Source organism: Coregonus lavaretus, assembly GCF_964263955.1.
Source record: "Coregonus lavaretus genome assembly, chromosome: 2".
Classification (NCBI taxonomy): Eukaryota; Metazoa; Chordata; class Actinopteri; order Salmoniformes; family Salmonidae; genus Coregonus; species Coregonus lavaretus.
In genome coordinates this window covers 53,913,480-54,055,979 of record NC_139989.1, presented here as the reverse complement: position 1 = coordinate 54,055,979, position 142,500 = coordinate 53,913,480, and the positions used below count along the sequence as shown (strand labels likewise).

The following is a 142,500-nucleotide window of genomic DNA, read 5'->3' as shown; positions in this document are numbered from 1 at the left end:
TCTCCTTAGATGACGATGACAACCCCCCCCCCCCCACACACACACACACACACACACACACACACACACACACAAACTGGTCGTGACTCAGCAGCCTAGCCTGGTGGTAGGTTGTGAGTGAGTAATGTTTCTTTCAGGAGAGGAGACTGGATGGTAAGGGGCTGTAAGGACCCCTGTCTGGACACAGAGTGCCCTTCCCTGGCCTCTAATGCTCCCACCTCAGCCTCTCCCTCCCAGGTCTGGAGGACTGGTGGAGAGCCCTCTAGCTAGCTCCTCAGTTACCTCCTCTTCTTCACTCTCTCTCTTCCTCTGTGTCATCCTCTCTCTGTCGTTCTCCCTCCTCCTCCACTTGTCACAATATTTCCCTTTGCTTTGTTCTCCATCACATAATATCGACAGCTGCTCTCTCTCTCTCTCTCTCTCTCTCTCTCTCTCTCTCTCTCTCTCTCTCTCTCTCTCTCTCTCTCTCTCTCTCTCTCTCTCTCTCTCTCTCTCGTTGTATGCACACTCTCAATCTGTGTAGTTTCTCTCCCTCCTACTCTCCCTCTGTCCCCTCCCCCTCCCTCTCTCCCCAGTGCTTGGCCTTCACAGGGCTCTGTCAAGGCTCTCTCTTGCCCACCCTCTCGCTCCAGTCGCAGAGCATAAACCCAGCGTTTCGTTTAACTGAGTAAATCACTAGCATTTCCCACGCTGCTGCCGCCAACACTCCATCTCTCTCTCCCTGTATTTCTTACTTCCTCCCTAACCTTCCACCTCTCTCTTTTTCTCCCTCTCCCCCCTTATGCCTCCTTCCTTCCATCCCCTCCCCATCCCTCTTTCTCCCTCCGTCTCTTTCTCACTTCCTCCATCTCTTCCTCATATCCCTCCTTCAATCCAATCCTCTCTCCCTCCCTAACTTTTTCTCCTTCCATCCCTCTCCTCTCTCCCTTTGCCTCCCTCCATTTCTCTCAATCCCTTCATCCCTGACTTTCCCTCTCTCTCCCTCTCTGACAGTGCCATCCACCATCACTTTTAGTCTATTGTGAGCGAGCTGCATAAAGCAGTCCAAAGGCCCTGTCTGGTCCCCTGTAGAGCAGAGCATTATGACTTCTCCTACTGTGGAGACACAGCCAGCTGGGGGTCATATAAACACAAGGCTATCTGCAGTGGACCAATTTTAACGTGTGTGTGTGTGTGTGTGTGTGTGTCTGTCTGCGTGTGTGTGTGTGTGTGCGTGCGTGCGTGTGTGTAAAACAGATAGACATTGATCATTCTAAGCACTATACTGTTTCCTCCTCTCACTTTCCTTAATGTGTTACTTGTCCACTTTTCTTTCTCATAGTGCCCCATTGCTATCCCAACAGAACAATACAACGACATATAGGAATGGAAACAATCACACACGCTATATTCAATCACTTAACACTACGATTGCCTGCCAGTTGCATTGTGTAAAATCAGCCTGAGGTGAAACTTCCCATTCAGAAGGTTAATATACTCTGATCTATGAAAGAATATTGACAAAACTGCACTTCTAAACAACACACACATCAGGGCCAGGCACACACACACCCACACCCCTTCCAGAAAGAAAATATGAATTTCACATGAAATTTCATGTGAAAATGTGATTTTCCACATGTGAAATCATGTGGTTTTTCTGTAAGGGACACAAACACATCTGCACCTCTGGGGCCCTACAAGGCAGCTATCAGTCATTGGGCTTATTTTGTGTTTGCTTTAGGGGTCAGAGTTCAGGCAATCCTGCACCAGCCTGCCTCCTAGACACTTTATTACGCGCAGGCTTTATAGAGCACAGCCAGGGCACAGCCGTATTCATGTCTCAGAGTAGGATTGCTGATCTAGGATCAGGTCCCCATGTCCATTCATTATAATCTAAAAAGGCTAAACTGATCCTAGATCAGCACTCCTATACTCTAAGAAGCTTTATGTATATGAGCCCTGAACTAGCATAATAAGTGTATATCTAAAAGTCTGTTTGAAAGCATTGCTGTTATAGATGCATGCTGCCAATGCTTTCTGTCAAATAGCCAAAATAGCCATGTAGTGTTACATTTTAACATTGAAATTCATTGAAAAAGCTAATCATCATCTATATCGTTGACATCACCATCAACATGATCTGTTAAATCCAGCTAAAGTGCAACGGAATCGATGATTCCTTTCAGTTTTAAAGTTCAAACCAGCTGAGAGCTGAGAAAATCTACACATCAATAACGAGCCATATAGGCCTGCATGTATGGCTGCTTTGTATGTGGAGAGGCACATCATTTAGCCAGAGGAGGAGCAGGAGCGGAGGCGGCCAGTCAGTCCGCTAATATCAGACACGGCGGCCGGAGATGGACGTCTGAACTTTTGGTTGTACCGGGAAACGTGGAACAGGGAGGCATATCCGAAAATGCGGAGGTGTCGCTCTTGTAACGTTAGAACAGCTGATACCCCTCATGCGCTGCTTGCTTGGTGGCTGCTGCAGCAGGGACATACTGTGTGCGTCCAGAGAAACAGCTGTAAATACAGCACAATAACGCTTTCCCATTTCAGCACCGTGGACAGCGCTTTAGACCAACGGAAGGGTTCAAATAGAACGCCTTAGAAACTGAGTATAAATCTAACCACAGGAAATCTTCAGAGCCACACGGACTTACAGTATATAGGCAATGTTCAGTAGCCTGTCCATTCAAATTAAAAGAAAGCTCTATTGAACATACATCTGATACCAGACTAAAGTAAACTAACTAGCCTATTATGAAAAACTATCTTCCCATGTTATCAATTCAGGCCAGAGTTTTACACGATGACACATTAATTAATAAAAAAATATATATTTTTAAAAGGGCACTTTGATCAATTGTGGCCAATGCCACCATCCCATCTTCTCCCAGTTGTGGCGTTGTTTCTAAATGTGTGCTCTTCTGAGAAAAAGAGCTCTGATTGGGCCCTTAGAAGCTTAAACCAATCACCTAGCCGGGTTGGAGGTGGGGAGCCACTACAATCTAATAGCCTATTATTTTGGATGGATACATAAACATGACCATGCATGAGTTCATTGCTGTATCAGGCAGACGTCATCAGATTATAGCCTTACTTGTAGACTGATGGCCATTTAGAGTAGGCCTACATTGGAAATAATTAAGTGATCAATTTCAGCAGGCTACGCATTGGTTATGATATATTTATATAAGCCATATGTCGAGAATTTTGATAAAGGCGTTGGGAAGGAATTGACAGCCTAATATTTCTATTTGGTTTTTATTTGTTATTTTATGCACTTTGAGATTATTCTGTATAATGAAAAGCGCTTTACAAATGTAATAAATGATTATTATTATTAATAGCCTAGGTGCTTTCACCCTAGTCAATGTTCTTTGTTTTTTCCGAGATGTCATTAAGTATTTTTGCTAGAAAATCAATTTCAATCGGAATATTTCATTCTTGTTTCTGAACCACACAGTCAAACGAAATAGACTAGCTATAGCTATAGCTAATATTACAGTGCTCTTCTCAGCTTTCCAATTCCCATTTCCGCCGACATGCCAATGGTTGAGATGCATGCAATTTGAGAATTCTTTGGGTATAGACATTACCAATCACAAGAGTCTGAAGTAATGTGGAAACTTACCTTGGCTGACATCAAAAAGGTGTGTCCAGGCTCACTGAACAATAGCAGCGTCTGGCGACTCGCTTCACAAAAAGACCTGAGAGGAAAAATCAATATCCACGAGTCAAAAAACGTCTTAATGTTTCCAGACGCATTATTCCGGTTAAATCAAGCCGTATGATAAATATTTAGCTGGTAAGCTACACAACTGATGTTTTGCGGTGGAATTGCCCAAATAACTTAGGAATAGAAATTCGGTTTCGCTGGCTCAAGAGGAGCTCTGTAGCCTTGGCAACTCTGAGTGTGCGCTGGGCTCGAGCGGTCTGCAAGATTCACATTTCAACAGAGCGAGCAAAGGGTGTTTTCTTTCCGTGCTCCAGTTGGTAAAAAAGTAGGAATACCATTTGGAAATTCGCAACCCAAAAAATCTCTAACGTTATTACAGAGTTTTAATTCCATTTAGGAGATCAGTTGGGAACATTTCATTTTACCTCTGTCACGTTAGGCGCATTGTAGATCCACGAGAAGGAATTCTATAAATAATCTTATGAGTCCGAGTAATATTTTTCAGTTTAAATTAAATGCGTTCCCTCTTTATGCCTTTTCTCAGAAAAAAAGCCTTTAGGGCCTATATTGTGAGTGCTTCCCTAAAAACATCCAAAACGTTTTCAATGGCGTATATTCCAATGGTAGGAAAACAATTATCGAATGTTCACATTTTATATGGAAGTGCATGGATTTGGGCTTCACATCGTGTCTCCTCCAGTTGTCGTCGTACACTTGAAGTATAATGCATGATGGATCAACCCTTTCTGATCCACTGAGAAAACACACAAAACAACGACAGTTCCGTTCAATTCTGATCAAAAAAGCTTTTAACCTCTTTTCCACTAAATGAGAACTTCTTTGACGTTCACTCGAGCATCTCAGAGATGCTTCACAGCTCAAGCAGGTATCATATTCTCACCGTATCGCCTCCTATGGCTATTCATTTGGGTGGCAAGTAAAAAAAAACATATTGCTGGCGAAAAGGGCTCAGGAGCGGTTATTGGGAAAGTTCCGAGAGGCTGGAGAGCGTCGAGAGACAACCGACGTGCTCACCTGCGTCTAACGATACTGGGACTGTGAGCGCTTCGTGATTCGGCTCGCGTGAAGTGGCGGAACGCTAAATTTTTCCGTTGTTCCCTAGGGGTTCGAGGATAAGTGATTCTCCCATGCCATGGCTTTCTCTTTTGTGGGAAAGTGAGTAGCCTAATGGTTTCGCTACATGGAGTGTGTTTTAGTTGGGGGAGACTGTGATAAATGGAAAGGAAATATTATTTTGCGTTAATATTGTGTCACCTCGTCAACGCTCTCCCTCACACTGCCGAGGGTTGAAATAAGAGAGGGAGACGCAGAATCAGCGCGGTCACACACACACACACACACGCGCGGAATTTGGACCTGCGGGATTCAGACTGACTGTTCGATAATCAAGTGAAATTCCTGATCAGACAGGCAGACAGCCTGTACTGCACCATCTACATTTTAGTCATTTAGCAGACGCTCTTATCCAGAGCGACTTACAGGAGCAATTAGGGTTAAGTGCCTTGCTCAAGGGCACATCGACAGATTTTTCACCTAGTCGCCTTGGGGATTAGAACCAGCGAATTTTCGGTTACTGGCACAACGCTCTTAACCACTAAGCTACCTGCTGCCCCTAAACACGGAGTCCAGAGCAAAGGTATTTTAGATCATGGCAGACATATACTTCCATGTTCACATTGTCTGTATATGATAGATAGCTACACTGTACAAAAATATAAACGCAACATGTAAAGTGTTCGTTTCATGAGCTGAAATCAAAGATCCCAGAAATTTCCCATATGCACAAAAAGCTCATTTCTCTCAATTTCTTGGCACTAATTTGTTTACATCCCTGAGCATTTCTCCTTTGCCAAGATAATCAATCCACTTGACAGGTGTGGCATTTCAAGAAGCTGATTAAACAACATGATCATTACACAGGTGCACCTTGCGCTGAGGACAATAAAAGGCCACTCTAAAATGTGCAGTTTTGCCACACATCACAATGCCACAGATGTCTCAAGTTTTCAGGGAGCCTGCAATTGTCATGCTGACTGCAGGAATGTTCACCAGAACTGTTGCCAGAGAATTGAATGTTCATTTCTATCATAAGCCACCTCCAACATCGTTTTAGAGAATTTGGCAGTACGTCCAACCCGCCTCACGTGTAACCATGCCAGCCCAGGACCTCCACATCCGACTTCTTCACCTGCGGGGTTGTCTGAGACTAGCCACCTGGACAACTGATGGAACTGTGTGTTTGCACAACCAAATAATTTCTGCACAAACTGTCAGAAACCGTCTCAGGGAAGCTCATCTGCGTGCTCCTCATCCTCACCAGGGTCTTGACCTGAATGCAGTTTGGCGTCGTAACCGACTTCAGTGGGCAAATGCTCACGTTCATTGGTCACTGGCATGCTAGAGAAGTGTGCTCTTCAAGGTTGAATCCTGGTTTCAACTGTATCGTGCAGATGTTGTCGTGTCGGAGAGGTTTGCTGATGTCAACGTTGTGAACAGAGTGCCCTATGGTGGCGATGGGGTTACGGTATGGGCAGGCATAAGCTACGGACAATGAACACAATTGCATTTGATCAATGGCAATTTGAATGCACAGAGATACCATGACGAGATCCTGAGACCCATTGTCGTGCCATTCATCCGCCACCATCACCTCATGTTTCAGCATGATCATGCACGGCCCCATGTCGCAAGGATCTGTACACAATTCCTGGAAGCTGAAAATGTTCCAGTTCTTCGATGGCCTGCATACTCACCAGACATGTCACCCATTGAGCTTGTTTGGGATGCTCTGTATCGACGTGTACGACAGCGTGTTCCAGTTCCTGCCAATATCCAGCAACTTTGCACACCCATTGAAAAGGAGTGGGATAACATTCCACAGGCCACAATCAACAGCCTGATCAACTCTATGCGCTGCATGAGGCAAATGGTGGTCACACCAGATACTGACTGGTTTTCTGATCCACGCCCCTACTTTTAAAAAAAGGTATCTGTGACCAACAGATGCATATCTGTATTCCCAATTATGTGAAATCCATAGATTAGAGCCTAATTTATTTATTTCAATTGACTGATTTCATTATATGAACTGTAACTCAGTAAAATCTTTGAAATTGTTGCATGTTGAGTTTATATTTTTGTTCAGTGTATGTATGCCCCTAACGTTGACAGTGTGACTCATTATATGAGCATCTGCTCTGATATTAATTTAATGGAACAACAAACAACATTAAAGTAACAAAGACAAGCATGCGCTCTGTCACATGCACACACGGCTTGGTAGACCATTGATTCGCTCTGATTGGCCTTCAGGACCATGGACAGCGAACAAACAAGGCCCATGGACAGCAAACACATTTAGATGCTGTCACATATTTTTGGTCCTGTCCATGGTGCTGGAAAAGACTCAGGTTCATCCGAGGGGATTAATATTGTGCAATGCAGAGTTAATGGCTGTAACAGTGGAGTTGCAGAGATCGGAGAATAGGGATCAATTAAATATGGAACACCATTATTTCACATCAGTGCAAGTTCCTCAGACGACATTTGTGAGAAACACACATGATGCGGATTCAGTACCAGCACAGGGAAGTCACTTATCGACGACTAGAGTACATTTTTATTTTGGCATTTTTTCCCCACACAAAGTAGCCGTGAGGTATGAAAATGATATGTTTGCCATTGTAAAGTCATGACTAATTCAAGCCGTTAGGTATAAAAATACCCCTGTCGCCAGCTCTGGTAATGTGCGTTATTCATAAGATGTGAATAATTGAGGTAAGCGAGTCGAGTTGAACAGCGGCGTGGACTTTGCTGACTCTGTGCCAAGTAATGCCTTATCAGATCTTTTGGGATATAGGGCAGAGACGAATAATTAATACATAGTTACAACAATAGGCTACAACAACTAGGCCTACACTCTTAACTATTACTTAAAAAATGACACTGTTTATAAATTACATTTTAACTTCAGATTGGGTACCAGTCTATTTGTGTCATCATGCCACTCCTTGCCACTCCTTCTCATGCAAAGCATCATGTTTGGCCGGAGTTGACATGATAGGCTTGATAGCACAAACAGATCTGGGACCAGGCTAGGAAAATAAAGGGCCAAAAGGAAAACGTGTGAAATCTATATTCTCATGAAGAACCATTTATCTCCATCTTGACCTGTCTCTTAGAGGATAACGGAAATCCCATGGTTCCTCACAACAATCCGCAAGTGGGTAATTTGGGTCAGATTCAGTCCGTTAGTTTCGCAGTACATGGAGGTAAAGGAAGGACAAGGAACTGCTAACACATAATAAACAAAAAACTTTGGGCTAAACAGTCTGAATTCCCCAGGACACTTCCTTGGCTGGAAGCCCAGGTGGGGTGTATAAACTTTGAGTGTATACGCTTTAACTTTGGCTAACCTCCCTGTGGGACTGTGTCTGAGTCCCAAATGGTTCCCTATTCCCTATATAGTGCACTACTTTTGACCAAAAAAGTAGTGTATTATAGTGAATAAGGTGCCATTTGTGAAACAACCTCTGTGTATCCCACAGAGTGTATGCCCATAGGCTTGTTGTAAAGGTAGGCGACATCTACAGGCAGACTGAATCTAGACGGCCACGCTCCGGGACCAGGAAGTGGTGGGAATGGAGCGGTGCCCACAGGTGCTCTCTCTCCCTGGGCATAGATAACAGTGATTCATCCCCTAGGCCTCTGGAGGTCCTGCTAAAACTACCTGCTCTATGCACCCCCTCAACTAAATCCACAATATTTCTTCCTATTACACACACACACACACACACACAACCGCACACGCACAAAGACACAGACACAGACACAGACATGCACACACACACACACAGACACAGACACAGACCCCCCCCCCCCCCCCTAAAGAGCCTAGCCACTGACCCAGAAAGACATAGTTAACAGGGTGAAAACCAACACTCCACACACACGTAAGCCGATACCTTCTGCCTCAGTGTAACAGTCTAACATCAAACAGCCCTGTCCCTCTGGAGAGGGGTGAGATGAGACAACACACACACACACACACACACAGCTGAACCTGTAACCTGAGCTACTGGGGTTATGAAACATTCAGCGGTCTCTACAGCCTGTACATGTGTTTGCTTTGTGTGGATAAGAGAGAGGCCTCACCACCAATCTGCTCAGCGTCACATCAATCATTCACTGTCTCATCTGAGCTGTCCTGTTCCGTCTGTCCTGGCTGAGCTGTCCTGTCCTGTTGGTCCTGTCTGAGCAGTCCTGTCTGTCCTGTCTGAGCTGTCCTGTCCTGTCTGAGCTGTCCTGTCCTGTCTGTCCCACTGTGACCATATCACTCCATAGCCTCTCTCTGGAGGAGAGAGTGACTGAGGGACAGAGAGAGTGACATGATACTGACAGGACAAGGCTAGTGTAGGTGAGTTACACACAGTGGCTCTATCAGCTACATGGAGACCGTTAGTCAGTGTGCTTCTCTGGTTTGTGTTTCACTCAACACCAGCCACAGTGGTTTCTTCAATCTCAATGACTTTGGCACAGCGCCATACACACACATAGGTTTGCCAACTATCCTTAATTCGCCACCAAAGTGTTCCAAGACAATAATAGTCTCATATACCAAACTGCAATGTAATGGGAACTTTTGGTGCCAATATGGTGCCCAATCAGAATCCAACTGAGTTTGCAGAACTCTGCTGACTGCAGCTAAAGTTGTATGAGCTACAGTACGCTAATGGAAGTGATCTGGCAGGGTTCCAAGCCCAGCTTGAGACTGTAAGCCAGTGTAAACTCCCCCCAGCTGGCTGTTCAAGACGTCAGTCAGAACCCTCAGTACCAGCCGTCTGTTTGCGTCTACAGAGATGTTAAACCCTCCTATCCATTTGGCTTTATTCTCTTTAACAAACATGGTTGTGTTTATCTGCCTGGAGCCACAGTGTCGTTCTTAGGTCTATAGCCTATTTATTGGTCTCCGGTCAAAAGTAGTGCACTATGTAGAGAATAGGGTGCCATTTGGCATGCAACCTCAGTCTCCCCTGGCCCCCTCAGGGTCCCATGGGAGGGGATTTGAAGAGACAGTAAATAGAAGCTAGTTTGTACTTCCATTAGGGTCTGATTCTATTACACTACTCTGTGGTGCTATTGATCCAGAGATCCAGGGGAGAGGGAGCAGCAAGAGCTTAAGTTCCCCCAAGCAGAGGCCACCGTGGCTGGGTAGAGATGAGCATCACTGACCCTAGTCCTCCCAGACACAGAGCCATGGATAAACATCTCACAGAGTGACATGGTGTGTATGTGTGTGTAAAAGAGAGATAGGGCAAGAGAGATAGAGAGAGAGCAAGAAGGATAAAGACAGGATGTGTGTGTGTGTGTGTGTGTGTGTGTGTGTGTGTGTGTGTGTATGTGTGTGTGTGTGTGTGTGTGTGTGTGTGTGTGTGTGTGTGTGTGTGTGTGTGTGTGTGTGTGTGTGTGTGCGCGTGTGATTTGTAGTCCTGAGTCCAGAGTTCTGGTCCAATTCAAATGGACGTCCTGTCGTTTGGGACGTAAACTGTGACCCGAAAGTGTCAAACACAGATACAAAAACATCCACTGTTAGACAGTGATAGCCGCTCTTCTTTAGAAGCTGGGCCATTTTGAGTGAGACTCAAACATGTTTTAGAAGAGCTGGGCTGAGGACAGATACAGTATATAGCTGAGTAGAGAAGATGGCGGAACATCAGGTCACTAAGGTCTGCACATATGTATATGCAAGCAGATATGGTACACATAAACAGATCATAAGATCAATAGGACAGAGACAGACAGGTTGACACACACAGACAGGTTGATACAGACAGACAGGTTGATACAGACAGACAGGTTGACACACACAGACAGGTTGACACACACAGACAGGTTGACACAGACAGACAGGTTGACACAGACAGACAGGTTGACACACACAGACAGGTTGATACAGACAGACAGGTTGACACACACAGACAGGTTGACACAGACAGACAGGTTGACACACATAGACAGGTTGACACACACAGACAGGTTGACACACACAGACAGGTTGACACAGACAGACAGGTTGACACACACAGACAGGTTGACATAGACAGACAGGTTGACACAGACAGGTTGACACAGACAGACAGGTTGACACACACAGACAGGTTGACACAGACAGACAGGTTGACACACACAGACAGGTTGACACAGACAGACAGGTTGACACACATAGACAGGTTGACACACACAGACAGGTTGACACACACAGACAGGTTGACACAGACAGACAGGTTGACACACACAGACAGGTTGACACAGACAGACAGGTTGACACAGACAGACAGGTTGACACAGACAGACAGGTTGACACACACAGACAGGTTGACACAGACAGACAGGTTGACACACACAGACAGGTTGACACAGACAGACAGGTTGACACACACAGACAGGTTGATACAGACAGACAGGTTGACACACACAGACAGGTTGACACAGACAGACAGGTTGACACAGACAGACAGGTTGACACACACAGACAGGTTGACACAGACAGACAGGTTGACACACACAGACAGAATGATACAGACAGACAGGTTGACACACACAGACAGGTTGACACAGACAGACAGGTTGACACACACAGACAGGTTGATACAGACAGACAGGTTGACACAGACAGACAGGTTGACACAGACAGACAGGTTGACACAGACAGACAGGTTGACACAGACAGACAGGTTGACACACAGACACACAGAGCAGCATATAAAAAGCCAGACATGTACACAAACATACGCCACAAACACAAATGTCTGTTAATGTTGTTGTTCCTCACAACCTGTGTTTAAGAGCGAGCTATAGAGAGAGCACCCAGTGTCCTCCAGCTGCCAAACACCAGACCAGGGTCATGCCTGACTCACACTGCCTGAGGAGGGGAAGAAGAAAGGAGAAGGAGGAAAGGTGAAGAAGAGAAAATAAAAAGAGGGACGTTGGATAGAGGGTGAAAGAGACAGCTGATGAGTTGAGAAGAAAGGGAGGACAAGATAGAGTGGAAGTGACAGTTGGTGAAAAGAGGGCAAAGAGAGAGAAGGAAAGGAGGAAAGGAGAAATAAGGAGAGGAGATACACCTGGTGTGGCAGTCACAGAAGTCGAGGAGGAGAGGAGAAATGAGAGGAGATACCCCTGGTGTGGCAGTCACAGAAGTCGAGGAGGAGAGGAGAAATAAGGAGAGGAGATACCCCTTGTGTGGCAGTCACAGTAGTCGAGGAGGAGAAATAAGGAAAGGAGACTACCCCTAGTTTGGCAGTCACAGTAGTCAAGGAGGAGAAATAAGGAGAGGAGATACCCCTGGTGTGGCAGTCACAGTAGTCGAGGAGGAGAAATAAGGAAAGGAGACTACCCCTAGTTTGGCAGTCACAGTAGTCAAGGAGGAGAAATAAGGAGAGGAGATACCCCTGGTGTGGCAGTCACAGTAGTCGAGGAGGAGAGGAGAAATAAGGAATAGGGTTATCCGTTGAAAGGGGGAAGAGATAAAAAAGGAGAGGAGAGATCCCTGCACTCTTAGTAAAAAAGCTTCTATCTTGAACCTAAAAGGGTTCTTCGGCAGTCCCCATAGGAGAACCCTTTGAAGAACCCTTTTCGGTTCCAGGTAGAACCCTATTGGGTTCCATGTAAAACCCTTTCCCCAGAGGGTTCTATATGGAACCCAAACGAGTTCTACCTGGAACCAAAAATGATTCTACCTGGAACCAAAAAGGGTTCTCCTATGGGGACAGCCGAATAACCCTTTTGGAACCCTGTTTTCTAAGAGTGTAGTGTGTGTCAGTGACCGCAGAGTTAGAGACACGCTCGCAGCATGTTTCACAGGAACATGGGAGCGTGTGATCACACCATGGAGCAGGATACCATCACTCAGCAGGAGGACAGTAGCGTATCAACTAGCACAAATCGAGGTTGCACAGAAAGCCACAGGAACATTTTCAAAGATAAAGGCACTGGTACTTGAGTTGACCTCTGACTGAAATATACAGAACGAAAATATAAAACGCAACATGCAACAATTTCAACAATTTTACTGAGTTACAGTTCATATAAGGAAAATCAGTCAATTTAAATAAATTCATTAGGCCCTAATCTATGGATTTCACATGACTGGGGCAGGGGTGCAGCCATTGGTGGGCCTGGGAGGACATAGGCCAACCCAGTTGGGAGCAAGGCCCAGCCAATCAGAATGAGTTTCAGTTTCATCAGCTGTCTGGGTGGCTGGTCTCAGATGATCCCGCAGGTGAAGAAGCCAAATGTGGAGGTCCTGGGCTGGCGTGGTTACACGTGGTCTGCGGTTGTGAGGCCGTTTGGACGTACTGCCAAATTCTCTAAAACGACATTGGATGAGGCTTATGGTAGAGAAATTAACATTCAATTATCTGGCAACAGCTCTGGTGGACATTCCTGTAGTCAGAATGCTAATTGTAAGCTCCCTCAAAACTTGAGACATCTGTGGCATTGTGTTGTGTGACAAAACTGCACATTTTAGAGTGGCCTTTTATTGTCCCCAGCACAAGGTGCACCTGTGTAATGATCATGCTATTTAATCAGCTTCTTGATATGCCAACATATGTCAGGCGGATGGATTATCTTGGCAAAGGAGAAATGCTAACTAACAGGGATGTAAGCACATTTGTGCACAAAATATGAGAGAAATAAGCTTTTTGTGAGTATGGAACATTTCTATGATCTTTTATTTCAGCTCATGAAACATGGGACCAACACTTTACATGTTGGGTTTATATTTTTGTTCCGTATATAAAAAAACGTTGAAGTATCTCCATCATGGCCTCGATCAGAATGCCTTATAATAAGCAGCCATAACAACAGGAAGACTGGTAATGCTGATTCCCGTGCTGTCATTGAATCACATTGGGTAAAGAAAACAGCTGCTGAAGAGTAATGACCTGTAGTGACTTTATCTCCAGAGAGTTTACTATACTGAGTCAGGGGGTGCATCTTAATCTGAAGTGGCTTCCTCCCCTCACCTCTCCCTCATCTGCACTGATCTGAAACAGTAGGATAGGTAAAGGGAATATGGCTGTGGACTTTCTTTCATGGTCTATTTTTCAAATCAGTGTGAATGAAGATGAGGAGAAAAGGAGATGACGGCCAGGAAGCCTTGTTAGACTGTTGAGATGCACCCGGAGAGTCAGTGAAGGCTCAATGATGTCATGCTAGCATATGGCTACAGTGTTAGCCTTACATTGGTCCGTTTTAATAGAATGTTGCTAATGAACTGAAGTACTGTAGCTTCTCAATAGGAGACATTCAGGTTGACATTGTGGAAGAGATGGAAGAGACAAAGCAGAGCTGAATATGGACCAGAATACATTTGAAGTTCTGGCCCTGTTCAGTTACCCTAAGTGCTCTGTTACAATGGAGTCATTTGTATCACATTCAAAACGTGTTTTATAAGGACAAAGCAAGTCCTCAAATCAATTTCACGTGTCATTTCACGTGTTGATGCATGCAGTGTCCTGTTGTCAGTTTATAATAACACAGGTTTGTTACAAATCAGGAATCCCTAAAACAGTGATGTTTGTTACTAAGACAACTTGGATTTATTTTGAATTAAATAAAAAAACAGTGAAGCATTGAACATTAATGATGGATGAAGTAGTGAGGATGAACAAGAGAGTGAGTCAACTTTGGATCAGAGCCACAGTCTAACACACCCCTGGCCCTGCCCCGGGGTTGACCCCCTGGATCAGAGCCACAGTCTAACACACCCCTGGCCCTGCCCCGGGGTTGACCCCCTGGATCAGAGCCACAGTCTAACACACCCCTGGCCCTGCCCCGGGGTTGACCCCCTGGATCAGAGCCACAGTCTAACACACCCCTGGCCCTGCCCCGGGGTTGACTCCCTGGATCAGAGCCACAGTCTAACACACCCCTGGCACTGCCCAGGGGTTGACCCCCTAGATCAGAGCCACAGTCTAACACACCCCTGGCACACACCCCTGGCACTGCCCCGGGGTTGACCCCCTGGATCAGAGCCACAGTCTAACACACCCCTGGCCATGCCCTGGGGTTGACCGCCTGGATCAGAGCCACAGTCTAACACACCCCTGGCACTGCCCCGGGGTGGACGCCTGTCCTACTGATCTACTAGAGGTTTGTGGAACAGGATCTGGGCAGCTTGCCCTATCACATCCCTCTCTTCACCCAATCCTATATAGCCGTTTTCAATGTAGGAGGTTAAAAAGTGAAACAGCTTGGAGAGCTGCGATTAATGGTAATTTAAACCTACATCAAGAGTCTCTGACTGGGCAGCTTGCCCTTCCCTTCCCTGTCATAGCTCACTTGATCTAATCCTAGTGTAATGTTATCCAAAAGGAGGTAAAAAAGGTAGAACTGATTGATCTGTGCCTCGTGGTAATTTAAACCCACAGAGCAGTTTGGGCAGTCTGCCCAATGCTATCCTTACTTGAACTAATCCTATATTTTTTTTATCCATTAAGAATTAACAGGCAAAACTGATTAGTGCTTACAGGGGCAATTCCATCCGACCTCTATGTGTGTAACTAGGCTGGTACTGTAAAACACACACTGAAAGCACACTGACTCCATGGAGGCTGTGAAGACTCTCCTCCCCTCCTCTACTGTTTGATCAGCCATTTGACACTGGGCAGGGTGACTTTCACACAGAGTGTGTGAGGAGCATGGTAAGGACCTGGGGAGGGTAGAGGTGACTTTCTCTCTCCACACACTTTCTTTTTTCTTTCTCTCTCATCCCTCTCTCTCTCTCTCTCTTTCTTGCTCGCTACCCTTTCTCAAACAGCCAAGAGTCCAAATTTGACACACACACGCATGCACGCACACACACATACACACAAACACACACGACATGTCAGCAGGGATCTTCTCTCCAAGCTGCCAGGGTTATTCCTCTGTAGGGACACTTCAGAGCAGATTTCCCATGGGTATCTCTGGTCTGACTGTATGTGTGGGCTAATAAACACACACTAAGACTGGGCGGCAAACTGGAAAAACCTATATACCGGTATTCATTCACAAACCGGTTTGGATTCTATAACGGTATTTAAATGTTTGATTTGTTACATTTAATAATTCAGTAATGACTCGAAAAAACGATGGCAATCATCCATTTTTATCACCAATTAGAAAACTGATAACAGCTGAGAACTGCTAGTTAACTTTCTAGCACAACAAGTCAACAGCGTCGGGAGGGCTGGTGAGGCTGGCTACTCATACACGGATGCCAACACGAGTAAAGCCATTACTTGGGGTGAAGCCACCCTGATGGAGTACCTAGAAAACCCCAAATAGGATATTTTTTAAAATAGGATAGTTTACGATGTTGCAGATTTTCAATACCGTCATATCGGCAAAAATGAACAAAATACAGTGATATGATATTTTGGTTAAATTGCCCAGCCCAGCCCTAACACACACACACCAACACATATTGACACGCACACAAACAAACACACACACATGGACAGACATATATAAACACAAAGACACACGCAGGGGCGGATTGGCCATCTGGCTATTCTGGCAGATGCCAGGTGGGCTGGACCATTTTTTAGTTGGTTGGGATGGTCGAAATTGACACACACCATGTCCGGCGGCCCATGGGCCCGATAAGATTTGTTTAAAAAATATTTTTACATAAGTTCTCTGTTATACTCATCTGTAATGAGCCTTTGGCTGATCAGTGTGTAACGGATGTTCCGGCACCAAAACTCTTGTATTTTCTTTCATAGTGAGCAATATGTTTGGAACATCACATCGCAATAAAATCTCAGTATCGAATCACAATACATATAGAACCGTGAGAATCACAATACGTATCGCATCGGCACCTAGGTATTGTGATAATATCGTATCGTGAGGTCCCTGGCAATTCCCAACCCTAACTAAAAGCATGATTTGGTCAAACAGTAAAATGCATTATCCTCATGATTCCTGTAATGAGAGCGTCTGATGGGGCCTGCTGCTGTGATGATCGATCCACTCTCCCCCATTCGCTCAATATATTTCTTTCTGATTGTATAATATCAAAAAATGCAATTGCAGGACAAACACAGCTTTTGAAGCTTTGTCCCCTTGTCCCTGTTGAAGAGAGGGGGGTCTCAGCTTTCGGTAGGTATCATTTATATTTCTCAACTCTCAATATTCACCTCAATAGCAACTATTTTACAATCAAGATACAGTATTTGATATGGCTTTGAGATATGGAGTGGCGTGCGCGCCAAATGCACACTGACCATTGCGAGGGCCTACAACTGCAAAGTTTTTTTAGGACATTACATTTACGATTGGATGAATACATGGCTACTAGCAGTGGTTCACAGGAGGTTGGTGGCACCTTAATTGGGGAGGACAGGCTTGTGATAATGACTGGAGCGGGATAGTGGAATGGTATCAAATACATCAAACAAATGATTTCCATGTGTTTGATGCCATTCGATTCGCTCCATTCCAGCCATTATTATGAGCCGTCCTACCCTCAGCAGCCTCCTGTGCAGTGGGTATTATATTTAGAAGCAACTATTTAAATCAATACATTCTGAAGCCTATTTTGACAATTAGAAAATTAGACTATTTGTCAGCCCAAAATTCATGACAATCATTGGATTAGGTTGCACATCAAAATACAATACATGGGCAAAAGTATGTGGACACATGGTCGTGGGACATCACATTCCAAAATCATGGGCATTCATATGGAGTTGGTCCCACCTTTGCTGCTATAACGGCCTCCACTCTTCTGGGAAGGCTTTCCACTAGATGTTGGAACATTGCTGCGGGGGACTGATGTTGGACGATTAGGCCTTTGCTCGCAGTCGGCGTTCCAATTCATTCCAAAGGTGTTTGATGGGGTTGAGGTCAGGGCTCTGTGCAGGCCAGTCAAGTTCTTCCACACCGAACTCAACAAACCATTTCTGTATGGACCTTACTTTTTGCACGGGGGCATTGTCATGCTGAAACAGGAAAGGGCCTTCCCCAAACTGTTGCCATAAAGTTGGAATCACAGAATCATCTAGACTTTCATTGTATGCTGTAGCGTTATGATTTCCCTTCACTGGAACTAAGGGGCCTAACCTGAACCATGAAAAACAGCCCCAGACCATTAATCCTCCTCCACTAAACTTTACAGTTGGCACTATGCATTCGGGCAGGTAGCGTTCTCCTGGCATCCGCCAAACCCAGATTCGTCCGTTGGACTGCCAGATGGTGAAGGGTGATTCATCACTCCAGAGAACACGTTTCCACTGCTCCAGTGTCCAATGGCGGCGAGCTTTACACCACTCCAGCCGATGCTTGGCATTGCGCATGGTGATCTTAGGCTTGTGTGCAGCTGCTCGGCCATGGAAACCCATTTAATGAAGCTCCCGACGAACAGTTATTGTGCTGACGTTGCTTCCAGAGGCAGTTTGGAACTCGGTAGTGAGTGTTGCAACCGAGAACAGACATTTTTACATGCTACGCGCTTCAGCACTCTGCAGTCCCATTCTGTGAGCTTGTGTGGCCTACCACTTCGTGGCTGAGCCGTTGTTTCTTCTAGACGTTTCCACTTCACAATAACAGCACATGCAGTTGACCGGCACAGCTCTAGCAGGGCAGAAATTTGGCGGAGCGTGCAGTGATGTGGATAAAATGCCAGGGCCAAATTCTTGTCCCAGTCTGTCCCTGCACACACACATACATACAAACACACTCACCAGTGATTGCCAATTAAAGCCAATTTGACAGCAGTTCCATCACCCAGAGACCCGGCAGCCCCCATCTTGTGGTTTAAGCCCCACTAATAGGGCCCGTTCAGATTCACTAGACTTGTTACCAGCGCAAGTCTAGTAAGTCGACAGATATTCAAATGTTTCATTTTTACATTAGCTACACTTACCGTGGCTTTGGCGACACTACATTCTCTCTGCACACTTCTAGTACCATACATCTCACAGTAGACAGTTTGGAAGGATGCTATAAGAGCAGCTTCTCATCTAAACCATGACATACTTCAATAAGACAACAAGATACAGATACACCAATTCACAAGTGTGCAGACATTTTAAGAGGATTTATTCCGTCAAGAAACTCCATTGGTAAGATAGCCCTAACCCAACCAAGTTCTGCATTAAAAAATACAATTTATCTGAAATGTTAGAACAACTGTCCATTCTCCCATTTGAAGGTGCAACCTGTGTCTGTGACTCACTGTAAGCATCTAGGAAGATAATTGACATTTAACCTTTTTGGGGTGTCTTCTAAAGTGGAAAAGGCTATTTCACCTAGTAATTTCTGTTTGTGAGACACTGTTATTACTGCCTGGTAATAACTATACTGTGTCATTTCATTGTGGCATTCACAGGCTGTTCTCTCAGAAACACACTGATCTAACACATAGACTCAGTCTCTCTCCTCCCTCCCTCTCTGCAATCAGCTCAAGAGCAACTGAATCATTGATCAAAACACAGATAGCGTATCAGTAGGATAATGCTAAGCTAACACTAATTCTAGTACCCGTCTCGGATAAGGATGACAGATGACGCTAAACTAAAGCTAATTTCTAGCTAAGGGAAAGCATTGGGATGATGAATAAGCTAAGCTATGCTAATGAACGCTAACGCTAGTGTCTCCACATCACGTGTCAAACCCATTCCACGGAGGACCGAGTGTCTGCGGGTTTTCGCTCCTCCCTTGTACTTGATTGATGAATGAAGGTCACTGATTAGTAAGGAACTCCCCTCACCTGGTCGTCTAGGTCTTAAGTGCAAAGAGAAAACAAAAACCAGCAGACACTAGGTCCACCATGGAATGAGTTTGACACCCTTGCTCTACATGATGTAAGGTGAGAGGATGACGCTAAGCTAACTTTAGACTCTAGCTAAGGAATGGTATGGTGATGACACAGGTTTAAGCTAAGCAATTGCTAGTGTCTCCAGCTGAGGTAAGGTAAGGGGATGGTGCAGTGTGTTAATCCAGTGAGCCTGGAGAGCAGTCAGCTGTGTGGGGCCCACGCACATATCAATGTAGCCGATAGCTTTGGTGCAGAAATCTGGAGTCATGCATGCTGCCTGCTGCTATATTTAGAGATCAGCTTTATGTAAGGCTAGCTGAATCACGGATTCCTCCTCTCTCACACACACATACAGCATATTGTATACTGTATAGTGTACACACACACACACTGAATGATGACATATGTGAACATGCCAAAATAACAACACTACGGGGAATCATAAAACGGTATGCGCAAACACTACCATGATGAGATGAATTATATACAGTGGGGAGAACAAGTATTTGATACACTGCCGATTTTGCAGGTTTTCCTACTTACAAAGCATGTAGAGGTCTGTAATTTTTATCATATGTACACTTCAACTGTGAGAGACGGAATCTAAAACAAAAATCCAGAAAATCACATTGTATGATTTTTAAGTAATTAATTTGCATGTTATTGCATGACATAAGTATTTGATACATCAGAAAAGCAGAACTTAATATTTGGTTCAGAAACCTTTGTTTGCAATTACAGAGATCATACGTTTCCTGTAGGTCTTGACCAGGTTTGCACACACTGCAGCAGGGATTTTGGCCCACTCCTCCATACAGACCTTCTCCAGATCCTTCAGGTTTCGGGGCTGTCGCTGGGCAATACGGACTTTCAGCTCCCTCCAAAGATTTTCTATTGGGTTCAGGTCTGGAGACTGGCTAGGCTGTTGCCCTGGCTGTGTGTTTCGGGTCGTTGTCATGCTGGAAGACCCAGCCACGACCCATCTTCAATGCTCTTACTGAGGGAAGGAGGTTGTTGGCCAAGATCTCGCGATACATGGCCCCACCCATCCTCCCCTCAATACGGTGCAGTCGTCCTGTCCCCTTTGCAGAAAAGCATCCCCAAAGAATGATGTTTCCACCTCCATGCTTCACGGTTGGGATGGTGTTCTTGGGGTTGTACTCATCCTTCTTCTTCCTCCAAACACGGCGAGTAGAGTTTAGACCAAAAAGCTCTATTTTTGTCTCATCAGACCACATGACCTTCTCCCATTCCTCCTCTGGATCATCCAGATGGTCATTGGCAAACTTCAGACGGGCCTGGACATGCGCTGGCTTGAGCAGGGGGACCTTGCGTGCGCTGCAGGATTTTAATCCATGACAGCGTAGTGTGTTACTAATGGTTTTCTTTGAGACTGTGGTCCCAGCTCTCTTCAGGTCATTGACCAGGTCCTGCCGTGTAGTTCTGGGCTGATCCCTCACCTTCCTCATGATCATTGATGCCCCACGAGGTAAGATCTTGCATGGAGCCCCAGACCGAGGGTGATTGACCGTCATCTTGAACTTCTTCCATTTTCTAATAATTGCGCCAACAGTTGTTGCCTTCTCACCAAGCTGCTTGCATATTGTCCTGTAGCCCATCCCAGCCTTGTGCAGGTCTACAATTTTATCCCTGATGTCCTTACACAGCTCTCTGGTCTTGGCCATTGTGGAGAGGTTGGAGTCTGTTTGATTGAGTGTGTGGACAGGTGTCTTTTATACAGGTAACGAGTTCAAACAGGTGCAGTTAATACAGGTAATGAGTGGAGAACAGGAGGGCTTCTTAAAGAAAAACTAACAGGTCTGTGAGAGCCGGAATTCTTACTGGTTGGTAGGTGATCAAATACTTATGTCATGCAATAAAATGCAAATTAATTACCGTATTGGTCCGAATATAAGACGACCCTGATTATAAGACGACCCCCCGTTTTTCAACACAAACATTTAGAAAAACAGATTTGCAGACTAGATTTGCCGAACAAAGAACTTCATTTTATTTTAAAATAACAATATTAAAAACACAGTGAATTAAACACAAAGGCAAACTATGTACAGTATGATTCAAAATTAATATCAAGCAATAATAAAGCAACATTTTTAAATAACAGAGAAAATACAGGCCACACATTTAACTAAACTTAACAAAAATTCGCCAAACTTCTCCTCCGATGTCTCTCTATCCCTCACACACGTCCTCTGCCCCGCTGTGTTCGCTCTCGCTGTCATCGCTCCCCAGCTGCTCCGCTTCCACCGGCTCCTCCCAAAGCACGTCGTCCTCGCTGCCGTCCAATGCATTTGAGATGCAACATTTTTTAAAGCCATCGATGATGCTCTGTGAGGGAATAGCATCCCATGCATGCAGGATCCATTCACACAGTAGACGGACTGACGGCTTCTGTATTTTCCCGGTCGGTGTGAGTGCGTGGTTGCCAGACAGGAGCCACTCTGTGTATTTTTTTCGCAGGTTATCCTTGAAAGGCTTGTTCACAACTACGTCCAACACCTGTAGCTGGCTTGTCATTCCCCCTGGTATGATCACAAGATCCCCGTTCATTGCTCGCACCTGACTTTTCACGGGCTCAGTCAGATGTCCGCGGAACGCATCCAGAACGAGCATGTTCCTCCTCTTCCTCAGTCCCCCGTAGCGTGCGCCCCACACAACCTTTAGCCAGTCCACTACAAGCCCCGACTCCATCCAGCCCTTCTCCTGGGCGCGCACAATAATGCCAGCTGGCATTGGGTCCTTTGGCACAGTCTTACGCTTAAGAATGACATACGGGGGGAGTTTGCTGCCACCAGCGAGACATGTCAACATGACAGTGACGCGGCTCTTCTCGTTGCCCGTTGATTTCACCAACACAGACTTTTCTCCCTTTCTATTGACAGTCACCGATGTTGGCATGTCGAAATAAACGGGTGTCTGATCAGCATTGCCGATCTGATCCAGCGGGTAGGAGTGCTTCTTCCTCAGGTTGATAACAAAGCGCTGAAACGAAAGCAGCTTCTCTCCGAAGTCTGACGGCAGGCGTTGGGCCAAACTCGTTCTCCGTCTAAGTGACAGTCCATTACGCCGCATCATCCTACGACACCAGCCGAGGCTGGCTTTAAATCCAGTGATGTTGAGCTCTCTGGCGATTTCCAGGGCCTTAACCTGGATGACAGCTCTGGTAATGGGCATTCCCTCACTTCTTTTTTCCCTGACATATTCAAAAACCCTCCGGTCAACCTCAATGAAACGACCACTTTGAGGACCACGGAAGGATTTTCGCTGACTGTTAGCATCTTTTAGACGTTGTTTTTCTGCTCGCCATCTTCTTACATTACACTCAGTGACCCCGAATGTCTTGGCAGCTTGGCAGTTGTTAGATGACTCTGCCTTATTGACAACCATTATTTTGAAATTGGCATCATAGCTCCTCCGCTGTTGTTTATTGACCTGGCCCACTTTTGAGCCACTTGTCTCTAAATGGTCAGCCTGTCTTTCCATCTTTAAACACCGGTAACGGGCTGGTTGTTAAGGACGCCTCTTCCCTCCGTCCGGAACGAATTTTTGGCGCCATCTGTGCCCGCGAATGTGTATTGACATTTAAAGGGAGCGCCGAAGAAGAGAAACTGCGCTCTGAATACTAGACCCCGAATATAAGACGACCCGACTTTTTTGGACCTATTTCGAGGGGAAAAAAGGCCGTCTTATATTCGGACCAATACGGTACTTAAAAATCATACAATGTGATTTTCTGGATTTTTACAGACCTCTACATGCTTTGTAAGTAGGAAAACCTGCAAAATCGGCAGTGTATCAAATACTTGTTCTCTCCACTGTATGTATACATTTTATGTTTTTCCATGTTTTTCCAAATGTCTATGGGTAAAGTCAAGGTAAACATATTTTTTTTGACGATTAAGTTGAGACACTCACCGAACCAAAAACACTAGGGGTTTCACTTCTCATTAAAGGTTAAGGTTTGGGATAGGGTTAAAATAGGGTTACGTTTGTGAATGAATTCTGAGTGGTTAAGTTAAGGGTTAAAGTTTAGGAAAGGCTTAAAACAGAAAAACTAAAAATGATTGCCTAGCACTGGGATTGAACAGGCATCGGAGCGTGGCTTTTACGCCCATCCACCATCCCTGTCCACCCCTAGCAAGCCGCCAGCCTACTTGAAAGTAATAGCGCTCACCAATCTCCCTGTATACACACCAGGCAGGACACACACACACAGACACACACGCCTTATTCTCTGTTTTTTACTCACCTAAAATACCCAAAAGTCCCCACAAGGATAGTAAAACAAGGAAAATTCTCCCTCGTGGGGACATTTCCCACGTTCCCATGAGGACAAAGGCTATTTTAAGCTTAGAGGTTAGGTTTAGGGTTAGGGTTACAGTTAGGGTTAGGGTAAAAATATGATTTTTTATGGAAATTATATGTTAGGTCCCCACGAGGATAGAAGAACATAGCAAGTGTGTATGTGTGTGTGTGTGTATTCCTCAGAGACTACTCTAATGAGGGTAATTAGAGGGTGTTAATCAAAGCCCTAACAAAATAGATTAGACAGGTGTGTGTGAGCGTGTGTGCGTGCTTTGCATGTGCATGCTTAAACCCCTTCACACAACTCCCACCCCCAACACTCACTATGATTGTGTGAACTGCAATGCAATCTGAGACATCAGCCTCATCAGTCCATTGAAGGGGTGGTTTGTCTCTGAGAACATATCATTCATTTCCCAGAGAGGGACCACTCACTGGGGTGGTCCTCCCTCCCTCTGTCACGCCCTGGCTCTGGGACTCTGTTATGTTGAGCCAGGGTGTGTGGTTTCTATGTGTTTTGTGTGCTAGGGTTATTATCTAGTTCTTTTGTTTCTATGTTGGCCGGTGTGGTTCTCAATCAGAGGCAACGTGTATCAGCTGTTGATTGTTGTCTCTGATTGGGAACCATACTTAGGCAGCCTGTTTTCCACAGTGTGTTGTGGGATCTTGTTCCGTATGGTTTGTATTGTAACCAAGGACTTCACGTTTCGTATCGTTTGTTGTTTTGTTTCGTGTGATCATTCAAAAATAAAGTATGTTCACTTATCACGCTGCGCATTGGTCCACTTCCTCCGACGATCATGAAACCCTCCCTCCCTCCCTCCCTCACTCCCTCCCTCACTCCCTCTGTGTGTGGATAACATCTATCTTCAGGTAATTTATACAGTGAGGGAAAAAAGTATTTGATCCCCTGCTGATTTTGTACATTTGCCCACTGACAAAGAAATTATCAGTCTATAATTTTAATGGTAGGTTTATTTGTACAGTGAGAGACAGAATAACAACAAAAAGATCCAGAAAAACGCATGTCAAAAATAATATACATTGATTTGCATTTTAATGAGGGAAATAATTATTTGACCCCCTCTCAATCAGAAAGATTTTTGTCTCCCAGGTGTCTTTTATACAGGTAACAAACTGAGATTAGGAGCACTCTCTTAAAGGGAGTGCTCCTAATCTCAGTTTGTTACCTGTATAAAAGACACCTGTCCACAGAAGCACTCAATCAATCAGATTCCAAACTCTCCACCATGGCCAAGACCAAAGAGCTCTCCAAGGATGTCAGGGACAAGATTGTAGACCTACACAAGGCTGGAATGGGCTACAAGACCATCGCCATGCAGCTTCGTGAGAAGGTGACAACAGTTGGTGCGATTATTCGCAAATGGAAGAAACACAAAATAACTGTCAATGTCCCTCGGCCTGGGGCTCCATGTAAGATCTCACCTCGTAGAGTTGCAATGATCATGAGAACGGTGAGGAATCAGCCCAGAACTTCATTTACATTTACGTCATTTAGCAGACGCTCTTATCCAGAGCGACTTACAAATTGGTGCATTCACCTTATAGCCAGTGGGATAACCACTTTACCATTTTTTTTGTTCCTTAAAGAGGTGGGGTTTCAAATGTCTCCGGAAGGTGGTGAGTGACTCCGCTGTCCTGGCGTCGTGAGGGAGCTTGTTCCACCATTGGGGTGCCAGAGCAGCGAACTGTTTTGACTGGGCTGAGCGGGAACTGTGCTTCAGCAGAGGTAGGGGAGCCAGCAGGCCAGAGGTGGATGAACGCAATGCCCTCGTTTGGGTGTAGGGACTGATCAGAGCCTGAAGGTACGGAGGTGCCGTTCCCCTCACACCTCCGTAGGCAAGCACCATGGTCTTGTAGCAGATGCGAGCTTCAACTGGAAGCCAGTGTAGTGTGCGGAGGAGCGGGGTGACGTGAGAGAACTTGGGAAGGTTGAACATCAGACGGGCTGCGGCATTCTGGATGAGTTGTAGGGGTTTAATGGCACAGGCAGGGAGCCCAGCCAACAGCGAGTTGCAGCAATCCAGACGGGAGATGACAAGTGCCTGGATTAGGACCTGTGCCGCTTCCTGTGTAAGGCAGGATCGTACTCTCCGAATGTTGTAGAGCATGAACCTACAGGATCGGGTCACCGCCTTGATGTTAGCGGAGAATGACAGGGTGTTGTCCAGGGTCACGCCAAGGCTCTTCGCACTCTGGGAGGAGGACACAACAGAGTTGTCAACCGTGATGGCGAGATCATGGAACGGGCAGTCCTTCCCCGGGAGGAAGAGCAGCTCCGTCTTGCCAAGGTTCAGCTTGAGGTGGTGATCCGTCATCCATACTGATATGTCTGCCAGACATGCAGAGATGCGATTCGCCACCTGGTTATCAGAAGGGGGAAAGGAGAAGATTAGTTGTGTGTCGTCTGCGTAGCAATGATAGGAGAGGCCATGTGAGGATATGACAGAGCCAAGTGACTTGGTGTATAGCGAGAATAGGAGAGGGCCTAGAACTGAGCCCTGGGGGACACCAGTAGTGAGAGCACGTGGTGCGGAGACAGATTCTCGCCACGCCACTTGGTAGGAGCGACCGGTCAGGTAGGACGCAATCCAAGAGTGAGCCGCGCCGGAGATGACCAGCTCGGAGAGGGGGGAGAGGAGGATCTGATGGTTCACAGTATCATAGGCAGCAGACAGGTCTAGAAGGACAAGAGCAGAGGAGAGAGAGTTAGCTTTAGCAGTGCGGAGAGCCTCCGTGACACAGAGAAGAGCAGTCTCAGTTGAATGACCAGTCTTGAAACCTGACTGGTTTGGATCAAGAAGGTCATTCTGAGAGAGATAGCAAGAGAGTTGGCTAAAGACGGCACGCTCAATAGTTTTGGAGAGAAAAGAAAGAAGGGATACTGGTCTGTAGTTGTTGACATCAGAGGGATCGAGTGTTGGTTTTTTGAGAAGGGGTGCAACTCTCGCTCTCTTGAAGACGGAAGGGACATAGCCAGCGGTCAAGGATGAGTTGATCAGCGAGGTGAGGTAAGGGAGAAAGTCACCGGAGATGGTCTGGAGAAGAGAGGAGGGGATAGGGTCAAGCGGGCAGGTTGTTGGGCGGGCGGCCGTCACAAGTCGCAAGATTTTATCTGGAGAGAGAGGGGAAAAATAAGTCAAAGCATAGGGTAGGGCAGTGTGAGCAGGACCAGCAGTGTCATTTGACTTAACAAACGAGGATCGGATGTCATCAACCTTCTTTTCAAAATGGTTGACGAAGTCATCCACAGAGAGGGAGGAGGGGGGGGGGGGATTCAGCAGGGAGGAGAAGGTGGCAAAGAGCTTCCTAGGGTTAGAGGCAGATGCTTGGAATTTAGATTGGTAGAAAGTGGCCTTAGCAGCAGAAACAGATGAAGAAAATGTAGAGAGGAGGGAGTGAAAAGATGCCAGGTCCGCAGGGAGTCTAGTTTTCCTCCATTTCCGCTCGGCTGCCCGGAGCCCTGTTCTGTGAGCTCGCAATGAGTCATCAAGCCACGGAGCTGGAGGGGAGGACCGAGCCGGCCGGGAGGATAGGGGACATAGAGAGTCAAATGCAGAAAGTGAGGAGAGGAGGGTTGAGGAGGCAGATTGGGAGATCAGGAGATTGGAGGGAGAAGGATTGAGCAGAGGGAAGAGATGATAGGATGGAAGAGGAGAGAGTAGCGGGAGAGAGAGAGCGAAGGTTGCGACGGCGCATTACCATCTGAGTAGGGGCAGAGTGAGTAGTGTTGGAGGAGAGCGAGAGAGAAAAGGATACAAAGTAGTGGTCGGAGACATGGAGGGGAGTTGCAGTGAGATTAGTAGAAGAACAGCATCTAGTAAAGATGAGGTCAAGCGTATTGCCTGCCTTGTGAGTAGGGGGGGATGGTGAGAGGGTGAGGTCAAAAGAGGAGAGGAGTGGAAAGAAGGAGGCAGAGAGAAATGAGTCAAAGGTAGATGTAGGGAGGTTGAAGTCCCCCAGAACTGTGAGGGGTGAGCCATCCTCAGGAAAGGAACTTATCAAGGCGTCAAGCTCATTGATGAACTCTCCAAGGGAACCTGGAGGGCGATAGATGACAAGGATATTAAGCTTAAATGGGCTAGTGACTGTGACAGCATGGAATTCAAATGAGGAGATAGACAGATGGGTCAGGGGAAAAATAGAGAATGTCCATTTGCGAGAGATGAGGATTCCTGTGCCACCACCCCGCTGACCAGATGCTCTCGGGGTATGCGAGAACACATGGTCAGACGAGGAGAGAGCAGTAGGAGTAGCAGTGTTTTCAGTGGTAATCCATGTTTCTGTCAGCGCCAAGAAGTCGAGGGACTGGAGGGTAGCATAGGCTGAGATTAACTCTGCCTTGTTGGCAGCAGAACGGCAGTTCCAGAGGCTGCCTGAGACCTGGAACTCCACGTGGGTGGTGCGTGCAGGGACCACCAGGTTAGAGAGGCAGCAGCCACGCGGTGTGAGGCGTTTGTATAGCCTGTGCGGAGAGGAACATGGGAGGATCTTGTCAATGATCTCAAGGCAGCTGGGACCACCAAGAAAACAATTGGTAACACACTACGCCGTGAAGGACTGAAATCCTGCAGCGGCCGCAAGGTCCCCCTGCTCAAGAAAGCACATATACAGGCCCGTCTGAAGTTTGCCAATGAACATCTTAATGATTCAGAGGAGAACTGGGTGAAAGTGTTGTGGTCAGATGAGACCAAAATTGAGCTCTTTGGCATCAACTCAACTCGCCGTGTTTGGAGGAGGAGGAATGCTGCCTATGACCCCAAGAACACCATCCCCACCGTCAAACATGGAGGTGGAAACATTATGCTTTGGGGGTGTTTTTCTGCTAAGGGGACAGGACAACTTCACCGCATCAAAGGGACGATGGACGGGCCATGTACCGTCAAATCTTGGGTGAGAACCTCCTTCCCTCAGCCAGGGCATTGAAAATGGGTTGTGGATAGGTATTCCAGCATGACAATGACCCAAAACACACGGCCAAGGCAACAAAGGAGTGGCTCAAGAAGAAGCACATTAAGGTCCTGGAGTGGCCTAGCCAGTCTCCAGACCTTAATCCCATAGAAAATCTGTGGAGGGAGCTGAAGGTTTGAGTTGCCAAACGTCAGGCTCGAAACCTTAACGACTTGGAGAAGATCTGCAAAATGGGAGTGGGACAAAATCCCTCCTGAGATGTGTGCAAACCTGGTGGCCAACTACAAGAAACGTCTGACCTCTGTGATTGCCAACAAGGGTTTTGCCACCAAGTACTAAATCATGTTTTGCAGAGGGGTCAAATACTTATTTCCCTCATTAAAATGCAAATCAATTTATAACATTTTTGACATGCGTTTTTCTGGATTGTTTTGTTGTTATTCTGTCTCTCACTGTTCAAATAAACCTACCATTAAAATTATAGACTGATCATGTCTTTGTCAGTGGGCAAACGTACAAAATCAGCAGGGGATCAAATACTTTTTTCCCTCACTGTAGCTCTCTCCCTCTAACTTGAGGTGGATGGTCAAGTGTCTTGCATTCTCTCTCTCTCTCTCTCTCTCTCTCTCTCTCTCTCTCTCTCTCTCTCTCTCTCTCTCTCTCTCTCTCTCTCTCTCTCTCTCTCTCTCTCTCTCTCTCACTATTGCTTCTCCTCTCTAATGTTTGTTTCACCATTGAAGTGCATATTGCGGAATATAATATAATATTAAGGAAGATAATTGAAGTAGAGAAACCAAGTGAATGAGAGAGAAAGAGGAAGAGAGAGAGGGATCAGTGAAGCTGAGGGGAGGGCAGGTCTCCAACCATGCTAAAAATATATACATGGATGCAGAACCATCAGACGCATTCACAAGACACAGACGCATAAAAACATACGCAGGCACACATGCACACAAATGCAGTCACGCACCCACACACACACAACATACACAACACACACACAAACATGGGCAGAAACATATACAAAAACACACGCACTCTCATTTCCAATTAAAGATAAGAAGAGGAAGAGCAGAGACAAATATTTGGAACCAAGAACTGATCACCCCAATCCACAAAAGTGGAGACAAATCTGACCCTAATAACTACCGTGGGATATGCATCAACAGCAACCTTGGGAAAATCCTCTGCATTATCATTAACAGCAGACTAGTTCATTTCCTCAGTGAAAACAATGTACTGAGCAAATGTGAAATTGGCTTTTTACCAAATTACCGTACGACAGACCACGTATTCACCCTGCACACCCTAATTGACAAACAAACAAACCAAAACAAAGGCAAAGTCTTCTCATGCTTTGTTGATTTCAAAAAAGCTTTTGACTCAATTTTGCATGAGGGTCTGCTACACTAATTGATGTAGCTCAGTTGGTAGAGCATGGTGCTTGCAATGTCAGGGTTGTGGGTTCGTTTCCCACGGGGGGCCAGTATGAAAATGTATGCACTCACTAACTATAAGAGCGTCTGCTAAATTACTAAAATGTAAATGTAAAATGAAAGTGGGGTTGGGGGGAAAACATTATAAAATACATGTACACAAACAACAAGTGTGCGGTTAAAATTGGCAAAAAACACACATTTCTTTCCACAGGGCCGTGGGGTGAAACAGGGATGCAGTTTAAGCCCCACCCTATTCAACGTATATATCAACGAATTGGCGAGGGCACTAGAACAGTCTGCAGCACCCGGCCTCACCCTACTAGAATCTGAAGTCAAATGTCTACTGTTTGCTGATGATCTGGTGCTTCTGTCACCAACCAAGGAGGACCTACAACAGCACCTAGATATTCTGCACAAATTCTGTCAGACCTGGGCCCTGACAGTAAATCTCAGTAAGACAAAAATAATGTTGTTCCAAAAAAGGTCCAGTTGCCAGGACCACAAATACAAATTCCATCTAGACACCGTTGCCCTAGAGAACACAACAAACTATACATACCTCGGCCTAAACATCAGCGCCACAGGTAACTTCCACAAAGCTGTGAACGATCTGAGAGACAAGGCAAGAAGGGCCTTCTATGTCATCAAAAGGAACATAAAATTCAACATACCAATTAGGATCTGGCTAAATATACTTGAATCAGTTATAGAACCCATTGCCCTTTATGGATGTGAGGTCTGGGGTCCGCTCACCAACCAAGAATTCACAAAATGGGACAAACACCAAATTGAGACTCTGCATGCAGAATTCTGCAAAAATATCCTCTGTGTACAACGAAAAACACTGAATAATGCATGCAGAACAGAATTAGGCCGATACCCACTAATTATCAAAATCCAGAAAAGATCCGTTAAATTCTATAACCACTTAAAAGGAAGTGATTCCCAAACCTTCCATAACAAAGCCATCACCTACAGAGAGATGAACCTGGAGAAGAGTCCCCTAAGTAAGCTGGTCCTGTGGCCCTGTTCACAAACACAAACAGACCCCACAGAGCCCCAGGACAGCAACACAATTAGAACCAACCAAATAATGAGAAAACAAAAAGAGAATTACTTGACACATTGGAAAGAATTAACAAAAAAACAGAGCAAACTAGAATGCTATTTGGCCCTAAACAGAGAGTACACAGTGGCAGAATACCTGACCACTGTGACTGACCCAAACTTAAGGAAAGCATTAACTATGTACAGACTCAGTGAACATAGCCTGTCTTCTCTTGAGAGCCAGGTCTGCCTACGGTGGCCTTTCTCAATAGCAAGGCTATGTGCACACTGCCCACAAAATGAGGTGGAAACTGAGCTGCACTTCCTAACCTCCTGCCAAATGTATGACCATATTAGAGACACATATTTCCCTCAGATTACAGAGATCCACAAAGATTTTGAAAACAAATCCAATTTTGATAAACTCCCTTATCTACTGAGTGAAAAACCACAGTGTGCCATCACAGCAGCAAGATTTGTGACCTGTTGCCACAAGAAAAGGGCAACCAGTGAAGAACAAACACCATTGTGGAAGAGCATGGCGCTTGCAACGCCAGGGTTGTGGGTTTGATTCCCACGGGAGGCCAGTATGAAAAAAATGTATGCACTCACTAACTGTAAGTCGCTCTGAATAAGAGCGTCTGCTAAATGACATAAATGTAAATGTAAATACAACCCGTATTTATGTTTATTTTTTTTCCCATTTGTACTTTAACTATTTTCACATTGTTACAACACTGTATATATACATAATATGACATTTTAAATGTCTTTATTCTTTTGGAACTTCTGAGTGTAATGTTCACTGTTAATGTTTATTGTTTATTTCTCTTTGGTTTACTATATACTTCACTTGCTTTGGCAATGTTAACATACGTTTCCCATGCCAATAAAGCCCTTAAATAAAATGTACATTTAATTGAATTGAGAGAGATGGAGGGAGGGAGGGAAGGAGAGCGAGAGTGACAGAGAGAGAGAGAGATGGAGAGAGAGAGAGACGGAGGGAGAGACGTGACAGAGTCTGACATGAAACTGGTCGTCATAGTATCCAAATCTTTGCTCTCTCCTCTCCAGGGAAACGACCTGACAGCGCTGGTGCCGACTGAGAGCTGATTACCACACACACTCTCACACACAGACACACACCTGGGACTCGAGAGCAGAGACGTAAACAACAGTTCAGGCATAGCCTGTGTCCACCACAGCAATCTCACACACACATACACTACAATCACATGCACATGCATGCATGCATCAATCAAACAATACTGTCAATCAACTAGAGAGGTAAACACACTCACACACACACCAGCACATAATCCCAAACAATATCTACCCTCAATCAACTACAGACAACTCACTCTCTGTCTCTTTCTTGCTCATACATACACACACACACACACACACACACACACACACACACACACACACACACACACACACACACACATACAGGGCATGGAGGGTCTTCATAAATCAAACTCACTCTTACACACACATACATACACACACTCTCAAACAATACCTCAATCAACTAGAGAGAACACACGCAGACACACAGGATTTCTGTCAGGAAAGTGGCAGTTCACCTTAAATGATCCCATAGCCTGCTGCAGTCTTGCCAAAGAACACATCTGAGAGACCGGGTTGATTTTCCAGTCCTCATCTCTCCTCAGAACTCTTTCAGACCAATCGCATTATATTACATCAGATTATATTTGAATAACACACAACGCTATTCCGTGGTTAACCATATCCTATGGCTGTGTGTGTGTGTGTGTGTGTGTGTGTGTGTGTGTGTGTGTGTGTGTGTGTGTGTGTTTACAGGAGGAGAGGGAAGAAGAAAGAGGGGACAAAGAGAGAGGGGAAGAAAATAAGTGAGAGATGCGCGCGCACACACACACACACCCGCTAGTCACAGTCTCTCACTTCCTCTTACTCAATCTGGATGGGCAAAGAGAGGATCAGGGATCAGCACCACGGATAGCGTACAGGAATGTTATGGTATGCGATAAGACCAAAACAGCCCTTTGCTACACGTTGGCTTGTCTGTCGTACTGACAAATCCACGAATCACATACTGTAGTTACAGTAAATAATCAGTACGTCACAGTATAGATACTATTAGTGTTGGGGGAAAAAAACATTTCTGAATTAGGCCTATAATAATATCCATTCCAAACCAGCCAGTCTGTATAATGTGTGGTCAGATGTGTTGATAATTCATAGAAAAGCAAAAAAGGTTGAGTAAATATTTTGTCCAAAATATTGGGTCATTGAAACTGAAACGGTTCATCCCCAGAATGAGGTAGCAAACAATGTACTATCTGTGATTTACAACCTAATAGCAAAATGTATTTGACTGCCTTGATATTTTAGACGGATATGATTATCTGTTCGTTTAATTTCTGCAAAGTAGTTGAAACGTCAATTTTAACAAATAGCTGATAGCACCGAACTATGAGGAAAACTATTTCTGGTGTGTTTTTATAAATTATTGGTCGCTTGGCGCCTCCTAGTGGTTGTATCGACAATCGTCGATGAATGCATCGTTTCAAATTCGGTGTTGAATGATTTCTTTCCTGAGACACCTCGCCATCTTCTTACTACTTCTCTCTTTAATGTCGATGTGGACCTCCAGTTTGCTACATTGTCCTGCATGAATTCCATTGTATGAGGCTCACGCTCTGCCCAAAAGTAGCAGGTGTGACCTTGGAGGTAGGCCTAACAGTACATTTCCACATTACATGATGGGGAGATGAAACAACGGAGCCCCATGCATTTTAATCTGAGGGAAGCGAAGTGGGCGGGGAACCATTGGGCTATGCCAGCATGGGCTAGGGAACGTGAACATGGCTGGAACAAAGTTGGGGAAAGCTGAACTTTATGTAAATATTCTGCGACATCGCTTGCTATTTACCAATCGAAGCTCACTATAGCTTCCAGACCCTACTGAATTGGCTGATGATACCTAGCCTACTTGCTAACACCAACATGAGGGTGACGCTACCGTGGCTATCCAAATTATGATGTTGTGGAAATGCACTGTAAAACGAAAAAACGGTGTTCCTGATGCCCCGTTGTAGTTCCTATGTTAGCCATATGTGTGGAAAGGTGTGTATAGAACTGTAGGCTGGCTATATCTTGTGTCTAAAACCGAAGTTAGTATTTAGGAAAAAACGATGTGCTGGTGCGGTCAAATTGGTAAAAACCATAAGGCCAATAGGCCATGGGGTATAGTGCGCTTTGAAAAAGGGTAGTCTACGGACTGGCAGAAAAACTAAGAGGATAATGGCCACCACTTAGTAAACGAAAAAGCAACATGGGGATCGTGGGGATTACTTTTCCCATCTAGGCACTCTGAGAACAGAAGGAGGAATGTCTTGATACAAAAGCCTATATTTACTTGGCATTTCAGTAGAAATATTTGAAAACTGCAGGACAAACGAACAGCTTGATATGGGTAGAGTTTTCACTCTGTAAGTGTTGCGATTTTCAAACTTTGACACCGTGATTGGTTCATGAGCCAATTCACTCACCACTGCTCAACCAATCAAATACAAGGGAACTAATTCGATGAATGTATATTCTAATGAATAGTGTAATTTGCAGTGGATTTCTTTCACATATCTCACTGTATTTATACACATGCATTAAATGTGTGACATTTCTCAACTCCTCTTAAGCTAGCCATATGCTCATCGTCATAGGCTAAAGAGGGCGATAATTAATCTACCATGTGGTTTAATTAACTAGAATAGAAAGGTAATGCTGCATTACTAACCCATGGTTATTCTATAAGTGTCATAATCAAATACAGCTGGGTGTTTAACCAGTAAACGTGTAGTGATGACCAGGATGGGTTTGACAATTAGTCACAAATGACTGTATCACTGCACAGGAGTTGCATCGCTGATTTAATGTATTAATAATTAGGCTACATTAATTAATCTGTAGCCAAACATCTTCTAATGCTAGTAATAAAGTCACTGAAGAATGCTAGCCTATCCAAAGCGCTATTATGCAGAAACGATCATCTCTAACATTGATAGCTACACAGACATTTACAAAAAGAAAACCTGCAGATTAAAATCACACATTTACACAAAGGAAGATACAATCTGAAATGGTTCATAAAAATATAATTTTAATGAACAAATATTTGGCAGTTTTCTTAAACCACTTCTGGAATGATTGTTGCACATTAATGAAAGACACATTTATCTTCAATAAAACAATTTACATTCATTTTCTAACTCCTAGGGAACTTTCACCTTTCAACACTTCCAAGCTTGTAATGTGCTGCTACTGTAAAAATGTATATTTTATTTGTAGATTTCACTGTTAGTGGCTCCATCCATTGGCTAGGAATGGGAGCATTAAAACTAACTTTAAACTATGGTGAGTAAAACACAGAGCATAAGGCTTGTGTGGGTGTGTGTGGACCTCTGGAAAGCCAATGAGCAGCCAGACAAGAAAGCAAAATATTCTTCTCCACTCTGATTGGTCTACTTGATCTCGACGCCCTGGATCCTGACGTCGCCCTCAAAGTGCATGTATTTATACTTCTCGTCTCCTTGGCGATTGGGGAAGTGGATCTCAGAGCCATCGGGAAGAGCAACTAGGAACTGCTCCTTGGTGAAAGTGATATTTATCTGAGAGAGAGAAGTAATTACACATTGTTATCTACAGAAGTGCTTAGGTATTTGGGATGCAGTGATTGCACGTTATTGCCACCAGAGGCCCCTAGTAGAACTCCCTTACACAGGACATTCGCATCAGCATGGTTTAAATTAAAAACACACTCACATCCACCTGTGAGCACACAAACAGTGTAATTTCTCACCTTAAACTCCTCTCCCTGGTTGAAGGGGAATCCTCCCTCTCTGTGCTCCTCACACCACTTGCCTCCATGGTAGGAGTTACACACCACGGCCCGGGTGTCTCCGTGGGCGTCGAAGCGAGGGTTCATGTGCAGGGCGAAGTCATCCTCGCTGTTGCCCACGTTGATGACAAAACTACAGGAAGGGAAGAGGAGAGCACACAGACACAGAGAAGGGATAAGGAACATCCTTTAACCTACAGGGCAAGAGGGTCTGGATTGATAATTACACAGAAACGGCTTATAGCTATAATCTACTTTTTTATTGTAATTTGATAATGTATGTTGTGAATATGAACGGATCATTCTCATGATACAGTGACTAGTTTCTCTATGAGGTCTCTAGGCTGCTGACTGAGAAGTGGAGTGACAATTAACTGTGTTTGAAGGGGGTTAGCTACTCACTGTGCTGCATCAGAGTTAGGGATCCCGGTGATGGTCAGGGTCTGGCCCACCTTGAAGGACATGTTCTTTACCACAACACCCTGTAGAGGGAGAGAGAGGAGAGAGAGAGCGAGATAAATCCATCAATTGAAAAACATTACATGTGCAATTAGCAGATAGTTAATATGGAGTTGACCATAAATTATGGCCCATAACTTCTGAAACAAAGATGGTTCTATCAAACCATTGTTACAGTAAGTACCCACTTGGCACAGACATCAATTCAACATCTATTCCACGTTGGTTCAACGTAATTTCGTTAAAATGACGTGGAAACAACCAGTGTGTGCTCAGTGGGTATAGTGTAGATGTGGCTCATGGCTACACCTTGCTAAACCCTTTCCTGTACTTTTATTCTAGACCCATCAGTCTACCAAATACAACATCTGTCTCCAATTAAAGGTTTTCCATCTATGGAATGGCCCAGAGATTGCTATAACTCCCAGTCCTGGACAGAGTTCCCATTTTCCCTGCAGTGATTTGGAATTTGGAAGGAGAGGCTAAATCTGTCCATAAATGATGGGGGAAGGAAGTCTGGGTTACAGTCAGTAAGGGTGAAGTGAAGTCACATTTTCCGCAGGGCCCATATTATGGTGGGCAGCCAACATGGGACCAACGGAGGTTGGGCACGGCACAGAATCAAAGTACTGAGTGATCTTTACATGTGGCAGGAGAAATAGTGTTTAGATGATTGCAAATATACAGTTATCTTAATGAGCTGCATGTAGACCTCCTATTGTTGCCCTTCTGTCCATATGCCATGTATTGGCCGTGGTGTGTAGTAAATGTTACCCAGGCAACTCCCGCCAACTTCGGTCATTTCTGCCACTTGGCAACTCCCTGTTCCATCTCTGACAGAAGACATAGTTAGCCAGTTCAGATAAAGACCAGGTCGATAATATATAACCCTGGGCAACAGCAGCTAATCAGACAGGAACCTCAAAGGGAAACAACACTGTTTCTGTCAGCAACAGTGGGCAGTGGACAAGAAAAACTGTCACACCTTACCCCTGAACATGTGTTTTAGCTTTCTTACTTGAATGCACTTCTTGTAAGTCACTGGGGGATAGGAGTGTGTCCTTAATGCTAACAGTGTAACTTTAAATGTACTGTATGTGCCTAATCATTGCTTACAAGACATATACAGTAGGACACAGTATTTGGCCTTTAACAGTGCAGAGCCAGACACAAACCCATTGACAACCAATCCAGAAATAGAACAACAGGATAATATAACATTAGAGCTCTGTTAGTTTTGGCAAGAGAGAGAGAGAGAGAGGAGTAGAAAGGGAGGGGTAGAGGGTGGAAGAGAGGACCGACAGACAGAAAGAAGAGTTTAAAAAATGAGAAATAGGGAAAGCGGTATAAAGTTCAAAGAGAGAGAGAGAGAGAGTGACGTGTGGCATTCTTTCCGCGCTAGTCCTCCCTCCTTAATGTAAACTGTGTGTAGTTAGTGTAAACTGTGTAATATCTATGGCGCTAGCTGGACTTGGCTGCATGCAGCCCAGCAGTACTCCAGACTGCAGTTCCCATCCCAGTGTGACATACCTCCTCACTCTGTCTGAGAGACACGGGACAGCTGAGGCTGCAGCCAACGCAGAAATAGGATGGATAGAATGGATATACATAGTTTGGAAATCCACATGATAACTCCTGGCCCTATACGTTACTTACTATAAAGCTTACCTTAACCAGGTCTGACTGACATGACAGACAATCTAGCCCTGGTTACCTGATGTTTACTTTAGGTATATCCTATAGCTCAGCTTGGGGAAGATCATACTGGCTCACTGGATATAACATCACTGCTACTCTATCTAGTCTGACCTCTGCTTACGGTAACTTGAATCCATTTAGGTCTTAATTGAATTTACCCTGTTGCACTCCCAACGCATCTATGATTACCATGGTAAACCACGGTGAAACAAAGCCTTTATTATTATAGACAGCCAGAGACCTCAGAGTGTGTTAACATACACACAGCCAAAGACCTCAGTGTGCTGTTCTGTAGCGAGGACTTCATGATCATAGTCTGATCAGAGGCTGTCTGTCCCACACTGGCTACTGTATCCACATAACTCCCAACCTGCCAACTGTACTGTACCCACACAACTAAATACATGTGGGTTTAAATTACACACCCTAAAAAGTGGTCTGGACCAAAGTCAATCTTATCAACACTCCTGGGGGTGCAGACATTGATAGCCTATACTTATGCTTATGGGTTCCCTGCTTTGCTATGGGTGTACCAAGCACCCCCATAGTTCAACCCATTCAAACCCTACTAGTACATACAGATTAGATCATCATATCTAAAGATCACATGGAAGGTATGAAGAGCACAAGGAACTATTTAGAAGACACAGGGATCTCATTATCCCCAAAACAAACATATCACTGCTGTCTTCTACATGCCTGCCCCACCCTGCCCTATGTCCACAACCTCTGTCATCAGTAGCAATTGCTATAAGTTTAAATCATTCATTGAGAGAATAAAATGAACTTTTGCATATGATAGAACTACATATCCTATTGCAATGAAACACCCTTTGCATCTGTATTCACTACAGAACAATAAATAGTGCTATGTCAAAAAACCTAGCCTAAACAAGATAGTCAAGCCATCTAGCAAGCCAAAAGTCTGATTAGTCTTCTTAGACGCATTGACAACAAGGTTGACTATAAAAGGGCATCGTTAGAAAGGACATTATATTGGGCTACAGCACATAGGCTATTAAAATCTGAGCATTATTTTCCCAACAGCTGTTTAACAGCGCCAACATGAACCGTTATGAACTTGCACTGCATGTAGGCTACTTTTCAGATAACAATCAAATGAACTAACATACGCCAGTAAAATAAAGAAAAGTTGTACTTACACTCATCTTGACTACACAAACCGCAAATGTTCACAGAAGAATGCTTAGCTGGCGTCGGACTGCAGTAGAACCAAGCAGGCGGGCTTATATGGTCAAGTGTACTAGCCAAATGTGAGTGACGTTATGATAAACCAATAGGAGTATAGGCGCTCAAAACAGACCAATCACAGATACATTTTAAAAAGCGTTATAAACTATTTAGCACCCAAGAGAGGTCGAAATAAAACGTCCGTAGTTGAAGGTGATTGAGAGTGAGAAGATAATTAATGAAAGTTTATTTATGATATTAGATCTACTTATAATAACAATATATTTGGGTGAGTCAGAGGAAAGGATGTAGATGACCACAAGACCAGAGACACAAATAGAGATCACTTTCTTGTTGCCTGGGAGACAAAATATTTGGTGCCAGACAAACTTTTGTAGCTTTGGACTATGGGAAATTAAAATTGTAGCTTTTGGTTGAAACTTGGTTTTAAAATCATTGATCAAGTTTTATGTAGGCCTACATGGAAGAAAAAAAGAGTAGTCACAAGCTGACGTCAAGATAGTCTTACAGGAGAGAATTTTGGCAGCAGGCCCCCATCAAACAAGAAACGGACTCTTATGACTGCCTCTGCCTCCCAGGAGCAATAAAGCAGAAATGCTTATTAGTAGTCAAAAGGTGGCATGATATTTCACCAACACAGAGTACATTTCCTGAACTAGCTTGTTGGGGGTAAAGTGGTCTATTTGTGACTTTGGCCAGTGGTGGGGCATCTGTGAGGTGTGTGTGAGAATGCTCTGGCGTGTGTGTAGGATGCAGGGAGAGAGAGGTGGGACCATTGGTTTGTTATGTGTATATGGGTGGGACTGAGCACTAGACTGATTAATTAGGACGTATCGCAGCAACGGGCTCTGTTTACACATCACTCATGTAAATAATCAACAAGACTCTCTCTCTCTTGCATACACACTGACCTCATGCACACACAAATAATCAACCCAGAAAACACATGTAATCAAATAATTCTCATAGACCCTACTCAGCACACAATGATCACATATCATTTTGACAATGTCACTGAGAGTCCACAGTTATCAGAAAATATGGGCTGCAATTGAACTGACCTAATTTGGCCCTGGACAAGATGACCGGGAAGATTTTAATTTACTGGACATTTGAGAAATTTCCCTGACATCCAAATGCATTCAGATCCGACTTGGCGCAGCCAGCCCCATCAATAAATGAGGCTTATTGGCCAAATTATCCATGTGTCCTTAAAAACAGCCCATAACAAAAACACGATTTCTTGTGTTTCGATGTGTAGGATATGCAAAACTTTATAGCTCATTTGTTTTAGTTTTTACTTTGCTAAAACAGTAATTGTCCACCTCATGTTTCAGCTGTCAGAGATTTGAGCACTAAATGCATTGGGGCATTGCATGCATAGGCCTATTGGCTTAGACGTCCACTGTATGAAATTAATTTAAAAACAACAAACGATAAAGGAAGAGAAGCCCCCGATAGAGAGTGATATGCCAGCGGCATGCTACAACACCAACATGCATTTCTTTATGTCACGTGGGTACTGCGTCTGCTATACAGATATAGGCTTACAGAATGAGGCTAGTTCGTAAATGTTCGATCACAATATTTTGTGTAAAGATAAGCCTTATATTGTTAGATTATAGAAGTAACTCTGGTAGGCCTAAAACGTTCTTCCTGACCTCAAGTTCAAAGGTCAGAATCAGTTGGAGCCCAGGTGCTCTCTGCCTTCATATCATAGGCCTGCAGTAGCTAAAGCTTAATAAGAGCCCCACTTGTTTTGAGCCCCACATTTTTTGCTAAAAAAAATAAATATACACGACCGGTCAAACGTTTTAGAACACCTACTCATTCAAGGGTTTTTCTTAATTTTTTACTATTTTCTACATTGCAGAATAATAGTGAAGACATAAAAACTATGAAATAACACATAGAATCATGTAGTAACCATAAAAGTGTTAAACAAATCAAAATATATTTCAAATAGCCACCCTTTGCCTTGATGACAGCTTTGCACACTCTTGGCATTCTCAACCAGCTTCACCAGGAATGCTTTTCCAACAGTCTTGAAGGAGTTCCCACATATGCTGAGCACTTGTTTACTGCTTTCCCTTCACTCTGCGGTCTGACTCATCCCAAACCATCTCCATTTTGTGGAGGTCGGGTGATTGTGGAGGCCAGGTCATCTGATACAACTCCATCACTCTCCTTCTTGGAGGTGTGTTGGGTCATTGTCCTTTTGAAAAACAAATGATAGTCCCACTAAGCCCAAACCAGATGGATGGTGTATCGCTGCAGAATGCTGTGGTAACCATGCTGGTTAAGTGTGCCTTGAATTCTAAATACATTTGTTTAACACTTTTTTGGTTACTGTCACATTGTACATTGATAGAAGACAGGCGCACGTAATAGGGTTTTTATTTCTCTACCCAACACAAGGTAAGTCATAGAAAACGACGGGGACGAAGCCCAAAACACGTATATATACACACACACAGCTGTGGAAAAAATTAAGAGACCACTGCAAATTTCTTAAAATCAGCATCTCTACATGTATGACAGCCATTCCAATCCAGTGTCTGTTGTTCCAACACAGGCACATCTCATTCTACTGAATTAGGTACTGATTAGGTGATCACATGAACCAAATCTTATTTAACGAGGAAAAGTATATCCTCTTGCAATAGGACCAGCTGGATGGGAAAAACAGTGCTAATAGTACCTCAAAAGTAATATTAATCAAAAAATAACTATTGACCATGCCAAAAGAGTTGAAAAGGTAGGTTGAGTGAGGAAATGAAGGGTTCAATTCTGGCTTTCCTGGCAGAGGGATACAGTGAGCGTCAGGTTGCTTCCATCCTTAAAATTTCAAACACGGCGGTTCATAAGAACAAGGTCAAGCAGCAGACATTGGAGACAAAGCTACAGACCGGCAGAGGGCGAAAACGACTACTGACCGGGATGACCGCCAACTCATTCGAATGTCACTCAACAACCGTAGGATGACATCAAGTGACCTACAAAAAGAATGGCAAACGGCAGCTGGGGTGAAGTGCACGGCGAGGACGGTTCGAAACAGGCTCCTAGGGGCAGGGCTGAAGTCGTGCAAAGCTAGAAAAAAGCCCTTCATCAATGAGAAGCAAAGAAGAGCCAGGCTGAGGTTTGCAAAAGACCATAAGGATTGGACTGTAGAGGACTGGAGTAAGGTCATCTTCTCTGATGAGTCCAATTTTCAGCTTTGCCCAACACCTGGTCGTCTAATGGTTAGAGGGAGACCTGGAGAGGCCTACAAGCCACTGTGAAATTTGGTGGAGGATCAGTGATGATCTGGGGGTGCTTCAGCAAGGCTGGAGTTGGGCAGATTTGTCTTTGTGAAGGACACATGAATCAAGCCATGTACAAGGTTGTCCTGGAAGAAAACTTGCTTCCTTTTGCTCTGACATTGTTCCCCAACTCTGAGGATTGTTTTTTCCAGCAGGACAATGCGCCATGCCACACAGCCAGGTCAATCAAGGTGTGGATGGAGGACCACCAGATCAAGACCTTGTCATGGCCAGCCCAATCTCCAGACCTGAACCCCATTGAAAACTTCTGGAATGTGATCAAGACGAAGATGGATGGTCACAAGCCATCAAACAAAGCCGAGCTGCTTGAATTTGTGCCAGGCGTGGCATAAAGTCACCCAACATCAATGTGAGAGACTGGTGGAGAGCATGTCAAGACGCATGAAAGCTGTGATTGAAAATCAGGGTTATTTCACCAAATATTTAAAACATTACTATTGTGTTTAAAAATGAACATAAACGTATTTTCTTTCCATTATTCGAGGTCTGACAACCCTGCATCTTTGTTATTTTGACCAGTTGTCATTTTCTGCAAATAAGTACTCCAAATGACAATATTCTTATTTGGAATTTGGGAGAAATGTTGTCAGTAGTTTATAGAATAAAACAAAAATGTAATTTTTACCCAAACACATACCTATAAATAGTCAAACCAGAGAAACTGATAATTTTTTCCACAGCTATATATATAAATAAAACACAGGGATGTAACCTAAACAAAAGAGAGGTGTAAACCTCTAAATAATACACGGGACGAGACCTGTAATAACAAGTGCACAATGACACGGTATGTAAACCGTAATACAATGTACAGTAACACGAAAGCCGCTACAACAGCGCAGCGGTACTCACAAGACCAACGGACATGGGCCAATAATCGACAAGGACAATGGGGAACAGAGGGCACATATATACACATACTAATCAGGGGGAATGGGAATCAGGTGTGCGTAAAGAGACAAGACAGTCTGGGGTTGGTGGTAATGATCCAGGTCAGTGACGCCTAGAAGTCCAGTGACGTAGACCACCGGAGCTGGTGAACGGAATGAGCAGCATTACCGGCGGGATCCGTGACAGTTACTACATGATTCCATATGTGTTATTTCATAGTTTTGATGTCTTCACTATTATTCTACAATGTAGAAAATGGTAAAAATAAAGAAAAACCCTTGAATGAGTAGGAGTTCTAAAACTTTTGACCGGTAGTGTATATATTGTTTTGGGGGGGTTGCATGTTTTGTATGTTATTTTGGCATTAATACGTGTCACATATTAGGTTGCAAACAATGTAAAGAAATATATATATATAATTGAGTTAATAAATCCGCATACAAACATGGTCTCTTTTTTGTTTTCTTGAGTAAGGCAGCTCCAAAATGCAGGTGTTTCAGCCTAGCTCAGTGCTTTCTGTGGTGGTGGGGCAGCCAGCTGAAAATACAGAGCATTGAGTCGTGATTGGCTCAGTGTTCTGTCACTCATGGGCACACTACTTCACCGCCAGTGTTCTGTCACTCATGGGCACACTACTTCACTGCCAAGTCTAAGGTTAGAGCTCGAAAATTCAAGCCCCTTGGTTGCTGCCATAGAGTTACATTAGAATTGTCCATCCAAGAAGGCTCAAGGTCATTGGCCACAGATAAAATGACATCAAATCTCGTTATTTACATTTTAGTCATTTAGCAGACGCTCTTATCCAGAGCGACTTACAGTTTGTGAGTGCATACATTTTCGTACTGGCCCCCCGTGGGAATCGAACCCACAACCCTGGCTTTGCAAACGCCATGCTCTACCAACTGAGATACACGGGACTACTAGTTATATCTACAGTAGCTTTGATTGGACTGATCATGTCAACATCATACTTTCAAAATCTTAGCTAGCAGTCATCATCATGAATCAAGTCAACAATCTACTGGCAAATCCTTTTTAATCCTTGTAATATGAAGAGAAATAATGAAGAGAAATTATAGATAAAACGTATCGGTGCTCATCTGCCATTGGACATAAACATTACATAACAAGTTGGAAATTGCAAATTCAACAATGAGTGGTTTGGAAGGAATCAGTGGCTAACTGCAAGCATTGCAAAGCAATCACTAGCCTGCTATTCAGTGGAGTGGCTGTGTGGTCCCAAGTCTAGGATTAAGGGTCTCTTTTCCAAGCTTAAAATTATAAACATTCAACAATGTCCATGCTGTCAATGAAGAATGATTTGTGCTGAGCTCAAATCAACTGTTAACTCAGAACTGCGAAATCTGACTTCAAGACAACTGGGAACTCGGGAAAAAACTAGCTATGACTGGGAAAAAACATTTTGAACGGTCATCCAACTCGGAATTGTAAATCTGGAACTTGACCCTCTTTCTAGAACTACGACCTGAAGATCACTTACGTCATCATGATTCAACCTTGTTTTTTTCAGAGTTCCCAGTTGTTTTGAAAGCACCATAAATCCAGAGAATGCCAAACTTTGCTGACAAAGTTTGATGAGAAAATTTGCCCACGAAGGACCGCCGCGCCACCTTCCTGTTCAAGTGAGCACAGCACAACAAGGTGAGTCCAAAAATGTATTGTATGCTACTACATAAATAATGTAATATGCCAGGGAGATATGTGTACTGTAGCTAAGAAAGTAATACTAAGTGTATGTTGTGTAGTAAGCTGTTAGTAGCCTATGTGCCTCACCCTAATAATGTGGTCTATTTTCACCTCTAAATTTCACCTACTGTTCTGACTTGGGGGTGCACATGTAGCCTATAACCTGTTTTAGAGAAATGTAATCATCAAATATTGTAAGAGCTTTCATTGTCTGCTTATATGCCCCCTTTATTTATCCTAGGGTTCTGACTTGATGTACAGGGAGAACACTGTAAGAATGGCCCATGTTCTGAATTCTGTCGCTGTACATTTCAGAAGTGCTGAACAAATAGTTATATTGACTATGTCCGTCCTAGCTCGCTCATTGTCTTAATCGAAATTACAGATTGCCTCATATCCGCTTGTCGTCCCCTTATGCCATAGTTTGTACATCTCAATTGTCAGTAGAAACAGCCATATCAGTTATGTTTTTTTAAAGGCTGTAAATGAGGCTGAATGAACTGTTTCGCTGCCAGACAAGGCTCCGCTGATAGCCAGGTGTTGCAGTGGTAAGGTGTTGGGACTGCTGTTGGGACTCTGCTGTTGGGACAGCTTTATGTAGGCCCAAACAGTTTGTGGGCACCATTTGTCACCGTTATAGTGCAATTAATGTATTGTTTAGTGTTGTGTAGTGGCTTTGCTGGCATGCATCCCACAATTATAATTTTTTGCCCCACCAATATTTACATGCTAACATCGCCACTGCACACCACACCAAACCTTCAGAAACATTTATAAACTTTATTAGGGTAATATCAAAACTAAGTCAGGCCATTGTTATAGGGAAAATACGAGCACGCTATTATATTGCCGCAAACACAACATTACTGTTGGAACTTAATTTGGCCAAAGAAAATGTCTCAACAGAATGAAACAAAACACTTGAACTGGTTTAAACCTTCACAAATATTTTGAACAGGCTATATTGCAGCAATTACCAAAAAAAGGCTAGTGCCTACCATACCCAACAAATGACAGCAATAGCCTACTGTTATTTATTTTACAACAGTCCTACTTATATTCTATCTTAAACTAAATAAGGATCACACAATTAAAAAGACAGATCAAACTAAATTTAGCCAATGAAAATGTCTAAATTTAGCATATTAGAGAACTAATTTTGATTAATAAATAGGCTTACAATAATAACAATGATATACAATAATAATAATGATAAAACAAATGATTACAAATACTAAAATAAATAAATGTAAGTTCCAAAATTGCAATCTACCTGAATAGCGAGTTTCACAGTAGCCTGCATTTGGCTGCTCCAAAGTTCTTCTCATCTTAATCCACTACAATATTAAAACTTGTCCACAAGAAGGACATTCCTCTTGTAGGCTTTTCACTGTAGGCATAGTTCAAACTGTTCCACAATGTAGCAAACATTCAAGCGAACTGAACGTACCTCTGAACTCACTCTGCTAATCATCATTCCTCTCCCTTCCTGAGGTATATAAGTAGCTTGTTTTACCTCAGTGTTTGTTGAGTGTTTGTGGTGGCATAGACCCTTTAGCTGACAATGTCAGAAAAATGATGCGCAAGCTTCAATGGGGCATAAGTCCAATATGTTGTTGTGATTCTGGATGGCCAGATAGCTAGCAACAATGACAAGAAGCTGCAATATGGGGAATCGTAGGTGACTCGTTTCCGCTAGTTTTATGTTGTTCTTGATACGATGTCTTGTTTTAAGTTTTTTTGACTGATGTCATGTCTATGCTAATGTGGCAAAAAAATTGCTAGCTAGCTCACAACTGTAACAATGTATTTGAGAGAGAACAATTGTTCATTGTGCGAATGTATTTATTTTTAATAAACATTGGAGATGAAATATAGTTTACATGTTGTCAACAATCGAATCCAACCTCGTCTGTTTTGCCCAATAGTTGTGCACATAGCCGCGGAAATTAGGGGAGCTTAGGGTGCTGCAGCACCCCCTGAAAAATCAAAAAAAGTATATATATACAGTTGAAGTCGGAAGTTTACATACACTTAGGTTGGAGTCATTAAAACTCGTTTATCAACCACTCCACACATTTCTTGTTAACAAACTATAGTTTTGGCAAGTCGGTTAGGACATCTACTTTGTCCATGACACAAGTAATTTTCCCAATAGTTGTTTACAGACAGATTACTTCACTTATAATTCACTGTATCACAATTCCAGTGGGTCAGAAGTTTACATACACTAAGTTGACTGTGCCTTTAAACAGCTTGGAAAATTCCAGAAAATGATGTCATGGCTTTAGAAGCTTCTGATAGGTTAATTTACATCATTTGAGTCAATTGGAGGTGTACCTGTGGATGTATTTCAAAGCCTACCTTCAAACTCAGTGCCTCTTTGCTTGACATCATGGGAAAATCAAAATAAATCAGCCAAGACCTCAGAAAATAAATTGTAGACCTCCACAAGTCTGGTTCATCCTTGGGAGCAATTTCCAAATGCCTGAAGGTACCACGTTCATCTGTACAAACAATAGTACGCAAGTATAAACACCATGGGACCACGCAGCCGTCATACCGCTCAGAAAGGAGACGCGTTCTGTCTCCTAGAGATGAACGTACTTTGGTGCGAAAAGTGCAAATCAATCCCAGAACAACAGCAAAGGACCTTGTGAAGATGCTGGAGGAAACAGGTTAAAAATTATCTATATCCACAGTAAAACGAGTCCTATATCGACATAACCTGAAAGGCCGCTCAGCAAGGAAGAAGCTACTGCTCCAAAACCGCCATAAAAAAAGCCAGACTACGGTTTGCAACTGCACATGGGGACGAAGATCGTACTTTTTGGAGAAATGTCCTCTGGTCTGATGAAACAAAAATAGAACTGTTTGGCCATAATGACCATCATTATGTTTGGAGGAAAAAGGGGTGTCCTTGCAAGCCGAAGAACACCATCCCAACCGTGAAGCACGGGGGTGGCAGCATCATGCTGTGGGGGTGCTTTGCTGCAGGAGGGACTGGTGCACTTCACAAAATAGATGGCATCATGAGGAAGGAAAATTATGTGGATATATTGAAGCAACATCTCAAGACATCAGTCAGGAAGTTAAAGCTTGGTCGCAAATGGGTCTTCCAAATGGACAATGACCCCAAGCATACATCCAAAGTTGTGGCAAAATGGCTTAAGGACAACAAAGTCAAGGTATTGGAGTGGCCATCACAAAGCCCTGACCTCAATCCTATAGAAAATGTGTGGACAGAACCGAAAAAGCGTGTGCGAGCAAGGAGGCCTACAAACCTGACTCAGTTACACCAGCTCTGTCAGGAGGAATGGGCCAAAATTCACCCAACATATTGTGGGAAGCTTGTGGAAGGCTACCCAAAACGTTTGACCCAAGTTAAACAATTTAAAGGCAATGCTACCAAATACTAATTGAGTGTATGTAAACTTCTGACCCACTGGGAATGTGATGAAAGAAATAAAAGCTGAAATAAATCATTCTCTCTACTATTATTCTGACATTTCACATTCTTAAAATAAAGTGGTGATCCTAACTGACCTAAGACAGGGAATTTTTACTAGGATTAAATGTCAGGAATTGTGAAAAACTGAGTTTAAATGTATTTGGCTAAGGTGTATGTAAACTTTAGACTTCAAATGTATATATATATATATATATATATATATATATATATATATATATATATATATATATATATATATATATATATATATGTGTATGTATGTATATATGTGTATGTATGTATGTATATATATATATATATATATATATATATATATATATATATATATATATATATATATATATATACACTACTGTTCAAAAGTTTGGGATCACTTAGAAATGTCCTTGTTTTCGAAAGAAAAGCAATTTTTTTGTCCATTAAAATAACATCAAATTGATCAGAAATACAGTGTAGACATTGTTAATGTTGTAAATGACTATTGTAGCTGGGAACGGCTAATTTTCTGTGGAATATCAACATAGGCGTACAGAGGCCCATTATCAGCAACCATCAGTCCTGTGTTCCAATGGCACGTTGTGTTTGCTAATCCAAGTTTATCATTTTAAAAGGCTAATTGAGGCCCCCTGTAGCTCAGTTGGTAGAGTATGGCACTTGCAACGCCAGGGTTGTGGGTTCAATTCCCACGGGGGGCTAGTATGAAAAATATATGCCCTCACTAACTGTAAGTTGGTCTGGATAAGAGCGTCTGCTAAATGACCCCCCCCCCAAAAAAAAAAAAAAGATTGATCATTAGAAAACCCTTTTGCAATTACAGTGAGGGAAAAAAGTATTTGATCCCCTGCTGATTTTGTACGTTTGCCCACTGACAAAGAAATGATCAGTCTATAATTTTAATGGTAGGTTTATTTGAACAGTGAGAGGCAGAATAAAAATAAAAAAAAACCAGAAAAACGCATGTCAAAAATGTTATAAATTGATTTGCATTTTAATGAGGGAAATAAGTATTTGACCCCCTCTCAATCAGAAAGATTTCTGGCTCCCAGGTGTCTTTTATAAAGGTAACGAGCTGAGATTAGGCGCACACTCTTAAAGGGAGTGCTCCTAATCTCAGCTTGTTACCTGTATAAAAGACACCTGTCCACAGAAGCAATCAATCAATCAGATTCCAAACTCTCCACCATGGCCAAGACCAAAGAGCTCTCCAAGGATGTCAGGGACAAGATTGTAGACCTACACAAGGCTGGAATGGGCTACAAGACCATCGCCAAGCAGCTTGGTGAGAAGGTGACAGCAGTTGGTGCGATTATTCGCAAATGGAAGAAACACAAAATAACTGTCAATCTCCCTCAGCCTGGGGCTCTATGCAAGATCTCACCTCGTGGAGTTGCAATGATCATGAGAACGGTGAGGAATCAGCCCAAAACTACACGGGAGGATCTTGTCATTGATCTCAAGGCAGCTGGGACCATAGTCACCAAGAAAACAATTGGTAACGCACTACGCCGTGAAGGACTGAAATCCTGCAGTGCCCGCAAGGTCCCCCTGCTCAAGAAAGCACATATACAGGGCTGTCTGAAGTTTGCCAATGAACATCTGAATGATTCAGAGGAGAACTGAGTGAAAGTGTTGTGGTCAGATGAGACCAAAATGGAGCTCTTTGGCATCAACTCAACTCGCCGTGTTTGGAGGAGGAGGAATGCTGCCTATGACCCCAAGAACACCATCTCCACCGTCAAACATGGAGGTGGAAACAGTATGCTTTGGGGGTGTTTTTCTGCTAAGGGGACAGGACAACTTCACCGCATCAAAGGAACGATGGACGGGGCCATGTACTGTCAAATCTTGTGTAAGAACCTCCTTCCCTCAGCCAGGGCATTGAAAATGGGTCGTGGATGGGTATTCCAGCATGACAATGACCCAAAACACACGGCCAAGGCAACAAAGGAGTGGCTCAAGAAGAAGCACATTAAGGTCCTGGAGTGGCCTAGCCAGTCTCCAGGACTTAATCCAATAGAAAATCTGTGGAGGGAGCTGAAGGTTCAAGTTGCCAAACGTCAGCCTCGAAACCTTAATGACTTGGAGAAGATCTGCAAAGAGGAATGGGACAAAATCCCTCCTGAGATGTGTGCAAACCTGGTGGCCAACTACAGTGGGGGAAAAAAGTATTTAGTCAACCACCAATTGTTCACGTTCTCCCACTTAAAAAGATGATAGAGGCCTGTAATTTTCATCATAGGTACACGTCAACTATGACAGACAAATTGAGAAAAAAAAATCCAGAAAATCACATTGTAGGATTTTTAATGAATTTATTTGCAAATTATGGTGGAAAATAAGTATTTGGTCACCTACAAACAAGCAAGATTTCTGGCTCTCACAGACCTGTAACTTCTTCTTTAAGAGGCTCCTCTGTCCTCCACTCGTTACTTGTATTAATGGCACCTGTTTGAACTTGTTATCAGTATAAAAGACACCTGTCCACAACCTCAAACAGTCACACTCCAAACTCCACTATGGCCAAGACCAAAGAGCTGTCAAAGGACACCAGAAACAAAATTGTAGACCTGCACCAGGCTGGGAAGACTGAATCTGCAATAGGTAAGCAGCTTGGTTTGAAGAAATCAACTGTGGGAGCAATTATTAGGAAATGGAAGACATACAAGGCCACTGATAATCTCCCTCGATCTGGGGCTCCACGCAAGATCTCACCCCGTGGGGTCAAAATGATCACAAGAACAGTGAGCAAAAATCCCAGAACCACACGGGGGGACCTAGTGAATGACCTGCAGAGAGCTGGGACCAAAGTAACAAAGCCTACCATCAGTAACACACTATGCCGCCAGGGACTCAAATCCTGCAGTGCCAGACGTGTCCCCCTGCTTAAGCCAGTACATGTACAGGCCCATCTGAAGTTTGCTAGAGTGCATTTGGATGATCCAGAAGAGGATTGGGAGAATGTCATATGGTCAGATGAAACCAAAATATAACTTTTTGGTAAAAACTCAACTCGTCGTGTTTGGAGGACAAAGAATGCTGAGTTGCATCCAAAGAACACCATACCTACTGTGAAGCATGGGGGTGGAAACATCATGCTTTGGGGCTGTTTTTCTGCAAAGGGACCAGGACGACTGATCCGTGTAAAGGAAAGAATGAATGGGGCCATGTATCGTGAGATTTTGAGTGAAAACCTCCTTCCATCAGCAAGGGCATTGAAGATGAAACGTGGCTGGGTCTTTCAGCATGACAATGATCCCAAACACACCGCCCGGGCAACGAAGGAGTGGCTTCGTAAGAAGCATTTCAAGGTCCTGGAGTGGCCTAGCCAGTCTCCAGATCTCAACCCCATAGAAAATCTTTGGAGGGAGTTGAAAGTCTGTGTTGCCCAGCGACAGCCCCAAAACATCACTGCTCTAGAGGAGATCTGCATGGAGGAATGGGCCAAAATACCAGCAACAGGGTGTGAAAACCTTGTGAAGACTTACAGAAAACGTTTGACCTGTGTCATTGCCAACAAAGGGTATATAACAAAGTATTGAGAAACTTTTGTTATTGACCAAATACTTTTTTTCCACCATAATTTGCAAATAAATTCATAAAAAATCCTACAATGTGATTTTCTGGATTTTTTTTCCTCATTTTGTCTGTCATAGTTGACGTGTACCTATGATGAAAATTACAGGCCTCTCTCATCTTTTTAAGTGGGAGAACTTGCACAATTGGTGGCTGACTAAATACTTTTTTCCCCCACTGTACAAGAAACGTCTGAGCTCTGTGATTTCCAACAAGGGTTTTGCAACAAGGGTTTTGTACTAAGTCATGTTTTGCAGAGGGGTCAAATACTTATTTCCCTTATTAAAATGCAAATCAATTTATAACATTTTTGACATGCGTTTTTCTGGATTTTTTTGTTGTTATTCTGTCTCTCACTGTTCAAATAAACCTACCATTAAAATTATAGACTGATCATTTCTTTGTCAGTGGGCAAACGTACAAAATCAGCAGGGGATCAAATACTTTTTTCCCTCACTATATGTTAGCACAGCTGAAAACTGTTGTGCTGATTAAAGAAGCAATAAAACTGGCCTTCTTGAGACTAGTTGAGTATCTGGAGCATCAGCAATTGTGGGTTTGATTACAGGCTCAAAATGGCCAGAAACAAATAACTTTCTTCTGAAACTCGTCAGTCTATTCTTGTTCTGAGAAATGAAGGCTATTCCATTTGAGAAATTGCCAAGAAACGGAAGATCTCGTACAACGCTGTGTACTACTCCCTTCACAGAACAGCGCAAACTGGCTCTAACCAGAATAGAAAGAGGAGTGGGAGGCCCCGGTGCACAACTGAGCAAGAGGACAAATACATTAGAGTGTCTAGCACCCCCACACCATAACACCTCCTCCTCCGTGCTTTACGGTGGGAACTACACATGCGTAGATCATCCGTTCACCCACAAAGACACAAAGACACAGCGGTTGGAACCAATAATCTCCAATTTGGACTCCAGACCAATGGACACATTTCCACTGGTCTAATGTCCATTGCTCCTGTTTCTTGGCCCAAGCAGGTCTCTTCTTCTTATTGGTGTCCTTTAGTAGTGGTTTCTTTGCAGCAATTCAACCATGAAGGCCTGATTCACACAGTCCCTTCTGAACAGTTGATGTTGAGATGTGTCTGTGACTTGAACTCTGTGAAGCATTTATTTGGGCTGCAATTTCTGAGGCTGGTAACTCTACTGAACTTATCCTCTGCAGCAGAGGTAAGGTGATTGTTTTTGCGACTGCACTTAAAGAAACTTTCAAAGTTCTTGAAATTTTCCGTATTGACTGACCTTCATGTCTTAACGTAATGATGGACTGCCGTTTCTCTTTGCTTATTTGAGCTGTTCTTGCCATAATATGGACTTGGTCTTTTACCAAATAAGGCTATCTTCTGTATACCCCACCCCCCTACCTTGTCACAACACAACTGATTGTCTCAAACGCATTAAGAAGGAAAGAAATTCCACAAATTAACAAGGCACACCTGTTAATTGAAATGCATTCCAGGTGACTACCTCATGAAGCTGGTTGAGAGAATGCCAAGCATGTGCAAAGCTGTCATCAAGGCAAAGGGTGTCTTTTTGAAGAATCTCAAAAATATTTTGATTAAAACAAATTTGGCTACTACATTTTATTTTACCAGGCAAATCAGTTAAGAACAAATTCTTATTTACAATGACGGCCTACCCCGGCGGCGCCCTATGGGACTTCCAATTACGGCCAGATTGTGATACAGCCTGTAATCAAACCAGGGTCTGTAGTGACGCATCTAGAACTGAGATGCAGTGCCTTAGACTGCTACGCCACTCGGGAGCACTACATGATTCCATATGTGTTATTTCATAGTTTTGATGCCTTCACTATTATTCTACAATGTAAACAATAGTACAAAAATAAGAAAAACCCTTGAATGAGTAAATGTGTCCAAACTTTTGACTTATTGTGTATATATATATTATAATTTTTACAAAAGTTGTGCAATGGGCCTTTACTAGTGTTAGCGGACCGATATAGATGTCTGTAGTGGGGGCAAAACATTTTTTTGCAGCATCTCTGCTTTGGCAAGAAAGGTAGTTGTATAATTAAGAACAGTATCTTGCAGGTTTCAATAGTTGGAATTATTGTAAGAGTTGTTGCCCTCTCCTTTTCTCTTCTCTGTAATTGTCATTCTAATGGAACCCAGAAAGAGCAAAACCCTGTTCTCAAACATTTACATCAAAATGTGCAAAGTTATGGACAAAGATACAAAACATCCACATCAAATTAAATATTTTTTTTGATCAATTTGTGCAGTATTAATTTATCATCCTTACAAACCACTTAACGTAAATGTACATTACTGTATTGTACATAGGCTGGTAATCTAGGTTTGTACCTGTAAACTTTCCATCACCATGAAGAAGAAAAAATGCACAATACAGTAAATGAGTATATTGAGACATCAAGTGGTTTGTGATGAAGTGATGTGATGATGTGGCTCAATTAGTAGAGCATGGCGCTTGCGATGCTAGGGTTGTGGGTTTGATTCCCACGGGGGACCATTATGAAAATGTATGTGCTCACTACTTTCAGTTGCTCTGAATAAGAGTATCTACTAAAAAGGAATGAATACACCATTTCAGTTTCCACATAGAAATAAGTTGAATTAGCTAAGTATTTCAATAAACTGGTAAACATATATCAAGCAACTATTTTTATATTCCACAAGTATTATCAGATTAACTGTTTTGTACAGATAATTATCAGACTCAAGTTACAAATGCTGGGAAACACTTAAATACTACTTCACAGCACCCCCACCCCCAAACTACTTCCCACGGCTATGGATGCGCACACGTCGGTATTGATGCTATAAACAACCAACCCGTCAATGGGGCTGCCCAATTATTTTACCTTTCCTTTTGTTGTGCGTGGCCAGACTAAAAACCACAACTTGTATCACACAACCTTATCTACCGGCCTTACATGCCATTCCATATCTCCATCCTATCCCCAATATGCTCCTGTGTCCTTGTGCTATGCCCTTTTAGTTAGTTAATAAATACTCTGAACTGGAAACCTTGTCTTCAACTCCTCCTCATTGCAATATCACTCCTCAACCTAGCCTAAGATACAGTTGACTGTAGTCCTTTTCTTTGACATCACCGACACATTTTACTGCACCTTTGTTTTGCAATTTCTTTCACAGCCATGTGGGAGATAAGGACTGACTTTGCAATTGTCGACTCAAAGGCACTCCAAGAGCAGCAGTGACAAACGACAGTAGGCTATGACACAGGGTGTGGCTTTTCTGTGAATTTGGAGATGGAGGCGGATAGATCAGCATCTCATCATCTGTAATCGAGGAGCTGTTCTTGAAGTGTTCTTCTGCCAAGGCCTAGCTGTCCCTGTTCTCTAGGAACATGAGGGAAGCCTACATGAGCCATGATGAAATGTGTAATAGAACATAATTAGTGGGGGATAATGAGGCGATGCACAGCTGTGGGAAGTGAGAATAGCCCACATTTAATATACTTTGGGCTGCATTGCTACTGTTTACACAAATATATCCTCCATTCAGTAGCACACACACACACCATCCAGAGAATTAGACGTTTTCCATGATCATTCTATGGTTCTGTGGTTTCATGCACACATAGCCACACACATACCAGCACAGTATCAGGCCAAATTCAGATTACATTGTGTGTTGCTAAATGTGGTGTAAGAGTTCAATGTGTAGCACAGACTCAGTTCCCCTGGGCTGGTCTTGAGACAGTCATAAGACTCGATTACAACACAGACACCAGAGCTGGATGGACAGAGGAAACAGCTGCATAACTGATACTTCTTCTACAGCAAACTGTACACTGGGTTAGATATAGAGGACAATGTTCCAGTCACGTAAAATAGTCCAACAGATCTTTACACATCATCATTTTATTATAATAATTTGGTGGCTGCTTATATTTGTCATATACAAGTGTGTATTATACACATGTGGTTATTCTAAATGTGTTTTTTTGCATATCCTTCCCTCCCTGAGAAACCCTCGGAGAGTGGGGTCACGGCCAGGGTCTGCCATTATCAACGGCGACCCTGGAGCAATTACGGTTAAGTGCCTTGCTCAAGGGCACATCGACAAATGTTTCACCTTGTTGGCTGGGGGATTCGGCCTAGCGAGCTTTCGGTTACTGGTCCAACGCTCTAACCGCTAGGCTACCTTCCACTTTTGAGTGCGGACCCATCACACTTTTTTACTTATCTGGATTCACAGGTTTTATGCACCAATTGAACTTCTGGGAGAGGGCCATGGTCCATTTTAGATGTTTGAATTACAGGGGTGCCAGTGTACAGTATGTGTCAATGGGTGTTGGAACACTAATAACACATCAGGACATATTCTTATTAGCATCAGTATTATTAGTACTATCACTATCATTAGTAATATCTATGTTGGTCACCAGCCCACTATTTCTCAGGCTTGGGCACACCCAGTTACTGTAAACTGTGCACATGGCATCTGAATGACGTTATCCACATAAACCATTCCTCCCTAACCTATACTGCCCTCGTGTGTTGTCACTGGGTAGTACACTTGCAATAGAGACTATAATATAGGCCTACAGTATATGCCAAGTTCAAATCACATTTTATTTGCCACATGCGCCGAATACAACAGGTGTAGACTTAACAGGTGCAGAATTAAAAAGGAAATAGTTGCCAACATACACATGGGCCATCATCCAGCCATGGAAAAAATCCCTGTCTTGGGTATGAAACCTCCCTGTACTGTATGTAGCCCCTCTACCTTCCTGTATGAAACTCGCTCTCTATATGTATCATAGCCTACTACGGCCTCTCCCAAGAGGTCTAGGCCTTTGTGTCACAGTTGGTAGGGTGCTCGCCCTATGATTGCGCAGTTGCTGACTCGCTGGCAGGCTACATCATAGCTTGTGGTCTGTTTATACCAATGTCCCGTCAGAATCCTTAGTTGCGGTTGAAGCTAGCTACATCACAGCACTTGCTGTTTCCCCTTTATCATCATTACACTGGTGGCAGAAGTGGGATCCCCTTTTGGCATCTCAAGAGGAAGTGTTCCCTGTTTGCAGATTTCCCCTCAATTACTGGTTATTACTTGGTTACAATTGACCTATGGCATGTTTGGGAATAATGTTAGGCATGTCAGCAACACTTGTCTTTTTGCCCCTCTTCGCATCATTCGGTTCAAGCGACTTTATTCAATGAATGAGCAGGAACCAATCCTGATACAATAAATTGACGCATTGTTGATTTCAATTACGCCTATTTTTTTAACCACTCTGGACGTTTTTTCTAATTATATAGGAAGGCCCACTTGCTCTGATTGGTTTATTCTGAAACGTTTTTTGGTTATTCGGCGCGCAATTGGTTAGATTCTTGATAAGAAGGTGTGTCAGCAAAAAAAAAAAAAATATAAAACTCATGTCTTTTAATTTATGTCACCGCAATTTTCTATTGCCACTTGGAGGATTGTAAACATGTTGTATTGCTAGCTAAACAGAAAGCAGATAGCCAAAACGTACGAGAGAGTTTCTGTATTCTGGCTGTATCATACAATTGCTTTGTTAACTGCATATTATATCAGCTGTTTATGTGGTCTGAATTTTTGCCAACGCAACTGAAGCTAGTTAGCCAGCTACTGTTAGCTGTCATAATCATCAACACAGCAAGAGACAGCAAGAAGACAATATAGCAATCGTTACTACAAAGCTGGCATTATGGCATCTTTGGCGGCGCACGAGCCGAGTTTAAGCCCAAATTCGATACCAGTCCTCACCGACGCTCTGATGCCCACGAGCATTTTCGCTCCGGACCGAGGAGGTTGTGGAGATCATGACGCCGGGGTAGAGTGCTTCGAGGACGGCGACCTCTTCAACGGCGAGGCCGGGGATCTCGGCATTGACTTCACTAGCAAGGTAGCTAGCTAGGCTGCGCCAGCCGGGGCTGTGTTTATCATCAAATTGGCATTTATTATGCCTAAAGCTTGCTGTCATTCTGGCTGCTGTATTGCAAGCTAACTAAATTAGCTAGTTAGATTACCGATTGTGCCATATACTAATCAATCTAGCTGAGTGCCCAGCTTGCTTAAAAATTTATGTAGAATTGCATATCTAAAAGTGCAGATCTATATATTGTGACAGAAATGTGTGGTTTTAAATGTCATATACTGATAGACTCTGTCACCTTAAAGAGCTAGCTAGCATAGCAGATCAGATGTGGTTTGAATGGGTCTTGAATGTGTTATGGCTGATGTAACTGCTGGCTAGAGAGGACACTCCAGCAGCAGTGTGACTCACAAACCACAGCCATGGGCATGATTTTCTCTGGTTGATGAGTCCCCATACATACTGTGCCACCACTTGGCCTGATAAAACACAGGGCAATAGGGAAATAGTGTGTTGTTGACTGATTGGACAGTGTTACAGGAAACCCATCTCCCTTCACATTTGGCACCCATCCGTATCACGATCAGTATCAGCAGAGAGAGAAATAAACTAGAATAACTCTGATGTCAGACCTGAGCTGCTCCACCTGTACAGAAAGATGCATTACATCTAGGACTTTTTGGTGTCAATACATAACAAATAGGCTAGATTAACTAGTGTGTGTGAGAGAGAGACTGTTTCAACCCTCTGAATCAATAACTCCTATAACTTGTATTGATCAGTCTGACTCTGAGGCCTGTGGTGATTGGTTCAGTGGTCTCTCCATACTTGTCCTTGAGGGGCGTGGGAAAGGAGACCGCTGTGTGTGTGTGTGTGATCTACAGCTGTTGAGTCACTATTATAACCCGACTAGAATCACTACTCTCGGCGGGTCTGACCTAGAGTATGTGGACAACTACAAATACCTAGGTGTCTGGTTAGACTGTAAACTCTCCTGACTCACATTAAGCATCTCCAATCAAAAGTTAGATCTAGAATCGGCTTCCTATTTCGCAACAAAGTCTACTTCACTCATGCTGCCAAACATGCCCTCGTAAAACTGACTATCCTACCGATCCTTGACTTCGGCGATGTCATTTACAAAATAGCCTCCAACACTCTACTCAGCAAATTGGATGTAGTCTATCACAGTGCCATCCGTTTTGTCACCAAAGCCCCATATACTATCCACCATTGTGACCTGTACGCTCTTGTTGGCTGGCCCTCACTACATATTCGTCGCCAAACTCACTGGCTCCAGGTCATCTATAAATCACTGCTAGGCAAATCCCCGTCTTATCTTTAGCTCACTGGTCACCATAGCAACACCCACCCGTAGTATGCGCTCCAGTGGGTATATCTCACTGGTCATCCCCAAAGCCAACACCTCCTTTGGCCGCCATTCCTTCCAGTTCTCTGCTGCCAATGATTGGAACGAACTGCAAAAATCTCTGAAGCTGGAGACTCTTATCTCCCCCACTAACTTTAAGCGTCAGTTGTCAGAGCAGCTTACCGATCACTGCACCTGTACACAGCCATTCTGAAAGTATCCCACCAAACTTCCTCATCCCCATATTGTTATTTATTTTGCTAATTTGCACCCCAGTATCTCTATTTGCACATCATCTTTTGCACATCTATCATTCCAGTGTTAATACGAAATTGTAACCATTTTGCATTATGGCGTATTTATTGCCTTCATCCATAACTTACTACATTCGCACACACTGTATATATATTTTCTGTTGTATTTTTGACTTTATGTTTTGTTTACCCCATATGTAACTCTGTGTTGTTGTTTTTATCGCACTGCTTTGCTTTATCTTGGCCAGGTCGCAGTTGTAAATGAGAACTTGTTCTCAACTGGCTTACCTGGTTAAATAAAGGTTAAATAAAATTTAAAAAAATAATGAAACCACTGTGATGATTTCCAAATCTGCCATCAATATATGTCTCGAAAAAGCCAAAGAAGTCTACTTCTGATGCAACACTCGGCAACAGAAAGCTGTCAAGCAAGTTCACCTGCTTTTGATTGGGCGATATTCTTTTCCATGGCCGGGTGTTCTGGGTTGGTAGAGATTTCAGTTTAGGACCAATGGAATGGTCTTACATGTGCAAACCCCGCTCACCCGGGGCCCGAGTGATTCAAAACGAACTCGCCCACTGTTCGGCTTAATCTATTTTCACAAAAATAGTGGAACATCTAAACTCTAAATTGTCTTTATCACGGTTCCCTAAGCTGAGAACATTGTGTAGAGATCGATTTGGACTGAAAGCTTGTATTGTAAATCTACAGCCAAATCTGAGTACCCAGATAATCTATTTTCACAAAAATGGTGTAGCATTCACAACTCTACCCAGATAGAGGAAAATACAAGATGAATAGGCCTATGGCTTTTGATAAGGTACAATTAAGCCTATATCAATGGAAATATGGCATATTATAGGATACCCAGGCCTACATCAACCAAGCAGGAATCTAGATTGTATACATTTTCTGTCTCTCTCCTTCCCTCCCTCATCAGTTGGCCCTGGTCAGCCCTAATGGAGAGCAGTATGACTTGTTACTACGACAACTCCGGGAGAGGATGGACGAGGGTTGTGGGGAGACCATCTACGTTGTTGGGATGGGCTCAGGTAAGTCTCTCTCACTCACTCACTCACTCACTCACTTAATGAGTCTATATGCACTGATTTGCTCCTACCTTCACTAACACAGAATCAGTCACTCACTGTAGCGAGCGACAGTTTACACCGATAACCCCCCCCACCATCTCTCTATCAGACGGAGGTGACTATGGTCTGGATGAGGGAGATATGGAGGCTTCTGTAGCCACGGTTCAGTCCCTGTGTGAGCAGACAGAGTCAGACCTGATCCTGCTGAGGGAACGAATCGAAGCGGGGGGGCAGGTACGCGACTACCTCATCCGCCGACGCGTAGGTGATCAAGACTTCCTGGAGGTCAGGTGAGTTGGGGAAGGGTCAGGGGTCAAAGACTGACTGGATCAACAATTAGACGTGTTTTAACATTAGACCTGAGCTGACTGGGCAAGGAGAAGCACGTCTCTCAAATGGAATTTAAATTCAAAAGAGCTTAAGGGGATGTTGACATAAAGGGGGAAATTCCAGTGTTGTCAAAGCAACACAGGAGCAATACTCTCTCTCTGTCTTCATCCCTCTTCTCTTTATCTTGATCTGTTGTTGTGTCCCAAATGTCAAGTCTCTCTCTCTCTCTCTCTCTCTCTCTCTCTCTCTCTCTCTCTCAGGGTAGCGGTGGTGGGTAACGTGGATGCAGGTAAGAGCACCCTGCTGGGGGTGTTGACCCACGGGGAACTGGACAACGGCAGGGGGTTCGCCCGCCAGAAACTCTTCAGACACAAACACGAGATGGAGAGTGGCAGGACCAGCAGTGTGGGCAACGACATCCTGGGCTTCGACCAGAAGGGACAGGTGAGGGAGATGACTTAGGAGGGGCATATAGGTGACTTAGTGGTGACTTAAGGGTGACAGAGATTACGCTGGGATAACATTGACATGAGACTTGAGAGATGACAATGTAAGCCTGCTTCATTGATCATTTTATTCATTAATTGGTTTTATAGATGGAGAGATTAAGTTGTTGTTGTCGTTGTGTGTAACGACACAGTCTCTGTATCCTAGGTGGTGAATAAGCCAGACAGCCATGGGGGCAGTCTAGACTGGACTAAGATCTGTGAGAGGTCCTCTAAGGTCATCACCTTCATAGACCTGGCTGGACACGAGAAGTATCTCAAGACCACCGTGTTTGGAATGACTGGACACCTGCCTGACTTCTGCATGCTCATGGTGAGTGAGGGGGTAGTGTGTGTGAGGGGGTAGTGTGAGTGCTTTGGTGCGTTTGATGAGTTTACTATCCATCAACAGCACCACTGATGAATATTTCGCCATTTTCTTTTGCTCGCTCTCTCTCTCCCTCCTTCCACCCCCCCTCACTCTCGCTACCCCCCTCACTCTCTCTACCACCATTAATCTCTCTACCCCCTCTCGCTGTCTCTATCTCTCCTCTCCTCTCTCTAGGTGGGCAGTAATGCAGGTATCGTAGGGATGACCAAAGAGCATCTAGGCCTGGCCCTGGCCCTCAATGTGCCTGTGTTTGTAGTGGTCACCAAGATAGACATGTGTCCTGCCAACATCCTACAAGGTCAGGGTCTCTTTCTTTCTTTCTGGGTGCATCTCAAAAGTATAAATCTGCTTCCTTTTCTGGACTCCTTCCCCACATCTGCACTGATATGAAAGAATGATACAGGTGAAACCATATTCCATCTACCCCACCATACTGCTTTCTCTCAGATTTAGTGTTCAGATGAGATGAGGAACCCCCCACCCCCCTTTCTTTGCCACAATATTGACAGTCATCATCACAAAACCTGACTTTACTGGTTGTGTAATTGTAACAGAGACGTTAAAGCTGCTCCAGAGGTTACTAAAGTCCCCAGGCTGCAGAAAGATCCCTGTTCTGGTCCAAAACAAAGATGATGTCATCGTCACAGCCTCCAACTTCAGCTCCGAGAGGTAACGTTAAGGCACACACTTTGTAGTCAGAATCACACATATGCTCTTTATAAACTGTATTTTGCTTCAATTATAGGGGACCATAATTCAGTGTGTGTGTGCGTCTTTCTGTAGGATGTGTCCAATCTTCCAGATCTCCAATGTGACAGGAGAGAACATGGACCTGCTGAAGATGTTCCTCAACTTGCTGTCTTCTAAAACCTCCTTCAGAGAAGACGAACCTGCAGAGTTCCAGATAGATGACACCTACTCAGTACCGGTTAGTCTCAATCTCTCACTCTCTCACTCACTCTCTCTTACTGACTCACTAACTCACACAGAGAGCAGCTACTACACATACATATTGACGCCACACACACCTCTCTAACCATGTTTACCTTCTCCGTCAGGGTGTAGGCACAGTCGTATCAGGGACTACTTTACGTGGATTGATACGTCTGAATGACACGATGCTGTTAGGCCCAGACCCATTGGGCAGTTTCCTCCCCATTGCGGTCAAATCTATCCACAGGAAGAGGATGCCAGTCAAGGAGGTGAGAGGTGGACAGACTGCCTCCTTCGCCCTCAAAAAGGTATGTTTTCTCTTTAGTGTCCCCTGCTGGAGTTGTTTGTTATTACAACACTTTTCTGACGCATTGATAGATTGAACTGAACGTGTTTTGCACTATAATAATAATAATATGCCATTTAGCAGACGCTTTTATCCAAAGCGACTTACAGTCATGCGTGCATACATTTTTGTGTATGGGTGGTCCCGGGGATCGAAACCACTACCTTGGCGTTACAAGCGCCGTGCTCTACCAGCTGAGCTACAGAGGACCACTAAATACAAGTGAACGCCTCAAGTCTCTCTGTTTCTCATCTCATTGTTTCCCTCCCCCCCTCCCTCTCTCTCTCTTTCCCTCCCTCTCTCTCCTCCCCTCCTTCCCCCCCTCCCTCCCTCTCTCTCCTCCCCTCCCTCCCTCTCTCTCCTCCCCCCCTCCCTCCCTCTCTCTCCTCCCCTCCTTCCCCCCTCCCTCCCTCCCCTCCTCCCTCCCTCCCCTCCTTCCCCCCTCCCTCCCGCTCTCCCCTCCTTCCCCCCTCCCTCCCTCTCTCCTCCCTCTCTCCTCTCCCTCCCTCCCTCCCTCCCTCCCTCTCTCCCTCCCTCCCTCCCTCCCTCCCTCCCTCCCTCCCTCCCTCCCTCCCTCTCTCCCTCCCTCCCTCCCTCCCCCTCTCTCTCCCTCCCCCTCTCTCTCCCTCCCCCTCTCTCTCCCTCCCTCCTTCTCTCTCTCTCCCTCCCTCCCTCCCTCTCCCCCTCCCTCCCTCCCTCCCTCTCTCCCCCCTCCCTCCCTCTCTCCCTCTCTCCCTCCCTCCCTCCCTCCCTCCCTCTCCCTCCCTCTCTCCCTCCCTCCCTCCCTCTCTCCCTCCCTCTCTCCCTCTCTCCTCCCTCTCTCTCTCCCTCCCTCCCTCCCTCTCTCCCTCCCTCCCTCCCTCCCTCTCTCCCTCCCTCCTCTCTCCCTCCCTCCTCTCTCCCTCTCTCCCTCCCTCCTCTCTCCTTCCCTCCCTCCCTCCTCTCTCCTTCCCTCTCTCCTCTCTCCTTCCCTCTCTCCCTCTCTCCTTCCCTCTCTCCCTCTCTCCCTCCCTCCCTCCCTCCTTCTCTCTCCCTCCCTCCCTCCTTCTCTCTCCCTCCCTCCCTCCCTCCCTCTCTCCCTCCCTCTCTCCTTCCCTCTCTCCCTCTCTCCTTCCCTCTCTCCCTCTCTCCTTCCTTCCCTCCCTCTCTTCTTCCTTCCCTCCCTCTCTCCTTCCCTCCCTCCCTCTCTCCTTCTCTCCTTCCCTCCCCACCTCTCTCCTTCCCTCCCTCTCTCCTTCCCACCCTCCCCCCTTCCTCCTTCCCTCCTTCTCTCCCTCCCTCCTTCCCTCCCTCCCTCCTTCCCTCCCTCTCTCTCCCCCTCCCTCCCTCTCTCTCCCCCTCCCTCTCTCTCCCCCTCCCTCTCTCTCCCTCCCCCTCTCTCTCCCTCCCCCTCTCTCTCCCTCCCTCCTTCTCTCTCTCTCCCTCCCTCCTTCTCTCTCTCTCCCTCCCTCCCTCCCTCCCTCTCTCCCCCCTCCCTCCCTCCCTCCCTCCCTCCCTCTCCTCCTCCCCCCCTCCCTCCCTCCCTCTCCTCCTCCCCCCCTCCCTCTCCTCCTCCCCCCCTCCCTCTCCTCCTCCCCCCCTCCCTCTCCTCCTCCCTCCCTCCCTCTCCTCCTCCCTCCCTCCCTCCCTCCCTCCCTCCCTCCCTCCCTCCCTCTCCTCCCTCCCTCTCCTTCTCTCCCTCCCTCCCTCTCTCCTTCTCTCCCTCCCTCTCTCCTTCTCTCCCTCCCTCCCTCTCTCCTTCTCTCCCTCCCTCTCTCTCCCTCTTTCCTTCCCTCCCTCTTTCCTTCCCTCCCTCTCTCCCTCTTTCCTTCTCTCCCTCCCTCTCCCTCCCTCCCCCCCTCCCTCTCTCCCCCTCCCCCTCCCTCTCCCTCTCTCCTCCCTCTCTCTCTCTCCCCCTCCCTCTCTCCTCCCTCTCTCCTCCCCTCCCCCTCCTCTCCCCCTCCCCCCCCTCTCCCTCCCTCCCTCCCCTCTCCCTCCCTCCCCCCGTCTCCCTCCCTCCCTCCCTCCCTTCCTTCACTCCATCCCTCCCTCCCCTCATACTCCCTCTCCCCTCCCTCCTCTCTCCCTTCTCAGATCAAGCGTTCGTCCATAAGGAAAGGCATGGTGATGGTGTCCCCCAGGTTAAACCCACAGGCATCATGGGAGTTTATGGCTGAGATCCTGGTTCTGCACCACCCAACTACGATATCACCCCGCTACCAGGCCATGGGTGAGACTCTCTCTCTCACACACACACACACAGCTGTCTCATGTTTGACTATATGGCTTTCCTTCTCTCGCCATCCCTCTTTCTCCCCCTCCGCAGTGCACTGTGGCAGCATCAGGCAGACAGCCACCATCCTGACCATGAACAGAGACTGTCTACGAACAGGGGACAAGGCATCGGTCCACTTCCGCTTCATCAAGACCCCCGAGTACCTCCACACAGACCAGAGACTGGTGTTCAGAGAGGGACGCACCAAGGCTGTGGGCACCATCACCAAGGTCAGGGTTTATGAATGGTTGTAAAGGGTTTATGAAGGATCATGTGCAGGAAGACCCCAGAGTTCCTCCACATAGACCAGAGAGTAGACTGGTGTTCAGAGGGACGCACCAAGGCTGTGGGTATCATCACCAAGATCAGGGCTTATGAATGGTTCTGAATGGTTTACGAAAGGTCATAAAGACACCAGAGTACCTGCATGCAGAGTACTTCCCTCATGCCTTACTCTTATTGGTGGGTGTTTACAGCTGCTGCAGTCGACCAATAACCTGCCGTCGAACTTCAAACCCCCGCAAATCAAAATGCAGTCTACGAAAAAGGCCCCGTACCGCAGAGAGGATGGAGCCATGCCAGCCAATGAGGACGAAGCGAGCACAGCCCGACCAGACAGTCCGCACCAATCACAACAACCGGTGAGAGAGCGAGGAGGAAGTGAAGGAAGGATGTAAACGGATTGAAAGGATGGATGGATGAAGGGAGTGGAGGAGATGGTTAGATGGCGGGTCGAGTCATGAAAGTAATAGTTTCAGGGCAGTTGAATAGGTGTAAGTGTTTAAGTGTGTGTGGCACGTAAGCTTTCCTCCGTTAGAATCCCACTCTTCACTTGCCTTACTGCTTCTAGAACGTTCTTCTGTAGCTGTCTTTGTCTGATCTGCCTAACACCTCTCCTTTCCTCTTCTCCTCTTCATCATGTTTTCACACCCTACTGTTTCCTTCCTTTTCATTGATATTCTCATTTACTGATTACTCCACCTGCCACCCTGTCTCTTTTCTTCTCACCCTCTTTCATTCACTCCATTCTTTTCAATTTCCACTTTTTCATTTGCTCTTCATCCTCTTCTTTGTGCATTACATCGTTACTACGTCCTTGATTTGCCCTCCATTCTTCTCTCTCTCTCCTCCACTCTCTCTCTGTGTTGTTGCTTTGCTTGCTTCCTCAGACAGAGGGGGAGGAGGACCCTCAGAGTAATGAGGGGAACAAAGAGAACAAGGTAAACAGATAAACAAACAGAGCAAGATAAACAAAGGGAACCAGACAGGTAAACAGATAAACAAAAGAGAATTAGGTCAAATTAGTTGTATGTAACAATTGAGGCGGGGGAAATGAGTCTTGTCCGTTAACTTCTGTAAATATCCTGAAACAATGCATGCCTCAACTGCTGTGAACCAAACATAGGAATCTTCTAGAGATGTGTACACAGCATGTAGTTTAGTTTGATAACATCAGTCTCTGCTGGAAGTGATTTTGAATGCTAACCTCATTTTGAATCCAGTTGTTTCTATGTTCTCCATCTGTCTGATTGTGATCTGTTCTCACCAGCCAAAGTCAGGAGGAGGGAGCAGGAGACGAGGAGGACAGAGACATAAAGGCAAATCAAACCAGAGCAGCTCCACCACAGCAGCCCCGTCATCAACAGGCACAGGAGGTTCCTAAACTACACCCCTCTCAGACCCCAAACTACAGTACTTCCTCCATCCACCTGTTTCAGCAGAACCCCCCCCCCCCCCCCCCCCAAAACTACCCTTCCCCTCTCCCTCTTCAACAACTATCCCCCGTTGTAACCCCTCAGCAGAAGAATGTGTTCCTAAATGGCCTCTTCCCCTCCATCCCTACCTCTCTCCCTCTGTACCACCCTGCTATCTATCGCCTTAACAAGTGTCTTTGTCACTCACACCAGAGAAAAGTCTTAAGAGGGACTAGGTGAAAAGCAGCTCCCGAAGTAAACACACAGCTCTGTGCTTGTAGATGGTTAACTCTGCCTCCTCTCATCTTAACTCAATCGCGCCGATTAGTTTAGAAAGCATCCTTATTATATTTACAGTGTATGAACCTGATATGCCTTCCTTTTATTGGGTCTATGGTGAGAATGACTGTAATACTGTGTATACTTCATCATGAGCCCAAAGCAACAACATGAGCAGCTATTCCCTTACAGTAGAGTAACCCAGCTCCATGCAATATAGCTCATCATTGTTTCACAGGCATACTAGTAAGTGTTTCTCTCATTTCCTACTATTTACCACTAGGATCCCCAATATGACATAATGACGCATGTTTTCTATTATTTTTTCATATTTAATTTTATACAGAAATGTAAGGAATAATGGAAGGAAGTAAGGTCACAACTGACATAGTGAATGGTACATTTTAGCAGGCCTTCATTGAGTGAAATATTGTAGATAATAAAATATTCCCTCAAACATCTTATTGGCCATTTATGGCCATCAGTGAAACCAAAAGGAAACCCATGGTTTGTCTGAATATCCATCACACACTGGCCCTTTCTCATTTGGGGAAAAAGTCAGTCCTCTCTCCTCCATGGCCCGGAAACCGATAAGTGGTTGAGGAGTGTCAATTCGTTAGTAGGCGAAATGGAAAAGTGTAATCCCCTACTCGATAGCCACCTTTCATCAAGGACAGTCATGTGTATCCTACTCTTATCGGAAGAGTTTAGAACTCTGCCACACCCCCTGTGAATCAGCTAGTTTTGAAGGAGAAAAACTTGCACTTTTAAAACAATGCTACTTATAGATAAAACGATAATGTCTTGCACAACTAACTTAATTTATTTGATCACTTTACACTTATTTTGGGATCCACTCCTGTAAACGTCATTTGCCTGAGTGGAGGAGTCATTTCATACAAGCACATTTTCGTCCATGTTCCCTCTCCTCGATTACCTTTGATCTTTTTCAAAAGGAGGCGAGAGGAGTTGAGCAAATCCAATTGAGAAAAGGCCACTTGTCCTCTCCAAAACAAAATCTTCCATTTACACTGAATATCTAGGGTTTATTTAAGAATATAATTTACACTTGATCCTCTCACTTAAACAGTTGCTATTGATTGTAATAATAATAGTTGCAGTGCTAGCTGTAGCCTAAGGAGCTGTTTGGACCATCACTGTTTACGTAGTTGTGGAATTCAACAGTTTGCCTCTGACATTCACCAATAAAAGACAGGCATTATTGATCTTCTCTATTGTGATTGGTCAACTGTTGTGTACGTGAAATATGAAGTGTATATTTCGCCAACAGAGTGAAAACTATAGGCATAGGGGTCAAAGTTGTGTATAGTTTCAGTGAGGTTAAAGGGATACTGTGAGATGCTGGCATTTAAGCCATTCTACTGATTCAGAGTCAGATGAACTTGTGGATACAATTTGTCTCTGTGTGCGGTATGAAGGAAGTTAGCGCAACAAAGTCTATAGGTACGGTAGCAGTGCTAAGGGTTAAGGTGAGGGGAAGGCTTACAGGTTATTGGGTTAGTGTACCACCATTTTCTGATGGTTAAATATACACTGCCTTTCATTTAATATCATCGTAGAGAGCACAAAAGGGAGATTCTGATATAGATGTTTATTTTCTTATGTATATAGTGTAACATTACTGTACAAGGTGGATGTGTGTTAGTCTAGTGGCTTTTCTTCAGTCATTACACACCAAGATGGAAGCCAATTGTTTTTGATGTTGGGTGGACACACCCATCGTAACACATCTCAATATGAAGACTGTTTTACAAAGAAATTAACTGAAATGAAAATGTTGACATTATAGTTATAAATCATAGATCTCATTTTTCATACATGTAACAATTTCATTTTCTGATGTAGTTCCTCCCAGTCACCACAAATTGACTACTACAGATACAATGGGTGCACAGACAGTGGTTTCAGGCTGTCTAGTAGCCCACACACATTACCACAAGGGACAAACTTGGTTTGAGAGTCATTTTCATCGGTGCCACGTTGGCACCAAACGTTTCAAGACAATAGTGGCCGGAAGGCAGAGTAGAATGGGATTGTTCTATAACGTTGGGTGCCAACACGGATCGACAGGGTGGTTGTGGAGTACGTTAAACTTCTCAATCAGCACATCCTACTACAGTACTGGTAGCAGGACACTTGTGAACACAGGTGCTACTAGGACATCAGATCAGTGCGTAAGTAGTGCACACCGTAGCAAAATGTTTGGCAACGGAAAATATTGTGCAACAAAAACACGTTTCTATGGGACAAATTCAGGTACATTCCTCCCAGTTTTGTTCCTAGTGATACACCCCAGTCCTTGAGTCTGAGGAAATACTTCATATGGCACAGTAGAGGTGCCTACTCTGTACCTAAGGAATGCTACATCAGAGCACTTTCTGTATGTCTTCCACACGTAGTCTAAAGTATCAAACACTAGTGTGGACACAACATACACAGTAGCTTTACACAGTAGCTTCACCCAAGAACTAAGAGCCATGGTGACAGCCAGGACTATCAACTTCCTGGTTTCAACCTTGCAGATAGAAATGCCATGAATAGAGCTGATGTTATTCCTTACTCTACATGTCAGAGAGGCATGTTTGTTCTACAATGCCTATTTCTATCTGAATGTTCTAAAACGTTGCGTCGTGCTGAACGCGCCCCCTATTCCCCATAGTGTACTATACGGGGATACAATCCTCAGTAGCAAGGCTTCGGATACAGTTTAGTTGAGACGAGGAGGGGAAACCACGATGCATACCAATGTGTTTGTAGAATGATGATCAAGTGTCTGAACAATACAATACTTCCTAGTGAGAGGTAGTGATGGAAACACTAGTAGCGGGTTCTGACATAGCAGTCAATATGAAAGAGACAGAAAGATCACTCTGGTATACACACACAGCATGTGTGGGGCAGGGGAGTTTTTTTGCAGGCTTTGGGTGTGTGGAATATGTGTGTGTGTGTGTGTCTAGCCGTCGATGTCCCAGCTGAAGAGATGATGCTTCACCAACATGTCTTGGACTCCTTCCTTCAGTGGCCTCTGATCTTTCTCCTGGAGGGAGGCAAAAGAGAAATAAACTGTTTGTTTAAAGGGAGTGTATAAGGAACAGCAGTTGTTGGGTGCAGTTTAAAATGTCCACAATGGAGGTGAAAGGGGCATGGGTGAGGTGTGCGCGTTTATGCATGCAGTGTGCGTAAGGGTGTGTTCGCGTGCATGTGTGTTTGAGGGAGGTTTCGGGGGACAGTTTTCACCAATGTTCACTATTCTACCATCACCAGCTACGTTCTCCAACAAGCTACGTTCTCCAACAACTGAACCAGGAATAGCTTCCGTTTGGATAATTATGGGTTTAGGGACTAGAGTTGAGTAACTAGACCAAATACATTGACCAGAGATCAGAGTTTACCTAGAGATCCCAACTAAAGAGGTAATGCTCAACCAACACATCTGCAACCTCTTCTCTGAGAACGAGTGAATTCTGCAAGACCACACACAGGCATGAGTTCCCAGGGTGTGTGTGTGTGTTTGTGTGTCTGTTTCACACACACATACCTCTTTCTTGGCAGGCAGCTCGCAGTCCTGAGAGAGACTGAAGGCAAACTTTGAGAGAACCCTGAGGAAACATCACAACAACCTTTTTAAAACCAAACTACCATTTTCAGACATACACCATATTATATCCATTTCACTTCATCCTGGCCTCTGTCTTTCAAAATAATCTAGCTGTTAATACATGTTTTAATCTCTTCATTTAATCTCGTAATATTCTGCTGGCACGTAATATTCTTATGATCTCACAGTTTCGCTCACAAATCTGTTTTATTCCTCAATCATTCTCTACAATCTCTCTTAATCTCTCCCACTGTCTCGCTCTCTCTCATGTGCATCTGTGTCCATTTTTTACCTGAGCTCACACTTGATCTGGACCCATCCTGGGCTGCGTAGGAAGGACCAGGGCTGGTACCACTTCTCTACTGCAGGCATACTGGAACACAACACCTCCAACCACAGGTGTAACACCTGCTCACTGTGGGGGGAGAGAGAAGGGGGGTTAGGGTGAGTGTTCACTGATACGACGGACAGCCGGGTTCTCTGAGTGAGTGTGTGACTCACTTGAGGCCCACGCAGAGGAGGGAGCGGAACTTGACGTCCATCTGAGCGTGTGCAGAGTCGTGGCTCATATTGACAGACTGCACCGCCTGAAAGAGACAGAGGGCGCTGAAGCATCACTGAAACAAATGCTTATGAACCAAACATTCACTGCAAAACTATCTGTAGCCTAAGGCACAGTTTCTAACAGCCGACCTGTACAGCCTATCTGTCCCTACCACTAGGCACTTCCTCATTCCCCCTTTGAAAGCACCTGAAATACAGATTGTATTTTATTTCACCTTTATTTAACCAGGTAAGCCAGTTGAGAACAAGTTCTCATTTACAACTGCGACCTGGCCAAGATACTGTAAGTTTAATAGAGAACTCGGTTCCATATTACACAGTTCTTTCAGATCTTGGAGATGGAATGAGGAAGTCTTTAGTGGTAGGATGTATGTATGCAACCAGGCTTGTTATAGGATAACATTTACAAGAGAACTCACTCTGTAGAGCAGCTCCTCTGGTGTGAGAACCTTGCCATCCTCGTCTAATCTGGGGGGGGGGGGGGGAGCGCGAGAGAGGGGGGAAGATAGAGAGAGGAGGGGGAGTGTGAGAGAGAAGGGGGGGGGGGGGTGAGAGCAAGAGAGGGGGGGGGGGAAAGAGAGAGAGAGAGAGAGGGAGAACTGATGGACTGCACCGCACAACTAAGACAACTGTGTAGGAATCATAGCTGTTCATATGGTCCAGAGGTGTGTGTGTGTCTCTCTTTTTAAGTTACCTGTATGTCTTACACAGCACCAGTCTGGAGTAGACTGAGTTAAAGTCCCTCTCCACCTCTCTACTGGCTGCCTGAGGAGAGAAAACAGACCAAAGAACAGTCAGGTATAGCACAGACTGACAGACACACACAAGCAGACAGACACTCAACCCACACCCTCTCTCTCCTACCTCCTCTAAGAAGAGCCAGGGGTGGCAGGGTCCTCCCAGTATGGAGGGTTTCTTCAGGCCGTGTTGGAAGATGGCCTTCAGGGCAGGACACAACGTCCCTCTGACCAGGTCTGTCACCGCCTCCGTCACCGAGTCATCACCTGCCAGAGAGTACTGGGGACAACAGACCAGTTAATACTGGCAGTACTGGGGACAACAGACCAGTTAATACTGGCAGTACTGGGGACAACAGACAACCATAGATTAATTCTGTGAGTACTGGAGTTAGACAAACTGACAACACCATAGACTGTATATATCCACTAAAAGAGCACTGACAAATTTAAATCAGTTTTTACTAGACTTTGACTATACAATAATTAACTGACAAACCTCTTTGCTCCGCTCATCGAGGATCTCCACGAACTTGGCTGGAAACCAACCTGGAGTAAGAGAACAACAGATCATGAGATAGAAGGTTCCCTAGTGTTAGAAAATCATGGACTAGAACATGCTACAGGATGTGTGGAGGGGAGATTGGGATAGAGATGGACATTCTACAGGATGTGTAGAAGGGAGATTGGGATAGAGATTGACATTCTACAGGATGTGTAGAAGGGAGATTGGGATAGAGATTGACATTCTACAGGATGTGTAGAAGGGAGATTGGGATAGAGATGGACATTCTACAGGATGTGTAGAAGGGAGATTGGGATAGAGATGGACATTCTACAGGATGTGTAGAAGGGAGATTGGGATAGAGATGGACATTCTACAGGATGTGTAGAAGGGAGATTGGGATAGAGATGGGGTGTTTCCACTCACCTCTCAGCCCATTGAGCTCTCCCACCCAACAGTGCTCATCCTTCTGGGAAAAAATCTGAGAGAGAAAAACAGAGGGATGAGTGAGAGTTAGTTTCCACATACATATTTACACTGTGTTTGTGAAACAGTGTGCTGCTAACAGTATAGCTTCCTCCATTGTCCCATACCGGCTCCAACTAGTGATCCTCTGCTCACAAACACACGTGACCACCCTCCTTGACAACTTACCAACAGATTGAGCTGTACAAATACATGTCAACATTTAAAGCTAGCTGTGGAGTGAGCTCACAGCACGTTCTTAACTCCGTTACATGTATGTGTTCTGTCCACTTACCGTGACGATGTCGTTCTTCCTGAAGCCCAGTTCGTCATCGTCATGGCGCTCAAAGTCCAGCAGGGCTTTGGCCCGTCTCCGTCGGTTACGAGACACGACCAGGAAGTTTTCGTGGTCTCTCTGGTGGCTCTCCATGGAGTAGTCTGGAGTCAGGTCCTGAGAGGAGGGACAGAGGGAGAGAGAGAGATGAAGAGAAGGCGAGAGAGGGAGGGACATAGATTAATCTAATCAAATTAGCTCAGAATGTGCTAAAGTGACTTGTGCATCAGGTGCGTCACAAACATGTCGATCAGAATGACTACTATTTCCTAACTAACTGTGTCGCAGTGTGAAGCGCCATTGATTCAGTGATTTGATTTAATGACCGAGTGACTCATTGTTAGGTAACATGACTCACGGGCTGCTGTGTCAGGGGTCCAGACAGGGGAAGTATTCAATTATATGACTCATGCCACGATTACACCAGGCACTACCTAAAGCCATCAAACTACTGGAGATCAGTCATGGGAAAGGGGGATAACCTAGTCAGTTGTACAACTGAATGCATTCAACTGAAATGTGTCTTCCGCATTTAACCCCTCTGAATCAGAGAGGTGCGGAGGGCTGCCTTAATCGACATCCACGTCTTTGGCGCCCAGCATGGGGGAGGACACAAGAGATGCATACATTCAGCGACTTAAAGGCCGGCGACTATGAGCTCAGACACCAGAGTTCAGAAAGTCCCAGGTTCATGCAAATTAGCAGCAAGGCGACCACACGATAACCAATTGGAGGAGGGAGGGACTCCCTAGCTAGCTTTGTCACTGTGCCAGATAGGCTAAGGTGACGTTGTGCATGGTGTTTAGCGAGAGCTCAGCTACTTCTTACTACAAGACAGCTTCTCTCTTAACCGCAGGGTCAGTGAAACTGAGTCGATTCAGTAATCTGATTCAGTAGTGAGACTCACAGTGCTGGTGTTTTGAGAGTCCAGACTATTATATGATTCAGTAAATCGGATTCAGTAGTGAGACCAGTGGTGTAAAGTACTTAAGTAAAAATACTTTAAAGTACTACTTAAGTAGTTGTTTTGGGTATCTGTACTTTACTATTTATATTTTTGACAACTTTTATTTTACTTCACTTAATTCCTAAAGACAATAATGTACTTTTTACTCCATACATTTTACCTGACACCCAAAAGTACTAGTTACATTTTCAATGCTTAGCAGGACAGGAAAAAGGTCAAATTCACAGACTTCTCAAGAGAACACGTGGTCATCCCTGCTGCCTCTGATCTGGCGGACTCACTAAACACAAATGCGTCTTTTGTAAATGATGTCTGAGTGTTGGAGTGTGCCCCTGGTTATCTGTACATTTTATAAACAAGAAAATGGTGACGTCTGCTTTGCTTAATATAAGGAATTTGAAATGATTTATACTTTTACTTTTGATACTTAAGTATATTTTAGCAATTATATTTACTTTTGATACTTAAGTATATTTAGAACTGAATACTTTTAGACTTTTACTCAAGTAGTATTTTACTGGGTGACTCACTTTTACTAGAGTAACTTTCTATTAAAAAGGTATCTATACTTTTAATCAATTATGACAATTGGGTACTTTTTCCACCACTGAGTGAGACTCACGGTGCTGGTGTATTGGGAGTCCAGACAATTATGATTCAGTGAGTTGATTCAGTAATCTGATTTATTAATGAGACTCACAGTGCTGGTGTGTTGGGGGTCCAGACAGCTATATGATTCAGTAATCTGATTCAGTAGTGAGACTCACAGTGCTGGTGTGTCGGGGGTCCAGACAGTGGAAGTGTTCAGCGGTGCGGGTGATGGCTTCTCGGAGCGCTGCTACCAGCTCTGTCTGCTTGATGTTCTTAGACTTGAGCGCCTCCGCCTCATCCTCACCCCACAACAGAGAGCTCAGAGTGGACTTCCTACGTAACGACTGTCTCCTCACAACCTATAGACACACTCTGGTTAGACATGCTATCACACACACTTCTACTAATCAGACCACTCACCTTATTGAGGTTGGTGTTGAGTGTGTGGGAGTTGTTGGTGTTGAGCTGGGCCTGCTCGTTGAGGATGTAGGCCAAGTGTTTGTTCCTCTGGGCCTCCAGCGTGTCCTGGGACAGCGCCCCTGCCAGCCTCATGGCCTCCCCCAGTACTGCAGCCCCGTCACCCAGTTGGCTGGGCAGGTCGGACAGCGTGTTGAAGATGGACGCCGAGTTCTCCGAGGACACCAGCTCCTCCTCCTGTAGGGGAGAGAGGAGAAGGTCAACCTCCTGTAGGGGGGAAAGGAGAGGGTTAAATAGGGGGATGACCAATCCCAAATCCCCAAGACACTTGTAGGCCTGTAGATCTGAAAGGGTTGGATAGATGTAGTAAGAAAAATACATTTCAAGCTTATCAGAGAGAGGTGGAGTTATTACCATATTATTTCAATACCTATCCAATCCTTTCTGATCTACACAGGTCTTTGGGATAGGGGTTGGTTTAAAATCAAACCAGCAACCAGCCAGCCAATCAGAGTCAGAGAGTAACAACTATCCCACCTTGATCTTGAGCATGCCCAGTGTGACCTGGAAGAGGACCACAGAGCCCTGGTAGAACAGCAGGTCCCAGATCCTCAGCAGGATGCGGATGTCCACCACACTGGCAAACGATGTCAGGAACCAGTGCAGCGTGATCAGAGACAACTCTGGGGGAGGAGGGGAGGGTAAAGGTTAGGACACACAGGCAGGTAGGTCTCCTACACCCCACCTGGCATTCTTAGCAATGTTTGTGGCCTTTAAACACTAGACTTTAAAAGCCTCGTTATTGCAGTTTCCCCTCCTCATCCCTCTCCAACACACCTCTCTAACCCCAGTCTCCTCTTCCAACTATAGCTCCCCTTGGGTAGTAGATCCCTATGCACATTTTTAGATTTACATTTTAGTCATTTAGCGGACGCTCTTATCCAGAGCGACTTACAGTAAGTGCATTAATCTTAAGATAGCTACAGTGAGGGAAAAAAGTATTTGATCCCCTGCTGATTTTGTACGTTTGCCCACTGACAAAGAAATGACCAGTCTATAATTTTAATGGTAGGTTTATTTGAACAGTGAGAGACAGAATAACAACAAACAAATCCAGAAAAACGCATGTCAAAAATGTTATAAATTGATTTGCATTTTAATGAGGGAAATAAGTATTTGACCCCCTCTCAATCAGAAAGATTTCTGGCTCCCAGGTGTCTTTTATACAGGTAACGAGCTGAGATTAGGAGCACACTCTTAAAGGGAGTGCTCCTAATCTCAGCTTGTTACCTGTATAAAAGACACCTGTCCACAGAAGTAATCAATCAATCAGATTCCAAACTCTCCACCATGGCCAAGACCAAAGAGCTCTCCAAGGATGTCAGGGACATGATTGTAGACCTACACAAGGCTGGAATGGGCTACAAGACCATCGCCAAGCAGCTTGGTGAGAAGGTGACAACAGTTGGTGCGATTATTTGCAAATGGAAGAAACACAAAAGAACTGTCAATCTCCCTCGGCCTGGGGCTCCATGCAAGATCTCACCTCGTGGAGTTGCAATGATCATGAGAATGGTGAGGAATCAGCCCAGAACTACACGGGAGGATCTTGTCAATGATCTCAAGGCAGCTGGGACCATAGTCACCAAGAAAACAATTGGTAACACACTACGCCGTGAAGGAATGAAATCCTGCAGCGCCCGCAAGGTCCCCCTGCTCAAGAAAGCACATATAGAGGGCCGTCTGAAGTTTGCCGATGAACATCTGAATGATTCAGAGGAGAACTGGGTGAAAGTGTTGTGGTCAGATGAGATCAAAATGGAGCTCTTTGGCATCAACTCAACTCGCCGTGTTTGGAGGAGGAGAAATGCTGCCTATGACCCTGAGAACACCATCCCCACCGTAAAACATGGAGGTGGAAACATTATGCTTTGGGGGTGTTTTGCTGCTAAGGGGACAGGACAACTTCACCGCATCAAAGGGACGATGGACGGGGCCATATACCGTCAAATCTTGGGTGAGAACCTTCCCTCAGCCAGGGCATTGAAAATGGGTCGTGGATGGGTATTCCACTATGACAATTACCCAAAACACACGGCCAAGGCAACAAAGGAGTGGCTCAAGAAGAAGCACATTAAGGTCCTAGAGTGGCCTAGCCAGTCTCCAGACCTTAATCCCATAGAAAATCTGTGGAGGGAGCTGAAGGTTCGAGTTGACAAACATCAGCCTCGAAACCTTAATGACTTGGAGAAGATCTGCAAAGAGGAGTGGGACAAAATCCCTCCTGAGATGTGTGCAAACCTGGTGGCCAACTACAAGAAACATCTGACGATCTGTGATTGCCAACAAGGGTTTTGCCACCAAGTACTAAGTCATGTTTTGCAGAGGGGTCAAATACTGATTTCCCTCATTAAAATACAAATCAATTTATAACATTTTTGACATGTGTTTTTCTGGATTTTTGTTGTTGTTATTCTGTCTCTCACTGTTCAAATAAACCTACCATTAAAATTATAGACTGATCATTTCTTTGTCAGTGGGCAAATGTACAAAATCAGCAGGGGATCAAATATTTTTTTCCCTCACTGTAGGTGAGACAACCACATAGTCACAGTACCTTTTCCCTCAATAAAGTAGCTACCAGCAAAGTAGGAAAATATAAGTGTGAGTGTTGGTGTAAAGAACCCCCTATCTCTCACCGATGTCGTGCTCCTGGAGAAGCCTGTCCAGGCTTGGTAGGTACTGGACTATGAGCTGTCTGAGGACCCTCTGGTCCGTCTGGACCCCCAGCAGGGTGGAGGAGAAGTAGGAGGGGGGAAGCAGGTCCTCGATCAGGGCACACATCATCCACAGCACGTCCTCCTCCTCCAGGAACAGCAGCAGACATGACACCACCTGGGGATGGGGAGAGGGTGAAGAAAAGGAACAGAATAGATCAGATCTTTGTTGTCCCCGTAGGGCAATTCGGTTGCAGCGAAAATACAGACTGGACACATACAAAAGTTTACAAATCCAAATGACAGTAGAGGTATTACAAACTCCCTAGATTAAAGAGTTAATCAAGAACACATGATCAAAGTACTATTTTAAAAGTGCAGAAGAGGAAGGAGGCGGGAGAGAGTGAGAGGTTCTTAAAAAATGCAGGAAAACCTTTTCTGAAAGGGATCTGGATGGTAATATGCCAGGTCTTTACCAGCCAGAGAAAAGTGTATAGACCGTAACAACACAATAGAGTACAGTGAAGGTCCTCCTCACCATGCCTGTGCCCTGGCAGTAGCCGATGTCTGGGTAGAGCCACGCCAGGCCCCGCAGTACCCGCCTCAGCCTGGGAATACCCACACTCTGCAGGCTGCAGAAACACGCGTTGGAGGGCATGGTCCGCAACAGGTCCTTCTCTATCTGAGAGAGGGGGAAGAGATGGAGGGTTAACAACGTTTGATCCTCTATCACAGATTTTCATCAAGGGAGATAAACATCTTACGACATCAGTACCATTCCAACCCTCCACCTGGAGTCATCTGGATGTACAGTACCTCAGCATCCAGTACCTGTTTGGCAGCAGTGGTCTCGTCGTTGGTGCTGTTCTTAACGATCTCTTTGTAGGAGATCTCTGTAGTCCTCTTCTTCTGCAGAGCTCCAGACAGACGCATCCACAACTTGCACGACCAGAGGGGTGGGGGGGGGGGGGGGGGGGTGAGAGACAACAGACATCTCTGAATCAGGTTATATACCGTAGTAGGAGTTGGCCCTCTGACCACTTTACCTCCCCTTACCAGTCTGTGGTCTCATTCTGCCTTTTCCCTTTGTTTTTCCCCTCTAGGCCCCCTTACCTGTGGTCTCATGCTGTGTGGTATGCCACCCAGCACCAGGGAGCGGAGGCGTTCAGAGCGGGGCAGGACGGGGGAGATGAGGTCCCAGGTCAGGTCTCCTACGGTGTGGTTGTGGGTGAACTCCAGGTGGGCCTGCCAGCGCAGCCTCTGCTGGGGGTCCTCTCTCTGGGGCTCTGGCCTCGGCTCTGGCTCTACACCATCTGGAGGAGGGGGGAGGAGGGAGGGCGAGAGGGAGAAGGAGGGAGATGGGGAGAAGGGGAAGGAGAGAGAGAGATGGTGTTCAACTTCAGTTATTGTAGTTCAGTGTTATACCCCTACCTTCCTGTTACTTTGGCACTCAGTCTGCTTCCCCTGTCCTCCCTGTTTCAATGGTTTCTCCCCCTCCACCACCAAACGTCTGCTTCCCCTATCCTTCCGTTTCAATGGTTTCTCCCCCTCCACCACCAAACGTCTGCTTCCCCTATCCTTCCGTTTCAATGGTTTCTCCCCCTCCACCACCAAAGGTCTGCTTCCCCTATCCTCCCGTTTCAATGGTTTCTCCCCCTCCACCACCAAACGTCTGCTTCCCCTATCCTTCCGTTTCAATGGTTTCTCCCCCTCCACCACCAAACGTCTGCTTCCCCTATCCTTCCGTTTCAATGGTTTCTCCCCCTCCACCACCAAAGGTCTGCTTCCCCTATCCTCCCGTTTCAATGAATTCTACCACTTCACCAAAAGGTCAACAAACATCTGTGTGTACACCTTCAACGAGATTAGAGCAAAATGTTGGTTAACCCATTAGACATGGGCCCAACAACAGCCCTAGTGTTCAGCGGTGTCTCAGTTCCTTTACAGTGGACTACATCTACAATATCAGCAACAGGTCAATAGGATTTGGGCAATCAGTGCAGGTCACCGGCATTAAATTGATCACACATTGCATACTGTAACTGTACAGCCATGGCTGTGCCTAAAGGTTAAACACCCCAGCTATCTTTCAATAGTTATCCATATTACCGGAGCTTCATCTTATTTTTTCTAACAATTTCAATGGCGGATTCGCGAACGCAATTTATGGAAGATGCCACAACTATGGAGATAACAATAGATGGTGAAGTCAAAGATAGGCCAGTGGTTTCCATCTGTGGAGAAGTTTTCCCTAAATCAACGCTTATGACAAATCCAGCTACAGAACCAGCCATAGAGCCAGCAGGCTAATCTTTTGAATACGGTGTAGGTAAAAAAGAAAACCAGCAACAACAGATAACTTTAACTAGCTAGATAAGGTTAGCAAGATAGCCAGCTAGCTAGATAAGGTTAGCATGCTAGCTAGGTACACTGACAGCTGTCAATGCCCTATTTGTTGATGTTAATCATGGAAATTCCCACACCCAATTCGTGAATATGTATAAGTAGCCTTCATCATTTTTCGGAGGTGGAACCTAAATGTGCATGTCCTCTCTAGGACAGGAAGTTAGGTCGAAATAGTGGCCGCAACTTCCTCTGGGGGGGTCCTTTTAACAGATATTCTCTGATATTTTCTCCTCAGGTCTAATATTGGCTTTGTGAGAAATGCCTTTGCCTGAAATACAAAATAAATAAAAGCAACTAAGTGGGTAACTAATATGTGTGTTCCTACCTTCACTGTCCAGCCTGAAGCCAAACTCATCATACTGCGGTTCAGCCTCCTCTGTTGGGTCCTTCTGTAAACGGAGACAACAAGAGCAGTCAACAAAGAGTTCCATGGCATATTATGTTAAAGCACAAGATAAATCACGACAAACTAAGGGCTTACTACAGTAAATAGCGGAACAGATGCTTTTAGATTGATTATCCACAGCAGAGGGGGACAAGATCAGTAAGATGGCAACCCTTTGATACAGTGCCTGACCTGAGATATGCAAACGGTGTGTAACTTGAAACAAATCAAAGACCTTGAGACCAACGGAGTTCAGCAGTAATTTTATAGGTAAATGTGTGCAAACAAGAATTAATGGCAAAAAATATGAACATGTGCAGGAGTGGTAAAAACGTTCACATTCAATGAATCCAGAAATAGCCTAGACAACCACAGTACTAAGCTAGAGGCTCCCTCTCCTCAGTGTTAACCCAGCAGTACCAAGATCTCGGTTCTGTCAGGTCAGTCCATACCTGATAGTACTTGGCCAGGATGTCCTGGGGCCACATACTGGAGGTCAGGGCTGAGAAGGGGCCCCCAGGGGCCGGAGTGTAACCACCTGGAACACAGAGAGAGGGGGGAAGGAATATGAGAGAAGAGGGCGATCAAAGAGATGAATGAGAGTACTGTGAGAGGAGAAACTGACAGGGAGATAGAAGAGGTGGATGACGTACTGTGAGAGGAGAAACTGATGGAGAGAATCAAATAATGTGAGGGACAGAAAGAGAATAGAAGGTCAAGAGAAAAAACATGAACGGAAAGGGGCGAGGTGGGATGAGAGAGGACTGAATGAGAATAGACTGACAGAGAGTTTGAGAGAAAGATGGAACAGAAAATGAGAGTGGGATGAGAGGAGAAAGGATAATCAAAAGCACTACAAGAGGGGGAAGCATAAGGGAAAGAAAAGGGAGAGGACAGAGATTGAGGGAGGAGGGGAAGAGAGGGATGGGAGCCCTTACCTGACATGCTGGAGGAGAGCAGAATGAATGAAGAGTGTGTTGGTGTAGACAGCCACTCTGGGAAAGGAGGGAGATCAACAGATACTAGCACCGACTCTGGAAGGAGAAAACACAACACAGACAAATGACCTATCTGAGCCAGTAACTTAAATGGGTCTCCGTCTCTCACACTGTAAGGTCCCAAAGATTAGACCCCTTTAGTGAACTCCTTTTTGAATCCAAGAGTGCCAGAAAAGCTCTTGCATGTTCAGTGTGGTCTTCAATTCCATGTAGCAAGGTATCCAGCATCAGTACATCCTTTCATAATCAATCCTTCCCTCCCCTAGTAAGGAGGGGTCAGTTCAAACACAAGTAGACAGAGCACACAATAAGACCTTAACCCTTCTCCATGTGAAGCAACAGTACTACTGGAGCAACAGCCTCTCTCACACACAAACAAACAAAACAGAAGAGACTCACATTACTTATTCCTGCACCATGTAGCCAGGATCAAAACTGATAGAACAAGAGGGAGGTCAGGATGGAGACAGAGAGACAAGATGAGGAAAGAGATTGAATTGAGAGAGAAGGAGGAAGAACCGATAATCAGAGCAAGAGTGGGAGAAAGAAAGAAAGAAAGCGGGGGTGTGTGAAGGAGGGAGAAAGAGGGATAAAACTCCCTGAAGCACCAACTGTTCTCATGCAATAATCATGGCAACGTGACCATGGCTGCTGCTCTACATCCTGTAAATATTGCCCTCCCTTGACTTCTCCCCCACACACACACTATAAGAGTGTTATTGTCTTGAAAGTAAACTCATGACATGCCTAGCTCCTCAGGGAGTGGGGTGGGGGGGGTAATACAATGGCCTACATAAACTAATTACAAAGCAAGCCCCATCTTCACCAACACCTTCCACTAGTAGAATAGTTCTGGGCATTCCATTTATAGGCTATTTCATGTCAGAAATAGGTCAAATGTAACTCATCTACAAAAAAGACTAGCTGGCAGTAGCACTTGAACTCAGTGCATTTGGATGAACAGCAGTTAAGTGTACCCATTAAGCCCACTTCCATTTTGGATTCAAAGAAAAAAAGAATAATTTTCTGCTATTTAATGTTTCAATCAGTTCATGTGGTTGTTGTATCCATACCAGTTTTTACTCAGATGTTTTATTATTAAGTTATGGAAGTTGTGTATGTTCCTACTAGTGGCCTATTTCAAAGCTGCAAAAAAAAAAATCAGATATTTTTAGTACCTCCTCAGATAAGTGATCAAATGTATTGTAAAATTAAGAGATGAATGTGTTGATATGCACATGATAGCATACTACATGGGTATTAATTACTATTGCTTGCCAATTGAAAATATGGTTTTTTCATGCTAGCAGTTGTACCACGTCACAGTCAATACAGTAGCAACAGAACTCTGTGAACCACAACAATATAATAGAACTCACAGCTAATTGTTTTTATGCATTTTGTCTTATTTTACTGTTAAATGAACCTTGCATTGTTATACATAGATGCAATTGTTGTAAAATGTGACATTTATCTCAGGTGGGCTTAAAGGGTACAGTATCACAAAAATCACCCTCTGTATACAGAATGTAAATGGATATAAATAAATATTGTTCAATATCATCAATACTAACTTTGCATAATATTGTAGTATATAGTGTATATTTATATCCCAGACAATTGGTTTCCAAATATTCTATGAGTAATGTGAACCAGCTTTTAGATAATTCATTAAAAAGTCATTTGTGTTATGGTCTTTGTGCATGGCGTGTTATCCACAGAGGGCCGGTGACGGTGCAGAGTTTTGTTCTAACCAAGCAGTAACACACCTGATTCAACTAATCAAGTCTTGATTGAAGTCTATGATTAGTTGAATCAGGTGTGTACTGGTTGGCAAGAACAAAAGCTTGGGCCCAAATTGATCTCTGTGGATACGATTGGACACCTACCTTCCCTGTTATGAATGCTACTTTCATGATGAATAGTAATGATCAATTGATTTTTATGAGTTTAGGGGAGATTATTATAATTTAATCTTACATAAAGAAATGTCAGTTTGTAAGTTAACATTTTGAAATTAATTCACATGGATTATTTAAGAGGTGGGTTTATTTGGAACACCCATGGGCTTAAAAGGGTACATTTGGTACCCATTATACCCACTCCAGACTTCTCACATTATCAAATATTTCTTGTAGCATCTTGTTTGCACACATTGACCTATACTCCTAAAACTTCAAGAGATAAATGAAATATTAATCTTCACTTTTTAAAATGAAAATTAGGGCTGTATACGCTAGAAATGTCTAAACTTATATTTTGGTGGGCTTAATATGTACACCACCCTACCTGAGGTAGGTACAAGGGATTCAAGAAGGCCTAATTCAGGGAAACTACCTCTATAAGAACAGGAGGGAAATAACCTCTTTACTTCCCTGATTAGGTATTTTTCAGCATAGGACAACTTCCTTGTCTTTAGTTTAGCATTTAGCTAATGCCAGGTATTGCATAAAAGTGCTTTAGGCTTTTCAGCCAATTTCTAAATATGTTTTGTTTGTTTTTTTGTGCAAAAATTTCTAAAAACCTGTTTTCGCTTTGTCATTATGGGGTATTGTGTGTAGATTGATGAGGAAAATGTTTTATTTAATCAGTTTTAGAATAAGGCTGAATACTTTCCGAAATATACTTGTATATTTGCCTGAATTTTGTACATTTTCACCCTAAATTCTCAGTACCAAAATGCGTCCGGACTAAATTCGGGTCATTTTATAAAATTTTACTTTAGTAAAAATGTTTTAACATATTTGAATAAAAACACAAAATATGTTGATGTAGTTTGTCCATAAATCATAAAGATTGTATACTTGAAGTTTATATTATAATATTTATTACGTAAAAACAGTGTCTGTGGACATCTCATTACCGTAACACCTTTTCAAGTTCCTGTAAAAACTCCAATCAATTTCTAAATAAAGTTTTATTCACCCATGGCCATGATGCATCATCTAGAGAAGAAGTCCTTAGATTAGCACAAATTAATTTGCTTATATGCCTTCAGAATGAGGTTCTTATTCTCAAACACCCCCTTTACCCCACTTTGTCTTCCCATTACCGAAACGGCTAAAAATATCAAAATTGGGAAAAAGTCAGAGAACCATTACCTTACCAACATCGGCTAAAAATATCAAAATTGGGAAAAAGTCAGAGAACCATTACCTTACCAACATGGAGGCATGAATGGGCTTTAGTGATGTGGTCAATTGTTTGCTGACTCATAACAGTTGTCTCCTATTATTTGCAGATTTAGCTAATGAAACAAATTTCTCCTTTGGTAGCGATAAGCTAATTCTAATGTATAGTCAATGGATGTGTTGTGCTGGTAACTATATTAATTGACTAGGACCACTTCTTAAACCTATTGTATAGATTTCTGTAAAACAGTTATTTGATTAAGGGTTTTGTCAAGAAATATGGGGTGTATAAACCCCATTTAACTTACTTTAAGCCACAATCTGCAGTTTGTGTTTCAGCAAAGAGTAACCCCATTTAAGGAGGATATCCCCCATTTTGACATGTGTATCCATTCTTACACTTAACTATACTGTTGTTTGATATCCCAAGAAAGGTATTGGTCCATATCTCACATATTTAGATACTTTATAGGCATATTTTGTTACGTTGTTTGCCCCTAGGATCCCAATCAATCCCAAAATACCTTACAAACCACAAATGTGACTCGTTTGAGGAAGCTAGGTGCATGTCGCACGTCACTACTTCACAGGAGAGGCATTTGAACGTCTTTTTTAAAATGTTTTATCAAAATGCGTTTTGGGGCAGAAATGCCTTCTCGAACATGTGAAGTTTCATGTACCTTACTAACAAAGTTTGATGCCACCTGTAAATACGAATACAATTGTTAAATTACGAGCATAGTTGGTTTAGCCACAGAAAAAGACAGGAATCTTCCCGCTAGCCATGATTGGCTGAGATAATGGATGGGCTGGACATGCCAGGAGATGAGTTCGGAAATAGTCTGCCATGTAGCATGCTTTTGTCGATAACGTGAGCTGCTCAGTAGGTGTTGATAATCCTTTCTACCACTGCTTTTTTGAAAAACACTGCTCAAAAAAATAAAGGGAACACTTAAACAACACAATGTAACTCCAAGTCAATCACACTTCTGTGAAATCAAACTGTCCACTTAGGAAGCAACACTGATTGACAATACATTTCACATGCTGTTGTGCAAATGGAATAGACAACAGGTGGAAATTATAGGCAATTAGCAAGACACCCCCAATAAAGGACTGGTTTTGCAGGTGGTGACCACAGACCACTTCTCAGTTCCTATGCTTCCTGGCTGATGTTTTGGTCACTTTTGAATGCTGGCGGTGCTTTCACTCTAGTGGTAGCATGAGACGGAGTCTACAACCCACACAAGTGGCTCAGGTAGCGCAGCTCATCCAGGATGGCACATCAATGCGAGCTGTGGCAAGAAGGTTTGCTGTGTCTGTCAGCGTAGTGTCCAGAGCATGGAGGCGCTACCAGGAGACAGGCCAGTACATCAGGAGACGTGGAGGAGGCCGTAGGAGGACAACAACCCAGCAGCAGGACTGCTACCTCTGCCTTTGTGCAAGGAGGAGCAGGAGGAGCACTGCCAGAGCCCTGCAAAATGACCTCCAGCAGGCCACAAATATGCATGTGTCTGCTCAAACGGTCAGAAACAGACTCCATGAGGGTGGTATGAGGGCCCGACGTCCACAGGTGGGGGTTGTGCTTACAGCCCAACACCGTGCAGGACGTTTGGCATTTGCCAGAGAACACCAAGATTGGCAAATTCGCCACAGTCGCCCTGTGCTCTTCACAGATGAAAGCAGGTTCACACTGAGCACATGTGACAGACGTGACAGAGTCTGGAGACACCGTGGAGAACGTTCTGCTGCCTGCAACATCCTCCAGCATGACCGGTTTGGCGGTGGGTCAGTCATGGTGTGGGGTGGCATTTCTTTGGGGGGCCGCACAGCCCTCCATGTGCTCGCCAGGGGTAGCCTGACTGCCATTAGGTACCGAGATGAGATCCTCAGACCCCTTGTGAGACCATATGCTGGTGCGGTTGGCCCTGGGTTCCTCCTAATGCAAGACAATGCTAGACCTCATGTGGCTGGAGTGTGTCAGCAGTTCCTGCAAGAGGAAGGCATTGATGCTATGGACTGGCCCGCCCGTTCCCCAGACCTGAATCCAATTGAGCACATCATGTCTCGCTCCATCCACCAACGCCACGTTGCACCACAGACTGTCCAGGAGTTGGCGGATGCTTTAGTCCAGGTCTGGGAGGAGATCCCTCAGGAGACCATCCGCCACCTCATCAGGAGCATGCCCAGGCGTTGTAGGGAGGTCATACAGGCACGTGGAGGCCACACACACTACTGAGCCTCATTTTGACTTGTTTTAAGGACATTACATCAAAGTTGGATCAGCCTGTAGTGTGGTTTTCCACTTTAATTTTGAGGGTGACTCCAAATCCAGACCTCCATGGGTTGATAAATTTGATTTCCATTGATAATTTGTGTGTGATTTTGTTGTCAGCACATTCAACTATGTAAAGAAAAAAGTATTTAATAAGATTATTTTATTCATTCAGATCTAGGATGTGTTATTTTAGTGATCCCTTTATTTTTTTGAGCAGTGTATATAACGTTAGCCATCGAGAACTACAAACGTTTTGCTACTTTTCTCAACAACATTGATGCCCTGAATTTAGCAGTCTCTATTGACAAATATCAGTTGGAAAAAGTTGTGATGGGCTACACGGTCAGTGTGAACCGGAGTGACTTGGCACAACGCTGGCCAAACAAGAGTTAAATGGTTCTAGTCTGCCGTGAAGCTTTCATCCATGTATACGGGTAAGAGTCTAGTTACATTTTCAGATATATACACGTTTCTAATTTTGTCAGAAAGTTGTTTTCATTGCAAGTTAAAAGCGTACTGTTAGCTAGCTAGCGAATGTTAGCTTGCTGGATCGCTAGCTAATGTTACATGTATGATCTGTGTAGTAAAATTATTCGTATCAGAAATCAATTTGCATTGCTAGTTATAGCCCAATGTTAGTTGGCTAGATAACATTGAACCGAGTTAGTTAGCTTTAGGTACCTGCAGATTCATACTCCAGCTATGACAATTAGTTTGTATTGGTGGTAGTACGAGTTAGGATTATGCAGGTTCATTGTTTAGCTAGCTAACATGTCTAAACAAAAGACCACTTCGCCAGATGATTACATGTCCCATCAAGTTAGCCAGGTGTGTCTGGGGGTGATTACATGTGTACATGTCTAGACAATAGGTGACCCATCCACTTACCTATGTGTGGCTGGGGGTGGTTATAGTATTTATTTCACATGACCCATCAATTTAGACAATTGTGTCTGGGTAAGCACTATCTAATAATTATAAAATATTTTTTGGGACACTTTCTGTTTTTGATATTGTTACTATGCAAATACGCAAGTAACCATTTCACTGTACCGTTTACACCTTCTGTATCCTGTGCATGTGACAAATAAACTTCTATTTTATTTTATAGAGTGTGTGTTTACCAGACACGGTAATGTGAAGAACATGACCTGCACCAAAGTCAGATTAGGATATAGGCCAAGGACAAGAAAGTGTATTTTTACCTGGAGTTTTTCCTTATTGTAGGCTACTATTTTTAGCCTTGAAATCGTTGGTTGTTTACTACACTACTCACTCTGTTTAGCACATGGCCTCACATGTGAATCCTGCAGTATCATCTCCGAAACCTGCTCATCATTACCGTAATGCACCGATAGAGGAGATTAGGAAAAATACAATATTTATACTTTAATCAAGTTTGGCTTAATCTTCATCCAAATATGTGTGCATAAATACAATTTATAAATAACATGTACTGTATACACAAGTGATTATGACAACAAAAACCTTTTTTTTTTTTTAAAGGTTGTGTTACTGTAATGAGAAATTACAAAAAAGTTAATAATTACATTTGTAATATTTGTATTTTCAGTGTGATGTTTAACTCAGGCCTTTTCATTAGGGGAGCAATGTTACAAAATATTAGAAATAGATATGCTTATAACTTTTTTTGAAAACTGTTGCAATAAATGAACGTTTTTGCATTGATAGTTGGGGAAATTGTGGTAAAATGCATAACATCTGATCAAAAAACGTATCCTAATCATATTTATGATATAGACAAGTACAGATCCTAATCTCAGTGATCCAAGAGGAAATGTCATGAAAAATGACACGATAATGTTTTGTGAGAATGACCCATGCATGTGTATGTCTGTACGTGCGGTTTGGGATGAGTCGGACAGCAGAATGAAGGAAAAGCAGCCAACAAGTGCTCAGCATATGTGGGAACTCCTTCAAGACTGTTGGAAAAGCATTCCAGATGAAGCTGGTTGAGAGAATGCCAAGCGTGTGCAAAGCCATCATCAAGGCAAAGGGTGGCTATTTGAAGAATCTCAAATATAAAATATATTATACTACATGATTCCATGTGTTATTTCATAGTTTTGATATCTTCACTATTATTCTACAATGTAAAAAATAGTAAAAATAAAGAAAAACCCTTGAATGAGTAGGTGTGTCCAAACTTTTGACTGGTACTGTATCTGGTGAATTAATAATGAAGCCTTGAATCCTAAAATTGTGAGGTGAGGGAGAGAACAGGGGGAGGGGAGAGAAACCCTTCTGCAGCCATGACGGTCAGTAGAAAATCCCCATTCGATATCACAGAACTCACACACACAGTAGTGTCCCTATCAGTTCATACCCAGCCTCATATCACAGCGAGTTGAGATTGCGTTTACAGACAGCAAACGCAGTTACCTCATCACAGACAAAATAATGCCTGATTGGTTACCCATGGAGACCGTTTCCCCCGGAGACAGAGTGTCGTCTTTTAATCTTGGGTTGGGAGGAAAACTCACTCAACTCATCAGTCTTATGAGCTGTGTAGCCTAGAAGATGTTTGTTTGCCATTCCTCTGAGCCAACAAGTCATGTTCTCTAATCACTATGACAAAAACATATTACATCCCCCATGGGCCCTAGTAACAGTGTCCATGGTAACTAACAGTACTTAGCCTACTGAAGTTGTAATCAGCGACAGCCAGAGACTTGTTGACTGGAAGTGATGTAGGGACACATGTCACACAGAAAAAAGAAAACGCACACACTTTTAAGATTTCCGGATGCATTTTACAATACCAGGAGACCTTTTACAATCCTGTTTACCTCGTTGAACTGTGACAATCACTCCCGCCAACAATATCATGGTAACCGACAATAGCTTCATGGAAATAGACGCCGTCGGAAAACCAACATTGCGGCAACAACACGACCCCCTTGAAAACATTAAGCAACAGCAGGAGGCTCGCTCTTCTGAGACAACTTCCTAGAGACCATTCATTCACAGTCAACAGCCCCACTACCACCTCCTCATAAACATAGACTACATTAGCAAAATAGCTACAGCCAGCCAGCAAAACAGCTAAGCGTTTCAGGCCAACCGCCATTGCAACAAAGTTGTCATTCATCCAGACAGGGAGTATCAGCATATGAAGAGGATATTTGAGAAATTAATTGGTGGTTTGGAGGCTGGCCAGAGCAGTCCTAGACTAGTCCCAGTGGTTGTCCTGCTTTGGGGGTATAGGGCAACAAGTAGGCGACACAGGCATTGGTTGTTGGTTGGATTGGTATTACAGTCACATTTATAGCGCAAATGTATCTCTTTTCCACATTCTTAAAGACGATTATGGAAGAAAGCAAGATAAAGAGAGATGCCTGGACAGATTTTAAGGTGAGGCTATCCTGTGTTTACCCACACCTTACACAATGAAGATCCTGCTGTGTAGGCTGGGAGTGCCCTGTGTGTGTGTGTGTGTGTGTGTGTGAGCCCTCTGTCACCAGAGCAGATCTGGCTTGTAGATTCTGTGCCTCTTTAAATCCCTGCTGAAGACATACTTTTATAACAATGTGTTTAATGTATGATTCTAATTATCTACCTTGTTTCTTTCTCCTTCCTCCTGTCTGTTTCTTTGTTAGTACTTTTGTTGTTTTATGATGTGAAGCACTTTGTTGCTTGTAGTGAAAGGTGCTATACAAATAAAGTGTCTTTATTTATTATTAAAATGGCAGCTACATTTTACATTTTAGTCATTTAGCAGATGCTCTTATCCAGAGCAACTTACAGGAGCAATTAGGGTTAAGTGCCTTGCTCAAGGGTACAGACAGATTTTTCACCTAGTTGTCTCTGGGATTCGAACCATCTGCCTTTCAGTTACTGGCCCAATGCTCTTAAAGGAAGTGCTGTGATGGTACCTCTCCCGCTCTCCTGCTGTCTGATATGTGTGACCTGTTCTCTGCTCAAAATCCTTAAATCAATCCCCTTACTCCCTGGCTCTCCTTTCATCAGGTCCCCTCAGAGCCAGCCAGTCACGTCAGCAAATGGTGAGTCACAGCAGGCTATATCATTGGAAACACACACGCGCACAAGAGAATAACTGCCACGAGCACCACTCTGCTCAACAGCTAAATGATGATCAGCAGGCCCCATTCTCTTTGGCATGCTGGCGCCGCAAACACACACAAACAGTAGCATACACGCCCCATCACAGGTTCCCACAACTATTCCCACATACAGACACGCGTGACGCGGTAATGAGAAATGGCACTTTCTCTGAAATCCCAAATACTATTCTGGGGAAAGATCCATAAATCCACAGCTTTCCAAGGAGCTTAGAGGGAAATTAAATGTCAACACATCACTCCCTATTGAGGAAACAACAGGCTCTGCCTCTGATCCAAACGAGCACAGTATGCAACAGCATCAGTCACACTGTGGTCTCTAACCAACAGGTGTCAAAGGCAGTGTGTGTGGTGGAGCCAGTAACCTGGTACCAGTCTTCCCCATTAATTTCAGTATTGAGACGTGCAGATGTTTCCAACACACTGGACCAACGTACAGAAGTCTGAGACATATTTTGTTATTTTTTTAACTCCTCTGATAAACGTGATGTTGCTGCATTGCATAGGCTAAATACAACCATCCTGGGCACTCAGACCAGACACCAATAACAAACAGAGCCATGTATGACAACCTCAAATCAATACTTAACGGTGTCAGTAAAGTAATGCAAACCACTTTAAACATCTAATAGATACAGTAAGCTAATAAGGATGCAAATTACACACACACAACCTGCAAGCACCTGACCAAGGGATGAGTAACTTTGTTCATGGTTCCTGTGTCTGCATATCCATATCTGCACATGCGGTCAGAGCCGATCCTAGCCTTTTGGGGCCCTATGGGAAATTGTCTTGGGTCCCTCCCCATCCACAGCGCGAGCAAAACATTTTAGCAGACCCCCTCTTGACAAAAAAATGAAATAATAATTGCAATTTTATAACTAATTTCATGCAATTCTACTCATTTTGCCATGGGGCGGAGAGAATGTTTATTTTATTTTTTACATTAAATGCACTACGCTTTATGCGGGTTGAATGCTGTAACACAGAATAAAACAATTAATAAAATTCCCATGATGGTAGTGACTGCCAATGACTGCTTATCACTTATTATCAGTTATTCACATTACTTTAATACAATATTTCAGTTGTGTATATTACATTTGTTTTATTTGACGACTATTACTTCATTACAAGTAATAATCTCTATAGAGCTGCTGCCTATGCTGTCTGACAAAAATCACTATTTTAGTAATTCTTCAAAGTAAATAAGGCAGACTTTTATGACTGCTCAATACCAATACCTCAAAGCAACTGCTCTCCATGTATCCCTCTTGATCATGCATTCATCTGTGTCTTACATAGCAGGCATAAAAGAAACAGAACAGACAAGTAGCCACGCAATGGATTATAGGTCAATGTAGTTAATTATCACGTTTTCTGCGCTAAACTATGTAGAACATTGGCCTGTTGGAAATTACAACATCGCACATGTCGGGCATGATCTGATTTCTCTCTACAGAAACTGCAGTGTATTGACAGAAAAAAAAAGAAATGAAGTTCAAATAATTAGCTAGTTGTTTAAAAAAATAACCAACATTTCGTGGTCCTCTGTAGCTCAGCTGGTAGAGCATGGCGCTTGTAACGCCAGGGTAGGGGTTCGATCCCCGGGACCACCCATACACAAAAATGTATGCATGCATGACTGTAAATCGCTTTGGATAAAAGCGTCTGCTAAGTGGCATATTATTAATCGCTCAGCACTAGTAGTGGTGCACGACTCCAGGATTTTTGGAGTCGACTCCGATTCCTGTTGTTTGAGTCGACTCTTGTTCGACTCATGTGGTTGGAGTTGTAGGAGTCGACTCTAGCTTGACTCCCAAAACACGCCGAAATGGTTGCGCACACACCACCTCATTATTGCAGAGTCCTACTAGGAAGACTACATTTGCGTTCTAAAGGACTGACATGAGCATGATGCTGCCCATTTGCTCATCAACTTAGCCTATAAAAGGCCTAGGTGATGTGTAGGAACTAGAATATTTCAGTGATATTTCTGCTGTGCACAGCCTTGACGGATCCCATGGGATGATGCGGCGCAATCTACGCTGATAAGCCTATTCTTTGCCATGTTATAGCCCTATTCGGACGGGTATTACTAGAGACGTTGGTTTTGTAATTATTATCCAAGCATGTGCGTTAATCCAGAGAACGATTCACACAGGCTTAGGTTTTTCAAACTTCTTCCTGTAATTCTTAATTTTTCAAATGTAATTGACTGAGGGAAGCCTGGTGGTTTTTATTGTTGTAATGCCTAGACAATAATAGGCTACACTGATAACTCGTGCTTGGCTGCCAAATATATAGGTCCCCCATAATATTAAAATTGATGAAGTGTGATCATAATCATTTATTTTTTTTCACCTTTATTTAACCAGGTAAGCCAGTTGAGAACACGTTCTCATTTACAACTGCGACCTGGCCAAGATAAAGCAAAGCAGTGCGATAAAAACAACAACACAGAGTTAAATATGGGGTAAAAAAAACAAAGTCAAAAAATACAACAGAAAATATATATACAGTGTGTGCAAATATAGCAAGTTATGGAGGTAAGGCAATAAATAGGCTATAGTGCAAAATAATTACAATTAGTATTAACACTGGAATGCTAGATGTGCAAGAGATTACGTGCAAATAGAGATACTGGGGTGCAAAAGAGCAAAATAAATAACAATATAGGGATGAGGTAGTTGGGTGGGCTAATTTCAGATGGGCTGTGTACAGGTGCAGTGATCGGTAAGGTGCTCTGACAACTGATGCTTAAAGTTAGTGAGGGAGATAAGAGTCTCCAGCTTCAGAGATTTTTGCAATTCGTTCCAGTCATTGGCAGCAGAGAACTGGAAGGAATGGCGGCCAAAGGAGGTGTTGGCTTTGGGAATGACCAGTGAGATATACCTGCTGGAGCGCAGACTACGGGTGGGTGCTGCTATGGTGACCAATGAGCTAAGATAAGGCGGGGATTTGCCTAGCAGTGATTTATAGATGGCCTGGAGCCAGTGGGTTTGACGACGAACATGTAGTGAGGACCAGCCAACAAGAGCGTACAGGTCACAGTGGTGGGTAGTGTATAGGGCTTTGGAGACAAAACGGATGGCACTGTGATAGACTACATCCAATTTGCTGAGTAGAGTGTTGGAGGCTATTTTGTAAATGACATCGCCGAAGTCAAGGATCGGTAGGATAGTCCGTTTTACGAGGGCATGTTTGGCAGCATGAGTGAAGGAGGCTTTGTTGCGAAATAGGAAGCCGATTCTAGATTTAACTTTGGATTGGAGATTTTTAATGTGAGTCTGGAAGGAGAGTTTACAGTCTAACCAGACACCTAGGTATTTGTAGTTGTCCACATACTCTAGGTCAGACCATCTAGGTCAGACCCGTCGAGAGTGGTGATTCTAGTCGGGTGGGCGGGTGCCAGCAGTGTTCGATTGAAGAGCATTATTTCAGTGATCCATGGGAGACGTCCTTCCTAATAACAATGCCCCCCATCCTGCTGATTTGTGCTGCTGAACCGTATTTGCACTTGACTGTGTTTATGGATGAGAAAGTTTAGCGGGGATGCTGCTTTGCGATCTATTGCCTGGGACAGGGCTCTCCAACCCTGTTCGTGTAGAGCTACCATCCTGTAGGTTTTCACTTCAACCCTAATCTAGGGCATCTGATTCAATAATTAGTTGGTTGATAAACTGAATCGGGTTAGTTACAACTGGGGTTGGAGCGAACAGGAAGGTAGCTCTCCAGGAACTGGGTTGGAGAGCCCTGTCCTAGGCAATAGATCGCAAAGCAGCAGGATGGACAGATTTTTTTATTTATTTTTTTACAGTTAATATGATATGAGTGATATCTCAATAAGGACCCCCGGTCGTTCATTTGACCATGATTACTACAAGTTTAGATAGCTGGCTAGACTGATTTACCAATCTAAAAATGTTTTGCTGACATGGGCTAATTTCGAAATTGCACCTTATGTATTCTATATTGTAACTCAGTAAGTTGAGACTCCAACTGAGTTCCAACATTTTTTTTTTTTTTTTACCGCGGGCCTACACAAGGTGTGAAAAACGTAGTAAGCGCCATCATCCATGCCACCGTTCACAAATCCTCGTTAATAAACTCGCCATACTAGCTAACTTTTATTTTTTCGGCTATTAATAACATATTTTAGCACATTATATTGATGTCAACAGTCCAACCATATGTCACGACTTGGATGGATGGAAACCTTTATCGTTCGTCATCACTTGACATTAACTTATTCTTTGATTCGTGATTGTATTGGCTAGCTAACGTAACTTTAGTTTGCTAATATGCTGTTCAGAACATGCTAGCTACATTGCCAATCTTGAGAGATAGATTCAATGGACGTACATGAAGCCTGAAGGCTGGCTAGTACAGTTCTAGCTTGCTTGATAACAGAACCACTAGCTAGCTAACGTTACCTAACTGGCGAGCTAGGTAGCTAACCATATGTTAAATATGGCTCTGGCTACAACAAGTGCAGTGTCAGTGACTAAATTACAATAGCGTGTGCCTTACCTTATGATCAGTCTGTACCATTACAAAGGCTGTCCAGTGTTTTCCGACAGCTTTGTAAAAATAGCCAAAGCTGGTACTACTAGGGTTTTGCGTCATGCACCTGTTAGCGGTGCGTTTCTATTTGGTATCCCTACGCTTCTCCAGTGTTTTCCAATGTGGAAAGTAGTCCCAAATCCCGGAACTACAGTACGTAAAGTAATATGTCTCCATATCCTTCCGCCTTGGACTAAATTAATGACGTGAGTGCGTGTATTGAGATGAATGAATATGGATCAATTTATTTATTAAAATTATATAATATATACTTTGAAAGTGATTCAGTCCAAGAACATGTCTGAATAAATGTAAAGTTGTAGAATATCGATATTTGAGAGTAATAAAGTGGGTATGGAAAGAATAGGCATTTACATTCGATGAATTTCCTGTTCAGACATTCTCTGACGTCTATTCAATGTAAACAGACGCATTAGCTGATTGCTCTTTGCCTGTCTGATATCAATCCACTACCCTTGCAATGGCAAATACAGCCCATTACCAGTGAGTAATTGGACACGATTGGATAGATGATAGTGAATGGCTGATTGATAAGGTTGTTCAGATAGATCTACACCCCCCTCTTCCCTTTTCTCCAGCTCCACCACTCCCACTTATTTCTCCCTATAGCACTCTCCTATTTATCTATTGTTTGTGGAATTCTAAGCTGTGGTCAGACAGAGTGCCTGGCCTTGACAGAATAAACAATGGAGACCACACGAGTGGGAAGAGAGAGGGAGTGTGCATAGACATGGAACACTGGTCACTTTAATGGAACACTAGTCACTTTAATAATGTTTACATACTTCATATGTATTCTAATCAAGGCCTATCCTATTTAACTATTGCTGTACATATACTATACATATACTATTCTATCCTATGTATTATCCAGATATACTACATATTCTATCCATAAACTGTCAATAATGTCTATACATCCCATCATATATATACAGTACCAGTCAAAAGTTTGTAAACACCTAATCATAAAGGGTTTTCCTTTATTTGTACTATTTTCTACATTGTAAAATAGTAGTGAATACATCAATATTATAAAGTAACAAATATGGAATTACGTAGTAACCAAAAAAGTGTTAAACAAATCAAAATATATTTTATATTTGAGATTCTTCAAATAGCCACCCTTTGCCTTGATGACAGCATTGCACACTCTTGGCATTCTCTCAACCAGCTTCACCTGGAATGCTTTTCCTACAGTCTTAAAGCAGTTCCCACATATGCTGAGCACTTGTTGGCTGCTTTTCCTCCAATCTGCGGTCCGACTCATCCCAAACCATCTTAATTGGATTGAGGTTGGGGGATTGTGGAGGCCAGGTCACCTGATGCAGCACTCCCCTTCTTCGTAAAATAGCCCTTACACAGCCTGGAGGTGTGTTGGGTCATTGTCCTGTTGAAAAACAAATGATAGTCCCACTAAGCCCAAACCAGATGGGATGGTGTATCACTGCAGAATGCTGTGGTAGCCATGCTGGTTAAGTGTGCCTTGAGTTCTGAATAAATCACAGACTGTGTCACCAGCAAAGCACCCCCACACCATAACACCTGCTCCTCCATGCTTTCAAAGTTCTTGACATTTTCTGTATTGACTGACCTTCATGTCCTAAAGTAATGATGGACTGTTGTTTCTCTTTGCTTATTTGAGCTGTTCTTGCCATAATATAGACTTGGTCTTTTAGCAAATAGGGCTATCTTCTGTATACTTGCACTGTTGGAGCTAGGAACACTAGCATTTCGCTACACCCGCAATAAAATCGGCTATATATGTGTATTCGACCAATACAATTAGATTTGATTTGATTTGCTTGAGATGTAGGAGAAGCGTAAACTGCTTCTGTGGAAACCTGTGGCTAGAGCTGTATTTATAATTTATTTCAATGATGCACTTATCATCATCACCACAAGGCGTCGCACTTCCCTATATTTTCCTCTCTTCATCTCAATGCCAGCTCTGGCAGCCTGCCATCATAGACGGTATAGGTCTAAGCCTGGAGGCTTTTCCCCGTTTTATAAGGTAGAAACAGTAAGGGACAGCCTCAGAATGGAACTTCATAATGTGGAGGCAGGTATTAGAGCTGAGCAAGGGCAGCCTGGAGGCGAACAAGCCCTTCTTCAGATATAAATATATTGTGTAGAATAGACCTTGGGAACCGGGGATGTCAGCCTGGTCTCATAGACTAGACGTAACACACTAAATATAAATCCGGGACACTCAAATTAGTATAATATGTTATATTTGGTATGGTTGCTTAAGACAAAAGCGAAAGTCTCAAATGTATAGCAACCCAATGGTTGTGAGTTTGAATCTCATCATGGACAACTTTAGCATTTTAGCTAATTAGTAGCTTTTCAACTACTTACTACTTTTTTGCTATTTTGCAACTACTTAGCATGTTAGCTAACCCTTCCCCTAATCCTAACCTTAACCCTTTTAAATAACCCTTCCCCTAACCTTAACCCTTTAACCTAACTCCTAAACTTAACACTTACCTTAACCCTAACCCCTAATCCTAACCCCTAGACTAGCTAACATTAGCCAGCTAGCTAACGTTAGCCACCTAGCTAGAATTCGTAACATACTGTATCATCAGTGGCGATTTTAGCATGTCAATCTTGGTGGGGCAAACCAAAAAATGACCATGACCAGCCTTTCAAAGCACTTCATGGCTACAGACATGAGTGCTACGGGTCGGTAGTCATTTAGGCAGGTTATCTTAGTGTTCTTGGGCACAGGGACTATGGTGTCCTGCTTGAAACATGTTGGTATTACAGACTCAGTCAGGGACTGATGTTGAAAATGTCAGTGAAGACATTTGCCAGTTGGTCAGCGCATGCTCGGAGTACATGTCCTGGTAATCCGTCTGGCCCTGCGGCCTTGTGAATGTTGACCTGCTTAAAAGTCTTACTCACATCGGCTACAGAGAGCGTGATCACATAGTCATCCGGAACAGCTGATGCTCTCATGCATGCTTCAGTGTTGCTTGCCTCGAAGCGAGCATAGAAGTGATTTAGCTTGTCTGGTAGGCTTGTGTCACTGGGCAGCTCGTGGCTGTGCTTCCCTTTGTAGTCTGTAATAGTTTTCAAGCCCTGCCTCATCCGACGAGCGTCAGAGCCGGTGTAGTACGATTCAATCTTAGTCCTGTATTGACTCTTTGCCTGTTTGATGGTTCGTCTACCCTTTAGCTCAGTGCAGATGTTGCCTGTAATCCATGGCATCTGGTTGGGGTATGTACGTACGGACACTGGGAACGACGTCATCGATGCACTTACTGATGAAGCCAGTGACTGATGTGGTGTACTCCTCAATGCTATCGGAAGAATCCCGGAACATATTCCAGTCTGAGCTAGCAAAACAGTCCTGTAGCTTAGCATCTGCGTCATCTGACCACCTCCTTATTAACCAAGTCACTGGTGCTTCCTGCTTTAGTTTTTGCTTATAAGCAGGAATCAGGAGGATATAGTTATGGTCAGATTTGCCAAATGGAGGGCGAGGGAGAGCTTTGTAGTAAAGGTGGTCTAGAGTTTTTTTTCCTCTGGTTGCAAAAGTAACATGCTGGTAGACGTTAGTTAGAACGGATTTAAGTTTCCCTGCATTAAAGTCCCCGGCCACTAGGAGCGCTGCCTCTGGATGAGCATTTTCCTGTTTACTTATGGCCTTATACAGCTCATTTAGTGCAATCTTAGTGCCAGCATCGGTTTGTGGTGGTAAATAGACAGCTACGAAAAATATAGATGAAAACTCTTGGTAAATAGTGTGGTGTACAGCTTATCATTAGATACTCTACCTCAGGCGAGCAAAATCTCAAGACTTCCTTAGTATTAGACATATAAGCAGACAATGAAAACTCTTACAATATTCAATGATTACATTTCTCTAAAACAGGCTATAGGCTACATGTGCACCACCAAGTCAGAACAGTAGGCGAAATTAAGAGGGGGAAAAGGGACCAAATTATTACATGGGCTATTAACAGCTCACTACACAATATACACTTAGTATTACTTTCTTAGCTACAGTATACATATCTCCCTGGCATATTACATCATTTATATAGCAACATACAAGACATTTTTGGACTCACCTTGTTGTGCTGTGCTCACTTGAACAGGAAGGTGGCGAGGTGGTCCATCGTTGGCAAATTTTCTCATCAAACTTTGTCTTCAAAGTCTGGCATTCTCTGGATTTATGGTGCTTTCAAGTCAACTGGGAACTCAGAAAAAAACAAGGTCGAATCATGATGACGTCAGTGATCTTCAGGTCGGAGCTCTAGAAAGAGGCATGAGTTCGCGACTTGCAATTCGGAGTTGGATGACCGTTCAAAACGTATTTTCCCAGTCAGAGTTCCCAGTTGTTTTGAGTGCGGCAGAATTCATGCTGCATTGACAGCATGGCCAATGTTGAATGTTTATCCTTTTAAACTTGGAAAAGAGACCCTTAAACCCAGACTTGGAACCACACACCCACTCCACCGAATAGCAGGCTAGTGATTGCTTTGCAATGCTTGCAGTTAGACACAAATTCCTTCCAAACCACTCATTGTTGAATTTGCGATTTCCAACTTGTTGTGTAATGTTTATGTCCAATGGCCGATGAGCACCGATACGTTTTATCTATAATTTCTCTTCATTATTTATCTTTCATATGACAAGGATTTAAAAGCATTTGCCAATAGATTGTCGACTTGGATTCATGATGATGACTGCTAGCTTGCTAGCTAAGATTTTGAAAGTATGATGTTGACATGTTCAGTTCTTTCAAAGCTACTGTAGATATCATGTGATTTGACGTCATTTTATCTGTGGCCAATGACCTTGAGCCTTCTTGGATGTGCACTTCTAATGTAACTCAATGGCAGCACCCAAGGAGCTTGAATTTTCGAGCTCTACCCTTAGATTTGGCAGTGACGTAGTGTCCCCATGAGTGACAGAACACTGAGCCAATCATGGCGCAACTAGGGAACATTACCCAATCACGGCGCAACTAGAAAACATTACCAATCCCTACTCTCCGTATTTTCCGCTGGCTGCCCCACCACCACAGAAAGCACTAAGCTAGGCTGCCCCACCTGCCCTGAAAGACGGGTTGCCAATGTGTATCATACATATCATGCAAATTCGTAACATATAATACCAATTGTAATTCATAAATAGAAGGCATCAAGAGGGGTTTTGAAGCCAAATGATCCTATCAGCGGTTTATTCTGTCATGGAAGTTCCAGGCACAACCTTTATGTATGTTTTAAAATCTGCACAGTGGGAGGTCGTATTTCATTTCTGTACATCCAGCTGAATAAAGCACTGGTTAACGGTGTGTGTGTGTGTGAGTGCATTTGTGCATGCATGAGAGAGTTTGTGTGTGTGTGTGTGTGTGAGTGCATTTGTGCATGTGTGAGTGATTGAGTGAGTGTGTGTGTGTGAGTGTGTGTGTGTGTGAGTGCATTTGTGCATGCATGAGTGAGTGTATGTGCATGTGCATGGATAAGGATATGCATGTGTGTGCCTGCATGTGTGCCTGTGTGTGTGTGGCTGCGAAAGAGCAAAGTTGCACAGTCTCCTGAGTCAGCAGCCAATCCCTTTGGAATGCTAATCACTTAGCGTCTCTCTCCGTCTGCACCTCTCTCCCTCTTTCTCTCTCTGCACCTCTCTCTCTCTCTCTCTCTCTCTCTCTCTCTCTCTCTGTCTCTCTCTCTCTCTCTCTCTCTCTCTCTCTCTCTCTCTCTCTGTCTGTCTGTCTGCACCTCTCTCTGTCTCTCTCTCTCTCTCTCTCTCTCTCTCTCTCTCTCTCTCTCTCTCTCTCTCTCTCTCTCTCTCTCTCTCTCTCTCTCTCTCTCTCTCTCTCTCTCTCTGTCTGCACCTCTCTCTGTCTCTCTCTCTCTGTCTCTCTTTCTCAATGTCTCTCTCACTCTCACCCCCTATCATGTGTCTGTCTTCCCTTCTTTCTCTATTCCTCCCCTCCCTTCTCCCTTTTCATTCTTTCTCTTCCTCTCTATGTCCAACCCATATTCTGTAAGTTTCTTTCTCTCCCTCTTCTTCCCCTTCCCATATATCCTCTCTCTCTCCCTCTCCCTCTCTCTCCCTCTCTCTGACATGAAGTTGGTCTGTCTATTAGATGGCCGTGTTGCATGTTCATGTTTGGTCCTCTGCAGCAGCGGTGGGTTGAGTCAGACATAGAAACGTGACTGATAGAATAACTTTACTTCTCCTCAGGGGAATTTATACAGAGCCTGGTAGCAGCCAGTCTGTTTAAAGATGGATTATAGGGAATAATATTATAGCATCTCTATGACATGGTCTGTAGAGCCTGAGGTTAGTGCCCACCTCTCCTCCTTCTCCTACTCTTCCGCATTCCGTTCTCCGATCCCCCTTCGTCCATAGCTAGCCCCCAGACAGATGGAGGGATGTATGATGTTCTGCTCTGCTCGATGTTCTGTTCGACTGCAGTTGCTATGACGTCAGAGAGGGGAAGACGGCAGTGCTAGAGAGAGGGGGAGAGAGGAAAGGAAGGGAAGAGTCAGGCTGACAGGGTTCACAGGGTTTGTTTTGGGGTCTTTTCCATTCTTATAGACTAACAGTGAAAAGCTGACCTTTTCCAACAATGAAGAGTTAAAGATATATATATTTTTTAAAATAGAGAAATAGTGACACGAGGAGTAACGAATAACAATAAAGAGTAAAAAAATAACATGGCGTACCAGTACAGAGTTGATGTGCAGGGTACCATGTGAACTTGTGGAACTGAGAGGGCTGTGGGAACACACACAATGACACAGACCACCACAGTCATATAGATTACGGTCATATTGACCATGGTCATAATAGATCACATTCATATTCATTAGGATGAATCAACAGGTTACTCTCTCATGAAATAGAAAAGAGGAGAAGAACATCTTACAGTGTTCAGTTCTCTCACAGATTCAATTTGCTGCAGTCATGCAGTTATTCTATTGGACAGAAGAGAGCGCCTTTGGATAAATGAGGAAATGTGCGAGGAAGCTGTGTGTCTGTGTGCTGTAGTTGAGAAAGAGAGATGATTAGGTTGCGTGTAGGAATTTGTGTGTGTGTGTATGTGTGTGTGTATGTTTGTGTATACAGTATGTATTCAAAAGTCCATTACACTTTTCATTGTGTAACTTTATCTTTGATCTTCACTTCACAGAAACCAGCACAGAACCACTGAAGATGTCCATGGACAGGACATCATAAGCTAATGATTCCACACATCCACTGGACCCCATCACCAAGCCCAGAGACAGGATCCCAGTAGGGACAAATAGTGCAGAGTTGTGTAACATGCATGATGAAGTCTTTCCTGGAGGCCACGTTACATCATTCACATGCAGGCAACTCTAGCTCCAGTCTCCAGGGGCCTTTCATGCTTCTGTTGCCCCACTCTGAAGACCCTCTCCTTGGGTATGAAGGCTGAATGTAAGGGGCTGCTGTAAGATGCTATGGTTCTATGATCCTGCTCAGTGGTTGATTTAGTGTTTGGACAAGGAAGGTTTGAGGCTTTTGGGGGTTTCTGTCTTGGACTCCATTTTTAGCAGGTCAAACATGTTCAAATAAAGCAGTGTTACAGTGTTTGAAATGGTGATGGCTTTTGATGCGGGGGGGGGGGGGAGAACCCCCAGAGAGGCTCATGTAAGTAAAATCCCTCTTTCTTTCTTTCTCTCTCTCAGTTCTCAGAGCTTGTTCCATCGTTTATGGAGGTCAGGTCACTTGGGTACAGGTGCACAGAGACACTGAGCTATGTGTCATAGAGAGAGACGGAGGGGGAGAGAGAGAGAGAGAGAGAGAGAGAGAGAGAAAGGGAGAGAGAGAGAGGGAGAAAGGAGAGCGAGGAGAGAGAGCGGGATGGAGGGGAGCAGGAGAGATAGGAAGGAGCTTAAGAGATGGTAGGGGGTGCACATGCAAGGAGTGACAGACAGGTACAAAAGAAAAAGGAGAGAGAGAAATTATTGAGAGAAGGAGACGAGAGAGAAGGAAAGGGGGATGGCGTGGAGTGATATACAGCTGGGGAGATTTACAGAGAGGAAGAGAGTAAGGTTCAGGACAGAGACAGATAGGCAGGCAGGCAGAGAGAGATATATAAGGGAGAGAGGAACCAACAGAGAGAAAGTGAGACAGAGTGAGAGAGGTCAAGAGAAAGAGAGAAGGAGTCAGAGAGACCAACAGAAAGGCAGAGACACTCTCCAGTCCCATTGCCACATCAGGTCACTATGGTAACAGCTATAGCAACCGATCCGTCATCATTAATGATCCATCATATGTCTCTATAATTCATGTTTATCATGCCCTGTGCTGGGACTGTACTGTACTGCTGATCTAAAAGTAATGTGGATAGTGAGGTGATAAACAGTTCAGCGCTTTGGCCATATTGCTTAAACCCCCAGACCCTTAGATCTGTCAACACCACAGAGTGTTTCTTCAATCAATCTTGGTAACTGAGTTTCTATAGCCTGGGTATCTGTTTCTGCATGTGTGTATCTTGCCAAACAGTCTGGAATAATTCAATGCAGCAGCATGACTTTGTGCAGAAACAGTAGGGTTTCTAAGTAAAAAATGGGATACTCAATTAAATCAAAACATCATTCTTCTTGCCCAGCATGAATGTACTTTTGAATTCATATTTTAATAAAAAGGGCTGACTGGTTAAAACAACAGGCAACTTAACGCCACGATAAATCTAAATATGTTTTGCTTTGTTGTAATAATCTTTTTTCACCCTAGGAAGCCAGTTCCAGGCTTTGCTTAAATCAAGCCCTGGGTTAGAGGCTGGGACAGGCTGTGTTACCAACCACTGAACCATCCCATTACCATGTGATTATCAAGGCCTTTAGGGAGCTTTACAGCTCAGTGCCTCCACTCCTTACATTATGTGTCTCTGGATTTGATTTGATTTGATTTGATTTGAGAACATAAATCATGGATGTGTGTGATGTAATTCTCTCTCCCCCTCCCACCTTTTCTCTGTGTCTAGTATTTGTGTGTGTGTGTGTCTGTGTCTGTGTGCGTGCATGCGTGTATGCATGTGTCTGTGCACACGCATTCTTGCATGTGTGTGTGTGTATGTGCGCATTTCCACGTGTGTGTAATCATAGAAGTGTGTTATCATAAACTCTCTTCTAGTCTACAGAACAACCCAAAAATGTGACCAGAATAACTTAATCCATCCTCTGCCTGTAGATTACAGCATTCACTGTTCAATCTGTCTGTCTGTCTGGCCTGGCTTAATCTCCCGTGGGCAGATTCTGCGTGTATACAGAAAGAATCTGCCAGGACTAAATGGGATGCGTGAGATCCGAGCAACATTAGTTCAGTTTTGGAGGTTTTCGTCACTGTTTTTTTGTGGGGGTGGGGGTGCAGACTTTGTTTTTGCCTGAACTCTTAATTTCTAACATGTACAGTATGAACACAGAAGTTAATCACTCAGCTGACCAAATTACTCAATATTTTACTTCTGGGTTAACCGAGATTAGGCCTGGCTGGGACACACAATGAAACTCTAGACTAAACCACTCCTTTAGCCCTCCCAGACACTCCATTGTGCATGGTATCCCAAATGACACCATATTCCTTATTTAGTGCATTACCAGGGCCCATTTGGGACACAACCCATGTCACTATAAAGCTGGATTTTCACTTGCTATAGAGCTATAGCTAGCTAGCTAGCACCGCGACAGGGCAAATGTTCAGGCCCTGGTTCTCTAAGCTGGCCTGACAGAACAGCCGGCAATGTCACTCTGATACGGACGGCAATTTAGATCTGCCGTAATAGAGAATTAGTGCTGGAGGAGGTTAGAGATCTGACACAGGAACTGGAGGAGTGCATACAGGACAACAGGGCTGGCAGAGAAGGGCTATGGCACCATGCACACGCACATGCACACAAACATGCACACAGGCAAGCAAACACACACACACACAGTCCACATTATTATTCTGGCTCCTACTGCTCTTCAACCTTTTAAGCTAATAAGCTAAACTTCAACTTAACCTTATCTAGACCAGACGAAGTCAATCATGTATTCACTTAAAATACATTATTTATTGTCCATTGCTTGTCACATTTGCTGTCATGTTTGCAATATTAAATGCCATATTAAATGTTTAAGCTATTGGGGCAGGTGTTTTGGCTTGGGCCACGTGGGCTTCGTAGACAGCGGATGCATCCTCCACCTTGGTGGGAAGGGTCTGTGGGGACTCCAGCATGGGAAGCAGCTCAAATTTTTCCAGCTCCACGATCATGCCTGTGATTTCTGGAGCCAGACTGGGGTGTGTGGTGTGAATCAGGAGGTAAAGTGTCTGACCTGCAGGGAGGGAGAGTAAAATAAACCATCATAAATGACCATGGAATGGAGGGTCACAAGTTCTTGAATGAGGAAGTGAATTGAAAACAGAGATGGATGCCAGACTCACACAGACTTTATTTGTGGTTCTCAAGGGACGAGGTTGACAGCATGGAAGCAGTCAGAGGCTCCTGGATACAGACAGCAAGCTGTTGCATGTGGACCTGAAACAGGGCATTCATTTCCTGCTGAGAGGTTTTCTGAGGCATTGCTCACTATGGCTGCCTGGGTAGCTGGGGAGAAGTTATTCATGATCGAAGATGTGATGATGACATTAGCCAGCATTCTTCCAACTAAAGACATTCAAGGTAAATGGTATGGGAGCAGTAGCAAAAATGACTCCATCATTTACATATATGCTGCATCATCAGATATACTCCCTCATCTGATGGGAGGGTGAGGCACTCATGGTGCATGAATGCATGACAGGAATATTTTGGACCATAATGGCTGGTTGGGGTTGATGATGATTGGGTTGGGGACAGCCATGACGCTTTACATTTTACATTTTAGTCATTTAGCAGACGCTCTTATCCAGAGCGACTTACAGTTACTGAGTCCATACATTATTATTTTTTTTTTCAAACTGGCCCCCTGTGGGAATCAAACCCACAACCCTGGCGTTGCAAACACCATGCTCTACCAACTGAGCTACATCCCTGCCGGCCATTCCCTCCCCTACCCTGGACGATGCTGGGCCAATTGTGCGCTGTCTCATGGGTCTCCCGGTCACGGCCGGCTACGACAGAGCCTGGATTCGAACCAGGATCTCTAGTGGCACAGCTAGCACTGCGATGCAGTGCCTTAGACCACTGCAGCAACACTCTTTCTGGAGATGATGACCGTCCCAGCTATCATCCAGATTCTTCACGTACAGGTTGACTCCGATAATGCGACCTTCTTCCTCTGCTCAATCCTGTATTTTACCACCGTCTGGCACTCGCATTTCCAGCCAGGTCACCGGTGGTACAAATCAGGATTAGACGTCCATCCATGTCTGAGGACGTCAGGAGATTATGTAGAAACTGGCCACCTTTTAGATTTTTGTTTTAAGCCCATCTCAAACCTTAGCCCTTACCCTAACCATTCACAGTTAATGCTTAACCTTAACAATTTGGAGTTAATGCCTAAACTTAACCTTAAACACTTTGAAATATGAAGTTTGGAACAACTTTGAAATGTTACGTTTGAGAAACATGAATGAACGTCTAATTCTGACATGAGACTGTGAGAGCTTTTCTTCTGGGCGCGGCCCACATAGATCCACCTCCCGTTCACCTCCATCCCATTCATCTGATCCACAGCCTAAAGAAGTCAGATACACTCCAATGAGACACTGGACTCCCAGACACTGAGCTCTATACCACATCTAGACAGTGACAATATTGGATGGCATCTCTCACCTTCTGTGCATCCTCATGCCTTTTGAAACTGAGGAATCCGAATCCTCTGGATTTCATGCTGTGATCAACAATGACACTCTCTGTACCTGAAAATGACAGAATCATCCTCAACTCAATAAAAAGGCCAACTAAACAGACAATAAACACAAGAGAATATACCACAGTAGGCTACACAAGACACATCTGCCAAACACTCACCATGTCAACTATGTCTCGCTGTTGATGCCAAACTCCTTGGCCCTGGATCCAAATTCAGCCTCTCGCTGTTTGCATGATTTGAACGGTTCAATGCTCACTATTTCTTCAGCCAACATCTTACCATTCAATCTCTTAACTCGTTCAACAGCGTCCAGGGTTGTTGATAGAGGAATTATGATTATGACTAAAATTGTTAACCCCAATACTGATGATGACTGTGTGAACTGTGTTAGGGTTATCATTATAAACCCACTAACAGAGGGGGTGAGTTAGAAACTGCTGAGACAAACATTCCAGGGTGAAGGGGACTGAGAAACTGGTTAAAGGCCTCCTAAAGGTGGGCGGAGCAAAGTGCCTTTGTGTGTCAAGGGGTATAAAACCTGTATATGTGTTTTTTGGCGGCAGAGCTCTCCATGATTAAACATACAGATCATTCTTGCCGGTTGTGGACCTTTGTTTAATTCATGATTAAACCAGAGCCTTACACCCTCTGGGAATTATTCAGAGCATTAAGTTTGATTAATTAGAGATATAAATTCTCGTGACAAATGGTCCTTCGAGCGGAGCTCAAAATACCTCTTTATCGTTCTGAGGACACCGAAAACCGTGCACAGGCGGATGATAGCATCCGTATAGAATAGACCTGGCCTTTGACGTTAAGATTATAAACAGGCCGGTGATGAACCTTATGAACGATAAAGACGTTGACGAGATCTGAAAAAGCATTTAAATCCCAACTGCAAGGATGAGGTCAGTAATTTTTATTCATGGGTTTTGGTGAAATGATTTGGACTTGTATAAGAATAGTAATTCTTGTGAAGGGCAGAGAATAGTTACCAAAATCTCATAAGGGTATAAAGGAACGAAGGGGGGTCCGAAAATGACTCTAGGTAATAGACCTATACCAAAATAAACTAGTTAATATTGAGATTGTACAAGATACAGTCTTTACAATATAAACAGGACGGGAGATAATTATCATCGTGTGAGATAGATACATTAAACAAGTCAAGAGTCATAAACAACTGGGGATTTGCTCTAACTCTGTCTATTTCATAAAACTAGAGCAGTTACGACCTCTGGGTTACGGATAGTGTTAGCAAAAAATCGTATAAGGTTGTATACGTGTGAGACCTAATGATCCATCGAAATACGTGATAATTGTTTCAAGGAAAGGACTAAAATAGGTAGCGTGAGAAAAAAAAATTGTTAAAAAACTCTGGGTTACGGGTTGAATAATTTAAATGGTTGATTACAAAAGCAGATCATAACATTTACTCAAAAGTCGCACCTAATAATAAGTCCCAAAGAAAATAATTATTGATTGAATTATTACTAAACGGGGGGATTTCTTCTTTTTCTACCATGGGAAATAAATATTCTAAAGAGGTCCGGGAATTAACGGGGGATGAAAGATATATGTTAGGAAGGGATCAAAGAAATATGTATTATGGATCCATTTGGGAGAAGAGGTATGGATTTATTGGGCATCTCGATGTAGAGAAATTAGAGGCTATGATTAGGCAGATGCATGTAAACTGTGGAATGGATTTGAAGAAACAGCGAGGGGAGGGGCTAGAGACAGCGAGAGTATGGCTTTTGGAGGCTCGAAAGAGAGAGGAAGGACAGAAAAGGAAAAAAATAGTTATGCAGAGAGAAAATAAAGTAAAAGTTGAGGTTTCAGTGCCTCCCCCAGAGCAGAGGGCAGAAAGGTTATATCGAGTTTTAGCAGAGCAGGCTTGGAAAGAAAGCCCAGATGATAACGTTGTCATGTGTAGGAGAAAATTAGGACTGGTCCCCACCCCTCCCCCACCATATGACGGCCAAGCCGGAATGTTGGAAGAGGGGGAAGAAGGGGGGCAGAATAGGGAGGCCAGTAAAGAGAAGAAAGAGGGGGAAGTTTTACAGAAAGAACTTACAGAACTCAGGGAGAGTAGAGAGGAAATAGGCAGGCTAAGAGAAGAACTGGATAGAGAGAAAGAGTTGAGAAGGGCTACAGAATTTAAAAATTTACATTTTAGTCATTTAGCAGACGCTCTTATCCAGAGCAACTTACAGTTAGTGCATACAATATATTTTTTTTTTCATACACCCTGTGGGAATCAAACCCACAACCCTGGCATTGCAAATGCCATGCTCTATCAACTGAGCTACATCCCTGCCGGCCATTCCCTCCCCTACCCTGGGCCAATTGCGCGCTGCCCCATGGGTCTCCCGGTCGCAGCCAGCTACAACAGAGCCTGGATTCGAACCAGGATCTCTAGTGGCACAGCTAGCACTGCGATGCAGTGCCTTAGACCACTGTGCCACTCGGGAGACTGAAGAGCAACACAGAGAGTTGAAGAGATTAGAGAGCTATAATAAATCAGGGAGGCAGAATAGGGGAGGAGATAAGAGGAAGTGCTTTAACTGTAACAAGGAGGGTCATTTTGCCAGAGAGTGTGAGGCCCCGTGTAAATACTGTAACAAAGCAGGTCTTAACCATCGCGACTGCGACTGCAGAGCTAAAGGAAAGGGCAGTGTCCGGGAAATGACAGTCTATTTTTTGGTTCCACGGGTAAAATGTTTGAAGAAGTGATTTGTGTCGATTAAGAATTGGCTAAAAACACCACGAAGCGATTATTTGAGAGGTACCTATACATTTCTAATGATATATACGTATGAAGTTTCTCACCCAAACGTACATCATGGGTGAGAAAGTAGAGAATATTTACATTTACATTTTTAGTCATTTAGCAGACGCTCTTGTCCAGAGCGACTTACAGGAGCAATTGGGGTTAGGTGCCTTGCCCAAGGGCACATCGACAGATTTTTCACCTGGTCGGCTCGGGGATTGGAACCGGCAACCTCTCGGTTGCTGGCACAGCGCTCTTAGTCACTAAGCTACCTGCCACCCCATATGAGTTTAAGGTTGTGCCGTTGTTTGATTATGTGATAAGGTTTAATGGGTAATCAGACCATAACTAATGTGGTTATAGAAGTAATGTATAATATAGTGGAGAGCCAATAGAGGGTTCCATTGAACTATTATGGTTTATTGGGCATTTCAGTGGCATAAGGTGAAATCTGTATGTATCAGTGAATTCAACGGCTGGTATGGGTGGTAACCGGATACTATTGAGTATTTGGTTTGGTGATGTTGAATGGAAGATTTGCAGCGTGGTTTGGGTTAAATAGAAAGACTCACTTATTCAACAGGAATAGGTGCAGGGAGAGAGAGTTTTTGTGTTGCTGAATGAGGTGAGAGCTAGTGCGGTTTTCATTTGGTGACGTCACTTGCTCTATGAACTGGAAGTAGTTGCTTTGAAAGGATCTCGGATTTTGTGGAGTGACTGGCAATGTATGTAGAGGGTCCCTGGTTCGAACCCAGGTAGAGACAGTGGGTAAAGCTTTCGCATTGGGGCTATGGACCTAGATTACTACGTGGATTGAGAAATGTGAAAGGTTGAATTAGATAGCTTAAGTAGAAGTATTCTAGAAAGGTCTATGAAAATATGTTACAAGTACTAATGACATGATTTCCTAAGAAGGAAGATGATTAGGGCAGGTCTCCGCGCCTCCCCTGTTGTATAGGAAGGAGCGGGGAAGGGGTGAGAGACAGTACATAGTTCAAATGATAGGAATATAATGAAATGTATGCTTATCAACGATAAGAGCAGAAGTAAATTAAAATAACAGAAGGGAGGCTATACAGTGGGGGAAAAAACGTATTTAGTCAGCCACCAATTGTGCAAGTTCTCCCACTTAAAAAGATGAGAGAGGTGTCAGGGGTGCTGAAGGTGGGTGTGGTGCAGGAATCAAGCGCAGGACGCAGAAACTAAGTCCAAAAGACTTTAGTGAAATGTTCACGTAGTAAACGAGCACAACAAGCCCGGAGGCGAAATAAAGGCGCACACAGGCGTCAAACAATAGGTGCACTAACATGTGCGAAAACCTCTCCAAAACAATGGAGGGAAACACGTAGCTCAGAACACCAAACAGAAGAGCAATCACACACAACACCTGACACACACAACGAGAACTAAATAGGACACTAATGAGGACTAACTAGACACAGGTGTACAACATCAAGACAAAACCAAACGAACATGAAACATAGATCGGTGGCAGCTAGTACTCCGGGGACGACGACCGCCGAAACCGTGACAGTACCCCCCCCTTGACGCGCGGCTCCAGCCGTGCGCCGACCCCGGCCTCGGGGACGACCAGGAGGGCGCGGAGCAGGGTGCGCGGGATGGTCCCGGTGGAACTCCGACAGGAGAGACGGGTCTAGGATGTCCCTCCGCGGCACCCAGCACCGCTCCTCCGGGCCGTACCCCTCCCACTCCACGAGATACTGGAGACCCCCCATCCGGCGTCTTGAGTCCAAGATGGACCGAAAGGTGTACGCCGGAGCCCCCTCGATGTCCAGTGGGGGCGGAGGAGTCTCTCCTATCTCACCTTCCTGGAGTGGACCAGCTACCACCGGCCTGAGAAGAGACACATGGAACGAGGGGTTAATATTCTTATATTCAACAGGCAGATGTAACCTATAACACACCTCGTTCAATCTTCTCAGGACTTTAAAAGGCCCCACAAACCGCCGACCCAGCTTCCGGCAGGGCAGGCGGAGGGGTAGGTATCTGGTAGAGAGCCAGACTCGATCTCCGGGTGCGTACACCGGCCCCTCACTGCGGTGGAGATCGGCGCTCGCCTTGTGTCGACGGATGGCCCGCTGCAGGTGGACGTGTGCAGCGTTCCACGTCTCCTCCGAGCGCCTCATCCAATCATCCACCGCAGGGGCCTCGATCTGGCTCTGCTGCCAAGGTGCCAGAACCGGCTGGTAACCTAACACACATTGGAAGGGGGTTAGGTTGGTAGAGGAGTGGCGGAGAGAGTTCTGGGCCATCTCGGCCCAGGGAATGTACCGATCCCACTCCTCAGGCCGGTCCTGGCAATACGACCTCAGAAACCTACCCACATCCTGGTTGACTCGTTCTACCTGCCCATTACTCTCCGGGTGGTACCCTGAGGTAAGGATCACCGAGACCCCCAAACGCTCCATGAACGCTCTCCATACTCGGGAGGTAAACTGGGGGCCTCGATCAGACACTATATCCTCGGGTACCCCGTAATGCCGGAAGACGTGGGTAAATAGTGCCTCTGCGGTTTGTAGGGCAGTAGGAAGACCCGCCATAGGGAGAAGACGACAGGCCTTAGAGAACCGACCCACAACGACCAGGATGGTGGTATTCCCCTGAGAGAGGGGAAGGTCTGTCACAAAATCCACTGAGAGGTGGGACCATGGTCGTTGTGGAACGGGCAGGGGTTGTAACTTACCCCTGGGCAGGTGTCTGGGCGCCTTACACTGGGCGCACACCGAGCAGGAGGAGACATAAACCCTCAAATCCCTGGCTAACGTGGGCCACCAGTATTTAGTGCTAAGACAATGCACTGTCCGGCCAATACCCGGATGTCCAGAGGAGGGTGACGTGTGAGCCCAGTAAATGAGTCGGTCCCGAATCTCGAGCGGAACGTACTTCCGACCCACAGGACACTGTGGAGGGTTGGGGTCGGTATGCAACGCCCGCTCGATTTCAGCATCGACCTCCCACACCACCGGTGCCACAAGACAAGACGCCGGTAGTATGGGAGTAGGCTCAACGGACCTCTCCTCCGTGTCATACCGCCGGGACAGCGCATCTGCCTTACCGTTCTGGGACCCAGGGATGTACGTGATTTTAAATACGAACCTGGCGAGAAACATACTCCATCGAGCATGGCGAGGGTTCAGTCTCCTCGCTGCCCGGATGTACTCCAGGTTCCGATGGTCAGTCAAAATGAGGAAAGGGTGTTGAGCCCCCTCAAGCCAATGCCTCCACACCTTAAGGGCCTGAACTACAGCTAACAGCTCCCTGTCCCCGACGTCATAATTTCGCTCCGCCGGGCTGAGCTTTTTTAGAGTAAAAAGCACAGGGGCGGAGTTTAGGTGGCGTGCCGGACCGTTGAGAGAGTACGGCCCCTATACCGGCCTCAGACGCGTCCACCTCGACCTGAAAGGGTAATGCGGGGTCCGGATGCGCCAGCACCGGAGCCGACGTAAACAGGTGTCCTAAAGGCCCTGTCCGCATCAGCTGACCACTGCAGGCGCACCGGACCCCCTTTCAGAAGGGACGTGATGGGAGCTGCCACCTGTCCAAAACCCCGGATAAACCTCCGGTAGTAATTCGCAAAGCCCAAGAACTGCTGCACCTCTTTGACAGTGGTTGGGGTTTGCCAATTACGCACGGCTGACACACGATCCACCTCCATTCTCACCCCTGACGCGGACAACCGATAACCCAAAAAGGAGACCGACTCCTGGAAAAACAGACATTTCTCTGCCTTGACATACAGGTCGTGCTCCAACAGCCTCCTCAATACTTGACGCACCAGGGCTATATGCTCGGCTCAGGTAGACGAGTACACTAGAATGTCATCAATGTACACGACCACCCCTTGCCCCTGCATATCCCGGAAAATCTCATCCACGAAGGATTGGAAGACTGATGGAGCATTCATCAACCCGTATGGCATGACGAGATACTCGAAATGACCTGACGTGGTTCTAAACGCTGTTTTCTATTCGTCGCCCTCCCTAATGCGCACCAAGTTATACGCGGTCCTGAGATCCAGTTTTGTGAAAAACCGCGCTCCGTGCAACGACTCCATCATGGTCGCAATCAGAGGGAGTGGATAACTGTATTTCACAGTAATCTGATTGAGACCACGGTAATCGATGCACGGGCGCAACCCTCCATCTTTTTTCTTCACAAAAAATAAGCTTGAGGAGGCGGGAGAAGTGGAGGGCCGTATGTATCCCTGTCTCAAAGATTCGGCTATGTAAGTTTCCATAGCTTTTCTCTCCTCTTGAGACAAAGGATACACGTGGCTCCGTGGGAGCGCTGCTCCTGCCTGGAGATCAATCGCACAATCCCCCTGTCTATGAGGAGGCAACTGCGTCGCCCTAGCTTTACTAAACACGAGAGCCAAATCCCCATATTCAGGCGGAATGTGCAGTGCGGGCACTTGGTTTGGACTTTCCACCGAGGTCGCCCCTACGGAAACACCCAGACATCGCCCCTCACACTGAGCAGACCACCCATTGAGAGCCCTCTGTTGCCACAAAATAGCAGGGTTATGGGTACTTAACCAGGGAATTCCCAGCACCACCGGGTACGCAGGAGAGTCGATCAGATACAGCTGTATAGTCTCCTCATGACCCCCCTGCGCACACATCCTAAGTGGCGCTGTGATTTCCCTAATCAACCCCGACCCCAACGGGCGGCTATCTAAAGCATGAACGGGAAAAGGCTTGTCGACAGGCAGGAGAGGGATCCCTAAATCTAAACAAAACTTCTGATCAACAAAATTCCCAGCTGCGCCTGAATCTACTAGCACCTTATGCTGGGAATGAGGTGCAACCTGTGGAAAACAAACAGGTATACAAAAGTGCGCAACAGAGAGCTCTGGGTAAGTGGGGCGTCTACTCACCTGGGAAGGCTCCCCAGTGCGTGGCCTGTTGTCTCCTCCCTCGGGGAACCCTCCCCAGCACCTGGCCGCAGTGTGCCCTCGGGCTCCTCCTCTTCCTTTCTCTAGCGCCAGCACCCCCGAGCTCCATAGGGCTCGGCTCGGAGGTGCCGGAGGGTGGAATGGACGGACCCCACTCGGGACGTCCACGGGTGGCCAGCAGGGTGTCCAGACGGATGGACATGTCGACCAACTGGTCGAAGGTGAAATTGGTGTCCCTGCAGGCCAACTCACGTTGAACGTCCTCACGTAGGCTACATCAAAAATGGTCGATGAGGGCCCGTTCATTCCACCCTGCGTCTTCCGCTAGAGTCCGGAACTCCAGTGCGAACGCCTGTGCGCTCCTCCTCCCCTGTCTCAGGTGGAATAGACGCTCCCCCGCCGCTTTGCCCTCAGGTGGATGGTCGAACACAGCCTTGAAGCGACGGGAGAACTCGGCGTAGGAGATGGTGGTGGCGTCCATCCTCCTCCACTCGGCGTTGGCCCATTCAAACGCCTTGCCCGTGAGACAGGAGATGAGGGCGGAAACGCTCTCGTGTCCCGAGGGCACCGGGTGTACAGTGGCCAGGTAGAGCTCCACCTGCAGGAGGAACCCCTGACACCCGGCAGCTGTGCCGTCATACGCCCTCGGGAGCGAGAGCCGAATCCCACTGGGTTCCGGACCTGGGACTGGTGGACCGGCCGATGGGGGTGGCAAGGTAGGTGGAGGTGTGGGTACCCCTCTGGACTCCCATCGGTGCAGGGTGTTGATGACGTTGTCTCCCAGTTGTCTGATCTGGTCATCCTGGCCGCAGACATGCTCCTCCAGCGACTCAGGCGTGACTGTTGCTCCTGCTGATTCCATTCATAAAGGTGTGTGATTCTGTCAGGGGTGCTGAAGGTGGGTGTGGTGCAGGAATCAAGCGCAGGACGCAGAAACTAAGTCCAAAAGACATTAGTGAAATGTTCACGTAGTACACGAGCACAACAAGCCCGGAGGCGAAATAAAGGCGCACACAGGCGTCAAACAATAGGCGCACTAACATGTGCGAAAACCTCTCCAAAACAACGGAGGGAAACACGTAGCTCAGAACACCAAACAGAAGAGCAATCACACACAACACCTGACACACACAACGAGAACTAAATAGGACACTAATGAGGACTAACTAGACACAGGTGTACAACATCAAGACAAAACCAAACGAACATGAAACATAGATCGGTGGCAGCTAGTACTCCGGGGGGGACGACCGCCGAAACCTGGCCGAACAAGGAGGAGGAGCAGCCTTGGCCGAAACCGTGACAAGAGGCCTGCAATTTTCATCATAGGTACACGTCAACTATGACAGACAAATTGAGAGGAAAAAAATCCAGAAAATCACATTGTAGGATTTGTTATGAATTTATTTGCAAATTATGGATGAAAATAAGTATTTGGTCACCTACAAACAAGCAAAATTTCTGGCTCTCACAGACCTGTAACTTCTTCTTTAAGAGGCTCCTCTGTCCTCCACTCGTTACCTGTATTAATGGCACCTGTTTGAACTTGTTATCAGTATAAAAGACACCTGTCCACAACCTCAAACAGTCACACTCCAAACTCCACTATGGCCAAGACCAAAGAGCTGTCAAAGGACACCAGAAACAAAATTGTAGACCTGCACCAGGCTGGGAAGACTGAATCTGCAAAAGGTAAGCAGCTTGGTTTGAAGAAATCAACTGTGGGAGCAATTATTAGGAAATGGAAGACATACAAGACCACTGATAATCTCCCTCGATCTGGGGCTCCACGCAAGATGTCACCCCGTGGGGTCAAAATGATCACAAGAACGGTGAGCAAAAATCCCAGAACCACACGGGGGGACCTAGTGAATGACCTGCAGAGAGCTGGGACCAAAGTAACAAAGCCTACCATCAGTAACACACTACGCCGCCAGGGACTCAAATCCTGCAGTGCCAGATGTGTCCCCCTGCTTAAGCCAGTACATGTCCAGGCCCGTCTGAAGTTTGCTATAGTGCATTTGGATGATCCAGAAGAGGATTGGGAGAATGTCATATGGTCAGATGGAACCAAAATATAACTTTTTGGTAAAAACTCAACTCGTCGTGTTTGGAGGACAAAGAATGCTGAGTTGCATCCAAAGAACACCATACCTACTGTGAAGCATGGGGGTGGAAACATCATGCTTTGGGGCTGTTTTTCTGCAAAGGGACCGGGACGACTGATCCATGTAAAGGAAAGAATGAATGGGGCCATGTATCGTGAGATTTTGAATGAAAACCTCCTTCCATCAGCAAGGGCATTGAAGATGAAACGTGGCTGGGTCTTTCAGCATGACAATGATCCCAAACACACCGCCCGGGCAACGAAGGAGTGGCTTCGTAAGAATCATTTCAAGGTCCTGGAGTGGCCTAGCCAGTCTCCAGATCTCAACCCCATAGAAAATCTTTGGAGGGAGTTGAAAGTCTGTGTTGCCCAGCGACAGCCCCAAAACATCACTGCTCTAGAGGAGATCTGCATGGAGGAATGGGCCAAAATACCAGCAACAGTGTGTGAAAACCTTGTGAAGACTTACAGAAAACGTTTGACCTGTGTCATTGCCAACAAAGGGTATATAACAAAGTATTGAGAAACTTTTGTTATTGACCAAATACTTATTTTCCACCATAATTTGCAAATAAATTCATAAAAAATCCTATAATGTGATTTTCTGGAATTTCTTTTCTCAGTTTGTCTGTCATAGTTGACGTGTACCTATGATGAAAATTACAGGCCTCTCTCATCTTTTTAAGTGGGAGAACATGAACAATTGGTGGCTGACTAAATACTTTTTTCCCCCACTGTATATACAGGGGGGTACCGGTGCAGAGTCAATGTGCGGGGGCACCGGCTAGTTGAGGTAGTTGAAGTAATATGTACATGTGGGAAGAGTTAAAGTGACTATGCATAAATAATTAACAGAGTAGCAGCAGCGTAAAAAGATGGGTTGGGGGGGCAGTGCAAATAGTCCGGGGAGCCATGATTAGCTGTTCAGGAGTCTTATGGCTTGGGGGTAGAAGCTGTTGAGAAGTCTTTTGGACCTAGACTTGGCACACCGGTACCGCTTGCCGTACTCAGTCCTCTTTTTTTTCCTGTAGTCAACAATCATCTCCTTTGTCTTGGTCACGTTGAGGGAGAGGTTGTTATCCTGGCACCACACGGCCAGGTCTCTGACCTCCTCCCTATAGGCTGTCTCATTGTTGTCGGTGATCAGGCCTACCACTGTTGTGTCGTCAGCAAACTTAATGATGGTGTTGGTCGTGCCAGGGAGTACAGGAGGGGAGTGAGCACGCACCCCTGAGGGGCCCCCGTGTTGAGGATCAGTGTGGCAGATGTGTTGTTACCTACCCTTACCACCTGGGGGCGGCCCATCAGGAAGTCCAGGATCCAGTTGCATGTGAGCCATGACCAGCCTTTCAAAGCACTTCATGGCTACAGACGTCAGTGCTACGGGTCGGTAGTCATTTAGGCAGGTTATCTTAGTGTCCTTGGGCACGGGGACTATGGTGGTCTGCTTGAAACATGTTGGTAATACAGACTCAGTCAGGGACATGTTGAAAATGTCAGTGAAGACACTTGCCAGTTGGTCAGCACATGCTCGGAGTACACGTCCTGGTAATCCGTCTGGCCCTGCGGCCTTGTGAATGTTGACCTGCTTAAAAGTCTTACTCACATCGGCTACGGAGAGCGTGATCACATAGTCATCCGGAACAGCTGGTGCTCTCATGCATGCTTCAGTGTTGCTTGCCTCGAAGCGAGCATAGAAGTGATTTAGCTTGTCTGGTAGGCTTGTGTCACTGGGAAGCTTGCGGCTGTGCTTCCCTTTGTAGTCTGTAATAGTTTTCAAGCCCTGCCACATCCGACGAGCGTCAGAGCCGGTGTAGTACGATTCAATCTTAGTCCTGTATTGACTCTTTGCCTGTTTGATGGTTCGTCGGAGGGTATAGCGGGATTTCTTATAAGCGTCCGGGTTAGAGTCCCGCTCCTTGAAAGCGGCAGCTCTACCCTTTAGCTCAGTGCGGATGTTTCCTGTAATCCATGGCTTCTGGTTGGGGTATGTACGTACGGTCACTGTAGGGACGACATCATCGATGCACTTATTGATGAAGCCAGTGACTGATGTGGTGTACTCCTCAATGCTATCTGAAGAATCCCAGAACATGTTCCAGTCTGTGCTAGCAAAACAGTCCTGTAGCTTAGCATCTGCGTCATCTGACCACTATTTTATTAACTGAGTCACTGGTGCTTCCTGCTTTAGTTTTTGCTTATAAGCAGGAATCAGGAGGATAGAGTTATGGTCAGATTTGCCAAATGGAGGGCGAGGGAGAGCTTTGTATGCGTCTCTGTGTGTGGAGTAAAGGTGGTCTAGAGTTTTTTTTACCTCTGGTTGCACATTTAACATGCTGGTAGAATTTAGGTAGAACGGATGTAAGTTTCCCTGCATTAAAGTCCCCGGCCACTAGGAGCACTGCCTCTGGATGAGCGTTTTCCTGTTGACTTATGGCCTTATACAGCTCATTCAGTGCAATCTTAATGCCAGCATTGGTTTGTGGTGGTAATTAGACAGCTATGAAAAATATAGATGAAAACTCTCTTGGTAAATAGTGTGGTCTACAGCTTATCATAAGATACTCTACCTCAGGCGAGCAAAACCTCGAGACTTCCTTAGTATTTGATTTTGTGCACCAGCTGTTGTTTACAAATATACACAGACCACCACCCCTTGTCTTACCGGAGTCAGCCGTTCTATCCTGCCGATGTAGCGTATAGCCCGCTAGCTGTATGTTATCCATGTCGTTGTTCAGCCATGACTCGGTAAAACATAAGATATTACAGTTTTTAATGTCCCGTTGGTAGGATAACCGTAATCTTAGGTTATCCAATTTATTTTCCAATGATTTAAGATTGGCTAATAGGATTGATGGGAGCGGCAGTTTACTCGCTCGCCATCGGATCCTTACAAGGCACCCCGACCTACGTCCACGATATCTCCGTCTCTTCCTCATGCGAATGACGGGGATTTGGGCCTTGTCTGGTGTCTGTAGGATATCCATTGCGGCCGCCTCATTGAAGAAAAATTATTAGTCCAATACGAGGTGAGTAATCGCTGTCCTGATATCCAGAAGCTCTTTTTGGTTATAAGAGATGATGGCAGAAACATTATGTACAAAATAAATTACAAATAACGCGGAAAAACACACATAATAGTACAATTGGTTAGAGGGCTGTAAAACGGCAGCCATCTTCTCCGGCGCCATTCTTCCAGGTGTAGTGAACTTAATGAAACCTGGTATTATAGTGTCTTCCAGGATTGATGGAAGTCTCCTATAGCATTATGTTAAGGGGATGCCTGGAATAAAATATAATGTCTTACTTACACAGAGTATGTGATTGTATTGGCTAATGAATGAAATATGACATTTACAGGGGTGAAAGGAACAATAGGAGGGGAGACAGATTTTCCTATGGTGTTGGTCAAATAATTGATAATGGATCATTTGAGATAAGATCACATGGAGCAGATTAGAGAGGATATGATCTGAAGGGTAATCAATTAAACATAATCATTGTATACTCTAGGAATTTTGAGTGGTTTTATGGATTAGTTGTGAGGAATTAGATTGATACAAATGATTATTGATGAGTTAGGACTGGGGATATCTGTATCATGGTGTGTGTGTACTTACTGATGGTAATTGAAGGTTAACAAAATGTATAACCAGGAGAAAGAGATTAGCTTGTCTCATTGGAATGTTGCCCAGGGCTAGGGGGAGCAGTAGTGAAGTTAGGCAGTATTTAGGTCGTAAAAGTGAGCTACCAAATTAAGTTGGGCCTGGTTATTTTTGGTTGTTGTTTTTCAATTGGGTTTTTCAAATAAAAAACAACACACCTAGTATGATGTTTATAAAGGGTTGTTATGTTGAATTTAGGGGGTTTTCAACAGTTCATAGGTGATACGTCTTAAAGGAGCACACAGTGAATTTTATGGAGTTTTTCGTTTTTTTTACTGAGTTTAGGGTATACATTATTTCTTATGAGAATAAATGTCATGAGGACTTAATGAACACTTGGGATAAGTAACATTTATGAAATATGTAGAATGAGGGTAATGTTTACTATACTATTGGTTGAATGATTTCAATGGCCTCTGAACTCTGTTTTGACTTTCTGGTGTTAATTAATCATCCACACTGGTAATTCTAAAGGCATGAGAGGAGTACTTTAAGATAGTTTATTTTATCAAGTTGAGGGTAATTTATAATACTGTGAAAAGTGTGAAGAAGATTATAATTTGGTAATAATATGATTTGAACCATAAAATAACGGAAGAGAGAGAGAGCTTTCCCTGAATGAGGGATACCTGTTGCTAGTCAATTGTACTAATCTTGGATTACTTTTACAGGATAGAAGTAAGTTGAGATATTATCAAATGTTGTCATTTAAATGTCATTTTTATTATGTTTTAATAAACAACAACTTGGTATTTGAAACTAAATTAATGCAATGAGCTGCAGTAATCAGAGGAAGGCACAATCTAATGCGAAACAGTTTTACCTAGATCATTGATTTAGTAATAAGATCAGGAAGATAGTAATAATAGGAAGCTGGATAGGAGAATTTAAGATAGGGACTAGCTGTCCAGAAATAGATGAAGAAGGATGAGTTAAGGAATAAATGCAGATACGAAATACAGAAAGAGTTGTGAAGTGTTCTTCTATACTTGAAGTACCAAAACCGTTAAACAAAAAACAAATGATGAGCTTTTTGGGAATAATAGACTACTGTAGAGCATGGGTACTCCATTATGTACTGCATACTGGTAAATTAAGTGATCTTATCTATGGGAAGGCAATGGCAGCCCATGGTAAAATCATTTGGAACTCAGAGGAGGAGGAGGAGGAGCAATTTATGAAGATAAAAAAGTTGCTCACTTCCCAAACAGTCTTAGCTTTTCCTACATATAACAGGGATTTTACCCAAATGGTAGAGAGTAAAGAGGGATATATGACATTGGTCATGATTAAGAAAGATTAACTGGGTTAATCACGAACATAGAGTTTGAATTCTTTGTTGCTAGTCAATTGTACTAATCTTGGATAACTTTACGGGATAGAAGTAAGTTGAGGTATTATCAGATGTTGTCATTTTAATTTCATTTTTATTATGGTTTAATAAACAATGTTGGTATTTTGTTTTTGAAAGCATGAGTGACGTTGTGACTCATGTGTTCAGAAAAGGGGGGATGATAGTAGATGGTAGGATTAAATAATAAATATACGAAGGAGAGGACAAAATACTTTTCAAAAAACATTTTTTTAGATACAGTCTAGAAAGAGAATACTGATGTGAACGGTATGATTAGAGAGGGGTTAAGTAAAACACACAGGAGAGCAGGAAGAAATGGGGTACAAGGTCTACCGATAGTATTAATGATGATCAGGAGAACTCCAGATGAAGAAGGGTTATTGCCATTGGAGGAGGGATTTGGTAGACCATATAGAATGCCCGAGTTAGGAGGACCGGAGCAGGCAGAAATAGAAATTAAGAGCACCCTAGCAGAAAACGTGAGAAGGTAGTTTATTAACCACACCGGTATGTCAGAGGTTTTGTGCCCCACAGGTGAACTAAAGGAGAAGATGACCCACTATCTAACCAGGTGACTGGTGAGCATCCAGTCCCTAAAGAAGAAAGACTGGAAGCAGGCCTGTTGGGAAGGGCCCTATCAGGCTATATTGGGCACTGCCTTTGCCATTAGAATAGCAGAAAGAGCAACCTGGGTCCACGTTACCCACTGCAAAAAGGTAAGAACACATACAAGCACCACTGAACACATGCAGAGTTAGAGAGAAGAACTGGATCAATAGGGTCTGGGGATCACCTCTGTTAACGAAGATCTCCTACCCCGACCTATCATCACTGTAGTGTGTTCTCAGGGTGTGAGTATGGGGTAGTACCAAGCAGAAAGACTGAGGACAGGAGAGGGTTGGCGGTTTTTGGGAATAGGGGTGACGAGCTGCATCATAGTCTCGGCAATGGTCTTGATATGTCAAGATCCACCACCAATTACGCTATGCCCTTACCATTGTTAAGAAGTAAAAAAGAGAAGAGAAGCGACCCGACATACTGACCGTCAAGGACGAGTGGCCTACAAAATGGGAGTCAGAGAAGAGCAGACTGTCAGATTCAAAATAAGGGTTAGGGACGTAGCCAACGGGTGGGGTACATGTCAATAAGCAATTTGGGATTATAAAATCCCATTATATTCGTGTTCGGCCCCCACGGCGGATTGTTTAAACACACTTGGGGACAGGGATATGAGACCGGGCGGGACTGAACACCCAGATGGGGGGTAAAGAGAAACAAAGACATCACCAATTATCAATTGGAGATAGTAGTAATGTGACTGACTTAAGTTCGGAAGCACAGGAGAGAATTCTCAACCTTACAGCCCCTGTAACCGATGTGTGGTGGGCGTGTGCCAGTAAAGGCAGTATAAGGCAGAGAATACCAAAAGGGTGGCTAGATACGTGCGCCCTGGTTCTACTGATTCAGCTAGTTGGAATTAGTCACCAGGAACCAAGGAAAGGGTTAAACAGACGTAGGAGGAGTTTTAACAAGAAGGAGAATAGCCCTATTTAGATGGATGCGATTGGGGTATCAAGGGGGGTACCGGATGGATACCAAGCTATGAAAGAATTAGGGGAAGGATTTACTACCACGTTCTTTTGGTGGGTGACAATAAACAACATTGTGGATTGGATTAATTATATCTATTATGACCAACAATGATTTATTGGCCAGACTAGGGATGCAGTAAAAGGGATCTCTGAACAATTATCCGCCATCTCACTCATGACTTAGGAAAAGAGGTTGGCTCTAGATCAGGCAGAAAGGGGCGGTGTCTATAGAATGGTAAGCCATTGTTGCACATTTATCCCTAACAACACCACACCGGATGGGACGGTCACCAGAGCTCTTGCAGAATTAACTGCTCTAAGTGAAGAATGAGCTGAGAACTCAGAAGTTAGTACATCGTGGATAGGGTGGTTTGATGAAATGTTTGGTAAATGGAAAACCATAGCAGCCACCATCTTAGGGGCAGTCAGCAGTTATATGGGTATTCTTGTATTATGTTGTTGTCTTGTTCCCTGTGTCCGAGGGTGAGTAAGGCATTGGAGAATGCAGTGTCTCAACCGATGGTGAGATATGGAGGGAATCCGGACTCTGACCAGTGGAATGTGAAAAACGATCCTCCAGGCTTGGTGGATGACGAGGACTTTCACCCTGAAAGACCGCAATTGGATGAAATGTTTATTAGTTCTGACGTATGAAGATCAGATTGGTCATGCTTGTAAATACATTTATCATAAGGGTGTAAAAATGTAGTCAAAGGGTGGACTGATAGAGGAATTATGATTATGACTAAAACTGTTAACCCCAATACTGATGATGACTGTGTGAACTGTGTTAGGGTTATCATTATAAACCCACTAACAGAGGGGGTGAGTTAGAAACTGCTGAGACAAACATTCTAGGGTGAAGGGGACTGAGAAACTGGTTAAAGGCATCCTAAAGGTGGGCGGAGCAAAGTGCCTTTGTGTGTCAAGGGGTATAAAAGCTGTATATGTGTTTTTTGGCGGCAGAGCTCTCCATGATTAAACATACAGATCATTCTTGCCGGTTGTGGACCTTTGTTAAATTCATGATTAAACCAGAGCCTTACACCCTCTGGGAATTATTCAGAGCATTAAGTTTGATTAATTAGAGATAGAAATTCTCGTGACAGTTGTGCAATGTACATAACCATACCCTCGGGATATGCCCTTAGTATCACAAACAACCTTGGAGGACAGAATATAAAATGTGTCCCCTAATGCTTGGCTTATCCAGATTCTTGACGATAACACATTTGACAGTCTGATATCATCTCAGTAGAGTCTGGGAGTGTGGTGCCAGGAAAATAACCTCTCACTCAACGTCAACAAAACAAAGGAGATGATTGTGGACTACAGGAAACAGCAGAGCACCCCCCCTATCCACATCAACGGGACCGCAGTGGAGAAGGTGGAAAGCTTCAAGTTCCTCAGCGTACACATCACTGACAAACTGAAATGGTCCACCCACACAGACAGTGTGGTAAAGAAGGCGCAACAGCACCTCTTCAACCTCAGGAGGCTGAAGTAATTTGGCTTGGCACCTAAAACCCTCACAAACTTTTACAGATGCACAATTGAGAGCATCCTGTCGGGCTGTATCACTGCCTGGTAATGAAACTACACCACCCTCAACCGCAGGGCTCTCCAGAGGGTGGTGCGGTCTGCCCAACGCATTACCGGGGAAACTACCTGCCCTCCAGGTCACCTACAGCACCCAATGTCACAGGAAGGCCAAAAAGATAATCAAGGACAACAACCACCCTAGCCACTGCATGTTCACCCCGCTATCATCCAGAAGGCGAGGTCAGTACAGATGCATCAAAGCTGGGACCGAGAAACTGAAAAACTGCTTCTATCTCAAGGCCATCAGACTGTTAAATAGCCATCACTAGCACATTAGAGGCTGCTGCCCATAGATATAGACTAGAAATCACTGGCCACTTTAATAAATGGAACATTAGTCACTTTAAATAATGTTTACATCTCTTGCATTACTCGTCTCATATGTACTGTATATACTGTATTCTAAACTATTCTACTGTATCTTAGTCTATGCCGCTCTGACATTGCTCGTCCATTTATTAATTTACATATTCTTAATTCCATTCCTTTATTTACATTTGTGTGTATTGGGTATATGTTGTGAAATTGTTAGATATTACTTGTTAGATATTACTGCACTGTCGGAGCTAGGAACACAAGCATTTCGCTAAACAATAACATCTGCTAAACACGTGTATGTGACCAATACAATTTTATTTGTGTAATCTATTAAAATACAATTTGTTATATTTGTTTCTCCTTCCATTCGTGTGCTTCCATCAGCCCGTCCTCCCCAATTAAGATCCCACCAACCTCCTGTGGTCTGATTGTGTTTTGTGTTTGTTTGATATCAGCTTGTCTAATTTCTAATCGTCCCATGATGATGACTAACTGTTTGTTAGTTTTGATTGGGACACCCGGTTTTCTGTTTCATTCTCCTATTCTCTCTGCCTTCTATTCTCTCTGCCTTCTATTCTCTATACCTTCTATTCTCTCTGCCTTCTATTCCCTCTACATTCTATTCTCTCTGCCTTCTATTCTCTGCCTTCTATTCTCTCTCCCTTCTATTCTCTCTACCTTCTATTCTCTCTCCCTTCTATTCCCTCTACCTTCTAATCTCTCTGCCTTCTATTCTCTGCCTTTTATTCTCTCTACCTTCTATTCTCTCTCCCTTCTATTCTCTCTACCTTCTATTCTCTCTACCTTCTATTCTCTCTGCCTTCTATTCTATACCTTATATTCTCTCTGCCTTCTATTCTCTGCCTTCTATTCTCTCTCCCTTCTATTCTCTCTACCTTCTATTCTCTCTGCCTTCTATTCTCCCTCTTCTATTCTCTCTGCCTTCTATTCTCTACCTTCTATACTCTCTGCCTTCTATTCTCTGCCTTCTATTCTCTCTACCTTCTATTCTCTCTCCCTTCTATTCCCTCTACATTCTATTCTCTCTGCCTTCTATTCTCTGCCTTCTATTCTCTCTCCCTTCTATTCTCTCTCCCTTCTATTCCCTCTACCTTCTATTCTCTCTGCCTTCTATTCTCTGCCTTCTATTCTCTCTACCTTCTATTCTCTCTACTATTGTAATTCAGTCCAGTTGAGTTTCATATGAGGCCTGGTTGGTCCATACAGAACATCTGTGAGTGTCAGTGATGTATCAGTCCTGCCAGGGTTCTTGGAGAAGGTCTAGATTCTACACTCTAGACTCAGATGGTGACCCTTAGTTCATTTGTGAGTGTGTTGTACAGAAAGGACAGTGAGGCTATGAGAGATGAAAGATGAGAGGTAACATGCACATGTATAGTGGCTTGTTGGTCACAATGCGTGTGTATTAGTATGTAGGTGCATGCATGTGTGTGTCTGCATGTGCATGCATGTGTGTGTGTCACTGAAATAATTTCATTGGTAAACACAGGGTCCATCCTCAGTGATTTCCACTAATCTTGCTCTTGACTCACACCGGCTCTGACACTCGTCGGATGTGGCAGGACTTGCAAACTATTACGGACTACAAAGGGAAGCACAGCCACGAACTGCCCAGTGACACGTGCCTACCAGACGAGCTAAACCACTTATATGCTCGCTTCGAGTCAATCAACACTGAAGCATGCATGAGAGCATCAGCTGTTCCGGATGACTATGTGATCACGCTCTCCGTAGCCGATGTGTGTAAGACTTTTAAGCAGGTCAACATTCACAAGGCCGCAGGGCCAGACGGATTACCAGGACGGGTACTCCAAGCATGCGCTGACCAACTGGCAAGTGTCTTCACTGACATTTTCAACATTTCCCTGACTGAGTCTGTAATACCAACACGTTTCAAGCAGACCATCATTGTCCCTTTGCCCAAGGACACTAATATAACCAGCCTAAATGACTACCGACCCGTTGCACTCACGTCTATAGCCATGAAGTGCTTTGAAAGGCTGGTCATGGCCAGGGGCGGTGTGTTCATTAGGGCGATATGTGCGACGCACTGCCAAACGGGAAAAGGAAGGGATTTTTTTTCTAATCAATTATATCACGGCAACAGTAGTTATCAGTGTTCTAATCTAGACGTCTGATCTGCCACTAAATGTCCAATCAGGCTAAAGTCGTGCTTCAAATGGCCCCGCCCCTTTTGGGGCGATTTCAGTCAGGTTGAAAATCGCCCCAGAAGTCTCTCATAGACTCTCATGTAAAATCTTTTTTTTTTCAAATATCAGAGCTTTCAATACAATCTCTATGGGTTCCGGGAGGGTTTGCACTTACGCGCTTTCATCATACGTAACATAACCATGAACATAACTAAGAAAAGAGCGGGTAGCAGCGTCAATCAATTCACGTACTACTGTCAAGATGGCTAGCGTTCAGTGCAACTCGATTGTCTCTTTGAAAGAAGTTCCTTTTTGTCGGCGAACAAATCAAGATAAATTGGCAACGAAACAATTAGGACCTCCCAGACCAAATTTAATAATTCAACAGGTTTCTACTAAAGGGGGAAAGTCCTACACCCGAGGATTTTCCAAAAATTGGTACGAACGAAAAACCTGGCTAGCAGGCTTCAATGTAGCTAATGCAGTCTTCTGCTACCCCTGCTTACTCTTTCACCGTGAAGGCGGCACGGCAGACAGCACCGCTTGGACAGCGACTGGTGTAACGGACATGCACCATCTTTCAGAAAAGATTAAGAAACATGAGCTGTCAAAGACCCACATGGATAGCTGTTTGAGATTGTCTGCTTTGGGGAGAGTGAACATTGCCACTCAACTGGATGAGGGATACAGGCTAGCTGTCCGCCGCCACAACGATGAGGTTAGCAAGAACCGCCACATCCTCAGCCGGCTAATCCAGTGTGTGAAGTTTTGCGGAGTGTTTGAGCTAGCTTTGCGAGGCAAAGATGAAACTGAGGGCTCCACCAACCCTGGTATTTTTCTTGGACTTGTCAACTTTGTGGCACAATTAGATGAGGTGTTTGATGACCATCTTAAAAATGCTAAAGTTTTCAAGGGCACATCAAAGACCATTCAAAACGAGCTACTGGAGTGTATGCTAGCGGTCATGAGGGAACATATTGTGGAGGAGGTGAAGTCGGCGAACTTCGTAGCTATCCAAGCTGACGAGACCACGGACGTTTCTACACAGACACAGCTGGTGCTTGTGCTGAGGTACATAGATAGCAACCACAAAGTGCAGGAGCGCTTTTTTGTGTTCCTTCCCATCTCGGAATCAACCTCAGTCTCAATCGCCAGTGTGCTTTTGGAGAGACTGAACGGTCTTTTTGCCGACGACGAGAAAGTCAAACTCATTGCGCAAGCTTACGATGGAGCCAGTGTGATGAGGGGAGAGAAGGCTGGTGTGCAGCAAAAGGTGCGTGAGCATTTCAAGAATGCCCATTACGTGCATTGCTATGCGCATCAGCTGAATTTGATCATGCAGCAAGCTACTTCTCGCATCAAAAAAGTGAACATTTTCTTTTCCGATCTGAGCGGGATTGCAACGTTTTTTTCCCGGTCACCCAAACGCACCAGCATTCTTGACCAGACTGTTGCACGAAGACTGCCCAGACCTTCATCCACACGGTGGAACTTCAACAGCAGAGTCGTGAACACTGTCTACGAGAATCGAGACGACCTCATAGAATGTTTTGAAGCCATCCGGACGGGTTCATTGGGTTCATTTGACCAGCCCACCGTGAGAGAGGCATCTGGCTACGTGAGGATGCTACATGATGAAGATTTTATTTTTTTCCTGGGGCTTTTTCACAAAATCATGCCCCACGTCGACATTCTGTACCAGAAGCTACAGAAGAAGGACATCGATGCTGTCTTCATCAAACGTGCCCTCGACAGCTTCACAAGCAGTGTGCAGGCCATAAGGTAAGATTAAACAATATCATTCGATCTTTCTCAAAGCAGAGCTTTATTTGAAAATGTATGCATGAAAGGAGACTGCATTTGTGTTTGAAATTACATTATTCTCATTATATTTACATTTACATTTTAGTCATTTAGCAGACGCTCTTATCCAGAGCGACTTACAGTTAGTGAATACATATTTTTTTTATACTGGCCCCCCGTGGGAATCGAACCCACAACCCTGGCGTTGCAAACGCCATGCTCTATCAACTGAGCTACATCCCTGCCGGCCATTCCCTCCCCTACCCTGGACGACGCTGGGCCAATTGTGCGCCGCCCATGAGTCTCCTGGTCGCGGCCGGCGGCGACAGAGCCTGGATTCGAACCAGGATCTCTAGTAGCACAGTTAGCACTGCGATGCAGTGCCTTAGACCACTGCGCCAGTGGTGTAATCTATCTTATTTTATATACTATGTGTACTGTACAGTGGTGCTCATAAGTGTATGAACACATTCTAAAGTTGACTAAAAAGAGGAATACAAAAATAAAAAAATCATCTTTTGGAAATTGATCTTAATGACTTAATTATAAAAGTTGGAAAATCCAACCTTTAAGGACACCAATTTTCTTTTCTTTTTTATTCCTCTTTTTAGTCAACTTTAGCATGGGCTCATAAGCTTATGAGCACCACTGTATACTGTGCTGAACATCCAGGCTATGTGAGACACAAAGGCTAACTTAAACACTAAAGACTTTATGCATCCCTGCCCATTTTAAGTGGAACTGAAGTATTTGTACTATACATGGATACATTGCATATACCTGTGCATCACATACAGTGGGGAAAAAAAGTATTTAGTCAGCCACCAATTGTGCAAGTTCTCCCACTTAAAAAGATGAGAGAGGCCTGTAATTTTCATCATAGGTACACGTCAACTATGACAGACAAATTGAGAAACAAAATCCAGAAAATCACATTGTAGGATTTTTAATGAATTTATTTGCAAATTATGGTGGAAAATAAGTATTTGGTCAATAACAAAAGTTTCTCAATACTTTGTTATATACCCTTTGTTGGCAATGACACAGGTCAAACGTTTTCTGTAAGTCTTACAAGGTTTTCACACACTGTTGCTGGTATTTTGGCCCATTCCTCCATGCAGATCTCCTCTAGAGCAGTGATGTTTTGGGGCTGTCGCTGGGCAACACGGACTTTCAACTCCCTCCAAAGATTTTCTATGGGGTTGAGATCTGGAGACTGGCTAGGCCACTCCAGGATCTTGAAATGCTTCTTACGAAGCCACTCCTTCGTTGCCCGGGCGGTGTGTTTGGGATCATTGTCATGCTGAAAGACCCAGCCACGTTTAATCTTCAATGCCCTTGCTGATGGAAGGAGGTTTTCACTCAAAATCTCACGATACATGGCCCCATTCATTCTTTCCTTTACACGGATCAGTCGTCCTGGTCCCTTTGCAGAAAAACAGCCCCAAAGCATGATGTTTCCACCCCCATTCTTCACAGTAGGTATGGTGTTCTTTGGATGCAACTCAGCATTCTTTGTCCTCCAAACACGACGAGTTGAGTTTTTACCAAAAAGTTCTATTTTGGTTTCATCTGACCATATGACATTCTCCCAATCCTCTTCTGGATCATCCAAATGCACTCTAGCAAACTTCAGACGGGCCTGGACATGTACTGGCTTAAGCAGGGGGCACTGCAGGATTTGAGTCCCTGGCGGCGTAGTGTGTTACTGATGGTAGGCTTTGTTACTTTGGTCCCAGCTCTCTGCAGGTCATTCACTAGGTCCCCCCGTGTGGTTCTGGGATTTTTGCTCACCGTTCTTGTGATCATTTTGACCCCACGGGGTGAGATCTTGCGTGGAGCCCCGAATCGAGGGAGATTATCAGTGGTCTTGTATGTCTTCAATTTCCTAATAATTGCTCCCACAGTTGATTTCTTCAAACCAAGCTGCTTACCTATTGCAGATTCAGTCTTCCCAGCCTGGTGCAGGTCTACAATTTTGTTTCTGGTGTCCTTTGACAGCTCTTTGGTCTTGGCCATAGTGGAGTTTGGAGTGTGACTGTTTAAGGTTGTGGACAGGTGTCTTTTATACTGATAACAAGTTCAAACAGGTGCCATTAATACAGGTAACGAGTGGAGGACAGAGGAGCCTCTTAAAGAAGAAGTTACAGGTCTGTGAGAGCCAGAAATCTTGCTTGTTTGTAGGTGACCAAATACTTATTTTCCACCATAATTTGCAAATAAATTCATTACAAATCCTACAATGTGATTTTCTGGAGAAAAAAAATCTCAATTTGTCTGTCATAGTTGACGTGTACCTATGATGAAAATTACAGGCCTCTCTCATCTTTTTAAGTGGGAGAACTTGCACAATTGATGGCTGACTAAATACTTTTTTTCCCCACTGTAGACAACAATACTGTACAAAGCCAACAAACACATTGGTCTGTTTGCCTTCAGGGACTCCTCTCAACAGCAGCTGCAAGAAGCAACAGGACCCAAAAGACCCAGAACTGCTTTGAGAGAAGAGGAGAAGCAGAGGCTGTCTGAAGAGGTCTGCAACACCATCCTGGATCACACCAAAGAAAGGTTCTCTTTCTCTGGCCACCTTGTGAGTGCTACCTTACTGCAAGCAGACATGTTTGAAAGGTACTGCCATTCATTTCCTGATGAGGCTCTGAATGCCACTGTGAATGCATACCCCATGCTGAGCAAGGCAAAGCTCAAGACAGAACTATCTCTGATCTATGAGAATCCTGAATTCAAGAGCTGCTGTGGTGCACTGGCACTGTTCCAGGTTCTCATGAGCTACAACCTCCAGGAGACGTTCTCTGAGACTGTGACTCTGTTGAACATCCTCATAACTACTCCCATGACAACAGCTGAAGCTGAGAGATTTTTCTCAACTTTGACACGAGTTAAGACATTCCTGCGAAATTCAATGGGCCAGGAACGTCTGAATGCACTGGCCATGCTTTCCATGGAGAGGGAACTAGTCCTCAGCATGCCTGATTTCAATGAGAAAGTCATTGACCGCTTTGCTGCATTGAAAGAGAGAAGAGAACAGTTTCAGTACAAGTAATGTAGCCTCTCTCTCTCTTTGTCCCTCCCTGTCTGTCTCTTTAACACACACACGCCCAAATCAGTTCACAGTTGATGTTGTTTAAAATAGTTATTTTTCATTTTAAAAAAAGTTTAAAAAAATAAATAATCTGTTCATGTTCATTTTTACAAATCTATACAATTGGCCAGAATATGGTTGTTCATATTTACAAATCTATACAATTGGCCAGAATATGGTTGTTCATTTTTACAAAGCCATACAGATAGCTGTGTTTACCTTTTCTAGAAATTATTTTCAAATTCTGTTTTCAGGCAAAATGTCTATCACTGTTCATTTTCACAAATCTATACAAGAGGGCAGAATATGGAAGTCTATAAAAATTTCTTATTACCAATAACTTGCATCAATGTTTTCAGTAGCCTCTATCAAAAGCTCCTGCTTGCTTGTTGTGAATTATGCTCAGTTGCACATATTTCCAATTCAACCATGAGGCCTTTTTGAAGCAAGTAATGTGTATATCAGTATTGACTTATATGCTGCCCCTGTCTTCATGTTGTTGCTGGACATATCTTTTTTTAAATGTGTGTAGGTCACCTAAATCATCAGAAAAATTGCCCCCCCTGAGAATTTTTTCAGGAGCCGCCACTGGTCATGGCTCACATTAACACCACTATCCCAGAAACCCTAGACCCACTCCAATTTGCATACCCCCCCAACAGATCCACAGAGGATGCAATCTCTATTGCACTCCACACTGCCCTTTCCCACCTGGACAAGAGGAACACCTACGTGAGAATGCTATTCATTGACTACAGCTCAGCGTTCAACACCATAGTGCCCTCAAAGCTCATCACTAAGCTAAGGACCCTGGGACTAAACACCTCCCTCTGCAACTGGATCCTGGACTTCCTGACCAGGACCCAGGTGGTAAGGGTAGGTAACAACACATCTGCCACGCTGATCCTCAACACGGGGGCCCCTCAGGGGTGTTTGCTCAGTCCCCTCCTGTACTCCCTGTTCACCCATGACTGCATGGCCAGGCATGACTCAAACACCATCATTAAGTTTGCCGACGACACAACAGTGGTAGGCCTGATCACCGACAATGAAGAGACAGCCTATAGGAAGGAGGTCAAAGACCTGGCCGTGTGGTGCCTGGATAACAACCTCTCCCTCAACGTGATCAAGACAAAGGAGATGATTGTGGACTACAGGAAAAAAAGAGGACTGAGCACGCCCCCATTCTCATCGATGGGGCTGTAGTGGAACAGGTTGAGAGCTCCAAGTCCAAACACACCAAGACAGTCGTGAAGAGGGCACGACAAAGCCTATTCCCCCTCAGGAGATTTGGCATGGGTCCTCAGATCCTCAAAAAGTTCTACAGCTGCACCATCGAGAGCATCCTGACTGGTTGCATCACTGCCTGGTATGGCAAATGCTCGGCCTCCGACCGCAAGGCACTACAGAGGGTAGTGCGTACGGCCCAGTACATCACTGGGGCCAAGCTTCCTGCCATCGAGGACCTCTATACCAGTCCCTAAAGAGGAAGGCCCTAAAAATTGTCAAAGACTCCAGCCACCCTAGACATCATAGATGTTCTCTCTGTTACTGCATGGCAAGCGGTACCGGACCGCCAAGTCTAGGTCCAAAAGGCTTCTTAACAGCTTCTACTCCCAAGCCATAAGACTCCTGAACAGCTAATCATGGCTACCCGGACTATTTGCATTGTTCCCCCCCACTCCCTCTTTTACGCTGCTGCTACTCTGTTTATTATCTATGCATAGTCACTTTAACTCTACCCACATGTACATATTACCTCAATTACCTCGACCAACCTGTGCCCCCGCATATTGACTCTGTACCGGTACCCCCTGTATATAGCCTCCCTACTGTTTTAATTTACTTAAATTATTATTATTTAGATTTTTTTACTCATCTACTTTTTACTTAACACTTATTTTTCTTAAAACTGCATTATTGGTTAAGGGCTTGTAAGTAAGCATTTCACTGTAACGTCTACACCTGTTGTATTCGGCGCATGTGGCAAATACAATTTGATTTGATTTGATTTGATAATAACACAATTCCCCACTTGGGACTTCTGGAAAGGTTAGTGTCACATGTGGCCATTATAGACCAAGATAAGCTTTTACCCTGCTACTGTAAACCACCCCCACACACCCTCCTCTCCTCCACCTCTCTCCCGCTCTCCCTCAGTCGCTCTCACCATCCTGCATCAGTCTGCTCTCTAGCTCTCTCTTTCTTTTGCTCTCTCCGTCGCTCTCACCATCTGTCATCTATCCCCCTTGCTCTCTTTTCTCTGTGGAATTCCCTCGTCCTTCCCTTTATTCACTCTCCATCTTTCTCCCTCTCTCTCTCTTCCTCATTACCTCCTCTCTCTCCATTCCATGACATTTATTTCCTCACTCCCAGTTCCAGTCCCTTTTTCTCTTTCCCTTCACTGAGTGGACAAAACATTAAGAACACCTGCTCTTTCCATGACATAGACTGACCAGGTTAATCCAATTGAGACATGGATTCTGTATGTGTGCCATTCAAAGGGTGAATGGGCAAGACAAAATATTTAAGTGGTAGTAGGGGCCAGGCACACCGGTTTGTGTCAAGAACTGCAACGCTGCTGGGTTTTTCACGCTCAATAGTTTCCCGTGTGTATCAAGAATGGTCCTCCACCCAAAGGACATCCAGCCAACTTGACACAACCGTAGGAAGCATTGGTGTCAACATGGGCCAGGATCCCTGTGGAACGCTTTTGTCACCTTGTAGAGTCCATGCCCCGACGAATCGAGGGCAAAAGGGGGGGTTGCAACTCAATATTAGGAAGGTGTTCCTAATGTTTGGTACTCTCAGTGTATATCCCTCCAGTCTCACTCTAACACTCAGTTCTTTCCTTCTCTCTCTTTCTCTCTCTATATATGTCATGTTTCTTCAGCACCCTGCTCTTCATCTCTCTGTCCCTACCACACTCCCTCTCTCCCTCACTCCCTCTCTCCATTTCTCTCCCTCTCTCCCTCTCATGTTTAATCAGTCTGTCAAGCTGCCTTCACTGCAGGGAGTCTGAATTACTGATCTCAAGACCAGCATTAAAAGAAGGTGAAACTGCGGCGCGGAGAAGGAGCAGATAGATTTTGAATAGACAGATGGAGAGACATTAAATGGATTCTATTTGAGATAGTTACAGTAGACTACAGAGGTGTTTTAAGATAGAGGGATATGCAAAGAGAGACCAGGAGTAGAGGAGAGAAAAGAGGACAAGCCTGGGATATGTAGAGAGGTGCTGTAGCAACAGCTGACAGATAGACAGACTGAAAGATAGAAAATTTTTGTTTTCCTTCTCTGTTTTGTCAGGCAGCTGTCTGATGTAATTAGCCACAGCTCTAACGCTAGCCTAGTCTAACGCTAGCCTAGCGTTAGCTTCCGATGGCTTGTTTCATCTCCGTACCCGCTGCCTGCATCCCCTCTGGGTAGAGCTGTAACCGTTAGCCGACGTTGATAACGACCCGTCATAGCATCAGCTAACAAACATTAAAAACAAAGGGATAGGGAGAGCTAAGAGAGATTGAGAGAGAGGGAAGATGTTTCATGTCACACTTCTCCTGACTAATGACCAACAGCTAAAGAGGGAGAAGGGGAAGACACAGGAGATGTGTCATGTCACACAATGAAGACACAAACTCCCACTATCTGCCTGCTTCTATTGATATATAAACATGTCATACTGCACTGATGGATGGGAACAAGTCTTCCACCAAAGAGGACTTCCTTCCTTTTTCCCTATTTCCTTCCTTCCTTCCTGTGATCAATGATGTGACATGACTGTGATATGACTAAATCAAATCAAATCAAATCAAATTGTTTTGGCCACATGCGCCGAATACAACAGGTGCAGACATTACAGTGAAATGCTTACTTACAGCCCTTAACCAACAGTGCATTTATTTTTAATAAAAAAGTAGAATAAAACAACAAAAAGGTGTTGAGAAAAAAAGAGCATAAGTAAAATAAAATAACTGTAGGGAGGCTATATATACAGGGGGGTACCGGTGCAGAGTCAATGTGCGGGGGCACCGGCTAGTTGAGGTAGTTATATGTACATGTGGGTAGAGTTAAAGTTACTATGCATAAATAATTAACAGAGTAGCAGCAGCGTAAAAAGATGGGGTGGGGGGGCAGTGCAAATAGTCTGGGTAGCCATGATTAGCTGTTCAGGAATCTCATGGCTTGGGGGTAGAAGCTGTTGAGAAGTCTTTTGGACCTAGACTTAGCACTCCGGTACCGCTTGCCGTGCGGTAGCAGAGAGAACAGTCTATGACTAGGGTGGCTGGAGTCTTTGACAATTTTGAGGGCCTTCCTCTGACACCGCCTGGTATAGAGGTCCTGGATGGCAGGAAGCTTGGCCCCAGTGATATACTGGGCTGTACGCACTACCCTCTGTAGTGCCTTGCGGTCGGAGGCCAAGCAGTTGCCATCCAGGCTCTGTCGTAGCCGGCCGTGACCGGGAGACCCATGGGGCGGCGCACAATTGGTCCAGCGTCATCCAGGGTAGGGGAGGGAATGGCCGGCAGGGATGTAGCTCAGTTGGTAGAGCATGGCGTTTGCAACGCCAGGGTTGTGGGTTCGATTCCCACGGGGGGCCAGTATGAAAAATAAAAACAATTATGTATGCACTCACTAACTGTAAGTCGCTCTGGATAAGAGCGTCTGCTAAATGACTAAAATGTAAAATGTATACCAGGTGGTGATACAACCAGTCAGGATGCTCTCGATGGTGCAGCTGTATACTTTTTTGAGGACCCATGCCAAATCTTTTCAGTCTCCTAAGGGGGAATAGGCTTTGTCGTGACCTCTTCACGATTGTCTTGGTGTGTTTGGACCATGATAGTTCGTTGGTGATTTGGACACCAAGGAACTTGAAGCTCTCAACCTGTTCCACTACAGCCCCGTCGATGAGAATGGGGGCGTGCTCATTCCTCTTTTTTTTCCTGTAGTCCACAATCATCTCCTTTGTCTTGGTCACGTTGAGGGAGAGGTTGTTATCCTGGCACCACACAGCCAGGTCTCTGACCTCCTCCCTATAGGCTGTCTCATTGTTGTCGGTGATCAGGCCTACCACTGTTGTGTTGTCGGCAAACTTAATGATGGTGTTGGAGTCGTGCCTGGCCATGCAGTCATGGGTGAACAGGGAGTACAGGAGGGGACTGAGCACGCACCCATGAGGGGCCCCTGTGTTGAGGATCAGTGTGGCAGATGTGTTGTTACATACCCTTACCACCTGGGGGCGGCCCGTCAGGAAGTCCAGGATCCAGTTGCAGAGGGAGGTGTTTAGTCCCAGGATCCTTAGCTTAGTGATGAGCTTTGAGGGCACTATGGTGTTGAATGCTGAGCTGTAGTCAATGAATAGCATTCTCACATAGGTGTTCCTCTTGTCCAGGTGGGAAAGGGCAGTGTGGAGTGCAATAGAGATTGCATCATCTGTGGATCTGTTGGGACGGTATGCAAATTGGAGTGGGTCTAGGGTTTCTGGGATAATGGTGTTGATGTGAGCCATGACCAGCCTTTCAAAGCACTTCATGGCTACAGACGTCAGTGCTACAGGTCGGTAGTCATTTAGGCAGGTTATCTTAGAGTCCTTGGGCAGTGGAACCTTTGCTTTAACCTCTCCAATCATGTTGGATAATGGACATATGATTACTCTATTTATAGTATACTCTATTCCCTTTTTAAATAATTGCTCCATTATCCCTTTTAAGAGTTGTGTTTGCGAATATTTTAGAATTCTCAAAAACGTGTTGCATGTTCTATCAGTTGTTTCTTATCCAGGTACTTCTGAGCCGTCTCAGATCATTCAATAAAAACAGGGACATGGGAGTGCTAGGGCATCAAGCATTTTGTTGGGAATCTAGGACACATCGACACGCACACGTACACGCACACACACACACACACACCAGCTACTACATTTCAGTAGAGGCAGAGAGAGATTAGCTGGTGTTCGACCGCATGCCTCAGTGCATTAACACCATAGTGCGTCCTGAGAGTGGAGAGTGGGTGATACAGAGGTAGGCTAGTATACTAATATAATTGACCAGACATGATGCTATTATGTTACTCATAGTGGAAATAGAGGTCAGCGAGAGAGAGAGAGAGAGAGAGAGAGAGAGAGAGAGAGAGAGAGAGAGAGAGAGAGAAAATGAACAAGATAATGAGCAAATAAGGTGGACAGAGCGAGAGAGAGATACAGTGAGGGAAAAAAGTATTTGATCCCCTGCTGATTTTGTACATTTGCCCACTGACAAAGAAATGATCAGTCTATCATTTTAATAGTAGGTTAATTTGAACAGTGAGAGACAGAATAACAACAACAAAATCCAGAAAAACGCATGTCAAAAATGTTATAAATTGATTTACATTTTAATGAGGGAAATAAGTATTTGACCCCCTCTCAATCAGAAAGATTTCTGGCTCCCAGGTGTCTTTTATACAGGTAACGAGCTGAGATTAGGAGCACACTCTTAAAGGGAGTGCTCCTAATCTCAGTTTGTTACCTGTATAAAATACACCTGTTCACAGAAGCAATCAATCAATCAGATTCCAAACTCTCCACCATGGCCAAGACCAAAGAGCTCTCCAAGGATGTCAGGGACAAGATTGTAGACCTACACAAGGCTGGAATGGGCTACAAGACCATCGCCAAGCAGCTTGGTGAGAAGGTGACAACAGTTGGTGCGATTATTCGCAAATGGAAGAAACACAAAAGAACTGTCAATCTCCCTCGGCCTGAGGCTCCATGCAAGATCTCACCTCGTGGAGTTGCAATGATCATGAGAACGGTGAGGAATCAGCCCAGAACTACACGGGAGGATCTTGTCAATGATCTCAAGGCAGCTGGGACACTAGTCACCAAGAAAACAATTGGAAACACACTACGCCGTGAAGGACTGAAATCCTGCAACGCCCACAAGGTCCCCCTGCTCAAGAAAGCACATATACAGTGGGGAGAACAAGTATTTGATACACTGCCGAATTTGCAGGTTTTCCTACTTACAAAGCATGTAGAGGTCTGTCATTTTTATCATAGGTACACATCAACTGTGAGAGACGGAATCTAAAACAAAAATCCAGAAAATCACATTGTATGATTTTTAAGTAATTAATTTGCATTTTATTGCATGACATAAGTATTTGATACATCAGAAAAGCAGAACTTAATATTTGGTACAGAAACCTTTGTTTACAATTACAGAGATCATACGTTTCCTGTAGGTCTTGACCAGGTTTGCACACACTGCAGCAGGGATTTTGGCCCACTCCTCCATACAGACCTTCTCCAGATCCTTCAGGTTTCGGGGCTGTCGCTTGGCAATACGGACTTTCAGCTCCCTCCAAATATTTTCTATTGGGTTCAGGTCTGGAGACTGGCTAGGCCACTCCAGGACCTTGAGATGCTTCTTACGGAGCCACTCCTTAGTTGCCCTGGCTGTGTGTTTCGGGTCGTTGTCATGCTGGAAGACCCAGCCACGACCCATCTTCAATGCTCTTACTGAGGGAAGGAGGTTGTTGGCCAAGATCTCGTGATACATGGCCCCATCCATCCTCCCCTCAATACGGTGCAGTCGTCCTGTCCCCTTTGCAGAAAAGCATCCCCAAAGAATGATGTTTCCACCTCCATGCTTCACGGTTGGGATGGTGTTCTTGGGGTTGTACTCATACTTCTTCTTCCTCCAAACACGGCGAGTGGAGTTTAGACCAAAAAGCTAAATTTTTGTCTCATCAGACCACATGACCTTCTCCCATTCCTCCTCTGGATCATCCAGATGGTCATTGGCAAACTTCAGACGGGCCTGGACATGCGTTGGCTTGAGCAGGGGGACCTTGCGTGTGCTGCAGGATTTTAATCCATGATGGCGTAGTGTGTTACTAATGGTTTTCTTTGAGACTGTGGTCCCAGCTCTCTTCAGGTCATTGACCAGGTCCTGCCGTGTAGTTCTGGGCTGATCCCTCACCTTCCTCATGATCATTGATACCGCACAAGGTGAGATCTTGCATGGAGCCCCAGACCGAGGGTGATTGACCGTCATCTTGAACTTCTTCCATTTTTTTTATAATTGCGCCAACAGTTGTTGCCTTCTCACCAAGCTGCTTGCCTATTGTCCTGTAGCCCATCCCAGCCTTGTGCAGGTCTACAATTTTATCCCTGATGTCCTTACACAGCTCTCTGGTCTTGGCCATTGTGGAGAGGTTGGAGTCTGTTTGATTGAGTGCGTGGACAGGTGTCTTTTATACAGGTAACGAGTTCAAACAGGTGCAGTTAATACAGGTAATGAGTGGAGAACAGGAGGGCTTCTTAAATAAAAACTAACAGGTCTGTGAGAGCCGGAATTCTTACTGGTTGGTAGGTGATCAAATACTTATGTCATGCAATAAAATGCAAATTAATTACTTAAAAATCATACAATGTGATTTTCTTGATTTTTTTAGATTCCATCTCTCACAGTTGAAGTGATAAAAATTACAGACCTCTACATGCTTTGTAAGTAGGAAAACCTGCAAAATCGGCAGTGTATCAAATACTTGTTCTCCCCACTGTACATGCCCGTCTGTACATGTATCGCGAGATCTTGGCCAACAACCTCCTTCCCTCAGTAAGAGCATTGAAGATGGGTCGTGGCTGGGTCTTCCAGCATGACAACGACCCGAAACACACAGCCAGGGCAACTAAGGAGTGGCTCCGTAAGAAGCATCTCAAGGTCCTGGAGTGGCCTAGCCAGTCTCCAGACCTGAAC

At 44.5% G+C, this 142,500-nt stretch overlaps 3 protein-coding genes across 3 annotated transcripts; 1 reads left to right on the top strand and 2 right to left on the bottom strand.

Moving 5' to 3' along the window:
* Positions 1-35,367: 35,367 nt before the first annotated feature.
* On the bottom strand, positions 35,368-39,520 carry LOC311137782 (beta-galactoside-binding lectin-like). Its single transcript, XM_084172367.1, has 4 exons — positions 39,446-39,520; positions 36,528-36,607; positions 36,087-36,258; positions 35,368-35,895 (listed from the first exon to the last, which is right to left on the bottom strand). Exons 1-4 carry the CDS (start codon positions 39,449-39,451, stop codon positions 35,749-35,751), a joined length of 405 nt encoding a protein of 134 aa, XP_084028493.1. The 5' UTR covers positions 39,452-39,520; the 3' UTR covers positions 35,368-35,748.
* Positions 39,521-57,910: 18,390 nt separating this feature from the next.
* On the top strand, positions 57,911-68,986 carry LOC311100828 (GTP-binding protein 1-like). Its single transcript, XM_084141801.1, has 13 exons — positions 57,911-58,363; positions 60,898-61,009; positions 61,158-61,338; positions 61,639-61,822; positions 62,033-62,197; positions 62,429-62,552; positions 62,809-62,923; positions 63,038-63,182; positions 63,313-63,495; positions 65,607-65,742; positions 65,839-66,017; positions 66,264-66,428; positions 67,337-68,986. Exons 1-13 carry the CDS (start codon positions 58,166-58,168, stop codon positions 67,448-67,450), a joined length of 2,001 nt encoding a protein of 666 aa, XP_083997927.1. The 5' UTR covers positions 57,911-58,165; the 3' UTR covers positions 67,451-68,986.
* Positions 68,987-69,355: 369 nt separating this feature from the next.
* LOC311100819 (small G protein signaling modulator 3-like) lies at positions 69,356-96,644 on the bottom strand. Its single transcript, XM_084141789.1, has 21 exons — positions 96,511-96,644; positions 82,406-82,501; positions 81,920-82,005; positions 81,408-81,471; positions 79,790-79,989; positions 79,493-79,615; positions 79,215-79,358; positions 78,659-78,854; positions 76,497-76,642; positions 75,963-76,226; positions 75,719-75,901; positions 73,946-74,101; positions 73,612-73,666; positions 73,180-73,229; positions 72,808-72,960; positions 72,638-72,708; positions 72,363-72,411; positions 71,881-71,966; positions 71,672-71,794; positions 71,320-71,380; positions 69,356-70,818 (listed from the first exon to the last, which is right to left on the bottom strand). Exons 2-21 carry the CDS (start codon positions 82,410-82,412, stop codon positions 70,735-70,737), a joined length of 2,301 nt encoding a protein of 766 aa, XP_083997915.1. The 5' UTR covers positions 82,413-82,501; positions 96,511-96,644; the 3' UTR covers positions 69,356-70,734.
* Positions 96,645-142,500: the final 45,856 nt, after the last annotated feature.

Excerpts from the sequence above, each read along its gene's own strand:
- LOC311137782 (XM_084172367.1), bottom strand. Across the intron at positions 36,259-36,527 it reads CCTAACTCTGATGCAGCACA|TTTTGTCATCAACGTGGGCA; the intron begins GTGAGTAGCTAA and ends CCCTTCCTGTAG. Across the intron at positions 35,896-36,086 it reads ACCAGGGAGAGGAGTTTAAG|ATAAATATCACTTTCACCAA; the intron begins GTGAGAAATTAC and ends TCTCTCTCTCAG.
- LOC311100819 (XM_084141789.1), bottom strand. Across the intron at positions 79,990-81,407 it reads CTTCAGGCTGGACAGTGAAG|ATGGTGTAGAGCCAGAGCCG; the intron begins GTAGGAACACAC and ends CCCCTCCTCCAG. Across the intron at positions 73,667-73,945 it reads GGAAGAACGACATCGTCACG|ATTTTTTCCCAGAAGGATGA; the intron begins GTAAGTGGACAG and ends TTTCTCTCTCAG.
- LOC311100828 (XM_084141801.1), top strand. The coding sequence starts at position 58,166 with ATGGCATCTTTGGCGGCGCACGAGCCGAGTTTAAGCCCAAATTCGATA. Across the intron at positions 61,823-62,032 it reads GCTTCGACCAGAAGGGACAG|GTGGTGAATAAGCCAGACAG; the intron begins GTGAGGGAGATG and ends TCTGTATCCTAG. Across the intron at positions 62,198-62,428 it reads CTGACTTCTGCATGCTCATG|GTGGGCAGTAATGCAGGTAT; the intron begins GTGAGTGAGGGG and ends TCCTCTCTCTAG.